The sequence below is a fragment of the Podarcis gaigeae genome, assembly GCF_964106915.1.
Source record: "Podarcis gaigeae genome assembly, chromosome: 8".
NCBI lineage: Eukaryota > Metazoa > Chordata > Lepidosauria > Squamata > Lacertidae > Podarcis > Podarcis gaigeae.
In genome coordinates, this window is record NC_139684.1 from 65,318,635 (window position 1) to 65,460,248 (window position 141,614).

The 141,614-nt window shown below is 45.2% G+C and overlaps 6 protein-coding genes and 2 long non-coding RNA genes across 24 annotated transcripts in view; 1 reads left to right on the plus strand and 7 right to left on the minus strand.

Moving 5' to 3' along the window:
• Positions 1 to 2,341: 2,341 nt before the first annotated feature.
• On the minus strand, positions 2,342 to 6,210 carry MED18 (mediator complex subunit 18). 4 transcript variants are annotated; one of them, XM_083753045.1, is made up of 4 exons: positions 6,088 to 6,210; positions 4,263 to 4,373; positions 3,985 to 4,068; positions 2,342 to 3,584 (listed from the first exon to the last, which is right to left on the minus strand). In XM_083753045.1, exons 3-4 carry the CDS (start codon positions 4,055 to 4,057, stop codon positions 3,031 to 3,033), a joined length of 627 nt encoding a protein of 208 aa, XP_083609171.1. In that variant the 5' UTR covers positions 4,058 to 4,068; positions 4,263 to 4,373; positions 6,088 to 6,210; the 3' UTR covers positions 2,342 to 3,030. The 4 variants fall into 4 exon arrangements, with proteins under 4 accessions (XP_083609171.1, XP_083609170.1, XP_083609172.1 ...); XM_083753044.1 differs by having other exon boundaries at positions 6,067 to 6,209; XM_083753046.1 differs by lacking the exon at positions 6,088 to 6,210 and adding an exon at positions 5,893 to 6,041.
• A 13,238-nt stretch (positions 6,211 to 19,448) lies between these two features.
• Positions 19,449 to 76,679, minus strand: SESN2 (sestrin 2). 8 transcript variants are annotated; one of them, XM_083750803.1, is made up of 11 exons: positions 75,969 to 76,679; positions 35,764 to 35,829; positions 31,338 to 31,535; positions 29,649 to 29,831; positions 28,916 to 29,128; positions 28,095 to 28,245; positions 27,310 to 27,425; positions 26,540 to 26,730; positions 25,002 to 25,146; positions 21,800 to 24,170; positions 19,449 to 21,655 (listed from the first exon to the last, which is right to left on the minus strand). In XM_083750803.1, the coding sequence occupies exons 1-10, from the start codon at positions 76,362 to 76,364 to the stop codon at positions 24,084 to 24,086; spliced, it is 1,746 nt and encodes a 581-aa protein (XP_083606929.1). In that variant the 5' UTR covers positions 76,365 to 76,679; the 3' UTR covers positions 19,449 to 21,655; positions 21,800 to 24,083. The 8 variants fall into 8 exon arrangements, with proteins under 8 accessions (XP_083606929.1, XP_083606928.1, XP_083606931.1 ...); XM_083750802.1 differs by having other exon boundaries at positions 28,086 to 28,245; positions 75,969 to 76,642; XM_083750805.1 differs by lacking the exon at positions 75,969 to 76,679 and adding an exon at positions 57,331 to 57,837.
• LOC310850007 lies at positions 49,085 to 54,565 on the minus strand. Its single transcript, XR_014567193.1, has 2 exons — positions 52,811 to 54,565; positions 49,085 to 49,407 (listed from the first exon to the last, which is right to left on the minus strand). It is a non-coding gene; the product is annotated as an uncharacterized lncRNA (long non-coding RNA).
• A 5,878-nt stretch (positions 76,680 to 82,557) lies between the features above and the next one.
• FAM76A (family with sequence similarity 76 member A) lies at positions 82,558 to 99,800 on the minus strand. 2 transcript variants are annotated; one of them, XM_083750935.1, is made up of 10 exons: positions 99,633 to 99,800; positions 95,833 to 95,897; positions 94,940 to 94,994; positions 94,078 to 94,230; positions 92,732 to 92,889; positions 91,135 to 91,221; positions 90,430 to 90,561; positions 85,030 to 85,165; positions 84,160 to 84,261; positions 82,558 to 82,796 (listed from the first exon to the last, which is right to left on the minus strand). In XM_083750935.1, exons 1-10 carry the CDS (start codon positions 99,711 to 99,713, stop codon positions 82,710 to 82,712), a joined length of 1,056 nt encoding a protein of 351 aa, XP_083607061.1. In that variant the 5' UTR covers positions 99,714 to 99,800; the 3' UTR covers positions 82,558 to 82,709. The 2 variants fall into 2 exon arrangements, with proteins under 2 accessions (XP_083607061.1, XP_083607062.1); XM_083750936.1 differs by lacking the exon at positions 90,430 to 90,561 and having other exon boundaries at positions 99,633 to 99,790.
• A 1,531-nt stretch (positions 99,801 to 101,331) lies between these two features.
• LOC310849936 (veficolin-1-like) lies at positions 101,332 to 113,415 on the minus strand. Of its 6 annotated transcripts, none has more exons than XM_083750941.1 (8): positions 113,221 to 113,415; positions 111,211 to 111,351; positions 109,649 to 109,702; positions 107,757 to 107,801; positions 105,418 to 105,551; positions 103,713 to 103,842; positions 103,296 to 103,430; positions 101,332 to 102,661 (listed from the first exon to the last, which is right to left on the minus strand). In XM_083750941.1, the coding sequence occupies exons 1-8, from the start codon at positions 113,318 to 113,320 to the stop codon at positions 102,414 to 102,416; spliced, it is 987 nt and encodes a 328-aa protein (XP_083607067.1). In that variant the 5' UTR covers positions 113,321 to 113,415; the 3' UTR covers positions 101,332 to 102,413. The 6 variants fall into 6 exon arrangements, with proteins under 6 accessions (XP_083607067.1, XP_083607069.1, XP_083607066.1 ...); XM_083750943.1 differs by having other exon boundaries at positions 101,332 to 102,841; positions 113,221 to 113,402; XM_083750940.1 differs by having other exon boundaries at positions 105,418 to 105,554; positions 113,221 to 113,400.
• A 695-nt stretch (positions 113,416 to 114,110) lies between these two features.
• LOC310849896 (digestive cysteine proteinase 2-like) lies at positions 114,111 to 129,232 on the minus strand. The gene is made up of 11 exons (XM_083750838.1): positions 129,137 to 129,232; positions 127,350 to 127,421; positions 125,695 to 125,787; positions 123,579 to 123,751; positions 121,806 to 122,046; positions 120,854 to 121,055; positions 120,531 to 120,724; positions 119,500 to 119,591; positions 117,996 to 118,157; positions 116,324 to 116,513; positions 114,111 to 114,902 (listed from the first exon to the last, which is right to left on the minus strand). The coding sequence occupies exons 1-11, from the start codon at positions 129,177 to 129,179 to the stop codon at positions 114,715 to 114,717; spliced, it is 1,650 nt and encodes a 549-aa protein (XP_083606964.1). The 5' UTR covers positions 129,180 to 129,232; the 3' UTR covers positions 114,111 to 114,714.
• Positions 129,233 to 139,835: 10,603 nt separating this feature from the next.
• Positions 139,836 to 141,614, plus strand: part of LOC310849999 — a 4,310-nt gene continuing 2,531 nt past the window's right edge. The window contains exon 1 of the long non-coding RNA XR_014567184.1: positions 139,836 to 140,912. This is a non-coding gene — a long non-coding RNA (uncharacterized lncRNA). The remainder of the gene's footprint in view (positions 140,913 to 141,614) is intronic.
• Positions 140,911 to 141,614, minus strand: part of LOC310849898 (digestive cysteine proteinase 1-like) — a 33,451-nt gene continuing 32,747 nt past the window's right edge. Inside the window, exon 11 of the mRNA XM_083750845.1 lies at positions 140,911 to 141,614. This exon is cut by the window's right edge and continues 695 nt beyond it. The gene's annotated coding sequence lies outside the window, so the exon portion shown is untranslated.

Below are 141,614 nucleotides of genomic sequence, written 5' to 3' on the forward strand. Positions count from 1 at the left end.
AAGAAGGCTGATCACCGAAGAATTGATGCTTTTAAATTATGGTGCTGGAGGAGACTCTTGAGAGTCCCATGGACTGCAAGATCAAACCTATCCATTCTGAAGGAAATCAGCCCTGAGTGCTCACTGGAAGGACAGATCCTGAAGCTGAGGCTCCAATACTTTGGCCACCTTATGAGAAGAGAAGACTCCCTGGAAAAGACCCTGATGTTGGGAAAGATTGAGGGCAAAAGGTGAAGGGGACGACAGAGGGCGAGATGGTTGGACAGTGTTCTTGAAGCTACCAGTGTGAGTTTGACCAAACTGCGGGAGGCAGTGGAAGACAGAAGTGTCTGGGGTGGTCTGGTCCATGGGGTCACGAAGAGTTGGACATGACTAAACGACTAAACAACAACAACAATAACCCATCTCCACACATGCCTACCCATACTGTGAGAACTTCATTAGAGACCCTCCTCTAGGCTCCCTGCCATCTAGTATGGCAAATGGTTTCTTCAAGGAAAGGGTCTTTTCAGTGGTTATACCTTGGTTTTGGAACACTCTCCCCAAAGAGGACTGCTTGCTGCTCACTTTAAAATTTTTCACTAGGTACAATTTTTTTTTATATTTCCTGACTTTTAAACTTTTGATGATTTTGTGCATGCATGCACAGATCTTACATATTTTACTGGTTTTCTTAAATTGCTGTTTTCTGGCTTTCTAAGTTTTGATTATCGGTTGGAGGGGAAGGTGACTCTATCATGCACGTTTTACTGCTGCTTTTATAAATTTGGTATTTTAAGGACATTTCTATAGATGTTATATTTTACTGTAAGCCACTCTAATTGTTTAATTGAAGGGCGGAGTGTAAATCATGAATATAATAGACCCTCAAGAACATGTCTTTGCAAGACAATGCCATACAGCTTTACTGGGAAGCAATTCCCATTAAGCTCCAGTCTGAAGTACTGTATCTGGAAACAGTTAGGAGAAGGATTTTATTTTATTTGGACATGACAAGTGCATTAAACATTTACTACTCACTTAGCTATAATTATACTAATTATGATTAGTGTTAGCATAATGGAAGCTCTTCAGTGGAGTAATTATGGCCGGTTCTGAAACGATCCAGCTCAGAGAGGATGAGTCTTATGCCAATTACATAACAAAAGAGCAGCGTAATTATTCTGTAAGGGACAAAGGATTCTGTAGGCATATTTTAGGTCCTGAGGCAAAGTTACATTCTGTTCCTATGAAATAATTAAGTGCACCAAGGCAAGCTGCAGTGCAGGTCTCACCTTGGATAAGCACAGCTGTGTCATTGGTCATTCAAGTGCCTCTGTGCAACACTTGTGTCTCAATGGCAGCAGCACCTTAGATGTGACATTCTGCTCATTCTTTAACAATGTACAAGGAGAAAGTGAGAGAAATTCCTGGGGAGAGAAGTCACTCCATTCCTCTCCTGAATTCCTGTGCCTTTGCTGGCCAGGTGGCATGATAATCCAGTCTCTCCAAAGTCAATGCAACAGGGGTAACTCCTTCTAGTATTATCACCATAAAAGCATCAATGTGCAATGGCAATGAGACAAGGATACATCCTGTCCCCTCTACTCCAATTAGTCTACTAAATTCTTATTGTAATATTCACTGTACAACAGCCAGCAGCTCAACCCAATATGTTTATACTAAGAGGATGTCCATTCTTCCAAGCTTACCTACCCATATCTTATTCTATGCTCTTAGTTTCAAGCGGCAGGGAGAGGAGAAAAACATGTTAGAACTGAATAAACTAAAATCCAAAGGACATTGGTCCAAAAGGAATATCCAGGTCTAAAATTTCCCTTTCCCCAGTACTTGAATGAGTTTCTCATTCCCAGTCCTACTTCTAACATTTCCCCCTTACCCCAAATCCATATGAGACAAAAAACAAAAAAACCATGCCTATATAGTACTAAGCAGTACAGTAAGCCCAAAACTTATCCACATTTAACTTGTGTGCATTCAGCTTTGCATGCAAAAAAAATTGTAAGATTTTTCAAAAGGGGGTGAAAAGGAGGTGGGCATCTGCAAAAAAAGATTTTGGCAATCCCACCCACATTGAATCCGATGTGTTTTGACTACACACAATTCTGGCTGTAGGCATTACTCCTGGAATGTAATCCCTGAGTAACTTGCAAGCTTCCTATACTAGGATTCTGGGAGAACTAGTGTGATGTAGCACATAAGGACAAACCTAGGACGTGGGAAACTTGGGTTCAAATACCTGCTGAGAATACTTGGGATCATTCCCTCCCAGTCCAACTTATCTCACAGGGCTGTTGTGGGGATAAAATGCTGGTAGCAGGAAATCCATATGCATTCTGACTTAACTGAAACATGGCCAGGGCAACATTTTATTCATGAATGATGAAGAAAAATCACTTGGCAAAGTGGGATGGCACCAGATAAGTAACACTAGGTACATTATTTGTCTTATGATGTGGGGTGTGAACTGAAGAAAGGGAACAGTACATGTAGGAAGTTGCCCATTCTTTTGTATAAACCAGGCTGAACCCTCCCATTTGTTGCTGGACTACAACTCCCATCAGTACTAGCAAGATATAGTAGCTGGCTCTGCCCCCATCCTGCCAGAGGAAGATTTGATTTTAAATTACAAAAACTAGATGCCCCAACTCCAAAATGCAGTAAGAGAAAGCCAGTTGCAATACTAATTTTATTTGGAATCACCAAGTAATAATAATAATAAAATCCATTATTACTTAGTAAGAGACCAACCCAACCTTCTGAATTTTGTTTTGCTTTCAAAGGTCTGAGCAAGATAACTCTTATCAGTATTGGTTAAAGCAAGAGTGGGGGACCTGTAGCCCTCCTGATGTGGCTGAACAAAAACTTGCATCACCCCCGGCAAGTATGGTCAATGGCCAGGGATGATGGGAATCATAGTTCAGCAACACCTGAAGAGCCAAAGGCTCTCCACACCTGCGTTAAAGCTTTCTGCAATTCCTCAGTCTCTGTAACAGGAAAGAGTCAAGCTTTAGCTGCTGGCCATCTTGCTCACATCAGTCTTTTAGGATCAATTTTCTCTAGGTGAACTAAAGGCTTTAGCTGCTCAGCAAAACTCCTCATGTCATCAGAAACCACGTCTTGTCCTGCTGGTGCTACAATGCTGAGCTCCACAAGATAAGAGAGGGACAAGGGCTCAATGTTATCAGTGTTTCCTGGAATCAGGATGCGGAAGATCTTGTACACCACAATCTTCATAATGCCCTTGCGGAACACGTGCCCCTTGGCAACAAACTCATGGTCCATGCGGAAGCCCATCTCCACCAGGAACTCCGTCAAGTTCTCAGATGTGGCAATATCAACACAGTTGCGTACCAAGGCATGGCGGTTTTTGTCGCCCATTTCTGGCTGCCCAAGGTACCGCAAGTGCCAGGGAGTGCCTGCTTTGTCCATGGAGCGCCGAGAGCGGAGAACAAATGGGCTGGCCTGCTGCCCCTTGAGCAGGAACACCATCTCATGATCCAGAAAGGTCTCAGGTTCCATGTTATCACATAGGCCACGGAGTCGATGAAGGAGGCTCTCCAGGCTTTGATCCAAAACACTCCCTAGAGGGAGAAAGGAGGGATTAAGAGAGCATCACTGAACAGGTAACCATCCTCATTAACAAATGGAAAGCACCCTACTGCCCCAACAGTCCAGTAGCATCATGCCAACATTTTAAAAAAAACCACCTATGGCAACCTGCAAACAGTACAATAGCCTTGCTGAACGGAACATGGATCAGAGAACCACAAAGCTCTTCACAACTTAGGTTTGTGGTTTTATTTGTGGAGAGACCTAAGAGTTGTCCACTCACAATCTCAACAGTTGTACTGTTTCTTTAACTGTCCTGAAGCTATAAAAGGAAAACATCTACATTGCTAAAGAAACATATATTCTTCCAGTAGAATGTCATATGGAATGAATCAGATATTACAGTTAAGCCAAGTCTTGCCCGTGACTTACCTTGAAGTAAATATTCCATCATGTTAATAGTGCCTCCAGTGACAGGCATCATGGTGACGGGAGGGGCCTCCATGGTATTTTCTTCTCTACAAGCAGCAGGATCAATAAAAAAACAAGCTGGTCATGCAGGCTGAACCATGAGATAAATGTAAAAACATAAGAAAAGCCTAGCAGGATCAGGCTAAAGGCCCATGTATTGCAACCACAGCATGCTTATTTCAGCAAAGCAGAACCATAACATATCCCCAGTTCAAGTACAACAGCTGCCCCTTCTTTACCTTTATTACTGTGTGTGTATATAATACGGTCCAAATATCAATTGGGAGACAATGAATCCAGAGCAGGGTTTCTCAGATTCATGAGCTTCATTCAGGGGGTCCACGGAGTGCCTGTAAAAATACAATTAAAAACCATACAGCATCAAAGACAGTGCATTATAGCTGTTACAGAAGGCAGAAAAATCATTACGTGGTCTGTCAAGAGAACTTCAGCAGAGAAGGGGGGGGGGGATTAGGTTCAGAAGAAGCACTCCCTCGGGGTCATGTTCTTACCTCCCCTGTGTGGAAGATGCATGAATCAAGACCTAATTCCTCCTGCCCACCCCTGCACCAGCTTTTCCCCCTAGCAGCAGGACAGGGAAGCAACCAACCTTTTCCCAGCTTAAGGATAAAAACACATGGCCTTGCAGATGTTGCTAGATTTCCATCTCCCATTAGCCCCAACCAGCATGGCCAATGGGAGCTGTCAACAACATCTGGCGAGCCAACAGCTTCCCCATCCCACTCCTAAAATAAGGCAACTTGGTGACAGACAATCTCCAGTGTAAAATCCCATAAGCTCAGACAATTCAGAGGCTCTCCTGGGGTTACTGACATGTATGACCATGCATCTGAAATGAACTTTCCACAAGTTACTCATTGGCCTGACCTAGAACAATCATAAGTCATACAGCTCCATTAGGTCCAGTTACAGATAGGTAGCCGTGTTGGTCTGCCATAGTCAAAACAAAAAAAATTCCTTCCAGTAGCACCTTAAAGACCAACTAAGTTAGTTCTTGGTATGAGCTTTCGTGTACATCTGAAGAAGTGTGCATGCACACGAAAGCTCATACCAAGAACTAACTTAGTTGGTCTTTAAGGTGCTACTGGAAGGATTTTTTTTTGTTTTAGCTCCATTAGGGTCTACAATATACTAACGGCCCACTCCTAATCAGGCATACTTGGTGGTAGCTGTCTTTGATCCAGCGGAATTCCCTTTCATTAAGTAAGCATGCTTAGAATTGCAGCCAGCTTCTCCCACCCCCACTAGAAAGTGCATATGTAAATATTTAATATTAACAGCTTTATCTTACATACACATAGTAGTAAGCCCTGTGGATTTTTGTAGAATATATTGACAAGTAAACATCCATAAGGATTTTAAACACACTCAGCAAGGTAGCCAATGTAAACAGACTTTTCAGCTTTATGTTTTTAAGTCGCTCTCTTAACTGACTGATTTATTTTGTTGTTGTTGTTTATACCCCGCCCATCTGGTTGGGCTTCCCTAGCCACTCTGGGCAGAATACAGCGTATCTAAAAACATAATAAAAACATCATGCATTAAAAACCTCCTGATACGAGACTGCCTTCTAAAAGTTACGTAATTCTTTATCTCCTTGACACCTGAAGGGAGGCCGTTCCACAGAAGGAGCGCCACAATTGAGAAGGCCCTCTGCCTGGAATGTGGAATACGACAAAAAGAAGGCTGTAAATACTTATTTCACACCAGTTTCCCGTAAAAGGATTCCCTTTGTTCCAGAGATACGATCTTCATTGGGATATTGGGGGGGGGGGGGTGAGAGAGGAGACACCTCCAGTATCTCCTAATAAGTCCTACTTATCCCAGCTAAATGCTGTCCGAACTAACCCTCCGTCTGTAGGCCTCAAAGCCCCGGTCTCAATTAGTATCAGCGGCGCAAAAACCTTATCTCCGGCTCGGCTGAACTAGTAACTTCAGGCGGGGGCTGTGCGCACGGCCTAGGAAGAAAACTTCAGGTGTTGTACAGGGGGAAGTCTCCAGCAAGGCGGAGAGGCCTATTACCTGCAACACTCTTCGCCTCACCGTTTGGAAGCACTCTTCCTTCTCTATACAGGCAGTCAAGCAGCGCATGCGCGTTCTCCTCCCCCTCTCGCGCTGTTCATGGGCATCGCCATCTTTTTCCTGACGTCACCGTACGGCACGTTCTCATTCATTCTGTGTTCGCTGAAAGAAAACAACAACAACATCGCGGTTTGCGGTAAGAAAACTCCGCCGCAGGCGGAGTGACGTTGCCGCATTACGTTATATATCTGCGCCGCGGAAAAGCAAAATACAAACCACGCCGGATCCCTGTTGAACTGTAGCTATACAGTGCCCCTCCCGGGGTTAGCGTGCGTCTCAGGCTATGAACGATCTAGGACCAGTCTTTGGAAATCCTTCAGGCAATCCAGTTGGGGGGGGCTTACTTTTGAGTAGACCTGTACAGATTTGGGCCTCTCCTCCTCCTAAAATAATAAGTAGTAGCCCCAATCCAGAACTGTGGTTCAGCATCCGGATAATTTGTCGACATGTTTTGTTCCCCACCACCACGAAATTTTATTTTACTTCGAAACAAAGTTAATAAATTAAAAGCAAAAAGTTACCCCGAGGCTGCAGTCCTGTCTTATGCTCTTACCCGGGAGTAAGGCCCGTTAAACTCAGTAGTTTTTCCTTCTGAGTAGTCTTGCATAGATAGGATTGTGCTGCAAATGAACGAATAAAATCCCTGATTAGACTTCTTCGCTTCATCGTAGGGAGTTACTGTTGAAACAGCCTAAGGAGAAGTTCAGTTTTGGTTTTTAAAGACCGCAGGTGAAAGGCTGAGTTTGGGTGTTGAGAAAGACACAGCTTGCAGTGAACTTAAAAACAGGAATATGGGGGACGAAGATTGGTGAGGCGCAGAGCAGTACTGGTAAGGCAATGGACTCGGGCCAAACCCACAAAAATCTACTCTGCGTCATGACATCCTCTCCAGGCTTGTAAGGCAACTGTATCTATTGCTTAGTTTCTGTCACTGTGCTGATCAAAAACAATTACTATGCCCTGACTATAGTGAATCACCATATTTTCAGCAGATTGCAAAGCATTTTTTTTTTACAAATAGCAGTGACTCAGAACAGGTGTTTATTTTCTTATTACATAATTTGCACCTTTCTCAGAAGTGTCCAGACTGGTTTGCATATAGCTTCCATTTAGGCTCTTTAAAAGACTCGTCCAGTTCAGCACCAGCCATACAGGAACATTGTATATCTCTAAGCAAGTGGCAAAATTCTGTATTTCTGCATTCAGAGGAAGGACTGCAACTCTGGCAGAGCGCATGCTTTGAATGCAGAAGGCTCTAGGTTCAGGCCCCAGCATCTCCACGTAGGACTGGGAACATCTCCTGTCTGAATACCCAGAGAGACCTGCCAGTCGTAGAATACTGAGCTCGATGGAGGAATGGTCTGTCTGATTCAGTATAAGCAGTGCTGTTTTTCTAGAAAAAGAGGTGCTGGAACTCACTATGAATGTCCCCCGTGTTCTCTTAAAATGGCAATAGCACCCACCTGAGGGGTGCCAAAACTGAGTTTTGGTGAGTTCCGGCTGAAAAAAAGCCCTGATTATAAGGCAGCTTCCCACACTCTCATGGTATGAAAGTACCAAACTGCAGTAAACTGCAATTTACAGTTGTTTACTTGCCTCTCTGTTGGGTAGCTTGTACTTCAGGTTTTGCTTAAGTAATCCACTGAGTAGCAACTTCTCCCATCCCTTTGTGATCTTTGATTTTTACAAAGCAAAAGCATGGAGCAACTGATGAGTGAATCACAACCTTTCCTATCTCCAGATTTACCTAACCCTCCCCTCCCCAATAGTGTTAAGACACTTCTAAACATATTTTGGAAATTCTCTTATTTCCTTCGGATTTCTCAACACCCACCTTTGTTTGGCACAATTTTTTAGCCCACATACCCTGCTGTGGCAAAGCCTAAGTACATTGTTTTGGATGGATGACATCTGTATGTCTCATGAGACAATGGAAGATTGATTGATTGATTGATTGATTGATTCATCGATTGATTGATTTTCTATACCACCCTGTAGCTGAAGGTCTCAGGGCAGTTCACATAAATACCAATTCTCTTCTCCTGTCTCTTGTGATAAAGATGTAGATTGTGAGTTCCTCAGGGCAGGGACCTTTTATACTTGGCAAAAGCACCATGCACATTGCTGATGTATTTTTATTATTAATGGTGTTGCTATTATTAATGCTCCAATTTCTAATAAAAGCTATAGACAAGTATCCCAGGAGATTACATTCCTTAATGCTGGTATCAAGCTTCTGTCCTGAATCTCCAAGTAATGGTTTCATTCACAATTTCACAGGAAATCATGGTTCAGTGGTGGTAAACATCCTTCTCCTTCTCCTGTTGTTGTTGTTGTTGTTGTTGTTGTTGTTGTTGTTGTTGTTGTGTTTGTTTGTTTGTTTGTTTGTTTGTTTAATTACCCACCCTTACCCCAAGGTCACAGGATGAGTTACAGCCATCTAAAATAAAACAAACAAGAAAACCAGACTCGGAGCAAACTATAGTATGCCCTGACATGTGAACTGGGCCTCTATGTCCTTACTAATGGAGTCCTGGATTTCATTCTGCATAAAAGGCCAAATAGCTGTTACCATTGCATTGTATCTATTAGGAACATAGGAAGCTGCCTTATTTGAAGTCAGACCATTGGTCCCTCTAGCTCGGTACTGTGTACACTGACTGGCAGTAGCTGTCCAGGATTTCAGTCATTAGATTCCCAGCCCTTCCTGGAGATGCTAGGGATCGAACCTTGGACCTTTAGCATGTGAAGTGGGTGCTGTACCACTGAGCCCTTCTGCATGGACTCCATGGACTTCCACTTTACAGCCCAGCATGTTAAATTTCTGAACACCTTAAATCACCTGCCTTTTTGCCTTCCTTTTATTACTCTAAAGAGCAGGTGTCTGTAGAGCAACCATCTGAGTATATCTGTTGTTATCACCCCCATGTCTGTCTCCTACTGAGTGCAGTTGCAAGAACAAAGTGATTTATAGCTACCTTCGAGGGCACAGAAAGGGCAGCTTGCTGCCACACAAGCTGCAATCAATTCTGTTACGTTCAGTTGGAAAAAACTAGTTGGGAGAAGATGCTTCTGAGAGTTGTAGGAACTGAGTCATATAACACAAGTCTACCTTCCTCCCTGCCAAGGCCTGGCCTGCTGTGCCTGTCACCATTTTGCCATTTGCTGATGAGATCCTAAATGCACATGCAAGTCAGAATTCATCTCCCTTTGCTTTCATAGGCAATTGCATAACAGTGATACAAATACCACCATTGCATAGCCGTGGCAAAAGGTACACTGTGGTTTGCAGTGCAGAGATGTGAAAGGGAAGGGCTGTAAGCTCAATGGGAGAGCACAGGCTTGTCAGGTTTAATCCCTGGCATCCTGGTCAGGATGAAAGCTCAGACTAGGGGTAGCCGAAGTGCTGTCTCCTGATGCTACTGGACTACAATACCCATCATCCCTCATCATTGGCCATGCTGGAGTGGATAATGGGAGCCGTAGTCCAACAGCATCTGGAGGGCACCACAGGGCTTCTGCTGGTCTACATCGCCATAAGTGTTGATAAGACTGAGCTAGGTGAGCCAGTGGTTTCACTCAGTATAAGGCAGTTTCTTATGTAAAGGCAGGTGACGAATGGAGATGTGTTGTTATAGGAACTAGCATGTACTCAGGGCATCATGAGAGCATGTGGCATATTTTATTGAAGGGTGCCTGTGCCAGCCTGACAAATTGGTAAGGAAGGCTTCCTCAGCTCATCCTACATACTAGCAATAAATTGAGCTCATTTTCTGAGGCTCCACCACCTGCACTACCCATTCAAAGCAGTATCATATCTCTTTAAACTGTTGCTATTGTTGCAATTTATTACCTGCCCTTCACCTAAGGTCCCAGGGTGGGTTAAAATAATTAAAACACAATATTGTGCAATATTAAAAGCAGCAATATAAAATTGCAAAAATAAGGTGGGTCCTAAAAATATACCTCTCAAGTGTCATCTCAAGGGAGTTTTTGAGGGTGGTGGAACCACCAAGTGGGCTCCCCCCACCGATCTTAGCACCTGAGAGGGTCTGTAGGGAAGGAAGTGGTCTTTCCCGTATTTGGGGCCTGAGTTGTTTAGGGCTTTAAACACTGTACTAACATGAGCACCTTGAATTGAGCCTGGAAACAAACTAGAAATTATGGCTCCCCCCCCCAAAGAAACCTGGGAACTGTAGTTTATTAACAGTGCAGAGAGTTGTTAGAAGACCTTTGTCCCCCTTACAGATGACAGTGTGTTCATTTGATGTATGTACGCGGGTGGCGCTGTGGGTAAAAGCCTCAGCGCCTAGGGCTTGCCGATCGAAAGGTCGGTGGTTCGAATCCCCGCGGCAGGGTGCGCTCCCGCTGCTCGGTCCCAGCGCCTGCCAACCTAGCAGTTCGAAAGCACCCCCGGGTGCAAGTAGATAAATAGGGACCGCTTACCAGCGGGAAGGTAAACGGCGTTCCGTGTGCTGCGCTGGCTCGCCAGATGCAGCTTTGTCACACTGGCCACGTGACCCGGAAGTGTCTCCGGACAGCGCTGGCCCCTGGCCTCTTAAGTGAGATGGGCGCACAACCCCAGAGTCTGTCAAGACTGGCCCGTACGGGCAGGGGTACCTTTACCTTTACCTTTACTGCAAAATCAATAAAAAAAATTGAGGAGAAAAGTATATCTGGTACTATCTGACAAAGAAAGAAAGCTTGTGAAACGGTATATAGTCTCACATGCTGTTTCTTTCTCTGACAGCATCTGTTTCAAAATCATTTTCGAATGTTTTTCAAACTGTCTCTTCTGCTTGATGACCTCAGTATAAGACATATGTCACCCACAAGCCATCTGTCACTGGCTTGTGCTCTGTGGTTAAGATAGAAACTGGCTGTTTTGTTTTACAGCTGGCGATCTTTGCCCGTCTAGGAAGAAAGCGCATGCTGTAACTTATGGACGGGACCTAGTTGCAGGTGGACTTAGAACAGCTCACCTCATATATTTGCATGGCCCTAAAAGGAAATACTTTTTTGATGACTGTCAAGAAAAGACTGCAAGTTTCCTTGGGTGGCAGGGAAGGTGTCCATGATTTCCACCCCTCACTATCTATCAAAGAAGAATATTGTCAGCCTAGTGAAGCTGCAAAATAAATCAACCAAAACGATCGAGGGGCTGGAGCCAGTCCCACACAAGGAAAAGTTACACATATTGGAAGTTCTTTTGGTAACTAAGCAGGGTAGGGGAAACACACATAGCAACAAAAGAGGCCTTGGAATGAAGGTCAATGGAGACTGTGGCATCTTTAGGATATGTGGTTTTATTTACATACATGCAACCTGAGCACAGGGTGGGAGGACTCACAAGCCAATAGAGTTTGCCACCCCATTCAGTTTCCAGGGAAACTCTGACCCATAGCTTTGGTTCCAGCTCAGAGTAGTACCAGCTGCTGTGTCTCCAGGCTCCAGCATCAGCCAAAACTCGCACACCACAAATAATGATGAATGGCCAAGAGTTCAGAGACGCAGGAGGCAACTTGATAGAGCTGGCCTTTTAAGCATGGCTGATGGAATGAGCTCTTTTTCCCACCTCTGCAGGCCCATACACTGTTTATTTATCTATCTATCTCACACTTCTGTTATTATTTTCTGTGAATACTGAGACCCCAAGCTACGATTATCTTGTAAGATGTTTCAAACTGTTCTGAATACAGTCATACCTTGGGTTACAGATGCTTCAGGTTGTGTTTTTTCAGGTTACGCACCCGTTGAAACCCGGAAGTACCAAAACGGGTTAATTCCGGGTTCTGGGGCTCACACATGCGCAAAAGCGTTAAATCATGCTTTGCGTTTTCGCCCAATCGCAACCCGTGCGTCCATAGATGCACTGCTGCAGGTTGCGAACATGCATCCCGCATGGATCACATTTGCAACCTGAGCATCCACTGTGTAGTGTTTACCTTTAAAGGGTGGGGATAAGATAAGAAGGTAAGATAAAAAATGTAGGTGTAGCCCTCTCTGCCCTGAATGCCATCAGCTGTAGCTATTGTAGGACTGATTCCCGCCTCCAGTTAACACAAGGAACCCACTTAAGCCATTGGAATGGCCTTTGTCAGGCAAATGATGGAATCACCATGCTCCAGACTTTGTCCTTGGTGAGAGCTGTCTGCCTGTCTCTGATCCAGATGGGACATAATCTCCATCTGCACCTTGGAGCCTGCAATCAGGAGTGCACATTATTATTGGCATTGCAGAGTCCAGAATGCCACACTGTCTGCAGAAACATTCCTGAGGCCGAGAAATTGGTGAATGATGGGACTTTGGCTGGGCCTACCCAACAGAATGCCTGTGTTCACTGCACTTTTTTAATGGATTTATTCAAATATCCCTTCCTACTCCTTTTACCTTTTTGTTTTCCTTTTTGTATCCTGTTTGTGGCTCATACAGACTATGGGATTTGCATTGGCTTTTTAAAAAACTATGTACTGCATTTAGTGGTACATTCAGCTTAACAACCAAACACAGGCTAGTGGGCATAATAATATTTATATTTCAGTTACAGCAGTTCTTTTTGAATGCATATGCTTATAAATTAGCATGCGCCCATTTTATGCAAACCTTGGTCGTTTTGGGAGCAGAATAGCATTGCAAAATTCAGAGAAGTGCACATTTTGAAGAACAGCTTTGTTTTGGTTTGCATTTCTGAAATGTGGTTCACCTTTAAATGTGATCTGAATCAAATATCTCCCCCATTCTTACCTTGGACTAGTCAACTATAAGTTCTTATTGTGAAATCAGTACTGCCCATGTAGGCAAGATTCTGTTTTCCACCCCCTCCAGCATCTACATAATATTACCAGCATCAAAATGCCTGCCTGTGTTTCTCCCCATCCATTCAGGCAGGATTTACCCTTGGTGCAGAAAATCCAATAAGTTACTTTACAGAAATACAAAACTGGAATACCGTAATTTTACCGTGTGAAATCCCCATCTGGAAGCCCCTGATCTCTCACCACCATCTACTTCACAGGGTTGTTGTGAGATTAAACTTGGCAAAAGGAGAAGTGGCATGTGACATCACCCTGCACTCCTTGCAAGAAGAATAAAAATGTTAAACATACAAAAAAATAAAGCATTGGGGTGTTTATCTGATATGTCAGGCTGTTATCCTTGCCTACTCATTCCCCTTCTGTTTATGGAGAGATATAAGCCTTATGCAGTAATCGCAACCCAAGGTTCCCAACGTATTAAGTGGGGGAAATCCACAGATGCAAACGGCAATCCGCACACAACTTGATTGTTGAAATCCTGCTTTGCAAAGAGGCCTGATTGCTCAATGTGTGATCAAGCCATCAACTAAGCCTGCTTGTCTCGTGCTCTTGGAGACTAATGATGATGGGAGTCACGTGCTGCTCAGAGCGATCATGTGGTCCCCCGGCCATTGGAGACATCCTGCACGTATTGGCTCTGTCAGCAGGAACCGTTTTAAGACGTGCAAACAGTAGCTGTCAACAAGAGGCAAGGCTGCCCTTGTTTAACTAATCACCGGAAGCGGAGGAGATTTGCAACTGTTACCTCTTGCGTTTATGACAGCGGAGAGGAGAGGCCGCCATTTGGCCAAGACCACCCAAAGAAGACTAAGAGCCAAGCCTCCATCCCAGCTGCCACAAACTCTCTCCCCACCCATGGCTGGCATCAGAGGTTGGCACCGTGAATATATTATTGGAACCCTGACCCATTAAGACCAGGAGGGGGAACTTTTTTCAACTGCCCTGGAAAAACTGGGACGTCTTTTCCCCCACAAGAGCACGGTTTGGGGCACCTTTCCCTTGCATGATTTCAGGCCAAGATCTCTCCCTGGGAAAAGCGTTTTTTGGGTCCACAGTCTTACACAGTTCACGTGACTCACACAGGATTTCGGACCCAGATTTCTGGGCCACGTCATTTTGGAGGGTATGAGGCCGTATTCCCTTCGGGGGGGGGGCGGGTCGCATGGCATTGATGGGCATGACCAGAGGCAAAAGAGGGTGAAACAACAAATGTTGATTTTACCTTCAAGCTATAGGCTAGTTTCTATACATGCTCACACACCACTGTTATTTATTTATTTATTTACAATATCTCTATACATCCAATAAAAAATGTTGTCTGAGGAGGTTGCAGTGAATAATAATAGTAAAATAATAACAACCATAAAGTGGGATCCTGCAACCTGGGGCTATCCAGGTGTTGTTGGACTACAACTCCCGTCAACCATAGTCAGCATGGCTAACAGTCAAGGATGATGGGAGTTGTAGTCCAACAACATCCGGAGAATGCCAGGTTGGGGATGGCTGCCTTAAAGTACGGAAATAAAACATATAAACAGGAAAAAGCAGCAGCAGAATAGTACCAACATAAAATAAAACCAGCAACTGTTGATAACAATAGTGAAAAGGATTTGAAAATCCATAAATGCTTTTTAAGACCGACACGCCTGGCATAGGAAGGTGGTCTTCACTTAGTGGGCCTCTCAAAAAGGCTTTGAAAATCTCAATAGGATAGCTGTGTTGATTGCATAGGGACTATCCAGGTTTAGGGAGGAGGAGGTGTGGGACAGCAGTAGGTGGAGAATGAAAATCAAACTCTTCTATGAGCAAATTAATCTGGCCCTTTGGCCTAGTATCTACTAGTGCACTTAATAACACAAAGCAGTGCTCACAGAGTGTAGAATCAATAATCAGGCCAGAGAAGAGCCCTCCCCCCTCACCCCAGCATTTAAGGTGATATATTAATGCTCTGTCTGCAGTATTTTATCAGTGCTGATTGACACAAAAGTCATTGCTTGATACTGCCATCAGGAACATTCATGTGTGAGCCCTCGGGCTATCTGCACCATACCTTTTAGCTCTTATCACCTTGGAAACTTGCTTTTTTTGTGTGTGTACTGGTTGATTACATCTTAAAAGCATTCAAGGGTTTGTTCATGGAAATTAGGAAAAGCAAAAGATAAGCTTTGGAAGAGTTGATCTTTTTACTTTAAAGCAATCATTTGCAAGATTTCAGCTCCTGCCATACAATTGTCAAAATGTGTTGTACTTGCAAGCACACAACTGCAAGATATGTAGAACCAGAAACATGTATGACTACCTTTCATCTAGCTCAGTAGTTTTCTATGCTGCTGGTAGTGTTGAAACTTCAGGCTTTTTTTTAGAAGCCAGAGATCCACTGACCAGAGCCCAATGCAAAGTAGTGGCTTAGCTGGCTGGACATATGCTAAGAATAAATGAACAGGGTGCCTCTGAGCATGCGCACCCCAGGAATATTCTATCCATGCCAGAAACAAGGTTGTTGTTGTTGTTGTTTAGTCGTTTAGTCGTGTCCGACTCTTCGTGACCCCATGGACCAGAGCACGCCAGGCACTCCTGTCTTCCACTGCCTCCCACAGTTGGGTCAAACTCATGTTGGTAGCTTCAAGAACACTGTCCAACCATCTCATCCTCTGTCGTCTAACAAGGTTAGAAAGCTCCATTCCTTGTTTTCTGTTTCAGAAACCTCATTTAGGAGAGTTTTGTGTGCCTTAATAGTAAGTTATGGATATTGTTAGATAACCCAGAATAGAAACCCTTGCAAATCAGATTCAAAAACCTACCAGTAGCTTCTGAGCTACTTTCTGCCCATCTACATACACTGCCTGGAGGCAGCTCTCCAGGTTTCAAGACAGGTGCCTTTCCCAGTCCCAGCTGGAGAAGCCAGGAACTGAATGGGAGGGCTTCCTTCTACATCAGGGGCGGACAGGTCAGAGCCCTATCAGAGCCAGCCTTGCAATGGGCCGAATGTGACAGGTGATCAGGAGCCCTGAGGCTTTGGATCTACCCTCCATCAGCTGATGGGAAGTAGGGCCGAAGTCGGCTTCCCTTTGCCTATGCGTGGTCAGAAGCACACTTTAAAGTTCCGAAATGTGCATTTGCAGCCACTAAACTAACTGGCCCATACCTAACATCAGTTACAGGGAAAATGGAGAAAGCAGCCACAGAGGCCAAATTTGAATCCTAGGTTCCCCAGCCCTGTTTGACATTTATTTTATTGATGCTAACAAAATTCAATACAGTGGTACCTTGGATTACATACACTTCAGGTTACATATGCTTCAGGTTACAGACTCCACTAACCCAGAAATAGTACCTCGGGTTAAGAACTTTGCTTCAGGATGAGAACAGAAATCGTGCTCTGGCGGCGCGGCAGCAGCAGGAGGCCCCATTAGCTAAAGTGGTGCTTCAGGTTAAGAACAGTTTCAGGTTAAGAACGCACCTCCGGAACGAATTAAGTACTTAACCCGAGGTACCACTGTATACCACTCAATTGTAAAACAAACAAACCTCTAAGTGATTTAAAATATAAAATAAATCATAAAAACTATCAGTAAAACATAGTTTCAAACAGGTATTTAAAATATGTTTAGAATGATTAAAATCAGCACTAGCTAAAAAATAAAATAAACACATGTCTGGATAGGCTTGCCTAAACAAACATGTTTTAAGCAGGCACCAGAAAGAGTACAACACAGGAGCCTGGCTGGTGTCAGTAGGCAGGGAGTATAGGTGCTGCCACACGGAAAGCCTGATTTCTATCAATTGCAGAAAGAAAATTATCTGGCAGTTCTGCTGAACAAAGTGGCTGAAGGGGCATATATGTGGTAAGGCGAACCTGCAAGTAAACTAGTCCCAAGCAATCAAGGGCTTTATCTATTAACAGTAACCCATAGGCAACCAGCAGGTGTTATATGCTGACAGGTTCTCACTGCTGTCAGCAACGGTGCTGCAGCGTTCTGTGCTACCTGCAGATCAAGCCCAAGGGAAGCCCCACGTAGAGTGCACTGCAGTAATCCAACCTTGAGACACACTTTCTCTCCCTGAGCTACAGGCCTTCCCAAAATATGACCAGCTTTGCACTGGGATGGCTTGCACGTTGCCTTATCCAAATGGGAGGCCCATTTTAAGCAGAGCCCCCCACCCCCTTACAGGGCTGTTACACTTTGGCGGCTAGTCGCATATGAGGTCTGAAATGCCATTGAGCTCTGCTCTTATCTACCACTAACCAGATGAGTTTTGCACTCGTAGCAGCACAGAACATTCTCTGCCTTGCTTCATGCCTGCTCAAAGCTGATAAAAAGTTTGTTATCCCAGAGAGCTCTTACAAAACTGGTGTTGAGTAACTCCTGCAAACCGAGAGCCTTGGGATGAAAAAAATCCTTGGATGCTTGTCCTCAAAGCTACTTCTAATCCTTTCGCCCTCCATCAAACACAAACATCCATGGCCTGCATCAGGTTGCCGGCCAAAGGAGACCCCAAAGGAATGGCTGTTTTCAAATGGAAGTGCCCCTCCAAAGTACAAGCACATGCCCATTGTAGGCATCTCAGCCAGGGCTGCAGTTAGGGATAGGAGGCAGGGAGACATTCAACACACATTTAAAGGAGGAGGGGGCTACTGATGGCTACTGGTATCTGAACATCAGTTGCTGAAAACCGCAGTGGGAGCCGGCAAGTGCTCTTGTGTTCAAATTCTGCTTGCGGGTTTCCCAAACGAGGCTTCTGATTGGCCACTGAGATAATCAGATGCAGGATGAGATGGGCCAGCAGGCTCTTCTTATGTTCTCCACCGTATATTTAATGCATATTCAAAGCATGTGACCCTGGCTGAAAGCTCGTCCTAACCACCTGAACATGACGAGGAGAAACCCATTCACTGATCGCTGGTGCTATAATGCTAATTCACTTTTAAGGTGCCTTGTTTCAGCAGTCGCAGGAGAGGCTTAGTGACTGCCTTAACAACAAGCCAAAGAGGGAGGGCCAAGTGGCTGAGGAGGACTAGGAAGCAGAGTGGCTTGTACTGGCGAGGGAGCAGCTGTAGCCGCTCTGCACAGGCACACCTGGGCCTGAGCTGCACGCCTAAACTTTTATCTGGCAGGGTTGATATGGGGATAAGATAAGGCACTACTGTTCAGTCCGTCCTGAACTGCTGCTAGGCTACTGCAAGGAAGAAATGGCTTTCAAAGAGGATTGGACAAATTCATGGCGGATAAGGCTGTCGAGGACAGCTACTAGTCACAGGGGTTATGCTCTGCCTTCGATTGTAGAGGCAGTAATGCTTCTGAAGGCTGCCACCAGCTGCTGGAAAGCAGAGGGGAGCATGTTATTGTAGTCTTCCCAAAGGCATCTGTCTGGCCACTGTGAGTAACAGGATGCTGGAGATGGACCATTGACCTGTTCCAGCAGGCTCTTCTTCTGCTCTTAAATGTGACTGTCAACACACAGAATGATGGCTTCTAGGAGCCTCAGCCTGAACAAGGAAAACAGTCTCCCTGCTCCTGAATGTGAGAGATGTGGCTCAGTGGTTAAGCACACTTGCTTTGCATGCAGAGTGTCCCAGGTTTGATCCCTGGCATCTCCAGGTAGGCCTGGACAAAACTCTGTCTCAAACCCTGGAAAGCCACTGCAGGTCAGGGTCTGACTCAGTACAAGGGCAGCTTCCTATGTTCCTAAATCCAGCTTTTCATCTTCTGTTGAAAACCAGGTTTGGTTCCGCAAGTGCACAAGGGGCCCCAAGTCTAGAAAGCAGCATGCCGTTGTACCCAATACAATAAGCTGGGCTGTGTGTGCTTACTTGTGGTATCCACAAGTCCTTCTCCAATTCAAGGACATAAGAAAAAGCTTGCTGGATCAGGCCAGTGGCAAAGCACCAGTGTGGTGTAGTGGTTAAGAGCGGTAGTCTTGTAATCCTGGGGAACCGGGTTCGCGTCTCCGCTCCTCCACATGCAGCTGCTGGGTGACCTTGGGCCAGTCACACTTCTTTGAAGTCTCTCAGCCTCACTCACCTCACAGAGTGTTTGTTGTGGGGGAGGAAGGGAAAGGAGAATGTTAGCCGCTTTGAGACTCCTTAAAGGGAGTGAAAGGCGGGATATCAAATCCAAACTCCTCCTCTTCTTCTTCTTCTCAGAGTGGCCAAACAGATGTTTGTGGGGAACCAGCAAGCAAGATTCAACCCCAAGAGCCCTCTCCCCTCCTGTGGTTTTCACCACCTGGTATTCAGAAGCATTGCTGATTCCACCTGTGGCATCAGAGCACAGCTGTTCAGGCTAATAGTCCTCTCCTCTGTGAATTTGTCTCATCGCTCTTTTAAAGCCACCCAATTTGGCAGCCATCGCTGTCTCCCGTGGGAGCACGTTCCATAGTTTAACTATGTGTTGCACAGAGAAGCACTTTCTTTTGCAAATGTGTCCACAGGCTCGAAGACGGTTGGCAACCCCTGGCTTCACTGATGTAGGCAAGAACTCCGTTTAAAAACAAACCGGACAGATGTTTGGAAAAACCAAAAGGCAACTTTATTTCTCAAAAAAACAAACAAGAACTGGTAGCAAAGTCACAACACTGGTACAGTCAAGAGTAAATACATTTTTTTAAACACACACACACAACATAACTTATACGGAACAGGGGTCCCCACCCAGGTTCTAGAGGCATCCAAGTCTGTACTGCTGGAGGGGTGGGGAAGGGGGAGTGGGAGGGAGTGAGGCCAGGAAGAGAGAGCAATGGTGTGCATGGATTGGGGTGTTTTGTTTTTTTTAAAAAAAAGTATACTTGATGGCATGAGATTTGAGAATGGTCATTGCACAGAGACTGGGAGAAATGTGAAAGGTAGTGGCACATTCAGGCTAAAGTCACAGACACAGCCTGCTCTCTCAGGATGCTGTGGGACTCTCTGCTCCCCCGCCCCACACTGCACCTCTCAAGGTGGAAACAGACAAAGCTTTCCTAAGAAAGACCCACCTGAAACAGGACACATGATAGTCAATCAACAGAACTGCATTTGGATAAGGACAGGACCAGGTTTTTCGCTCCTTAAGAAAAAGTGGCGAGTATCTAAATCAGCTCAAAAAGCCGGCTTGGGAAGAAGAGAGGGGTGGCAGGGGGGAGTGAGGAAAAGATCAAAACCAGCTTGAATAAAGAGTCGAGGCCTGCTCAGCTCAGTTTAGTCACGGGCCAAGCTAGCCTTTGAATTTCACAGTGCATTTGCTGCCTTAATGTGCAATACTGACGTGGGCAAAGAGAATGAGCCATTACGCTTTATGGGGGCTTTGTTTCTCCAGGGAAGCTGAGCAGCAGGCTACTCTGGTGAAGCCACTTCAAATGGATCCCCCCTGTGAAAAACAAGGGGGACAACTTAACCAAGAGTCCTTGCAGAGTCAAGGCCCCACCTTCCGCCTACAAACACCACCACAAGACTTGCTTTGTAGTACAGGAAGTGTATGAATGTTAACACACAGTGACCGTACAGTGTCTTGAAGCAGAGTTAACTAAGCAGCCAAACATAAACCCCAGCCTTTTTGTTTTTCCACCCAGCGAGCAATGTGTTTCAGTTAGAAGAAAGAATATCCTTTGCAGTCTCTCAAGGCATCTACAGAGTCAGTCTGGAAAGCCATGATCACTAGTATCTTGAGAATTTACAAAAGGGTGGCTAACCAGTGGCCCTCCAGATGTCGCTATGAACCAATTCCCATCAGCCCCCAGCCAACAAGGCCAAAGGGCCAGGAATGAAAGGAGTTAAAAGTCCAAGAGCGTGTGGACGACCACATGTTAATCACCCTGCTTTGAAAGTCAGCATATAAACACCAAAATCATTCTGAACTCTACACAACCAGGTGAAATTCGAGAAACCCAAGGCTCCATACCAAATCTACTGTACTGGGACCGACGGACGGACTGGGAAGCCATGGGGCAGCCAATGTGCTGCCTTCCAGAAGCTATGGACTACAACACCCATCAGCCCCAGCCAACATGGCCCATGGTCCTACAATGTCTGTAGGGCACCATGCTGGCTATCTTAAAATACCAATTCATGAGCTGTAAAGCCAGTCATATGAGGTAGGCCCCAGCAAATGAATCCTGTGTACCTTATCTTTGACCAACAAAGGCCGAAATACTGTTTTAGCTTCCCTGCCTATGCCAGTTCTGTGATATCTTTACTTTTCCTAGAGCAGGAACTGGGGAACCTGTGGCCTTCCAAGTGTTGCCGGACTACAAATCTCATCATTCCTGAACATTGGCCATGTTGGCTGGCGGCTGATGGGAGTTGGGAGTCCAGCAACATACAGAGGGGTGCAGGTTCCCCATCCCCCGTCTTAAGGCTTATAGAGACAATAAGCATATACTTCCAAAGTCTGGACTCATCACAGGGAGCTCCTAGGGCATATTTACAGCATAGCCAACTCAGAGGTAATATAGGCTCTCTCTGACCTGAGCAAACCAGGCCTGGGAGGCCAAGTCAAAGAGGCAGCACTAGCTTTCAATCAGCACCCCCCCCCAAAACCCCCTGCCTATCTCATCTTTCCTGGTGTCCTTCAAATGCTCTGCACCACAACTCCCATCAACCCAAGTCTGCACAGCCTGGTTGGCCGAGGCTGATGGGAATTGTACTCCAAAATAATCTGAAAGGCAACAGGTTGGGGAACACTAGGCTAGCTTGAGCAACCTCTGCCCGTGCCAGTCTTTCATATATTTCAGAAATGCTCCCTAGAGCAGTGTTTCCCAACCTTGTGCCTCCAGATGTTTTTGGCCTACAACTCCCATCATCCCTGACCACTGGTCTTGCTAGCTAGGGATGATGGGAGTTGTAGGCCAAAAACATCTGGAGGCACAAGGTTGGGAAACACTGCCCTAGAGTCCTGTTCTTCTTACCAGTCAAGCCAACACAGGATTTTCATTACTAAAGTTTAAAAGGGGGGGGGGGGGAGAGAGGCACATATATACAGAACAACCAAAACAATCTTGTGGGCATACTCCAGGGGTTTGGTACATGCAGTTTCATGGCAACAATCCAAGAGGTAAAAATTCAAGATCGTGAATATGAAAGGAGAAAGCGCCAGAACTTGATATGCATCTACACCACCTTTACGTGTTAAAACCTTTTGAAATTATGGACACTTAGTTCCTTCTTGAAGTGTAAAAGAACCCACACCCAAAAATGGGTTAGCAGTGGGGGGGGGGGAGCAGCTTAAGAAACCCAACAAGAGTGTGGTGTTGTTTGAAAAGTTATCTTTAAGGTTTGTTTTTTCACAGTTTAGTGATCTACTCTCTGACCAGGGAAATCAGTTAAGGCAGATACACAGTGGACTCACAAAGAATGGTGTGTGTGTGTGTTTTGAGCACAGGGCCTGAATGGGGTCTTTCTTGGCAGAGGGGAACCCTCCTAACTTGAGAGATGAAAAGCACACAATGTAACATTAAGGCATGACGTTTAAATGCTCTCCACTCTCCAGTGGTCAGTGCTCTTTAAATACTTCCACATATTCACATTTCTGGAGACTGCTTTGGCAACAGGTGAGGGTCTGCTCTATACACGCAAGAGAATGAGGTGGGAGAATGGAGCACACCACTTCAGCCAGCTAGAGAACGATCACATTTTTTCCATGCCCTCTCATGTTATATATATATGTATATCTTTTTATTCCCTGCAAGTAAAGGACTAGTACAATCAGAGAGAGGGGGTTTAGTTGAGCCTGCTTCCTTCATGCTAGCTCTTTACCTACAGGGACATCTACTTATTTACTGCAGGAGACCATTTAAAAATGGCACCTCTCACCTGCAATCTAAACTAGGGCAGAGCATTGCACGGCAAGTGTTACCACTTTATTCTATCGCACAAACAGATCAGGCCAACCTCTTCTGAAAATGTCTGTTCAGTCCCCAACTCTGGGTCATTGTTGCCTAATCAAAAGATAGAGGAACTTGTGGGCAGGGCCAGGAGGCAGAGAAAATAACAGCTCCATAAATGCTAAACACCCAAGTTCTGGGATCTGTGAGACAGCCTAAATACATGTGTGTGCGCGCGCGCACACACACACACACACTGGGAGGTGATGCTTTTTTAAGGGAGGCAAGCACAGTTGGACATCTCTATCTATACCCCAATTTTCACAGATGCAGCAGCCTTCTGTTCTGGATCTGGTCCTTAAGAATCTGTGTACTCCAAAACTGGTTTCCTCAGCTGAGAGATCTCTCCATCCCTGGCCAGGAGAGACCCTTGCATTTTGCCCACTTTGACAAGGTGAAAAGAAAAAGGAAAATCTGGCCAAACTTAACCACAACCTGGTATACTTTTGCCCCGTGTGACCTCTTTTAAGCCAGTCGCCATATATGGAGTGCAGTGATGTCAGGCAGGAAGCTAAGAAATGTAGTGTAGTCACCAAAATTGCAGTGGGGAAACTGCTTGTTTCATAGGATTCTCAGGCCTCCCCCCACCTTCCAAAGCGTGACCTCCTCAAACATTCACAGTCCTACATTCAAAGTCCTGCAGCAGGTAGAGAAAGGAAAACCCGACATTGCGGCAGAGAGATCTCTTTGGTTAATCAAGTCTTTGCCTCAGCTGGTCCAGCAGCGTTGTCGTTGCAAAGGACATGGCCACGAGATCCGACATTCATTGCACTAATCACCTACAGGGTAGGGGTGGGTGTGTAGGGGGAGGTATCTGAGAGTAGCCACAACAGGAAGCCACCACCAATTTCAACACATGACAGGCCAGCAAAAGGGCATTGGCAAAACGAGCCTTCCAAGATGGAGGCCAGAAGCCTGGCCATCCAAACATGACCACCCCTCTTCCCAGCTGGTGGCAGAGCCAACAAGCCACACAGCAGGAGGGGGGTGGCTCCCAAGTCTCAGCCGAGAAAGCCGGGGTTAGGCAAAGTTGGTTTTCACCGCACGTGTACAGTTTGGTCTCCTGCACCGCCCTCCTTGGCTGGTCGCTTGGCAGGAGATGCTCAGAACAGTGTCAGAAACGCCACACACAGCCCTCCAAAAAGTCACAGGGGGAGCAAGGTGACAAAAGTGTCTTTCGCAACGTAGTCCAGAAACACGCCTTTGTGTGGGGAGGGGAAGGCTCCCCTGTCCAAAACAGCTGGCCTGCCCCACTTAGGGACGGCAAGGGGGAGCAGAGTCCCGTCAGGTCATGTAGCGGGTGATGGCACGCAAGGCGTATAGCAGGGCAGCCTGCATGCGGGCCTCCAGCAGAAGCAGGTTGATATGCACCTGGAAGGTGAGAAGGGATAGGTCAGAATGGAAAGGGGCAGAGAACAAAGCAAACATGCCAAGGCCCAGCAGGGACTACCGCTGATGCCTGCCTGTGCCCTGGGCCCTCCTTTTTAATTTTGTCTCCTTGGCAACTGGTGCTCCTTTCCCCCAGTTATAATCCCCTGGTGTTTCCCTGGGGCATTGTGGGAAATTTAAATGGTGACACCCAATGGAGCCTTCGCTCAGAGCTCAGCATTGATTAGGAGAGCAGTATATATATCTCCAAGCAATTTCGGAGACAAAATCTCTTATGAGAAAAGTATAGGATATATCCACTACTAGTCCTGGCCCACTGAATGGATGTATTACTAACTTAGGCCCATTCATTTCATGGAAGGAGAGGTGAAATTCAAACAGGAAATGAAAATAAATCAGCTAGTTTGAAAGTTCGTGGGACAGGGTTGTACTCTGAGTAGACCTGCTGAAATTAATGCTGCTAACTTAGTTGTGTCCATTCATTTCAATGGGTCTACTCTGACTAGGAAAAGCCCTGGATACAATCCACAGTGTACAAGTGTGCAGCCATACCCTATATTGGGACCTTCCCTGTGTTGTTGGACCCAAACCTCATCAGCCCAGCCAGTGCAGCCAAAGGCCAGTGATGCTGGAAATTGCATCACACGTCATCACAGAGTGTGTGTTGTGCCTCGGCTTCCCCATCCCTGCTATCACTCTCTCAGCCATGAGAAACTCAGACCAGTCTCTTGAGACCCCAGAAAGAGTGAGAGAGAAACAGACCTCCCTTCTCCTCTCCCTCACCCCCCCCAAGGAAACATCATGTGGCTTTACCTTTTCAGAATGTTTGAAATGCCTCCAGAAGTGAGTGTACATGCGCTTGGTGGCTTTCTCTGGATAGCAGGCCACGGTTTTGATGTAGATTTTCAAGCTGCGCTCCAAGAGCTGGTTCACCTCCCTGTAATCATAGTCGTCGTACCTGGGGGGGGGGGAGCGCAAAGATGTGAATGTTATGGGGCTGCCTTCTATCGAGTCAGAACATTAGGAACGCGAGTGGCCCAAGTAGTGCAGCATCCTGTTCTCACAGAGGGCAAGCAGATGCCTAGGGGAAGCCTCCATGCCAGACCCGAGTGCAAAAGCAACCCCCCCCCCCCCCATTTCCAGCAACTGGCGTTCTAAGGTCTCTGGCGTTGGTAGCAGAACACAGCCACAAAGTATATCTAATCCTCTTTGAAAACCATCCAAGTTGGTGGCCATCACTACTTCCTGGGGGATTGAATTCCATAATCTAAGCATGCACTTTGTGTAGAGATCCTCTTTCTTTATCCATCTTCCAACAGTAGAGTCCATTTTGACGGGCAGCAACTCTCTGGCGTCTTCTGCAGAGGAGCCCTTTCCTGGCTCTGCTCATCAAGGTACTTTAAACTGGACGCGCCAGGGACTGAGCCAGTGAAATTCTGCATGCAAGCACATGCCCTGTACCCCTCAGCTATGGCGCTTCCCAGAGAAATCACTTCTTTAGCCATGCGCCAACCAACAGCACAACTGTCCCTTCCCTCTTCGTTTAAGTCAGGGGGTGAGCCCCTGGCCTAATTTCACTGGGGGGTGGCAAAGAAAGGAAAGAGGGTGGGCAGAAAGAGAAACCAGTGGTAGGAAAAGGTTAGCTACCCCTGCTCTAGGGAAGCTGTTCCATTCACATGGCAGATCCAGCCGAGGATATGACAGGACAAGTCCTCCCACATCCCGCAAACGTGCCTAACATCCGACCTCTCTATGAATTAGGTGACTCAGCTCCCTTGAGTCACACCTGTTTGGCGAGATCCGTGCAAGGCTAGTCACAGAAATCAATCCAGCCAAAACACACAAAACAGTCAATCTCCTCCTTCAGTCCTATACTAAACAAAGCAACCGGTCTGAGAAGGACGATGGATCTCAGTAGATTGCTTGTGAACCAGGCTATGGTTTAGCATCACATGACTAAGCTTTGGGCTTGTGTGCTCCCTCCTCTCGCCTATGTGTCCTACTTCCTGATCTGAGACAAACCATAGTTGACATGAACCAGCAAACTAGGGTTTATCTGCAAAGTTTATTACAATTTCTAATCCCACTTTTCAGACATTTGTAGTTTCCCAAATGGGTAAGCAACTAATTAAGCAAAATCCATGAAGGATAGATGGCGCACATGAGTACAAGGCTCATCCACAAAGTGCCATGCTATGGTTTGGTACTGCAAGCAACTTAATCCAATGCTTTCCTTTCTAAGAAGTAACCAATCAGTAAAGGAAAGGTCTGGAAAGGTCTCAGGTTAGCCTTGATGAGACACAAAGCAGCGGGGAGGGGAGAGGAGGGGAAGGGAGAAACCAAAGTCTTACCGAATGCCGAAGACACAGTGCACATAATTCCAGATGGCCCTCCGGAGCATGGATGTGTCCACCCCACTGTGCATGGCTATGGTGTTATACGTCAGGTTGTAGACCACCTGGAATTTCTCATCCAGCAATTGCCCCACATCAGGATATAGGCGATTGATGAGTGAGTAGCCATGGTCCTCCCAGGTGTAATCCTGTGTAGAGAATGAAACATAAGGACATAAAGTGAGCCTGTTGGATCAAGCCCATGGCCCATCCAGTCCAACATCTGGTTCTCACGGTGGCCAAGCAGATGCCTGCAGGCTGGACATGAGCACAACAGCACCCCGCCCACCTGCGATTCCCAGCAATTAGTAGTCAGAGGCATGATGCCTCTGGCAATGGAGGTAAAGCATAGCCAATGTGGTTAGTAGCTGCTTATAGCCTTGGCCGCCATGAATGTGACTTATGCTGTTTTAAAGCCATTCAAGTCGGTGGCTACCACCAAACAGCCTCTGTGCCACAAAGCCTACTGATGTTCGTAAGTGGTTTGCCATTTTGACAGATCTTGCCCTGCACTCATCTATAAGATTTGAACTCCGGTCTCCAAGGTCACAGCCCAACACTTTTACTGCTACACCACACTGGCAAATATTGCATATTACCAATCTGCTGGATTGCTATCAAAGGACAGAACTGGCATTGCGTTTTAGAGAATGCGGAGGGGGGGGGGTTGGGAGAGACTAGGAACCTTCACACACAGCAGGGACCGTGAATGCATGCGGACAAGGTACCTGAGCTCGGAAAGTCGGTGGCGTCTGTTCTCCTCTCCTGGTGAAATCCTTGTATCCAAATTCTGGGTCCTCCACAAAGCACAGCACATTGGGAGGCAGGGAGTGTTCAGCAATGTCTAGTGGGAATAAAGCCCCAAGAAAGATTAATGTGAGAGCATCAAAAACACCTCCCTCTGGACAGTGTTTTCTCTTATACCAGAGCAGGTGCTATGTGCAACTAAGCTGTTCAACTAGAATACAACTGTGTCCTAATATACACCCTAGAAAAACAAAGGGAGTTTGGAGCCTAGAATTATTCTTTATCACAGTATTCATTCTACCAAGACAGGACAGGAATGGCACTATAGTTCCCATCTTGTATGTGTATAATCCTCCATTCACAAAAAGAACTTGCTCTCCTTTTTCCAGCTTCAGTGGCTAAATGCAGAACACATCTGTACTATACACGTAAAGCAGTATCATACCATACCAAACTCAGGGGTGCTGAGAGTTGTTAGGAGATCCCTATTCCCCGCAGAGAGCTACAATTCCCAGATTTCCCTATGAAGAGGGATTGATTGTTAAACCACTCTGGGAACTGTGGCTGTGTGAGGGGGATTACCTTGTTGCACTAAGTTCCAGTGCAGGAGTCTCTACTTCCCTTTGCACAGTCTGTTTTTTGTTGTTGACAGCACAGTCACTGGGAGATCCCCCCCTCAAATCTTTTCCAAGTCTAGCAGGCCATAACACTAGGAAACTCCCCACTGAAATAGCTTGGATCCCATCTAAGAACTTGCCTGTCTTACCCGAGGGAGTAACGAGCAGACTCTCTCTCTTTTCCATCTCAAAGCGGGTCTCCATCTCCTCCTGGGTGACTGCCTCCTCTTCCAGCTGGCACTCTTGCAGAAGCTTCATTCTCTCCATCAGCACTTCTACCTCCTCCATAGCATCTGAGCCCTGAGAACATTGGGACAGAAACCAGTCAGTCCTCAGAATGACGGCTGGAGAGGGGCACACATTTATAAAGTGCTTAATTGGGGAACGGCCGTAGCTCAGTGGTACAGCACCTGCTTTGCATGCAAAGGGGCCTCCAGTTCAATCCCCAGGATCTCCACTTGGGGGTGGGAATGTCCCCGTCTTGAAACCTTGAAGAGCCTGTTGGAGAGCTGTTGCCAGTCAGTGTAGACAACACTGAGCTATATGGGCCAATGGTCGTTACTTAAAAGCAGTGCTTTTTCTGGGGGGGGGGATGCAGGGATATGCATACCCCTAAATATTTTGTGACTCTAAGTTTGGCCCCGTTGATGGGCAGTATTTAAATATGAGTAGGAAAATGAGAGTATCTCTAAACTTTTTTTTTTTTAAAAAAAGAAAAGAGCACTGCTTAAGAGTATAAGCTTCCTGAAATAAACCTCTAAAGTTTCATAAGCCCCTATGGAAGCCTTTGAGGCTGAAAAGCAGGACAACGAAGGCTTTCAGGTAAGCAGATATATAATGTGGAAATCACAGCACTCCCAACACTCTCCAAGAATGGACCCTGCCAGTTTTTGGTGCTGTTTTCTAGTGGGCTTTAAGGGTCCTTAATGCATTGAGAAAAATGGAACCCCCTCCCCTTACTGCCACTCACACTAGAACTGTTTACTCCATCCTCCGAGGCCGGACTGCTATCACAGCTGCGTGGCGAGGGCGGCCGAAAGACGTGGCCTCCTTCCTGGTCAATCTCCAGATTGATGCCGCAGCCAAAAACGAAGGATGCAAGCGAGTGGTAATGTGTGAGGAGCACCAGAGCCTGGATGAGTTCTGCCAGAGACCAGCTGTTGTCGCCCGTCTTCAGGAGCGCCTGTTTAAAACACCAAAGGGGTCCCCATTTAGCTCCATGCATCAAAAGAAGAACTGCTTATCTTTAAATGGGAAATGAATAATATCTTGCTCAGAACTCTGCTGTACATAAGGCTGGCAAGGCTGTGCTGCGCTTCCTAAACAGCAGGGCAATGGGTTTCAACAGGTGGGCAGGGCAACCTACCTGCCCCCTATCTGATGTCATCTGATTGACAGGCAGGTTGTCTTGCCCAACAAAGATGGTCCATAGGGTGGTGCCAGATAATGATCTGGCTCACAGGCCAAAAATGTACTCTATCCCTGCAACAGACAAGAATGGTCTGACCGGGTATGAGTCAACTTCATATATTTGTAAGTGAATCACTTTCTGTGGCCTGCCATTAACAAGAAAATGGGTGAGTTTTTTGTTTTCTTTTTTTAAAAGAGCAATGGTCTTATGAATCAATACATAGTCCTCTGTGGAGTTCTCAATGGATGTTCGCGCAACTCCCAATTCCTTCCTTCCACCCTTATTTACTCACCTCAATGTGTTCCTTGGTAATCAACCAGGGCCGGTGGGCCAGGATCTTGTTGATTTCGTTGAGGTTCCTCAGTTTCTGTGGGGCATACTGCAAGCCTCGCAGCCACTCTGGGTCCCCACCCACCTGCAGGAACTCCCCCATGTGGAAGCCAACCAGATAGGAACACTGATGTCTTGCAGCAGCCTGAGAAAAAATGGGGTGACTTAATAAGAGGGGTAACTCATAAAGAAATGCAGGAGAACAGTCTCTGCCAGGAATCAGAGTACATGGCCACATTAACAACATGGGACCCAGATTTGGGGGAAAGCTTCCCATTGGGCTGTGCTTAATTAGCCACCCTGAGCCCGGTCTTGGCTAGGGAGGGTGGGGTATAAATAAAATTTATTATTATTAATAATAATAATTTCTAAAAACAAGGGATACACAGGAAGCAGTTTTCTACTGCCAAGACCATCGGCCCACTATGCTTTCTCTAGCTTGGTGCCTTCTACATTGCTGGGTTCCTAGCCAGCTCCAGCCAGAGTGGCCAATGGTCAGGGATGATGGGAGTTGTAGTCCAGCAGCATCTGGAGGACAACAGCCTGGGGGAAGCTGGTCTACACTGATGGACAGTGGCTCCACACAGGTTCAGACAGGTGTCTTTCCTGGCCAAATGTGGAGGTGCCAGGAAGTAAACTAGGGACCTGGCCTTCTGCATGACAAGTACATGTTCTGCCACTGAGCAGAGGTGCTACTGAGGTGGACCCAAGTTAGTCATGTACCTCAATTTCAATGGATCTTCTCTGAGTAAGACCAACATTGAAAGCTGCACGCTGATACTGCTTTAAATGTGCAGTGCAGAAGGGGCCTCTAAAATTCTAGGTCTTGCGAGGGAAGTCAGTAAGGAGTGTGCAGTTAGGCAACACAAACACACAAAAGTGACCAGCAGCCAGAGGGAAATAAGATGGGAATTTAATCAGAATGATTTGTTTAATGGTCATGAATGATTCACATATGGTGGCAAATTGATTTTCTTTTGCCTAACTGCCAATCACATTACTTTTAAAAATGTTACATTTATAACTTTTATTTGATTCTCATTTATTATACCTTACTTTCTGATGTTCAGAGGTTATTTTGTATAGCTGTTTTCTACCTTCCACACATTTTTGTAGTTAATTCTATGGTGTAATGTTTATTTTGATACTAAAGAGGATTCAGAGGACTTATTATTTTGATACTAAACAAGATTTATTTCAATGCTTAGCCGTGTTTTAGGGAATGTAGAAATGATCTGGGCACTTTTAGTATTTGCTGTATATTTAAGACATTTTAATCTATGCCGTAAACTGCTCAGAGTTTTGTTTAAATATAAGCAGCATGTAGGTTGTCCAAATAAATAGAAATACAAAGTGAAACAGTGATAGAAACAGCCACTCCATTTAAAAAACAAACAAACAAAAACCTGCCATTTTGTAGGTGTTGGTGGGGATGTGGCTGCCCGGGGCAATGCTATGACCACTGGAAGGATTAGAAACAACTCTGAGGTAATTCTGTCGTAATTCAAAACACAGAATCTAAACAGGTGCAGGGATAGCTAGGGAATTAAATAATAATAATAATAATACGAAGAAGAAACATTTTAAAATGAGGTGTTCTTTAAAATCTACACCTACTGACCCAGGTTCCCATTTCTCCTCAGTCACTCACCATGATGGCAATGTAATGGCGCTTGTGATATGGCAAAGGCCCATCCATCCGCAGCAGGAGGTACTGAGTTTTCCAGAAGCTTGTCAGGTACTCAGGATGCAGCCCCATCACCATGGTAATGTTATCCACCCTGCCTGTGGAAACAAAGGCCTCAATGAAGAGGCGCCGCTGGGCACTCTCTACTCCTTCTTGTAGGATCTACAACAGGTTAAAAAAAAAAAGGCAGGAATGTAATGGGTTTTCCAGGGGAGCCTCTTTTATTGAGCATTTGTGCCTATTAGCTTGCAAAAAAAATAATAATAAAAATACGCAGAAGTTAGGTTGCATCCAGTCTTTAACGGGGCATTTGTTCACATTTATTTGCGGGCAGGTTATATGGTGAAGAGCTCCACTAGTTTTCCCCATTACTTCCCTAATCACAAAAAGTACAATCCTTTATGAAAAGTGAATTTGTTGTGCTAGAGTGACAAAGTGCTTTAATTCACTTTAACCGCGCAAACCTAGATTTCCCAGTCCGCACTTGAAACCCTCCTGCAAAATACTTAAAGTCTGGAGTTAACCCTGAGTGCCTATATAGTTTTTGGAGTTGCTAAAAGCACTTCAAATACACAATTGTCAAATACACAATGTTACCAAAACAACCCTGTCCAAGTAGATTACCATCTCTATGGGCAGATCCAAACCATACCTTTAAAGGACATGACTCCCTGCCCCTGACTAGAACTCTGGGAACGGCAGCACCACTTTCACATCATCCTTAACAAATTACAGATCCCAGAATTATTTAGGGGAAGTCACTTGTTTATTGCTCTGTATTTTATGCTTTTTTAATGTTGTAAGCCGCCCTGAATCCCAACTTGGGGGAAAGATATGTTATAAAACTATTAAAGAAATAAATCAATGTGCTTTAAACATGCACTGGATGTGCTTCAAATGTATGAGGCAGATCTGGCCCTACTAAAGTCACAGGAAGCCTGCAATAAATCCATTCAATTGTCACAGCTTCACCTGAAGGAATTCCTCTCCTTTACAGAGAGAGCAAAGCCTGGCATACTTTTTAGCCAACTCGACATTGCACTTTTCAAAGTTTATTGAGCGAGAGAGAGAGAGAGAGAGAGAGAGAGAGAGAGAGAGAGAGAAAGAAATTTAGCTGTTTCCCACAGCAGCTGAAGGGCTCCGCCATCTGATGCAATCGGGTTGTTTGTTCAAATTCCAGGCCAAAAAAACAGCCACCACCAACAGCCCAGCCCATCACACACCTCCTTGCCCCTCCTGCTTGGCAGGGAAATTTCAAAAAACACGGCTCTCTCGCTTGCTGGAATCAAAATCCTGCCTGGTGACGTCTCTGGAAGCAGATACTGTCCTTGTGGCCAGCACCACAGAGCTGTCCAGGAACAGAACCCATATCATTTCCCCAGCCAGACCAGCCAATGGCTCAATGGCTCCGAGCGGCACCCCCTTGTGAAGGAGGGGAGAGGAGCTGGCACTGGGCCAGAGAGAAAAGGAGAAAGGGGCAGCTGTCAGCCCAGAAGGACCCCCCCCACCCCAAAGGCTGCACACACACCATATATTTAAAGCACCCCCTCCAACAATCCCGGGAACTATAGTTTTCAGGGGTAGTGGGAGTTGCAGCTGTGCTGGGATAAACTACAGTTCCCAGGACTCGGGGGTGTGTGCGCTTTGAATGTGGTGTGTGCCTGCAGCTGAAGTCTGTAACAGGAGCAGAGTTACAAAGGATTTGAACAGATTTATGCTGCCCGAAGAGTCCCCCACCCCACCCCACCCCTGGGCTTGAAAGGAAGGGTGAGGATGGCATCTGATGGGTGCAACAGTGGCCAGGGAGAGGTAGCTGGCGCTCAGTCTTTTGATAAGTTGTTTGTGCATACACAGGGAGGGAAGGTCACTTGATAAATAAGGAGATGACGACATCACAGGGCAACGCTCACACATGTGTCACTCCCATCACAGGAAGAAAAGAAAAAAAGCACAAGGGTGGGGGAAGCCAAGGACTTTGCTGTGGCAATAAGCAAATAGCACTCCGTGTTATGTGTTGCCCTGCTGGAAAGCCAGCAGGGCTGGCTGCCCCCCAAAAACCAGGAAGGGGTGGGGGTGGTGATGGGGAGGGATTAACACCTCAGATGACTCTGAACCCATGGCCAGCAGTTTTGCAAGATTGCCAGAGGTCAGGGAAAGAAACAAGTAAACAATAATCCATCTCTGTTGCTTTAGGCAAGAAAACCACCATAGAAGAGGGCAACCCTTCTTCAAGGTGCGAGGAAAACATGGGGGAAATACAGGATATTTATTTTTATTTCAGTGCTGGTGGTGAGAGGGGTTGATTTTCATTTGCAGCCTCCCTTCCTTCATCCCAGTTAAATAGGCAGCACCCCAGAAGCAATACAGTCGTACCTTGGATCCCGAAAGCCTTGCGAATCGAACACTTTGGCTCCCAAACGCCGCAAAGCAGAAGTGAGTGTTCCAGTTTGTAAAACATTATTTGGAACCCGAACGTCCTCCGCGGCCTCTGATTGGCTGGAGGAGCTTACTGCAGCCAATCGGAAGTTGCGTCTTGGTTTCTGAACGCTTTGGAAGTTGAATGGACTTCTGGAACTGATTCCATTCGACTTCCAAGGTACCACTGTATTTTGACACACACACAAAAATATATCCTATATATACAAATAGCAAACTTGTTCTTAATGCAAATCCTTATCTAGGCAAAATAGTACCATCCATGCATGAGGAGGGGAGAGACGTTAGCAGAGCCAGGGGAGCGCCAAGATTTGCAGGAATACAATTTTTTAATTTGTAAGAATAAAAAGTCAAGTGGATCCCTTTACCCTCCAAAAAAGCTCACTGACAGCCAAACATGCTTAACAGCCACAGGAACAAGGTGGGTAGGGGGGCACCCGGAACATAGTGTTCTCAAAAAGTGCATGGGTGGCCGGCCTTCTAGGGGCAGGGGAGAATGGAGTTTTCTCAAAAAGGGCATGGCTGGCTGGTAGGCCTTCTGAAGAAGAGCACTCCGCACTGCAACATTTTCTTGCAGCTCCTACTAATAAAATAATTGATGTTCTGGTATTTGCTTCTTATCAGCAGAACAACAAACTATTTATGTTATCAGTACAAGGGAACAACAAACCTGTTTTTAGCTACTGCAGTTTCCCTCTGGGAATCGGAATTTATGAAGCAGTTTGACTGGCTTTTTCTAGCCTCCTTTAAGGAACATGATCCCTAGACTTCAGCAGAGGGCAGTCAGGCTCAGAGACAAGTGACTGAGGTCACCCAGTGAGCACCATGGCTGAGTGGGAACTTGAGCCCCGATCTCCCAGGACCTAGTCCGACACTAACCATAACACTGCCTTGATTAATTGTCATGGAAGTATGGTCTATAATTATCTCAATAAATAGATAAAACAGAAGCTGGAGACAGTGGTGTGTAGTGCTCAGAACAGTGGTAGCTAGAGATCACAAGACAGTCTTCTCTCCCAAAAGGAAATTCGTCCCACCCACCCCGAGGTTTTTTAAAAGACAGTGTTGGGGCCCAGCCAGGTCTCTCTAGATCTGTTCATGCAATTTACACACCTGTTCCTTCACTGTGTGCACAGAAATACACCCAGGGATTTTTTTCAGCCAGAACTCTCCAGACGTCAGTTCTGGCACCTCTCAGGTGGGCGCCATTGCCATTATAAGAGGCGTTCATGGTGAGTTCTGGCACCTCTTTTTCTAGAGAAATAGCACTGAATACACATGTTCCTTCCTAACATGGAACCCAACAAACCCCACCCCCAAACCCAGCTCCAGTTCCCCTAGCTGAAACATTCTCTCATCCCAAAGTATTGCTTCCTCAAAAACGAAACCAAATAACAGGGGCACTGACTAACAAGAGAGCTATTCCCATGCTCAGGATCACCCTGAGGTTTACACAATTAAACAAAATGACGACTACATATGGCACAAGGAAGATAGAGAATGTTCAGCCATGGAATATTGAGTGTGGGAACCCTGAACAGCAGGAACCCTGAATAACAGTACTCCTGCTTATAGACAGCAAGCACACTGCACCTTTGCTAATATTTATTATTTGTCGATACTCAGTTCTTTAATATTATAGCACCTGAGGACTACTAGATGCTGAATGCTTGCCGGCTATTTTCTTGTGCATATGAGAGATCTCAAGTACATAGCCTGTTTGTTAAGGGTGCTGGGAACTGTAGCACTGCGAGGAACAAACTATGGTTCCCAGGATTCCTGCCCCAAGGGAATGTGTCTGCAGCTAGAGCTAACCTTCCCAGCACCCAGACTCCTCCCCGCCCCCCCAGATCCATCCCCATAAATGCAAAAATAACTAGCACCATCACTGCAAGGTGCTCTCTAGTAAGGCCTGGCAGAGAGAGAAAAAGAAGTTCCAAGCTGTGCATCTTACCTCTTCCACCGGGATGAAGGAACTGGGGCCTCTTCCCAACTGCCGGGGGATTTTGACTCCTCTGTCCTGGAAAATGAAAGGAACAGCTGTTTTTAAAAGAACCAACACTCACATCAAAGGGGATTCTGTCCCACCCAGTTACCTCTTCCCTGGGAGGACAGCCATTGCCAGAGGCTGTCCGTCACAGTTTGGGGGTGGAGGAAGGGTGGGGTGGGGAGAGTAAGGCAAGAGTGAAAGAAAGCACAAAGGAGTGGGGGGGGGGAGTGCGCCAGACCCTAGAGAGCAAAGGCTGCTGGAAACTTCAAGTTAGGCTCTGCGGATGAGATGTCTTTTTCTCAACCTCTCCTCCTTGCAAAAGCCGCTTGGAGCAATAGCCCCGGAGGAATTGCATCAGATAAAAGACCTGCCCAGAACTGGTTAGCTCACTGTGAAGTTTGGGGATTTCCATCAACCTCCCCCACGTTGAAAAAAGAAAGCGACAATATCTCTTAAAGGAGGAGGAGCTGGTCACCCTTTGCTTTTGACTCAGGAATTCTGCTACCTGATGAAAACGGTCCAAAGCGTTACAGGGAGATCTCCCCTCTCCCTGCAACAGAGGACCTAGCCTTGCATCAGCAAGACGATCTCCCCAGGACAGGAGACGTTTGGTAACCTAGTTTCTCTCTCACACTCCACAGACCAGCGGTGCCAGGGCAAGAAGAGCTGCAGGCTGGAAGACTTTTATCTAGACAGCTGATCCTAAAAGCCACCTGCTGAATTCCAAGACTAGACAAACAGAAGGCAGACAAACCCAGATCACCACCTGCCACTTCTCTGCTGTGCTTTAGGCCAATGGCTAAGAGGGGTTTTGTTGAAGGCGTCAACTGAAGACAGCTTAGTGCTGCAGGGCCTCCGAGCACTCTCTCCCCCCCCCCCACCTGAGCGGAGAGTTTTCTGGCACTCCTAGACAGGACTGGGAGGTCTGTGTATATCAGAGAGCCAGGCCTACACTCCCTGCTGGCTCAGTACTGAAGAGGGAAAGCTGAGCAAGCAGTGCTTATGCGCTACAACACAGAGGAACGTAGTATTGTGCCCTAAATTTTGCAAGAGAGATTGGCTACCAGTGGAGTAATCTCTATGCACTGACCAAAGCTAAGGTCGACAGATGCAATTGCCAGCTCGCCGCTGGCGAGTGCATCTTTTTAACCTGGCGACTGCAGCATTGGAATCTGGAGAAGAACATGGATTTGTCCTCCAACAGCGTGTGGATTCTAGGAAACTCCTATTCCCGCTCTGGAAACCATACCGCTGTGAGGGGTATAGGGGTTTTGATACTGCTTTAAAGGCACAGTGCAAATGGGCCCCCAGAAGTTATACAGGACTTTTCAGCACCACCCCCAGAGGTCAAAACGCTTCAGCTTGATTATCTCAGTGATCTTTCAAACAACCCTGCTGTTCAGGCCCTGTATCCACCCCAGTATGCAGAAGTAACATGGAGCAGGGAATTCAGTAAAGGCTACTTAAGTGAGCTCTTGACGGAGTCAGGAGTTGAACTAGAAACCTCGGCTGGCTCTTAGCTGCTGCACCACACCAGGGCTCTCTTATTAAAATGTTTCCCCATGCATGGCAATTTCAGGACGAACACTGCTCTATAGGCAACCAGCAACCACATCTTCCCATTTCTTGACTGTGCTGGAGCTTTCAAAAAAGTTAATTACATCCAACAATAACATGCAAAGTTAGTAACCCTGAGGGCTTATCATCTACTTTTGATGTGGCTGTCAGCACCAAACAAGCTGTTCACCACAAAATTAAGAGATACAATTAGAGCCAGCAGAAACTCAGGGGTTTTTTTTTTATAAAAAACCCGTAAGTTACCAAAGGTAGGAGTGTGGAGGCAGAGAGAAAGGGAGGGGGAAAAGGACAAGCAGCAACACATTGGCCAACATGTCTTCAAAAGCCAGTCATGAGATTTAAAACAGCCTTCTCCTGGTGACCTGCAGATGTCGTGGGTCCCCATCTCCCATCAACCCCAGTCAGAACGGCCTGTGATTAGGGATAATAGAAGTTGTAGGCAAACAACATCTAGTGGGCACCAGGTTGGGGAAGCCTGCAAAAGATGCCCCTTTAGGCAGAATGTAGTGATTTAACACTCTCTTCAGGTGTCCATTCTTTCCTATCACCTCACAGAAGTTCATTGAATTTTTTAAATGCCGCTTTTACTTATTTACTCTAGAAATTTAAAAAAAGAAATTGAGTGTTGTCACAATGAAGGAAAGTAATAAGGAATTAGCCTGCATTTTGGAGGGTTAAGTACGTTCAAACATCACTGCAGGCCAGATTTGCAAATGGATAAAACTGATCAAAGAATGGCATAAAGGAGCCTTCTGAAGAGCTGATGGTATGAATTTAAAAGGAGAAACAACCTCCACTTTATTATGGTGTTGGTCACAAACTCAAAGGTAGCAAGATCCCTAGTGAAGGTTGCTAAGATATCACCACTTTATGTCCTTTACGTTTGGTATTTTACCTTGTTGTTTGTTCTTGTGCTAGTATTCTAATTTCTTTACGTAAGTACTGTATTGCATTTGTAGAGTTATAGTCATAGAACTGTAGAGTTGGAAGGGACCAAGGGTCATCTAGTCCAACGCCCTGCAATGCAGGAATCTCAACACGAGTTTCAGTAATAAAAAAGCAACTCAGATTTAGGAACACAAGAAGCTACCTTATGCCAAGCCAGACCACTGGGTCGGTCTACCTCAGTGCTGTCTACACTGACGGGCAGCAGCTCCCCAGGATTTCAGGCACCAGTCTCTTTCAGTGGGGATTGAATTTGGGACATTCTGCATGCAAGGCAGATTCTCTGCCACCAAACTTGCAGCCCTAGAATCCTTAGGACTGTAGGAATACACACATACTCTTCTCAAAAAGTGAATTTTCCCAACTGCAACAAATGCAACTGTCTTGCTCAGGACAAACATAAGTCTGGATGAGCCCTAATTAAAATACTATTTTGTTCAAAACCTTCAGAGTTTCCATTTGGGCCTTTTCATATCCCTTTCTATTTTAAAAGTGCACATAAAAAAATAAGATATTCAAACGCAACAGAACACTACTGTTTGAAAATGTAGGTATGGACATCTGTAGGGATACCAGAAAACTTCAACAAAAATGGAAACGGGAGCAGAAATTGCTGGTGTTCCCTTATTCATCCCATGTCTGGAAGGCTAAACAATCCAAGAAATATTATCTGTGGTCAGTGTTGTCATTCTTCAGTCCACAAATGAAATGTGTTTGATAAATTGCCGTCGCCACCCCCCACAATTTGCATTGTGTGCGGATTAATGTAACTGATTATGTAATTAATTCACCATAGCGGAAAAGAAGATGAATAATGCGGTTCTTGTTGGAAGCCAAATTGCAGCGGAACAGAAACAGCGCAGCATGCAATGCATCCAAGGTGGAACAGAAGTAGATTGCCTTCTTATATCCCTACTGACCAGAATGTAGCGGTGGGTTTCTGCTGTTTTGAGTGCATGATCACCACGGGCAAAACGTGATTTTGTTAGCAAACAGTGAGCAAAACTGTCCTAGATGTTCCCTCCCATCAAGTCACGGCCGTTCTAGCGCTGCTCTCTGCAAGCGTGAGAACACAAGTTGCCTGTGGGTTGGAGGGTGAGCGGGGCTATTTATTCCACACACACCCCTTTTTTAGACTTTCATTAAACATTGAAAAAACGGAGCGAGCGAGCAACACATACAAACAAGTAGAAAAAAAGAAGCCCACAAACCAGTATTTACACTTGCGCAGCTGGCTAAATAAAGGGTTAAAGAAAAGCTTCCTTATTTCACAGTCTCCAAAAATGCTGACTCCCTGGAATGACACTTTTTTTTTTAAATGGAAAGAGCCAGAAGCCTATATCCAGAGGCACACACAAGACACTGGTGAACTAACCTTTGCCACTCTTCCTTCTCTCTCCCCGCCCCCCCCCCGCCACCATGCACACACCCTAACCAAGCAAGTCTAACTCAGCTCAAATATAAAGCTCTCCAAAGCTGCTGACTCGACAGACTTTTTTCCAGCCTCTGAGACAGACAGACAGACAGACAGACAGACAGACAGACACACACACACACACACACACACACACACACACACAGAAAGACACACAGAGCTTTGATAAAGGGAGGGTGAGAAAGCTGAGAAAGAGGGGAGGGAGAATAGGAAGGTCAGGCCTCAGCTGGAGGCGCTTCAGATTGCCTAAACAGCAACTAAACTGGACTCCTTTTTTGTCGCCAGATACTAGAGCCAGCCAATCACAGCATGGAACAAACACAAGATTTTGTAATCCTTTGAGCTGCCATAAAATAAGCTTCAAAGCTTTGAAAGTGCAATATAAATCATCACAGGTGGTCATTAGTAATACAGGCTATATTTATATCCCACTCACCTTATTTCTTTCCCTGATCATCTTAACCATCACTTTTTCCCCCCAAGACAGAGTAAACTTTATAATTAATTCACTTACAGAGGAACAATGAACCACGCCAGCATGGTCAATTCCACATCTCTAGCCAGCATGGTCAATTGCATACAGCGCAAATGTCCCGTTTTGAGTGGGACACCTTGGATTGACAGAAGCCACCCCGATCCAAATCCTGGATGTCCCATTTTGGCTCCTGTGCTCTGAATGTGCCACACATTCTTGGTCCCATGCTGCGGTGCAAGACAGTTGGCTCACACCAGAGTGCGGAACCAAAAAATGGAACAGCCGGTGTACTTATGGAAGCTGGTGCTGCACTTCCGGGATTTCAGCCAATGGGGACCAAAGGAGTGTGGAAGCAAAAGACACATGTCTTTGGGGGGTATGCAATTGTCAAGGAGGAGAGAATAATAATTATTATATTATTTATATCCCACCCACCTGGCTGGGTTTCCATGCAACATCTGAAGGGCTACAGGTTCCTCATCCCTCTTCAAAGGCAATCACTTGTGATTAAAAGGTGGCCCTTCTTCCATTTTTAAAACTGTCTGGCGGGTGGTGACTAGGGAACATGCCATCCCAACAATGCCTGACCCCGCATATATGGAATGCCCTCACCAGGAAGGAAGACTTGGCTCCCAAAACTGACATATTGTCAGTGCCAGGCAAAGCCATTCCTCTTTTTCTCAGGTATTGGTGGGTTATTGTTTTTCCTTGCAGCAGTTGGGGCATCCCCTCCACACTGTGGGGGGCTGTGTGTGATGGTTAGACCCATGTTAGCGGGATAATTTGTTTTTTATGATATTATTTCCTCATGTTGTGCTTCGTTTTAATGATTTTGTTTTTCATATGTTGCGTATTTTACTATTACTTCTAAGTAACTCTGAAGCACTTGTGTAAAGCTACAGCTAATAAAACACAAATAATAAAATGCCCTCCTTTCCATTGTTTTAAGTGTGATTTCAGGTCTCTTTTCTCCATCCATCCTAATTCAATACTTTTATTTTGCGAAGGGATATGTGTTATTTTAATATATAGCTCAAAAAAGTGAAAACATGGCAAAACAACAGAGAACTTAAATAACATAGGATCACTACAGCTGTCTGCACATAATAGCAAAAAATCTAGCAAGCAGGAGGGTATTTGTTGGAGAGTGCAAAGAGGCAAGTTGGATTAGGTAATAAACCATGGAATTTTTTTGTTTTGTTACAGGTTAGCATATGGTTGGTCTGAGAATGGCTGGTTCATCCACTGGTTCCTGACAGTTCCAGAAACAGGCATATTGGTCTGGCACCTGTATATGTGCACCATCATTTTGTCAATGGAAAAATTAAATCTTGCCAAGTTGTGTTAAATTAATCTGTGTCTCTTAAACAGCATGTTCTTCCAGTATGGCAAAGTTTCATTGCTTTGGCACACAGGTGACTATTATTAGCCATTGTTTTCTAGCATGGATATTATTAGCCAGAGCCGGCATGGGGTGCCTATGGCTTTGGGATGCAGTTGAACCAAAACTCCCATCAGTCTCAGCCAGCATGATCAATGGCCAGGAATTATGGGAGTTGCGGTTCAACATCTGGAGGGCTACAGCTTCCCCATCACTGAAGAGAAAAACACGGCAATTACCCAACAAAGATTGGCAGGTCAGTCTGTGGCATGATTTGCTAGCAAACCTTGGCCATTGCAAAAACAGGGAAACAGGTCTTAGCCATGCAAAACAAAAGAAATGAATGCATTAAAGCACTGAACTGGATTGTGAAGTTTATAATGTAAGCACTCACTTCAAAGCTTGGGTTGGATAAATTTAACTTTCTCTCAACAATAGGACAGATGCCTTGAAACATAAATCAATCAGCGAGGAGCTGTTTGTACTGAATCCCTTTGCATGGAAAAAAACAAACCTGTGAAAGCAAGCCCAACCATGCCTCATCCACCCCCATCCCCGCAGCAAGCCAACAGACGTATTTTTCGCATTTGAAAAGCTCGAAAATTGCTACCAGGTACCTACTTCAAGGGACTAATCCACATGCTCTCAGTCACTTGAAGACCAGTGGTGCCAAGTTTGGCAGATACATAAAACCAGAAGTTATAAGTGTATCCCATGTAAGGATTAATAGGAGAGTCTCAGATCTGAAAAGACTGAAGAGCTGAACTTTTGCTGCCTCTCCATTCTTCCAGATGGGAATTTCCTGTTGATAACTTATATATAATCTATTTACTCTCAAGTGTTCCCAGTAAGTCAGTGGACCAGCTCAAAGCAAGTGAATTGTCAACCCAAACAAAAAAAGGTCTCTCCCCTTTCAACATGGATCTCTGATGTCAAGCAGCCAAGCAACATTTATTTACTCTCATTTCCTTACAACCAAAAAGTCAGACTGACCTACCTTGATTTTGGTCTCGGTCTCTCTCTCTCTCTCTTAAAAAAGAGGGGTAGCTTCTTTTTGCCTGCCTTCACAACAGAACTTAAGCCCGATCACTTCCCATCCTCAGCGGCTTCTGTGCTTCCTGTTCTAACACATTGCATCCCTAAATAGTCTTGTGTCTGCCCACAGATGCATCACGTCACAGACCAATTCCCTATGATGCAACTTGTTTCCACCAAGAGGGTGTGGAGCTGAAACAGAGGACTACTTTGGGGAACAGGCAAGTCAGCCAAAACGGATTGTTCTCCCTAAAGGGGAATACTCAGATTATGGATTCTTGCCTCTGCCACCCACCTCCTCTTGATCTGATTAATCTCATCCTCCAAGCCTCCCACTGGCACAGCAGTTGAACCAAATGTCCCCACCTTCTCTGTTAAGACACAAAACCCATGCACAAATCCTACACAGTCTGTTCACTCAAGCCTGGCAACATTGACTTTATCAAACTCTAGAACATGGGCATAGTCAGGGGCGCTGGGGGCAGCTGCCCTCCCCCCAAATCAACTGAGGTTCTGTGCCCCCAACAAAAGGCCTGTCCCTCCAACAAAAATCCTGGCTACGCCCATGATCTAGAATGAATGCAGGTGAAAGGAGAAGAATCAGCCTCAAAGAGGGCCTCCCAGTTCAGAAAATGATTACAGCAATGATCTACCTAGCAGGGTGGTAATAATAAGAAAAGAATCTGTAAATCACTTTATACAATTTTAACAAGTCACTTCTTAGTGCCTCCACTTCCTTGTCTGTTCTGCCAACCATCTCTCCCTCAATGCAAAGACTGTTTTTATCTCTTGTCTTTAAAGGAGTAGTTTAAGGCTTCCCCTTACTTTCTTGATTAAATGATTTTTGGTTAACCATTTAAAAACTCCACCAACCACTTTTTTTTACCCATCCCCATGCCTCCACTTCCTAATTTCCTTGTTTCATAGAATGATGGGGGCGAGAGTATGTTCAGTTGACATTTTACCGAGAAGCTGCCTCATCTTGACTTCCCCAAAATGATAAGCAAACCAAAATGCAGCTAGCCACACTTCTCCAAATTTCGCAATGCAGTTCTCCAACAATAAAAATGTGCATATTATTGGAAAATCTGCCTGAAAATGTAAATGTAAACAGCTCAGGACCACAATACCTCAAGAAGCACTTGTCTCCACATGAACCTACCTTGACCCTAAGATGATTCTCTGAGGTCCTTCTCCGTGTGCCTCCTCCATGACAAGTCTGAAGGGTGGCAACATGAGAACAGGCCTTTTCTGCAGTGGCCCCCCTTTTGTGAATACTCTCCCCCCAGGGCGCTTTCACTATATACCATTAGGCATCAGGTGAAAATGATCCTTGACAATCAAGCCTTTGACCGATTAACATCCAATCACCTTTTAAATATGTCGTGGGAGATTATTGGTTTCTTTTGGTTCTTATTTTTATTATGTATTTTGTATCTTTTATGTTGTATTTTTAGGTTGCAAACCACCCTGAGATCTATGGGTGAAGGGTGGTATATAAATTTGATTAATAAATAAATTAATAATAAATATTAAACAACATTGCTTGCAAAGATGTGTTCATTGGGAGAAACATAGCAGGCCACAGGTTGTCTATCTGTGGTCTACACCAGTTGGTACCAACTCTCTTAAGTTTTCAGACAACGGTCTTTTATCAAACCTGCCTGGAAATGCTGGGAATCGAACCAGGGAACTTTTGCGCACAGAACATGTGTTCTGCTACAGTGCTCCGATTCCTCCACTGTAGCTACAGGGAACGGAAAAGCCTGCTCTTTGCCCTTTGCTAGATGTTTGACTCCCCACTCACCCCCACAGAACAGTATATTCAAGATGAAGCTGGATGTTGGAAGGTTCAGGACAGCTGAAATAAAGCACTTCTTCAGGCACTGCATAGACAAATTGTGGAACTCGGTCCCACAAGAGGTAATAATGGCGACCAACTTGGATGGTTTTAAAAGGGGATTAGACAAATTCATAGGAGTACAAGTTCATGGCTACTGGCTATGATGGCTATTGCTCTGTCTCCATGATCAGAGGCAGTAATGCATCTGAATACCAGCTGCTGGGAACACAGGAGGGGAAAGGGCTCTTGCAGTCAGGTCCTGCTTGCGGTTTCTCACAGGCACCTTGTTGGACAAGGTGAGAACAGGATGGTGGCCTTGGATCCAGCAGGACCCTTCCTATTCTCCAAGATTCTTATTTGATAATTTGGCAGCAAGTTTAATGATCCAGTTCATATACTTTTTCCTGCGTGTTTGTATAGGGACTGTAATTTTAATACAAACTGTTGTGAACTTTTATGTGGTATTCTAATAAACTATAAGGCAAAGGAGGGAGGGAACCCAGGCACCTGATATTACAGGTCTCTTATAGATGGAAGCATTTCCGAGTCTGAAACAAACATTTCAGGTGAAGCTGGAGAAAAGGCAATGCTGACTCGCCCGTCTAAAATTTAAAGCAAATCAAAGATTGTAACTGATCCCCATCACCAAAGTACACATGAGATACTACTATAAAGGCAGACAAAACTTCCATGCTTTTCCACAAATGCCCTGACCATCAACTGGTCCAAGGCTGTTCTCAGGCACACCAAATCCCAGCTGAGATACCCAGCACATGCTAACATAGAAAGTGCATGATAAAGCATCTTGGAATGGCGGTTAGGTTTATTAAAACATGTCCTCCATAATAACTAAGGCTTATTAAAACTAATTAACCATAGCAACATCCTCCTCTGGCTACAATATCTCGACTGAAGTAGAGGGTGATTGTCTCAATTTGTCTGATCCCACAGGCAACGGTGCCATCAGGCGACCAGACACCTAAACTTGGCGGATTTCAGCCTGGGAAGTGGCTCCATTATCACTCTGAAAGAGACGGTATCGGATACCCAAGTCACCCAACGAGAGCCAGCGTGCTGACTAGGTAGGGTGACTCCGCAGGAGATGAGACGCAACGCTTAGTCAGGAATTGGCAGGAGCATACTTGATAAGCAAGTCAGGAAAGGTTAAGCAAATTACAAGCCGTGCAACAAAACAAGGTTATTATAGCGTCATAAACTCAGGAGGCCAAAGAGGCTGCTCAGTCTGTTGGAGCCTACAGAACCAAAGCCAATCAGCTGAGTCGGCTCTTTAGGTTGACCCAACATCCCCAGTTTTATTTTATTCTTTTGCCACCTTTCTATTAACCACCCGTCTCGCCTGACAATCCACAAGGTGGCTTTATCTTAAAATCCGATACCAAGCACTAAATAAATTAAACCTTAGCCACATAAACATGAGCAAAATTACCCATCAGACCAGCAGCTACTAATATAGATCCATGGCAGGTCTCTTACTGGTCCCAAGGTAAGCTGGAATAGCAGTCTTAGGCACCATCTTGGCCTAAGGGCAGTTTGTTAAAGATGCTGAGAGTTGTTAGAGGAGACCTTTATTCCTGCCACAGAGCTATAATTCCCAGAGCTCCCAGGGAAGAAGGATTGCTGACAAGGGAGCCCTAGACCTGCTTCAGTGAGGGGGTAGATTCAGTGGGGCCTATGGAGAAGGGCTGGCTCAGAGGGCCTGGGTTCATCAACCCTAGCTGGCAGGGATCAAGAGTCAGGGATGATGAGAGCTGAAGTTCAATCAGATCCAGAGAGCTATCTTTCCATGGGTCAGTCTAGCTCAACATCGTTTACACCAGCTGTGGCTGATGGGAAGTTGTAGCCAACACATTCTGAAGGGCACCAAGTTGGCAAAGGCTTGTCTATCGGCACTGGCAGTGGATCTTCAGGTTTCCAGATCTGAGTCTTTCCCAGCCTTATTTGGAGATGCTGGGAACTGAACCCAGGAACTTCTGCATGAGACCATCCCAAACGAAGGACCATGTAAGTTGCACTTTGATGAGTATTTTTTTCCAAAAGAGCTTTCTACCTCTTTAAATACGGTATATGTAGCCCAGTTATTTTATTGACTGAAATGTAAGAATTGAAATCCGTGCACTTGAATACATTATTTCAGCTCCTGCACTATTGTTCCGTTTCCGAAGTTCAAGGCCGGCTGCTTTCTCTTATGCAGCCAAAACGGCACCACTCACTCACTAAAGGAAGCTTTCAGAAGGCTCAGGAGACTTGCCAAGGTTTACAGAAGCACAAAAAATACCCTAAGTAACTAAGGGAGCATCCTTCCCCAAAAAGCTCAATAGGGGCTGAGGATGTTCAATGGCTAAAGAATGCTGACTGCCTTCTGGAGAAAGGGAAAAAAGAAAACCAGAAATTGAAGGTCTTGAAAGAAGGCAATGCTGGTTGGCTGGCACCATGAACAGAAGCACTTCACACTGCAACGTTTTGTTCCAGGTTCCATTTGTTCTATGCCTATTCATCATGAAGTGGGGCATTCTTGCTCAGAGCTGCACCCTCTGCTGGCATATAAGGGACTTGACTGCTGTCGCCTATGCCTTTATGTGGTGCTGCCCATGAAGATAGCACAAAAATTGCAACAGGTGCTATTGGGTGCTGGTCAGTAATTTCACCAGTACTTACAATGGGCCCAGAAGCACTCTGGTCACGGGTTCAAGTTAGCCTTGGCCTATGAATCCCTCCTTGTTGACAGATAAGGGAATTACACAGGGTGACACAGCTAGGTGCTTCCAGTTTTGCATTTGGCTAGAAAAACAGGATATATAACCTGGCAAGCGAGTAATCTGTGGGCCATTACAGACATAACATTCTTGGCTTGGTAAACAATGGCTTGGTAAGCAAAGAACCAGTATTGGGCCTTCACATTCCTCCCTGCTGTGCCAGCCTCCACATTGTGACCCTCCAGTCTCTCTTTAAACCACAGATCCCCACTATCATGTCCAAGGTGGGAAATGCTCAATGTTGATTTCAGTAACCAGAATCTTAAACCCATAAGGTTTAAAATCCTGATGGGAGCTAAAGTCCAACATTGGGGGGCGGTGGATAGGTTCCCTACCCATGGTTTCTAAACTATTATTCTTATGTGCACATACTCATATGACCCCTGATATTTTTGCCCAATCTGTTGTTTCCAAACTGAAAAGCTGTTCCAGCAAAAAGCTACTTTGTGATGTCACAGACATCAGGTCGACCAGCCCTCTGTTCTGCCTGAAACTAGCACAACTTCCCACCCCCAGAGCTCAATCCTCAGACGATTGTACACATGACAACAGCGTCGTGAGTTTACTTTCCAGAAGAGAGGCTCTATTCCAAAATCCACATTTGGGCAATACCCTTATTAAGCTAATCAACGTGTTACAGAATGGCATGTACACATCAGAGCTCTCCAAAACGCCCCATCAGACCAGATGAAGGTTTCTTGGGAGTTGTCAAACAGGAATTAAGAGAAACCAGGCAGTTTGTATACAGTGGTACCTCGGGTTACAGACGCTTCAGGTTACAGACTCCGCTAACCCAGAAACAGTATATCGGGTTAAGAACTTTGCTTCAGGATGAGAACAGAAATCACGCAGCAGCAGCACAAGGCCCCATTAGCTAAAGTGGTACCTCAGGTTAAGAACAGTTTCAGGTTAAGAACGGACCTCCAGAAAGAACCTATGGCACACGTGCCAGAGAGGGCACTCAGAGCTCTCCCTGTGGACACACGCGCCATCGCCCCAGCAGGGACATAGCTTCCATGCTGGGGGTGGGGGAGGAGGAGGAGAGGAGGGTTTGCGTACGCCATCCCAAGCCTGTGGCAAGCATCGAGGGGCTGAGCAGGCATTGACTTTTGATGCGCCACGGCCTCCCGCCAGTCTGTTTTTCCTACTCAGGAGTAAGACACCTTGAGTTCAGCAGGTCTTAAGTCCCAGGTCATTTAGCATATAAAGATGGCAACCTAAGAAGGGGCTGCTGGGTTTACATGTTTGCTGGGCTATCCTGCAGAAGCCAACAGGGAAATTCATTTCGTGGAGGCTGCGATCAAATGCCAGCTGAAGAAACAGCAAATAATAATAGTAGTAGCAATAATAATAATAATAATAATATCCTACCCATCTGGCTGGGTTTATTTATTTATTTATTTGTATGTGCGCACGCAGACAATCATTATTATCTCATATTAAAAACTGGGAGAGGGTGGATCTTAGTACAGCCCTTCAGTGTACACTAGTGGCCAAAATCGTGGAACCTTCTGGAAAAAACGTTTTTCCGAGGTTTGATGGCTCGTAATACCACTTGTTTTGGAGTAATACCAGTGCTTTTTTTTCTGTGGGGATGCAGGGGGACGCATACTCCTAAACATTTTGTGAATTTAATGGGAGAAGAAATTCACTATATTTATTTTCCCTGATTTGAACTGTATTTATTTTCCCCTGGTGGTGTTTTTCTTGAGTCAAAATGAGAGTACCCCTAAACATTTATTAAGAAAAAGAAGCACTGAGTTATACCATAAAATTTTATATCAATGGAAAAGATAATTTAATGAAGAATATAATGCAATAACTTTTATGAAGGATTATTTATTACAACAGAAGTCATAAAGAAGAAACGTGAAACACACAGAAAAAATGAGATATACAGGTTAAATTGCCATGTTGGCACTTTGCGATAAATAAGTGGGTTTGGGGTTGCAGTTTGGGCCCTCGGTCTCTAAAAGGTTCACCATCACTGCTATAGGCCCTGGTGGTCTGGGAAGTTCCTCTGGCTGCTCCTGTCCAACAGCCTCAGGCACAATCGTCTCCCTATTTTCTGCAGTCAGTTCTGAGCCCTGAATTTGACCATCTGGTGCCCCTGCAGCCTCCAACTCCATATCAGTGTTAGATCTAAGGGCCAAGACATATACATTTAAGCTGCATCGTAATCATAACTGGTATGCTAGGTTAAAAAGGAATTCAAAAGAAGCCAAACTGGGTAGCTTTTCTTACAGACTGGAAGGAATGCTCCCTCAGAAAATAGGCATTTTTGTTGGCTTAATAAAGTTATTGCCACTATGGGCCAAAAGAGCTACTTTGACCTTGATAGTTTTTATGTAGGTTCTGGATTTGTACGTTGAAGACATAGAACATCCCCTTCACCTGTTAGGATACGGAGACTAGGGACCAATTGTGGCTTTTTGCAGCATACAAAGGGATGATACTAATACAGGAATGAAGCAAAATAGGAAATCTCGAAGGTGCATTTGAAGCAGTTTGTTGAAGCCTGTCTGTTTTGAATTAGGGGACTGTTCTTTGGGGGACCACTGAATCAGTTTCTGCAAGTGCTGGGTTTAATGCAATCTTGCAGACTATGTGATAATTCTCTCTTTACATTAATAGATAGAGCGCAAAACTGCCTTATCCCTACTTTGCAGAAACCAGCTCAGAGGTCTCCCAACCTGAAATGCGCTGGGCCTTAAAGAACTTTTTCAAGTGCATATTTTAAGTCCCCTCTTTCTCTGCAGCACATTAGTATACAAGCAGTGAAAATGTGTTTACCTTGCAATGTATAAGTAGGGGTGAACAATTACGTCAATTTAGGTTTCTCCCAGTTACTCATTTTCCATGATTAAACTCTGTTCTCCACATTTCCAAATCAGTATGTGATTATTAGTTTTAAAGAGGGCCCCCATGAAAATTCATCAGCATCTTAGTGTGTACTTCTAATATACACATTTGCATAGCAATTTCTGCAAATACAATGCATTTTTGTATACTCTTTGCACTCACATACACACACCCACATAAAATTTATTGTAGCATACACATTTTTAGATACATTAATTGGCTACTAAACACTGCATTGCAAAATTCAGAGACGTGCAAATGTCAAAGGATGGCTGTCTTCTTCTATTGTTGCTTCAGAAAGTGTGAATCAGGTATGCTCACCTCTAAATTTGAACCATCAGATTTCTACTCCATCGCTATGTATAATTCAAAGGCTGCATTCAGACAGGTTTTTATTTCATTCTCCCAACGTTCTTCTGGAAACCAAGCCTTATGAGGAACAGTTGAGGGAGTTGGCTAAGAGGAGACTGAGAGGAGATATGATAGCCATCTTCAAATATCTGAAGGGCTGTCACATGGAGCAAGCTTGTTTCCTCCTGCTCTGGAGGATAGGACCCATACCAATGGATTCAAGTTACAAGAAAGGAGATTCTGACTAAACATCAAGAACATTCTGACAGTAAGAGGTGTTAAGAACAAACTCCCCTGGGAGGTGGTGGATTCCCCTTCAATGGAGGTTTTTAAGCAGAGGTTGGATGGCCATCTGTCATGGATGCTCTAGTTGAGATTCCTGCACTGCCGGGGATGGGACCGGATTACCCTTGGTGTCCCTTCCATCTCTACAATTCTATGTTTCTTTATCAGATAATTTCCATGTCTTATGTGAGATTTCACACAAGCCACTTGTGAAATCCAGTGGAAACGTAGCACTCATTTCAGCGCTATTTGCTTCCAGAAAAAAATCTGTTTGTAGCCCCACTAACCCAGAAAACCATACAGCTCTTTCCCGCCATTTAAAATTTAGCACAGCATAGAAGTACCGTATTTTTCCTTCTAGAAGACTGCCCTATGTACAAGACACCCCCTATTTTGGGGAACTCAGATTTAAGAAAATGGGGGGAGATGTATCCGTGTATAAGACACCCCCTAATTTTTGACATTATTTTTTAGGGAAAAACCCTAGTCTTATACATGGAAAAATATGTTACAGATAGGTAGCCGTGTTGGTCTGCCATAGTCAAAACAAAAAACTTAGTTGGTCTTTAAGGTGCTACTGGAAGGAATTTTTTTGTTTTGACTACGGAAAAATATGGTATATTGTTCAAAAAGCCACAGTTCCATAATGCAACAGGTAAAAGATTGTAAAAGGTACATTAGAATCTGGGATAGAAGTGGTAATATTGTAAGGAAAAGTAATGCAATAATCCCCACATCTGAATGTGCCTGAAATCAGGTCTGTAAATACTTCCCCAATTACCTCCCTGTGGCATGTACAGGTCTGTAAATACTTCCCCAATTACCTCCCTGTGGCATGTACAGCTGCAACCACACCACCATGTATTCCATTTTCACAACATTTCCCCAACTGTTCAGTTCTACATTGCATCTGAGCTTTCACACGATGCAAAAGTTACTTCCAGAACTATGGAGGAATGTAGTGAAACATAGCACTCATTTCCATTTTATTTGCAGACAGATTTTTTTTTCCGGAAGCAAACAACACGGAAGTCAGCACTAAATTTGCACTACAGTATATTTCACTACAGTTCCAGAAGTGGCTTTTACGTCACATCAAAGCTCAAATATAAAGTTGAACTGAACAATTAGGGAAAAGTTGTGAAAATTGAATTAACTGCCGTGAAGTCTCAGAATAACTTTTAGGCAACCAAACCAATCAGCTTTTGCAAGTGGAAAGGATTCCGCCTCTGCCCACCCCCTCCTCTTTTTAAGGTCAATGATATTTCATAAATGACTAACACAGGTATTTGCAGGCCAAAAACAGGCTAATAAACATTTATGAGCGATTAACTTTTGTGAACTCGTTTGCAAGGCTGCAATAAATCTGTAACAGGCAACACGATCCTTAGAAGCAGCAGCTCTTGGATTGCAAAATCACCGGCTGAGATTGAACAGCCTCAAGCAGATAATCTTTCCGACTACCAATGCAGTTCTATGCATGGGTTCCTGGGTGTAACCACCACCAAACATAGTGGAACTTAGCTACGAGGAAACAGTATGAACCCAAGTGCATAGTTAAACTATGGATGTAGCAATGACTGCCAACTTGAATGGTTTTAAAAGAGGATTAGGCAAATTCATAGAGGGCAAGTCTATTAATGTCCATGTTTGGGTGTAATGCTAAGCCAAACCATTGTTTAGCATGAGCATGCTAATTTCCAAGGAGAAGATGGCAGTTGTTTTGCTGCTCCCTGGTGTTTTTCTAGTATATTTATTTGTTTTATTTCAAAAATTTATAAACTGCTTTATTGTTAAATAACCCTCAAAGCTATGTACAAAAAGGAATAAAACAATGAATGGTTAGTGTAGCAGCTAAACCGAAGTGTTGTCCAAACCTAGGCCCAAAATTTGTTTTTTTGCTTACAGGCCATGGTGAATGAGAGACCTTAACCACAAGTCGGTAGCATTTTAAGATTCCCCCCCCCCCCCACAAAAGCCTTGCAGGAGGAATACTGCCACTACAGTCAGAGTACAATTTTAAAATTAAGAGTGTGAAGTACCTCACCCAATTCTGTTCATGCAAAGAGTTTGAAACTAGAGGTGTGGAAGCTGAGGCGCTTAAGACTACAATTCCCATCACCCTGACCTCCGCCCTCTCCGACTGGGGCTGATGGGAACTGTGAGTCCACCACATCTGGACTGCAATTCCTGATTCAAGAAGCTGAAGAACAGTTTGCCTTTATGTTGGGGAAGGTATCTGGAGGATTGGATTTCTCCCTTTCTCTCTTTTCCAAGAGAGAACTGTTTTCTCCTCAAATAAGTTTTTTTGCCAACTGCCTTCCTTAGTTACAATGAGTTACATCTGTCTGTTTTGGTTTCTCTCAGTTTCTAAAGTTTTCCAATCTTATGCTCAGCTCTCCACATTGGCACATCAGTTTAAAAATAATGCTAAAAAGTGGGATATTGTTCCGTAAGTGCCCACCATTGCTAATTCTCAAACCTGAAAAATAAAAGTCCACTTAAACAGACAGGAAAATGATGCAGCCATAACAAACGGAATCAAAAAGACTCCTGTAATTAACAAAAGGTATCTCATCTGTACTCCTTCAGATCCACTGCCCTCCATTGTGTGAAGGTCTCCGGCTTCCTCAATACTCTACCCTTGCTACCATGCTGCCCCTTCTGCATAAAGATAAGGTAAAGGGGCCCCTGACTGTTAGGTCCAGTTGCGGACGACTCTGGAGTTGTGTGCTCATCTCGCTTTACTGGCTGAGGGAGCCAACGTTTGTCCACAGACAGTTTTTCTGGGTCATGTGGCCAGCATGACTAACTCGCTTCTGGCGAAACCAGAGCAGCACACGGAAACGCCATTTACCTTCCTGCTGGAGCGGTACCTATTTATCTACTTGCATTTTTAAGTGCTTTCAAACTGCTAGGTTGGCAGGAGCTGGGACTGAACAACGGGAGCTCACCCCCAGAGTGGGGATTCGAACTGCCAACCTTCCGATCAGCAAGCCCTTGGCTCAGTGGTTTACACCACAGCGCCACCCGCCACCTTCTGCATAGAATAGAACAATTCTGCACTGCCACTACTCTTCTTTCAAACACCTCCCTGAAGTCCTAGTTCCGATGCCCTACTATAACTCAGTCTGTCACTAGTACACCTAAGCTGGGACAGTAGCAAGCTGCCTTATGCCGAGTCAGAATATTGAGTCCATCTTGCTCAGTACTGCCTACACCAACTGGCAGCAACCCTCCAGAGTTTCAGGCAGGAATCTCTCCCAGCACTTCTTGGAGCTGCTGGGGATTGAACCTAGAATCTTCTGCATGCAAAGCAGATATTCTGTCACTAAGCTACAGACCTTTCCCACGTGCAACAGAAACAACCACATATCGTTTCCCTGTTTATCCCTGCCTTGGCTTCCTCTAATGTTCAATCTATGTCAGATTTTTGATTACGGACTCCTTGGGGCAGTGACCTGGCCTCTTTTCACGATGTAAAAGTGGCATGCACCCTGATGGTACTATATTAAACTACCATCAACAATCCCTTTCCTTGTGCAGTTCAATACATGCCCAGGTATACAGGGAAATTAAAGAGGACCATCACTAAAGCAGTGCATAAATAATTGCAGGTGCTCCCAATTCACAGTGTAGTTCCACATTTAAAACCTTAGCAAATCTGGGTCCACTATACCTTCCATAGCATCTACTCTATTTATATGATTTACTAGGGGCTGTCAACCTCACTCATTCTGCTTGCCAACCCCTTTGTCGCCTCCCCTTTCCCCTGTAACTGGCCAACCCCTCCTCCCTTCATCCATCCCCTTTCCTATCCCTTCACAGCTCACTCAAATCTCTCCTCCCCTCATTGCTCCCCAAGCCCCAACTCACAGCAGCTGCCCCACCCTCTTGTAAAGGAGAGAGGAGGCACTTCAGAAAACCTCCATTAAGCAACTTGCCTGGGCCACCTGCCACTCACATTGCTTTCTAATTCACCTGTCTTCCATTCTGAAATCATGCTGGAATTGGTGTGGCCACCTATTGGTGGCCATGTGAAATGCAGCATGACAACAGCCTTACATTTTCATGTATCTAGGAAGATATTCCACAACTCATCCAAAGTGATCTTGGGGCATGACACAACTTAACATACATACAGGAAATAAGATCACAATTAAAAATCACGAATCCATCTATTAAATATTACATGCATTACATAGACAGCACAGGCACACAACCAATTCAAAAGGCTCGGTGGGAAGCCTATTTCTGTATTTACTTCACTATAGACAAAATTAGAATAGGCATCTCTCCAAGCTGGGATGAAAACAGGGCCTTCCCAGTGGTGACACCTGTGTCATGAAATTCCTTTCTCAGAGGCATTTGTGTCAAGTCAGTTTAATTCTTACTTATTAAATCATAGTGAACCTTTTGGTAAACATTTCAACAGGCATTTCAGAGCCTGGTCTGAGTGTTTGTTTTTTTAAGTAAGTGACTGATCAAGTGATGGAAAAAATGACTGTTTTCAGTTTCTTTGTTTACTTTCTATAATTTTAGCTGTTTTGACTAGCGTAGAAAAGTAGTGTTTGCTTTGTTGTAAGCCTCAAAAGTTCTATGCCATACAGAGCCTAGGGAGGGGTGCTGTGGGCCAGAAGGGGTGGGCAGGGGCCACCTCTGGTCCATGGGCCAGTAGTTCTCCATGCCTGCTCTACGGAAAGACACTGGTAAGACAGAAATAAAATCAACAAACAAATTAAAACCAAGGGATTTTTAAAGCTATTCACACTTCCTGCTCCGAATCTAACAGTGGCTGTTGTCCACCCTCGAAAAAGGACTGAGGAGAAGCAACTGAGGAGCTGCTGCTCTTCCAGCCAATGAGTGCCCATGCAAGGAGTGCATGAAAGCGAAGACCCTTGGCTTGTGTCTTGAGCTGCATGATCCAGGGAGGGGCTTCAGCCCAAGCCTCTGTTGCTCTTCACTGCAGGGAAGAGATTTAAAGAGCCCTTTGCTCCATCCCAGTGGGCCAACAGGCAAAGCCAATATTGGCTCTGTCTTCAGCTCTTGCAAAACTCAAAATATGGCCTGTCAATTTGGGCTTTATGGTGTCCAAAGAAACTTCACAATCCTGATGGGAAGGGTGGGGGTGCGAGGGAGAAATGCAGCAAAGCCAAACAGGAGGTATTCACCACTCCATTAAAATTATACACCGGATTAACCCTTTGTAAACCATCACCACTGCCCTGTGGTATCAATACACACTGACAAATATTTTGAGATCCAAACTGACCCATAACTATACATTAAAGCAGCGGGGCCAGGAAATCCATAATTTAAAAACCTTATAGCAATTTAAAAACCTTAAAGCAATTTAAAAACTCTCTGGCAGCTAAAACAATCTGAAGAAAGGATGCAGTGTGATTTTCCACCCCATTGCAGTGCTGAGCTGGGTATAATTGGAGGGTGTCCAGGGGACCCAAATTTTTCTTGGGGGGTGGAGGCTAAAGTGCAATAAGTCACATTTTCTGGAGTGGGTCAATCTATGGGTTGCCAAAGGGGCAAGGATACAACCTTTCTTCTTGAAAAAGTTATCAGTGTTTGCTTAGCTAATCCTGGAGATAGAAGTTATCTATGCAGAAATCCTGCAGTTAAGCTGGCCCCCTTCCGCCCTCGGCAGTGTGGGGCACACAGTGTGGGGCATGCCCGTACATGTGTGCTTGACCACTAGAAGAAACAAGTCAAAACGGGAACTTATTGCCTCCCTCTAATGAACATCATGCAAGAGGGAGCCCTTGACCCACACAAGCCGATAACCCAGAGCAAGGCTGCGGCAATCCTAACCCCTGTTTACACATGGAACTTAAATAAAAACAGCGTCATTAATTTGCTCCAAAAGTCCCACAGTTAGGAGAAGAGTGGGCGCTCTAGTGCACACCGGTAAGTTACCTGGGAGTCAGGCCCGGTGAATTCAATAGGACTTATTTCTGAGGGTAGCCAGGACTGCGGGGTAAGGTCTATTTAACCATTTAGGGGGCCGAATGATTGGGGGGCGAAGAGGCCATCCTAACGGACCAACACACCAAAGTAAAAGGTTCGCAACCGCTTACCATTTTGCAGTTTTCAGAAGGAGGGAAGGCACATCCCCGCTTGCGCCGACGGCTCACTCTCCCAGCCCGTTTGATCATTAATCTCACTTAAGTGGCCTCCGGTACAGTACAGCAGCCACGCTCTCACCCCAGATTTGAGAGAGTGTGTTTTTCAAGACCCCAAGCCTCCGTGTGCTTGTTTGTCTCTCTACGGCTGATGCAACTAGGTTCTAACGTATCCTGTTCGGAGGATCATCATAACAACCACCTTTTACGCAACTCTGCAGCAGCAACTGGAGCGCCCCCCCTCCTCCTCGCTCCCCCCTCCCAATCCCCCTAAAATGGCAAAGAACCGGTGCGCGGGGAGGGGAAATAAACAAACACCGACGCCGCATAAAGTTAGCCAGGGTTACAGTTGAAAGGCAAATGGTAACCCTCCCCACAAAATACCCCAAGAGGGAGAGAGAGGGGGGGCACGCGTCTCCCTCGTTTGCCTTACCTCTTTACTCCTCAAAGTTCCGAGGCTCTTGCAGGGTAAATAGCCCTGGACTCCGGGGGCGTCGCAACTCTCGGAGTCTGCGACCATCATGGTGCCGTGTAGCGCTGGGGAGCCGCGCGGGGCACGCACACCAGAATAAAGCGCGATCGCTGTCCGCTAGCCTTTCCTCCAAAGTTGGGAAGAGTTTGAAAAAGCAATTCTGGAGAGAGGGGGAGGGAGGTGGTGCAAATTCTTAAGAGAGAGGGAGGAATAAAGTGCAAAGAGGCAAGAGCGGGCAGGCGGACCCCCCCCCCCCTCCCGGGCGCGTCAAGTGTCACAGGGAGGCTGAGCGCCCCTCCTTCTCCGCGAGGCTTCTGCGACAGAATGTCCGAAACTGGCGGAGTTCTAGAACGTCCCGGTGCACCGGGGTTCCAGAACGCTCAGGAGGCTCGCGAAGCGCCCGACTGAAAACTCTCCTCCAAGTAATCGCTCTCAAGAGCACTGGGGGAGGGAGGGAAGCCCCGCCCCCGAACAGCTGCTTTACTGAAGGGGAGGGAAAAGAGGCGTCGACGCCCGCCCCGAAAAGCCAATCGTTGGGATGCAGGCGGGGCTTTCCCTAGACTGGGGCTTCAAACTGCCGACCTCTTTTGCACCAATCGGAAGGAGAACAACTGCCCGCTTTGGGATCATGGGAGGCGTAGTTCCCGCCGAGGTTGTTTTTCTCCTAACATACAGTACATGCCCCGGGAAAGGGGTGGAAAATTTGGCGGCGGTTGTGCTGCTGCTGCTGCTGCGCGGGGCGGGGCTGGGCCGGCCGATTGGAAAGCAGCCTTGGAAGCGCAGCGACCCGCTGGGGTCTGTTAGGGCCGGTCTGTCGCGATATGCGGGCGCCTGAAGACTTTGTCGCGCTTTAGCGCGGCTCTCTGGACATATTCTGGTGGGGTTGATGGCCGCATATGCGCAATAAGGGCGCTTCTCAACCGCAGATTTTAGGGCTCTTCACAACATAAAAATACAATATGGAAGCACAAAATACATGCTAAAAAAGAACAAAAACCCTACGGACCAATACCTCCCTCCCCAAAAAGTCCGATCGATTGGGGAAAGTGGGTTTGTTGCGCAAGTTTACTAAATCAGCTGTAATTGCGCATCCTGAATCTGTTGGAATGTCAAAACAAAAAAAATTCCTTCCAGTAGCACCTTAAAGACCAACTAAGTTCTTGGTATGAGCTTCCGTGTGCATGCACACTCAGTGCATGCACACGGAAGCTCATACCAAGAACTAACTTAGTTGGTCTTTAAGGTGCTACTGGAAGGAAATTTTTTTGTTTTGACTATGGCAGACCAACACGGCTACCTATCTGTAACTGTTGGAATGTGACTGACAACCAGCTGACGATAGCATCAGTTTGGAAGTGATACAAGTGGGCAACGTTCATAACGCCCCCCCACCCCCAACCTTCAAAGAAAGCAGGGCCGCTTGCAGACTGTCTCTTGCTGGTGGGATTCAAGCATCTGCTGACAATTTTAGGTTGCGCAGCTAAAGCTCACTTCCAGATAACCAGTTTACTGAGCAAACACCCTAATCTGTTTACGCCAAGTTCGTGAGGAGGTTAGACAATGGGTGCTTCCAGACTGACACTATTTTCGGGTGGGATTCAATCATGTAAAATGGGGGTTTGTTTACTTATTAATTAGATTTCTATCCCATCTTTTCCTCCAAGGAGCTCAAGGTGGTGTACATAGTTCTCCCCGTTTTTTATTTATTTCACCTCACAACATACCTGTGAGGTAATGAGACTTCTGTAATGGAAAAATGCACTGGAAGCTGTGGGATAATGGTTGCTTGGAGCATCTTTGTATCACCTCTCTGCTCAATAAACGCTCGTGGTGGGATACCTTATGGAACACAGCTGTTACGGAGAAACTAAGGAAGTATCTGAGAGCGCTAACGAACACAAAGACCACAAGTTGATTTAGAACCGTGTGACACATGTTTCTTCAGAAAGGACTTGCCACCAGGTACCCATGTTTCAGTCTGGGGCAATCTGTAAAGAGAGAGAGTAGAAGGCATGCAACTGACACAAATAGACCTTACAAATAGACCAACTGAGGCAATTGCCTCAGGTGCTGGGATCCCACTGGGACCCAGATGTGGCAGGTCCTGTTGTGTCACACAGCACATCTCCATCTGCTGCCATTGCTGCTATGGTGGTGGGTTCTGGCAAGCTTTCGTGGAGTTCTGTGCGAGCTCTTACTGCTGCCGCCACTGGCGATGGGGGGGGGGGGCAGGAGGCCTGCTGTGATCCTGGAGTTCCATGGGCACCACTTGCCTCTTCCTGCCGCTGCCAGAGAAGCAAGAAGCAGCTGCAGTGTTGGGTTCTGGGTTCCGGATGCGGCGAAATATGATGGGCCGCCCCAGTGGCGTAGCGTGGGTTGTCAGCACCCAGGGCAAGGCAAGTAATTTGCACCCCCTAACCCATGGATTTGCGCCCCCTAACCCGTGGATTTGTGCCCCCTAACCCTAACCCCCAGATGTTGCGCCCGGTGCGGCCGGCCCCCCCCTGCACCCCCCACGCTACGCCACTGGGCCGCCCCTGCTAACTGATATAATCTTGTACAAAGCTGCTTAATCTTTGCCTATCATTTACTGACTGCTGATTGACTTTGATGCAATCTTACACACGGAATGTTTTTCAGGCAGGGAAGGTACATGGGGATTGTATGTCATATGTATTTTTTGAAACTGAAAAATACATTTCAGGAGAAAAGCTTGAAAAAACAACCACCACAACCCTCAATAAACAGCTCTTCTGGAAGTGAGGGAATCATATATATTGAGTAATCATCAGGATTTTTCTGCAAATGTTTGCAGGTTGCTGCCAAGTGGTGGTTATCCTGCACTTTCCACTGTAGTTTTCCACCACTTTTCGTACTGCACAACATCGAGTGAATGGGAGCAGATTTGTTGCGCAAGAGTGCCATTTGCATTGCTTCCAGGCAACCTGTTTATCAAGAATTTATCCTGAATTTGAATCCCACTTGCAAAATAGCAACAGTATGGAAGTAGCCTCAGGGTTTGAATATGTTCACATTAGGGGCTTGAAGCGCAGCAAAGTCATCCCGCCCCTCCCCACTGCACATCGAGCCACATTTACAAGTATTTCTTCATTTTTCAGGAAGGGGAGCTGGGGATGTCTATACCTGTCATACATTTTTTGTTTTCCCTGCAGCCCCCCTGGAACTCCTGTTCATTAAGCTGCCACCAGAACTTGCACACAGATCTGCCCCTGCACAAAGGCTGTTAGGGTATGTTCACATTACCGCTTTCTTCCTCATCCATTTTTATAACCAGACTGGAACTGGTGCTGGTTTTAGGGAAAGCACACCAAACAGGCAGTAATAAACTACAGAACTGCTAGGGACTGTGGCTAACGTGTGAACGCAGCTTCAGAAACTAGCAGTAGGACCGCACTAGGTGCAGAGTAAGCCAAAATGTGAACATATCCTCAGTGCCAGTTCCCTGTTTGTGGAATGCCTTCTAGGTGAGGTGTGCCTGTTGTTATGAGCTGAAAAACACTCCTGTTTACCCAGGCATTTGATGCCTGAAAGATGCAACTCCTGGCAACCTTGAAATTACTTGCTGTGAGAGCGTGTGATTATCTTATGTTTTAATTGTATATGTACTTTTTAACTGCATTGTTTTATCACTGGCTGCAGGGTTTTATCACCCTGGGTTCCTTTGGGAGGAAGAGCGGGGTGTAAGTTTAATAAATAAATGACTCAGCCAAGGCAACAATCCTATGCACACTTTACCTAGGAACAAGCCCCACATGGGACTAACTGTCGAAAGAACGTGCGCAAGTTTTGAGCTGTAACTATTCTAGTTCGGGAGAATTCTCAGTTTAAGGCTGTGGATTCACTGCTTTAAATGTCTAGAGAGTTGATTGTTTTCCTTTATTTTCACAGGTATGACTAAGAGACGGTGTCTATTCTTTCCTTCAGTTTCTGAGATGAGTTAAGAGAAAAAAAACCGAGTACACAGTGATCAAGTGTGGAGAGGGCCCTCTTTTCTCTGGAATGTGCAAAACAACTGCAGTGAGAGAACAACAAAGTGATAAAGAGAGGGGAGTATGAAGGGGGGGGGGGAGGCAGAGGAGATTAGCACACTGTTCAAATAACATTTGTTCCTTGAACGCCCAGAGCAGTTGATCCAGAGCCATAAATTTGCCCTCGAGGTAAGCAGCACTGAAGAAGCACTTCTGAAGTTACAGGAAAGAAGTAATCTGCTTATAAACAACACAGTTCTCGTTCTTCAACAACACTCATAATATCATCAAGGGGATGGAGCCACTCCCCGAGGAAGAAAGGCTGCAGCATTTGGGACTTTTTAGTTTAGAGAAAAGACGAGGAAGAAGTGACATGATAGAAGTTTATAAAATAATGCATGGCACAGAGAGAGTGGAGATAGAGAAGTTTTTCTCTCTGTGTCATGACACCAGGACTCATGCGCATCCGATGACGCTGAACGTCAGAAGATTGAGGACTGATAGGAAAAAATACTTTTATGTAGCACTTAGTTAAACTATGGAACTCACTCCCACAGGGAGTGCCAGGGCTGCCAACCTGGGTGTCTTTAAAAGAGGATTAGCTATCAATGGCCACTAGCCACAGCTATGCTCTGTCTCCACTGTTTGGAGGCAAAATGCTTCTGAAACCACAGGAGAGGAGAGCACTCTTGTGCTCAAATCCTGCTTATGGGTTTCCCACAGGCATCTGATCAGCCACTGTAAGAACGTGGGGCTGGACGAGAGGGGCCATTGGCCTGATCCAGCAGGCTCACATTCTATTCTTAGAATCCTCTCTTTCCAGAGGAAGAGAGTGTGGGGTAGTGGTTAGAGTGCTGGACTAGGACCTGGGAGACCAGGGTTCAAATCCCCACTGGGCCATGATTCTTACTGGGGGTCCTTGGGCAGCCACCGTCTCTCAGGGCTAATTCACAGGGTTGCTGCGAGGATAAGATGTGGAAGGGAGAGAACCAGGCACACCGCCTTAAGCCCCTTGGAGAAAAGGTGGGGCTTAAGTGTAAAAAATATTCAATAGATAACAGATTCAAGTCTGTTGCTCTATTCCTGGGAAACTCAATCCATTCCAGACAATAGAAGCACTGATTGTCCAAAGGTTCACATCACTATTGCCTGGCCATTCTTTGTTGATGATCAGTCTGCTTAATTCTAACAACAAAGACATCTGTGGTGTGATATAGCTTTTGAAATGTAGCTTTGGGAATGTAGCTTTTGAAAGCATATTGTACTTATCCGAGCACTTGAAACTTTGGAGAAGGAATATTGTATCAAATGGAAGAAGTTTCTTTGCTGCAAAAATAACCCCTGACCCTCGTTTAATCTCTCAAAGCCAAAATTAGATTTAGATTTCAAAGTCTGCAGCCTCCCGTTAAAGTATCCTTTACATAGTAATTTAACAGGAACTGGCAGTTCTAAGATTTCCAAGGCCCTAGTCAAGAATCTGGAACAAGTACTTACACTTTATTCCTGATATATTAGGAGGCAGTGCTACTGTACCTTTACAGGAGTACCTCCGGTTACGAATTTAATTTGTTCCGGAGGTCCGTTCTTAACCCAAAACCGTTCTTAAAATGAGCACGCTTTTGCTAATGGGGCCTCCTACTGCCGCCACACTGCCAGTGCACAACTTCCACTTGCATCCCGGGGCGAAGTTCGCAAGCAGGAGCATCTACTTCTGGGTTAGCGGAGCTCGTTACCTGAAGCGTTCATAAAGAGCATGGTACGTAACCCGAGGTTCCACTGTACTAGTAAAGATAACTCTGGCAGATGCTGTTTGCCCTGTTCTTAGTATTACGGGAGGAAGAAAAGCCACAGCCACAGCCATTATTATTAAAGGTACAGGTTTCCCAACTTTTATGGCATCTTATCCTATCAATTCACAGTGAAATCCAAAACATGTTTATTCTGAAGTTAGTCCTGCTAAGTTCAGTGGGGCTTCCTTCCTATCGAGTGAGTTCAGGACTGCTGCCTTAGTAAGTCATGAAAACTGATCCTTTCCTGGTCTGCCCTAAAACCTCCACTGGACACACATAGACATCAGTAAAAGGTTGTTTTTAAGATACCTGAGTTCTTTTTTTTAAGGGATTAAACAAAATGAGATCATATATATTTTTTCCAGCAAATGACTCAACAAGCTGGAAACCACAAAAGAGGAAAGAGATGTTGGGCTATATATATTGGTTGTTGACAATGTGTTATGAGCTGTCAGTGGCCCAGTTTGCACATAACGCTAAGCCAAACCATGGCAAATGATCAAACCGTGTGGGTTCCTGGAGAGAAGATTGCAGCCACTTTGCTCCTTCTCATGTCCTGCTGCTGCACTGCTGGGTTTGGCTTTGCCTTATGTCCAGACCTGAATAGGTGGTTTATCTTGCTCAGGACAAATCATGAGCTGCAGCCAAGGTTCCATGTTCTATGGCTTACTGCTTATGGTTTGTTTGGAGGAAATAAGCCCAGGATTGAATGTAGCACACAGAAGAGTGGAGGCAGCAGGACCAGAAAATGAAAAAGCTATTTGATTTAATATTACTGGCAATTATAATTGATAGGGAGGTCTTGTCAAAAACACCCGCTTTCCCCAAAGATCAGATTTTTTGTGACTGTAACACACACTGGCTTTATTTCCTGCTGGCACAGTTTTGACACTGTATTATATGTTTGTTTTGTTTTGGCGGTTTATCACTGCATTTTACACTGCTTAACAAATTTTGTAAACCACTTAATTAAAAAAAACCCCAAGTGGCATGTATAAAACAATGATGATGAATCCAATACAGATTTTTTTTTTTTAAAGCAGAATTTCAAAACAAGTATTCACAACAAATTATGTGTCTGGGTGGATCTGCTGAAATAAAAAAAAAGTTTTTAGCAGGGGCCTAAAACTGCATCATGAAGGTACCTGCCTCTTGTTTATAGGCAGGGGGTTCCAAAGCACAGCTACTGCAACACCATCTCACATACTGTTTTTATTCTTAACAAAAAAAAATTCCTTCCAGTAGCACCTTAAAGACCAACTAAGTCAGTTCTTGGTATGAGCTTTCGTGTGCATGCAAGTGTGCATGCACACGAAAGCTCATACCAAGAACTGACTTAGTTGGTCTTTAAGGTGCTACTGGAAGGATTTTTTTTTGTTTTGACTATGGCAGACCAACACGGCTACCTATCTGTAACTGTTTTTATTCTTGTTATAAGTCACCCATAAAACTTTGTAATTGGGCAACATATGCATTCTGTTAAAAAATAAAGAAAATAAAAATTTTATCCACTTTTATTTCTGCATTTATTTTTTTAAAATTAATTTATAGCTATACAAAATTTAAATAGAAATAAACAATAATAAATAAAACACTGTACAGATAACTCACAACTTACACATGTTTAAATTGTGTGCATTCTTTTTAGGCACTTGGCATTTTTTAAAAAAAATAAAAAGGGGCAGAAATAGGGTGAACATCTTGAAAAAAATACTTTGACAATCCCACCTGCCATTGAAGCCAATGTGTTTTGACTATACGCACTTTTGACTACACAATATTTCAGGAACATAAACCAGCATAAATTGAGAGTCGCCTGTATTGACAAACAAGCAACAGAATGGTAAATAATCCAGCAACATAATTAGTAGTGATTTGACAATGGATATTATCAGACAATACACACTTATAATAAATATATAATTTTATATAAAAATAGTTAGAGTAGGTGTAGTATAGTTATAGAGGGCAATATTTGAAGTTTTATTGAGAGTGGACCTATTGAAATTAATAGATCTAACTTATTCAGGCTCACTCATTTCAGTGGATCTACTCTGAGTAGTACTAGCATTGGCTACTACCCTATAGTTTTGGTGTATAATTTGAAATTAATTTTCATAGGATCGAAAAAGGAATGTAACTGATGTTGTATTTTTATACGGTTCGCAACTCAGGTGGAGAAGTGTGAAGGGCATGTAGGGAAATCAAACAAATTCAGAAGCAAGCAACAGTGACTAAAGTGGGAGTTACTTCCCTATAAGCATGCGGAAGATCGGGCCGCACATCTCTCCAAGGGTCTCACAATGCCGCTTTGCCACTTACTAATGGATGAAAAACAAGCAAACATTTGAACCTAGTTGGAAGAAACGTGGATTGTCTCCCACCCCGGTCATTTTCAGCTCTACTTCATTCCAACCAGAAGCTATTTTAAAACCAGGCCCCAGACAGCAATCTCTGCTGTCTGATCTGAAGACTTCCATGCGGCGAAGTCCAGAAAACAGAAATACTCTGCAACAAAACATCCCAGGTCTTTCTTTGCTCCCCTCCCCCAGCCGCCTTCTGCCCGGCAACAGCTTGAATCGGGGAAGCCTACCAATAGAGCACCGTGCCTTTGCACCTTCCCTGAGAGTGAGAGCGCTTCTCAGAGCAGCCATTGAATGGGTCGTTGCAGTGCAGAGGAGAGGCAGTTCCTCAGCCAATCTGGGCAAATAACACTACAAATAAAGGAGGGCCGTGGAGGACGAAGCCTCTGCTGCAGCTCTAGAGGCTCCTTGCACCCCATATTGACTTTATTTGCTGTAGGAGTGGGGAAAGGCCCACCAGCCTGCAGGCAACTAAGCAAGAGCCGGGGGGTCTTCTTTTTTTTGGCATTTGCCATTGCACAACTCTGTGGCTCAACAAAGGGTTTCCTCAAGGAAGATTGTGTTATCACCAGCCCCTGCTGCCTGACAATGGTCCTGGTTCTAATCTTCCTGCCGCGTTCTGCTGTTGCATCAAAAATGTTGGCCGCAACCACGTTTCAAAGACAGAAGACGTTTGCGGTGGCACGTCCAGCTTTTCACGGGCCTGACCCATGCCACCAGATGTGTGGAGGGGTCGCGTGATCGAGGAGATGAAGCAATTCCACCTATGGGGAAAAGTCACAGCATTCGGGGCTTTTAGGTTTAGGGGAAAGGCAAGTAAGAGGCGGAAGGAGAGGAGATTATAAGATGGTGCATGGCATGGAGAGAGTGGATGCAGACAAGTCCCCCCCCCAATCTCTCATAACACTAAAGGACAAAAGAAAGTAATTCTTCATGCTGCGGCACATAGTTAAACTGTGGAACTGGCTGCCACAGGAGGCAGCAAGGGCCTCCAACTTTAATGGCTTTTAAAAAGGATTAGGCAAAGTCACAGAGGACAAGGCTATGTTCTGCTTCCACTGTCAGAGGCATTGCGCCTCTGAATGTCATATGCTGGGGGTGGCAAGGGGGAAGAGTGTTGTTGTGCTCCTGTCCAACTTGCAGGATTCCCAGAGTTATCTGGTCAGCCGCTTTCAGGATGCTGGACTAGATGGGTCATGAGATAGGGTGAGGCACATCTCAGTAGGAAGGGAGGAGCCACCACCGAAGGAGCCACCACCACAAGGAGCCACCACCGAAAAGGCCCTTTCCTGGACAACCACATCACATACTTCATCCTGTGTAGGGACTACCAGGAGGTGCTCGGCTGCTGATGTTAGAGAACGAGCGGACTGATGTGGAAGAAAATGTTATTGCCAGGGAAGGCCAATGAGCTGCCCTCCCCATTTTGCCCACCCACAGTTCCCATCATCCCTGACTGACCATTGCACATGCTGGCTGGGCATGATGGGAGTTGGAGTCCAATGGCATATGGAGGGGGCCAAATCAGCTACCGTAGCTCCTTCCTCAAATATGGTGATCAGTTTGACCCTAATGGGAGACAAATTAATGCTCCTTCCCCCATGCTCGTCCCAGACAGAGGAACCCAAAAAAGAGACCGCCATCAGCTGCCAGCCTGCGTCCTTCTTCTTACAGACCTAGCCACTCTCTAGGGAACCTATTAGCCTATTCACATCTTACAAAAAGGCCATAAGTTCAGGGAAAGGCCAATGGTAGAAGGAGAGCATCTCCTCCCAGGTTAATTAACTTCCAGGCAGAGGGAAATGTGACTGTGTCAAGCCTCAGAGTGACAGCTTGAGTGACAGCTGTGCCTTTTGGGGATGGAGAAGCAGGAGAAATTAGCACCGGGGCTGCTTTTCTTTACACAAAGGTGTGAGAGCACATGCCACAAATCTGTCACCAGATATACCCATTTGGGATCGTCTCTCAACCTCAGAATCTTCAGAGATTGCTTCAGAACCCACGATACAGGGTGTGTGTGTGTGTGTGTGTGTGTGTGTGAGAGAGAGAGAGAGAGAGAGAGAGAGAGAGAGAGAGAGAGAGATTCAATCCTTAATCTCTGCATTGAAAGCCTTTGAAAACCTCTAGACTGGTATCATTTGTCTATGTGCAGGTCTATTCACCAACATGTCATTCAGAGTGGATTCATGCCGGACCATCCACACACATAGTTTCCATTTTGTTAGTTGTTCTGCGATGCCTCCCCAAAGTTACTGCATTATTGCTACCTGGAGCAGCACTCTTGCATTCTAGCACGGCTAAAGCAGGTCAAACAATAACAACACCCTGGAACACTGGTGGTACGAAAAGTTTCAGCAGGAATTTCAGCAGGAAGCTATGGAACATGCACTGATTCAAAACAAAGCAATATGGCCACCCCAAAACCTTTGCAGGTACAAATGGTATTATGAAAGCAGGATTGTGTCTAACTATCATGAGCACATATCATCACAAATGCACAATAAAAAGGAAGTCTGGTGAGGCCTGGAGGTGATAATTCTATCCAACTATATCTGTTGCAAAATAGCACAAATGGAAACCTCCCCCCACTGCCGAGAAATCACTATGGAGTCATTCCTTATTCATACAAATGACATTCCACACCACTTCTATTGACCAATAACTGGTAAAGGAGCCAATCTCCACACTCGTGATAATTAAATGCATGCCATGGTCAACATGTTTACCACTAGTATGATATGTTCCTGCCTGACGTGCCTTTTAATTGCTCCAATTAATATTATTATTAATGCGCTGTTCACCTTAAGTTCCCAGGGCAGGTTGCAACATTAATACGCAATACTGAAAACAGTTTAAAACAACTTACAGTCATAAAAATAAGGTGGGTCCTCAAAATATCTGCATGTGTGTGTTGTGTGTGTACTTATTTATTGCATTTCTATCCCATTTTTCCTCCAAAGCGCTCAAAGCAGCATACATGGTTCTACCCCTCCTTATTTCATCTTAAAAACAACCCTGTAAGGAAGGCTGGGCTGAGAGACAGTGACTGGTCCAAGGTCATCTAGTGAGTTTCATGGCAGGGAGTGGGAATTGTGAACCCTGATCTCTCAGGTTCTGGTTCCACACTATGACGCACTGGCATTATAATCTGACACCCCACTGTGGGATATTTATGATGGTGACACGTAACTACCTACTGTTGCTATGGTGTAAACCAACCTGTAGTTGGGTGGTGGGGGCACCAGTATAGGAGGGGGCTTCCTAAGGGCCTTCTCAACCGCTGTACCCCTCTTTCTCTCAAGCATCAGTGGCTTTCAGGAATATCCTCCAAGCGGAGCAAGTTCCCTGCCTCCCCATCTGCTCCCTTTCAAAGAACCCAACTTTTCCTACTCCACTGCACTCCAGATTGCCAATGAGCCTTTAATCTCTTGTTGTTTGCTCCGATTTAAATTGGCCTCATCTGGACATTGTTGCGACTGGGAGGGATCCTCCACTCCTGTTTTGCAACCAAGGAGTGGCGTGGCATCAAACATCTTGGGGGAATTAGGCCATTGTTTGCCAAGGTGATTCAAAGAGTCTCCTAAGGGGGAAATGCTCCCATACAAAGGTTGCGGTGCAGCATTGTCAGGAGTGGAAGAACACCCTGCTCCCAAAAGAGTCCCATATTAGCAGGGTCTGCATATACTCATGCTCCTAAGTGATGTTATTCATCACTTTGGGACACTTCACAGGAAGAGATTCAGAAATGAAATAAATTATAACTAAAGGCTAGGCTTCGTTGTAGAGTAGCCATGTGTCCTGCTTTGGAGAGGGCAGTTTTCATGACTAAAGTGGTATGATACTGCTGTAAAGGTATAGTGTTTCAAAGGTATATGCCCAAGTCCTACTCTGACTAGACCAATTGAAGTTAATGAACATGACTACCTTATGTCTATAGTGTTGTCGAAGCTACCAGTATGAGTTTGACCAAACTGCGGGAGGGAGTGGAAGACAGGAGTGCCTGGCGTGCTCTGTTCCATGGGGTCACGAAGAGTCTGACGCGACTAAACGACTAAACAACAACAACAAATCTTATGTCTGTTAATTTTAATGGGTTTGCTCAGAGTAGGGCTTCAGCCCCCATCTGCACTATACATTTAAAGCAGTATCATACCTCTTGAAACAGTCAATGGCTTTTCCTAAGGGATTCTGGGAAGTCTAGTTTGTTATGGTCGCTGTGAGCTGCTGTGCACCACCTGTTCCCCTCACAGAGCTACGATTCCCAGTGTTTCATGTGAAGAGGGGTTGATTGATAAACTGCACCTGAAATTTTGTCCTTTTCTCCAGAAATCCTGTCTTTTGATATAAATTTTATATCATTTGATATCGCAGGGCCACAGGTTCTCCATTCCTGGAGAAGGTAAAGGTAAAGGTACCCCTGCCCGTACGGGCCAGTCTTGACAGACTCTGGGGTTGTGCGCCCATCTCACTCAAGAGGCCAGGGGCCAGCGCTGTCCGGAGACACTTCCGGGTCACGTGGCCAGCGTGACATCGCTGCTCTGGCGAGCCAGAGCCGCACACGGAAACGCCGTTTACCTTCCCGCTGGTAAGCGGTCCCTATTTATCTACTTGCACCCGGAGGTGCTTTCGAACTGCTAGGTTGGCAGGCGCTGGGACCGAGCAGCGGGAGCGCACCCCGCCGCAGGGATTCGAACCGCCGACCTTTCGATCGGCAAGTCCTAGGCGCTGAGGCTTTAACCCACAGCGCCACCTGCGTCCCTATTCCTGGAGAACACCCTACTAAAACTTGATGGGCCACCAATGGTCTGATCCCATATAACAGGTTTTCAACCCTTTTGGGTCCACGGCTCCCTTGACCAACTACATGCTTTCTGCGGCACCCCTGTGAGGCTCAAGAGCCCAGTTCTGTCACCCCTTGCCTGCAGAGCTGGCAGCCCCTCACCCCTTTTCGAACACCCTCCCTTGTGGAGTGTTCCCTCAGCTTCCTCTCTTCTCCCCTCTCCTTGGAGTCCTCAGGGCAGCCATAGCTGCTGCCCCTAATATCTGAGCTGCCCCCATGCCCCAAAGAGAAGTGACTTCTCACCCTGCCCTACAGGGACCTGGGAAACACCCCATGGTCGGCCCCGGAGGCACCATTCGCCTGGGGAGCTTGTAGCCAGGGCTGCTGCAACAAACAGCAGTGCAAGCTTTTGGGAAGCAAAGATGCAAGAGGGCATCAGAGGAGGGAGGGAAGGAAAAAGGAAGAGAGGCCAGTGTTGCCTTTGGCACTCCTGACCACCATTCAAGGCACCCCAGGGTGCCCCAGCATGCTGGTTGAAAACCACTGCCATATAAGAAGAGTTCATTAGGACACAATCCAAATTTGAAAAATCAACAATACTTTACACTGTAGGGAGTTCTGTGAGAGGGCCTCACATCTGCCCAGCCACTGCAGTGTGCTGCCAGACTTTTCTTCCTCTCTTCTATTTTCTGGACCACTTTTGAGGTTTGGAGTCCAATCTGGACAAAACGGGAAAGACCTTGACCATGCAGCGGTGGGTGACACCTTCAGGAACCAAATGCCAGCATATGGGTGAACTTTCCGGAAATCCTGATGGCACTTGGGGAGAAGAGTTGGGGTGAGGAGAAATCCAGAAATGCTAACAGGGGAGGCTTCCAGTTTGCAGTATTTGCTTGACTAGATCAAATTATTATATCCTTTGTAATCAGAAGTAATATCTAAGACACCTGGCCTGCCATTAGTGCGCAAATAGAAAAGAAATTAATGATTGCCCAAAGGCACTGGGGAAATCAATATATATATTCAAGAGCTTGATGAGAAGAGAGAGAGAGAGAGATAATTTAATGGAACAACTTCTTTTCCAATTTTACCCAGTGTTAATTTTTTCTCTCTTGACAGGCTCTCATCCAGAAAGGAAGAGTGCAGGCGGGAGGGGAAACTGGATTACAATAAATGGGGCTTTGGAGAGTAATGGAAACTTCTAGCATACCATCAATATAGGTTTTTGAAGATTTAAAATGGAACGGTATTCATATTTACTGTCTATTTCTTTCTAATAGCCTAGCTTTCTTATTAAACCTCATATCCCCAACTGCACAATCAATTTGCAATGCAATCCTAAGCATGTCTACTCAGAAGTAAATCCTATTGAATTCAACAGGGCTTACTCCGAGGTAATAATGGGTTAGGACTGCAGCCTCAATTCTCACAGTACGTTTCTTTCTGTTGCCCCCCACCCCACCCCTTCATGCTGGAATGAGCAAGATTCTTAGGCCCCATCTGCAGCCTACTCTGAAAGCAGTATCGAACCCCCTTAAACAGTCCTGGTTTCCTTAAACAGTCCTGGTTTTCAGAGTGCTGAGAGTTGTTAGGTAAAGGTAAAGGTACCTCTGACCATTAGGGCCAGTCACGGACGACTCTGGGGTTGCGAGCTCATCTCACCAGCTTTTGTCTGCAGACAGCTTCCGGGTCATGACTAAGCCGCTTCTGGCGAACCAGAGCAGCGCACGGAAACGCCGTTTACCTTCCCGCCAGAGTGGTACCTATTTATCTACTTGCACTTTTGACGTGCTTTTGAACTGCTAGGTGGGCAGGAGCTGGGACTGAGCAACGGGAGCCATGACGCATCCCAAACAACTAGACTTGCTGGAACCCCTCAGCCTTTCATCTTCCTAACACAAACAGAAAGGAAAATGGAATCAAGAGGGGGATTTCTAAAAGGAACATGTGGGTTTTTCCACACCTCTCACACCTGCTGGACTCCCCTCTGCAGATTCTGTTGGAAGATTCCTGCAAAGATTCCTGCAAAGCCTCTCTCTACAGGCCGTGGGGGAGTTAGAGCTGGATAGAGAGGGAGCAATCTGTCAATTTCGGTCGCTCTCAGTTCCTCATTTTTCCACTCTTATGTTCTGTCCTCCACATTTCTACATCAGTTAATTTTATTTTTAAAGTTCTTGTGGAAATTCACCAGCATTAAATAGTAGATTTTTCCACATAAACACATGTTTTTTTATTATAAAAAATGCAGTTTTGCCTCACAACCTAACCTACCTCACAGGGTTGTTTTGACATTGAAATGCAGGCGGGTGATGGTATATATAAATACATTAAATCAATTGCCAAAGGTAAAAATAGGGCCATGCTTGTAACATCCTATTATATGAAACCAAGGATCATGGTCAGATACACAATTGTATGTTGCAGAAAGTTAATACATGTGCCCTGCTACATTGGTTTCTCCTGCAACAGCCTGTCTTCTGCTAATTTAAAAGCCAAGAAAGTGTTTGCTTCTTCTCTAATACGCCCAGGAACCTCACCAAAATGCTGGAGAGGGTGCACCTCCACAGGCACATACCTCCACATGTGGTGGGAGTGCCCCAAAATCCAACTATTCTGGACAACAGCCATATGAGAAATATGTAAAATAACTAAGCAAGTATTAGAAATCACCCCAGAATTGGCCCTACTAAACATCTTCCAAGACAATAATGCCCATTTACACCAAAAGAACTTATACCCCACCTACTTTCAGCAGCCAGAAACACCATAACCAGACACTGGAGAGACCAGTCAGGAGTAAGCATGGACCAATGGTACCAAATAGTATGGGAAACAGCCTTACTAGAAAAATTAACGAATAAACTGAAACTGACACTGGGACATACAGAAGAAGACGCCTTCACCCCGGTATGGCTCCCCTTTATCACATACACAGCCCAACAAGACAATGACAAAAATCCACCAACAGCATACAAATCAATATGGCCAACCTGAGCCAAAACACCCACCCACCCCACTCACACATGAAAACAAAGATCACCACAGCTAATCACAAACAAACAATGACACCTTTGGCCAACCCCAATCTCTCTCACCACCAAAGGGACACAAGTGAATAGCAGAGAACCTGCACAAGCGACGCTGACACAAAACCCCACATATATTAAGTAAAATAGAAACATCGCCACCCGACCCCACCCCCACTCACCTTTCCCCCCTCCACCTCTTTCCCCCTTTTCTTCCTAATGTCTCAACAAATCAAACTGATCTGTAAAAAATGTTACTTGGAGAAAAAGAGAGAGAGAGAGAGACATTGCCCATACTTTTGTAAACCAAGAAAATCTTTAATAAAAATACATTAAAAAAAAAAGATACGCTTGAAAAAGGTAGTTGCACTCCAGTTCAAAGCACACCCCTGCAGTTGCAAGCTGTGTGTGAAGTGGCAGGATTTGCTCTGCGAGGGGCCTTTTGTGTTTGTCACACCTCCCAACATTTCACAAAGGAAAATAAGGACAGGCTTGCAGCAAACACATCTCCGTGTTACACAGAGGGCCTTCATCGTGCCAGTGCACCTAGATAATGGAACACCTGGCACTGTGAAGTACAGCTGGCCCCTTCCTGTGCTGCCTTATTAAAGACTGTTTTGCTCCTGCAGGCTTTCACTCTGTATGCGGCAGTCAATGTTTTGATGCTTGGTTTTAAACCAAGCCAGTCCTGTCCTCTTGGTTGATTGCCTTATGCCAGGGCTGGGGAGCCCAGTTTCAGCTCAGCAGCACAGCTCCTCACTTTCCCCCACCACCCAGAAGCCACTTTGACGGGTGGGCAGGGACAACCATCTTGTCACATTAAAGGCACTCACTGGCAGCGTCAATGAGCTGATGGACACTAACAGCAAGCCCTTCTTGGAGCATTTTGCATTTTGATTCATTCTGTGCCTGCAAATTTATGTTAGTGGGCAGGCTTCATGTTGGGGGGGGGGGAGGCAGAACCTCAGTTAGTTATGTATTTTTATTGATTTTTATTAATGGGGGGGCAGCTGCCCCTCCCTGCCACCCCTTGGCTACACTCATGATTTTTATTGATTTGCTTGAATAGGAGGAGAGCTGCCCACCCCACCCCCTGGCTACACCCATGATCATGCCACTTTAAACAGTATTGGCTTCCCCCAAAGAATCCTGGGGATTGTAGTTTGCTAAGGGTGCTGAGAGTTGCATACCCTCCAACATTTCTCTGACGAAAATAGGGACGTCCTATTCTGTACTCTCCAACCATTTCTCTGATGAAAATAGGGATGTCCTAAGGAAAAGCAGGACATTTCGGGATCAAATCAGAAACCAGGACAGCTTCCGTAAACCCAGGACTCTCCCTGGAAAATAGGGACACTTGGAGGGTCTGGTTAGGAGACTCCCCCCTCCCTTTGAGCTGCAACTGTCAGAGTTGTTTAACAATCCCTTTTCCCAGGGAACGCTGGGAATTGTAGCTCTGTGAGGGGAATAGGGGTCAACAGTTCCCAGAATTGTTTGGAGGGACTCATGATTATTTGAAGTCATACGATACTTTTAAAAATACATAGTGCAGATGGGGCCTCTCTTACTCAGGAAATATATATGAAGAAGTTGCTACTTCCTTCTCATTTTGGGGACAGTGAAGAAACTATTCCAGGTCTGGTCGCAGACAGCCTTATCTGAAATTCAGGGACTGCTGTTTCTCTATTGTCCTAGCCCTTAAATTTTATTACATTTATGGTTATATGATTTATTGATTGCACGCATATTGTACAAGCACACAGAATGGTACTGGTACAGTTCAACATCTTGAAAAGAATTCTAGCCCTTATGGCTGCCTGCCAATATAAGTTGTTATAAAATATAGAATGTTATCATCTATGGTGACATAGCTCAGCTGAGGCCAGTAGGATGGTATGGAAGATTTTGCTAGGCCTTAATTCTGAACTAGGACTGAAAACCTATTTTCCATTCCACCCTAGTGACCCTGTCGCATTAGAAGTAATAACAAATAAGGGAGTGCCCCTGGTCATGTGCAGAGTACCTATTGGCGCTGAAGATCCACATATTCCCAACGCAACATCCCAAACAAGGAGATAGAGCTCCTGCATTGAAGCCATTTCTCTTGTTCCACTAGGGATTTTGGTAGAGCATGAGACTCTTAATCTCAGGATCGTGTGTTTGAGCCCAATGTTGAGCAAAAGCTTCCTCCATTGCAGAGGGTTGGACTAGATGACCCTCATGACTTCGTAACTTATAAAGTAGCGCTATATGCGTTGGCAGCTAAGAAGATCAGGAGAAAAGAACTAGATAAAATAGCGGTCATTTGCAAAGGTGATTCGGACATTTAAGCTGGCACATTCTATCTGAGAGCCCCCTGCTATTCTATCGTATGCAGCAAACAATTTCTAGAAGACGTGACCATGGTTTATTGTATTTGCAGTGCCTGATGTTTTTATGGTTATTGTTGTTTTTCTTTTTTGTTTCCTTTGTGAATGATGCCATGGCCTTTGGCTAGTGCAATAAATTTGATGATGATGATGACCCATGGTCCCTTCCCACTCTATGATTCTATGATTTACACAAGTTGTCTCCCGTGAGCTCACTTAATATAGGTGGTTTAGACCATGTTCTGTCATCTGTAATCAGCCTGCCTAGACTTGGCATCTTACCTGGGCAGCCTTTAGCATTTGTGAGCATCGCTCTCTGACCTCTCTGAAAGGGCAGCTTCTGGAGAGCCTGAGCAATAACACCAGGATCTGGTGCAGCTCCAACCCTGCTGCTTTTGATGATGATGAGGACCGTCCATTTTCCAGGTCATTTCGGGAAGGGCAAGGCTGATGGCCGATGGAACTCAGCAGAGCCTGAGCCAAGGTGTCCATTGCTTCTCCCCGGTCCTTTTCTCCTCGGCTATGGAGCCCAACCCACTTTCCAGAGTCCAGGTGGCCCTGTGGCCCTGCCTGATGTTTTCTCTGGTCCTGTAGGATGGCACTTTGTTGAGCCATCTGTGGATCTTCAGCCCTGATTGGCGCATTAACGCAGATCCCAGGCATGGATTGGCTTGTCATTTTTCTGGGATCAAGCGTACCTGTTCTGCAGTCCTGTTTCTCTCTCCCTTCAGCCTTTTACATCTGGAAGTTTATCAGATCCACTTGCAACAAGGCGAGGCCACATGAACAGACAGACATCACTAGTAGCAGTGGCACACCCACCAGGCTGAGAGGACCATGTCTGCCTGCAATCCAGCCTTGGTGAGCCTCGGTCCCCTAACGTTGCTTTTGTTCGGGTGGGAAGAGGCTGCAGAAAACATCTCAGGCTGACGCAATCTGTCTTGTCTCTGCTGCCGGAGAAAGCACAGAACTGCAAGCCGTGACAGGTAAACGGGACCGTGGCTTAGAGCAACGAGCCCTGGTGCATTCTGGGAGATGTAGTTTTCTTTGTTATGAATGTGCTGGAAGCTGCGAGTTAAGCCCTGATCAAGCGGAATTTACAAGATGCGTTATTTTCCAGAGGCAAAGCTGTGTGAAAGCAAACACACATATACATATGAAGTCTTGTGGTTCCTTAAAGACTAACATTTTGGTACAAGATCTTACGTTACAATACATCTGTTACAGCTGAAGGTTCCTAACAAGACCTTTTAAAAATATACATTAAAAATATCTTCCGTCTCTCAGTCCTGCCTTGCGTCAAAATGTGCTTAGGCCTTATATTTGGACACACAGGCTGTACTTGTGTATGGGATTATGGGAAAGGGAAAGACAATATTTCTAAAATGGATATCCCATTTGATGAAAATTTATGAATGGGGAAAGGATGGATTGTGTATTGGGGGGGGGGGGCAAATTGTGTGCCCAGTTGGCTTGTTTGTTTGTTTGTTTGTCTTTCCACAATACAGTAATATAACAGCTACCAAAATTGCAATCAAAACAAGGTGGCATTTATTTGAGGATTTGTGAAGTTTATTGTTTTTGAAATGCACACTCGGGAGAATAATTTATATGCTAATTCATTAAAATATTCATATATCTTTTTGCAAATATTAAAATAAGAATTTGAGTGGGAAGAAAGGACCAGTCATGTTAAGAAGAGTTAGAGTGCCTGTGTCCATGCTATCAGCATTTTGCAAGAGGGATTCAACCACATAGATTTGCACAAAGTCGATTAAAAGCCCTCTGTTGTCCTCATGCAACAAAACTATTGACTTTTTCCAGGTAGAAGTGTGGGATGAACAAATGACTAACAGGAAGACGTGTAAATACCCTAGAAGCAAATCAGGATATCTGTTCGTTGTCAGTAAAGATTGGGTACTTTTAGACCTGTTGTTGTTTTTAGGTTGTACTAAGATCGTCTTCCTGCAGTTTAGGATCCTGCTGTGGAATAACTAAATTTGGTATGTTCAGGTCACACAAAAAGCAACATGGCTACCTTTGCTTTTGCATTACAGGAGCTGCCATAGGTTTTGACACACACACACACCGCTTAATGGTGTTACTGACTGCCACCCCTTTACTCTCCTCTAATAGAGCCAGTGGTTCACAGTGAAATCAGTACTATGGGAGAACATGGTACATACTGTCATGCTGATGGGTGCATCACTAGCTGTAAGAAAGTGATACCCAACCTCAGTAAGGATGTAAGGACCGCAGAGACTATGCAATGCTACATGCCTTTGTCACAGCACTCCTGAAAGGGAGGGATGGGGGCAAGGGTATAGTAAAGTCACATGAAGCTAATGCATCCTCAAGCGGTGAGCTCAGGACAAAACACCCGCTGCTTATAAAGCACTGGCAGACTAGCCAAAAAATGAACCTGCATGGATATAAATTGTATGGAACCACAGGGAAGGGGGCAAGGAAGACCAGAGGCAGCCCACTCAGAAGGCAGGTGAAGCAGCTGCCTTGGGTGGTAGAAGCGCAAGGGGTGGCGCTCGACCCACCCCATTGCTTCTGGTGAGGCATTGCTGCTGGTCTTCTCCACCCTTGGAGAAGGAAAAACGAGCAGCAAGGCCTTGTGGAACACCCCTAAGTTTGGTGAGAGGGGGGCATTCTGGCAAGCAGCACTACCACTTGTCCTCGCCACCCAGGGCAGATAAGATTTAATCACCTAATATGATCAATAAAAGCATTCAACTGATCCTGACTTAAACATAAAAATTGTCAGAACACATCCATCTCTTCCGGGGAGGGGGGGGCGGGCTAAATATTGTGCTGCTTGCTGCATGTAAAATGGATCAGGGACAACTTTTAGCAAACTTGCTATTTCGTTCTTTATGACTGGCGGTTTATCGTATGATACAGGAACTAGTAATTTTATTGTAATGGTTCTGTGTTCGGTTTGGTCTTATTTTATATAGACCACCCCCCCGGCAATACTGGCCACTGAGCGTAATAAAAGAGATTGGTTGAACTAATATTAAGTCCATATGTCCAAGTGGATATCCAAATGAAACTGACTAGCCTAAGCTGAAAGGGCAGTGGGATCTTCACTGCAGTCCCAATCTTAATTAAGCTGCCTGCACCTATTTTAAAACCATTCACAAAATTGCTAAATTGGTGTCATGTCTAGTTTGGCCGTCACTCATGCCTGTGTTTTGCTGGATTAGGATCTGGAGCAGTAAGGAAATTGAAGCAGGCCTGCTTATCATTCACACATTTGCACTATCCAATTTCTCCCCCCACCCAGCATCTGCAAATTGGGAGAGTAGATGCTTTTACCTGTAATCCAACTAACTATAGTACACGCCAAGGTCACACCGACATGTCAAGTTGCTGTAGTCTAGGAAACAGCTCCTACATCTTTGCATGATTGCCAGGAACAGCTGTTACGATGAATGTCTACATCTCCTGTGCAACTGGTTGGCTGGAAAACCCAGATGAATTTTGTGAATGGCTGAAAGTTGAATTAGGTGACTGTTGACGTTTATTCACTTATCTCAGCATTTTCAAACAATGAAAAAAGTTTGTCTCACATTTTAACATTTGATGCTGACACGAGCATCACAGCAGCCCACGCTAAAAGGCTGTTGTAAGTATTATTTGGAGAATATAGGCGGCATAATCTCAGAACTAAAATGCACAACATAAATGCTATTGTTTCGTTTTATTGTAATATCAGTTTTGTGTTTGACACCCTGGGGCCCTTTGGAAAGAACAGCTGGATATATATTTAATAAAAGCAAATACTATTCATTGTGTTTATATCCCACCTTTTTCTCCAAAGAGATCAGGTGGGTTAGGCTGAGAGGTAGCGATGGGCTCAGGGTGACCCAGTGAGCTTCATGGCCAATTGGAGATTTGAATTCTTGTCCCCCAAGTCCTAATCTGACACCCTTTGGGAGGAAGGGTGAGGTATAAATTTAACAAGTAAATAGTTTTGTTGGTTTCAGTTGTGTTCCATTTACAATTTTATTATATGCACTGCTTAGAAAGCTGTTTAAGCAGTTTATAAATCTTTCTAAATAAAACAAGCAAGAACATATATATTCTGGTAAGGTGTGATGGGTTGTATCCAATGTTGTGCTAAGGAACCTGTTCAGTTAGTGCAAGGATTAGTGCTTGTGCAATGGAATTTCCTCTCTCTCCCATCACCTAAATCTGATCTGGGGGTTTACAACAGCAGATGTGGGGAGGGCACAGGGTGCACATGGGGGTGGGAGGACAGTGTTCCACTGTGCAAGCATAAATCCTTACACTAACATTATAACTGCATTGGGCACCACTCAATGCGACTTGAGCTCTGTCTCCAAGTGGCAGTCAATCAAACAGAGTAGGGGAACTCCAAGAACAATTATGTTATGCTATATGCCTTCTTCAATGAAACATTTTAAAGCAGTGGGGGGGGGGGGAATCTGCATTTCTCATGTTGTATACTTAAATTCAGTGGGAGTCTGAGATTTTTTGTGTCGCTTTGTAGAAAACTTCACACCTTTCCTCACTTGGGTTATTCCAGTTTAAATCATGAAACTTCCCTGCATGGAAAGGAAAAATGATCAGGGACTCGATGTTCATAGGATTTTAAAAAATCGGAGAGACTAGCTGTCACAACCCCCCCCCTACTTTTTTAAAGCAAGTGACGATAGCTACAGTAATGTGACAAGACTGAAGGAGACATATCAAACAAGAAACCTTCAATACAGAAAATACTGTTTAATCCTCTACATACATCAAATCCCACAGTAGCACCAAAAGGTCTTTGTGCTTCATGCTGATCACCTGCACCTGGATCAGGCCCATGCCAGTGGGGGGGAGGGGAGGAATGGTTTATCTTTGCCGACTCAACCAAGAAAGGCATAGGCAAAATATCAAAACATGAAACCACCAAAAGATCCCCCTCTCTCCCCCAAACCTTTTTTTTTTTTTACATTTATTTTGTACAAATCAATGCAACTTTTTTAAAAAAAAGATTGCCAATGTTACAAACATAGAAAGAAAGAAAAACAGCATCACTATAAATCACCCACTTAAATGCATGATCAAGGTGTCACAGTTAAGAAAAAAGACACAATTTACAGGAAAAAATCCTTCTCCTTGTCTTCATTTTCTGTAGGCTGAGGAAGCTAAAAACCACTCCCGCTTAAATTTCTTTTTCCTAAAAATGTTCTTGAATATAAAAATTAGGCTTCTGCTGCTACAACTCCTTCTGGTGCAATGAATTCTTAATGTACAAAGTCTTTTAAACAAAGCAAAAACAAGACTAAAAAATAAATAACCCACAGCAGAGTGCACGTTTCAATATTCTTTCTTCCACGTTCCAAGGCTTGTAGGTCTTTCAAAGTGCTACTGGAAAAAAAATCATCCCATATATTTATATATTTTAAAATATCCATAAAAGCCCATCTGCAGCAAATATCCCTCTATTTATCTTATAGAAAGTTAATCTCACACCACTTCAGATTGCTGTGTTAGGTGCATGTCCATAAAGGGGGAGGTGTCCCCCATTATTTCGGACTGGGCTCTGTACAAAGGAGCAACCTGGCCAAATACCGTATTTTTCGCACCATATTTTTCGCACCAAATACCGTATTTTTCGCAAGCGCTCTCGCTGCTTGCGGAGAGTTGCCAGCATGCCGAAGCCTGCGCGCGCTGAGCTCAGCGCGCCCAGGCTTCGCGGACCTCTCCGCAAGCAGCGGGAGCGCTCCCACGGCTTGCAGAGAGCTGCCTGTTTGGGGGCTGGGGTTGGGGGAAGCTCGAGCTTCCCCCACCCCAGCCCCGTGCCTGGGGGGAAAATAATTTTTTCCCCTTTATTTCCCCCCCAAAAAACTGGGTGCGCCCTATGGTCCGGTGCGCCCTATGGGGCGAAAAATACGGTACCTTGCCTGGATCTCAACTGTATTTGAACGGCTTGCTATTTGCGAAGAGATGCCTTGAGGGGCAGGGCTCAAACAGCTGCAGTTCATCCCATCTCTCCTCTAATTGGGGTAGGGGTCTCTTGGCCTTGCTGGCACTGCTTCTTTCTCCTGCAAAAGCCATCATCTTGAAAAAGAAAACGAACACAACCTTCTTCCCTCACACCTCTTTGTTCTGCTGCCAAGTTAGCTGGAAACATGGTGCCTGATCTCCACCCAACTTCCTCAAAACTCTACAGAATTGGGCCTTGTTACGGCCCAGTTACCACCACATTATTGGGGACTGGACTCACCCAACCACTGATCTTAGGGAAAGGCTCCCTTCATCCCCTCCCAATTCCAGCAAAAGGGGTTGGGGGAATAGGAGAAAAAGCAGGCAAATCTTGATCAGGGACTGAACCCTAATTCTCAAAGAACCAATGCCATATAAGTGATGATGACGACGACGACAACAACTGAATAACCAAAATTGCAATTCATCAACCCCCTTTCTTCCAAACTGAAGTCCCCAGTATTTTTTCCAAGAGGCCCTTCAGCCTCCAGAATTCCTGATAGACAGTTGCTGCATTAAACCTTCATCTGGTTTAACATCCCCCAATTATACAGACGTAAGGGAAACATTTGAGAGGAGCTCTGCATACTAGAGCAAAACGCAAGCATTCTTACGAGTAAGCAAAGTTAGGTACTGTTCTTTAAAAGGCTATACTCATGCCTTGGGGGGAGGGGAGGAGAGAAAGCAGGAGAAGTCCGTGGAGGGATCCCATCCCAAGCCCTGTTTCCCTTACCGACTAGAGGGAGTGGTAGTAAAACTGAATGGGAAAACCCTGACACTGAAAGTATTTGTTGGCGGGCTTGGAGGGATGGTGCCCCCAGCCACCCTCATCGCTGTACTAGGACAGGAGAACAAGATGTGGAAAACCCAACACCTCAAGCATGCTATTGAATGGTCAGACGCAGAGGCTTCCACCACGTCCTTCGCAACAACAATCAAAATGAGGTTCTGGAAGGATTCCAATCCAACCAGCTGGGTTTGCAGCCTTACGCAGGAGGAGCTCCCAGGCGGTGTTTAAGGGGAGGTTATTGCTCCTGACTTCTCCGTTTTCTTCCCCTTGGATAAAGCTGCAGCTTGTTTCAGGAGCTCTCGGTTCTTGGCCTGTTGGAAGAAGGAGAAGATCCATGTGTTACTTGAATGGGTTGGGAAGTAGCCGCAGGCTGAGTAACTGTTGCCGATTTACACAGAATCCTGGACTGGAAAAGAATAAAAGAACTTGGGGGGAGGGGAGAGGGGAGAGGAGTTCTGCACTGAGAAAAACTCAATTCTGCAACCTGAATAAATTATGCAAAGCAATCTATCCTGCAATTCTCCCAGTCATCATGGGGAAGGCACTGATGCATTCACACAACCATGGATATAAGCAATATGATCCAACATGCACACCCCTGAGAGTGTGACCCTTGGGAAAGGGTTGGAGCTCAGTTGTGAACTACGTTTTATATGCAGGAGGTCCCAAGTTCAATCCCTTTTGCCTCCAGGTAGTGCTGGGAACGCCCCCTTTCTGAAACCTTGGAGAGCTGCTGCCAGTCAGAATAAATGATAGGTAAAGGTAAAGGTAAAGATAAAGGATGCCTGTATGGTTAAGTCCAGTCAAAGGAGGCCGAGGGACCCAGCGTTTGTCTGCAGACAGCTTTCTGGGTCATGTGGCCAGCATGACTAAACCACTTCTGGTGCAAGGGGACACCGTGACGAGTGCCAGAGCACACGGCAGCACCGTTTACCTTCCCGCTGCAGCGGTACCTATTTATCTATTTGCACTTTTGAACTGTGTGCTTTTGAACTGCTGGTTGGCAGAACCTGGGACAGAGCAATGGGAGCTCAGCCCATCACAGTAATCGGCAAGCCCAAGGGGCTCCGTGGTTTAGACCACAGCACCCCCTGTGTCCCGGTAAAGGATACCGCTTCTCGGCAAATGATGCCAAGCTAGGAAGCAAGGAGGCGCACCAACTTAGATAGCTTTAAAAGAGGACTAGATGAATTCATGGAGGATAAGGCTATTGATTTCTCCTAGCCATATTGGCTATGTTCTGCCTCCACAGTTGGAGGCAGGAATGCTTCTGAACACAGCTAGAAACCACAAAAGGGGAGAGTGCTCTTGTGAACTCAGATCCTGCTTGCAGGGTTCTGACACAGGGATCTGCTTGGCCACTGTGAGAACAGGATGCTGGACTAGATGGGCTACTGGCTTGATCCAGCAGACTCTTCTTATGTTCTTATGATGCAGCCCTCTGTATCTTTATGTAGGACTCAGCAAGATACCTGTCTGAAAATCTGGAATGCTGCTGCCAATCAGCACAGGCAACAATGAACTAAATGGGCCAAAGGTATTGAATTGTTAGAAATCCAGAGTAGAATATTAGCCGACCTAACAATGCAAAGGTTTGCAGAGCTGGTCACAGTGTTCTCAGCATCCAATCAGTCCTGTAAATGCTAATTAATGGACCAAGTTAAACAAAGTTACCTGCAATTGTTCTGTGACTTCCTTGTGAGTCTTTTCCATCTGGTTCATTTTCACCCTCATCTGGGATTCTTGGTACTGCAGATCAGCCTTCAGTTCAGTTATCTGCAGAACACACACAAGCAAAAGAAATCAAAGCAGTTAAAATTCATTTGCAATTAATATTTGCCATACAATGGGAGATATCCTTGTAGAAATCCAGTATGCTAAATAAGCTGCAGGGCTGCCACCTGGGAATAAGGTGATAAGAGTTTTATTAAATTCCATATATATTTAGTTTGAAAAATGAAGCAGGAACATAGCTGAGATCCAACAAAATTCTTACAGAAGCCTTTGCCAACCTGGTGCCCTCCAGATGTTTTGGACTACAACTATCAGCTGTTGCTGTGCTGGCTGAGGTTTATGGGAGTTATAGTCCAGAATATCTGGAGGGCACCAGGTTCCTGAAGACTGCCTTATGGCTTAACTTCCAAAATCATGAAACACAACCAGCGCCCAACCATCTTTCAGCTTGGGATCCAAACACCCACAAGAGCACCTCTCCTACACCATCCTGGCCATGTCTTGAGATCTTCAGAGGAGGCTCTTCTCCATGTTCTGCTGCCAGGATAATTTCAATATGCAGCAGACAGGGAGAGAGTCTTCTATGTGGTGGCACCCCAACTACAGAATGCCCTCTTCCAAACACGACAGGTGGCAATGTGACAATCATTTCAACACTAGCTCAAGACTTATAGAATCTTATTTATCTGTAGCGATACTATGAAAGATCCAGCTCTAGCTTTCCTCACCTTCCTTAGGAAGAAAATTAAGAACAGATTACAATAAAGTGCCCCATTGTCTCACTGAGAGGTGGCTCAAAGGGGACGTTACCTTTTTCTCTTTCTCCAGGATCATCTGATCTTTTTGGTGCAGCATTTTCTTGAGAGTAGCCACTTCCTCTTTCAGCTGGGCTATGATGACAAAGTGGTCAGTGCCAGGAGAGTCCAAGGCAAGGTCTGGAGAAAAGCTATAAAGAGACAGTAAGGGGGAGATCATTAATTACTCACCCCTGGGCTCCAGTTCAGATGGGATGGTAAGCCGTGAACAAGAGAGGTCAGTCCCACTGGCTAACAGGAAAGCCTGGAAAAGTCCCTCACGGTCATCTAGTTATCATCATTCAGTGAAATGTATTTGGAGAAACCCTTCCCAACCTTGAGTCACCGGATGTTGCTGACCACAGCCAATGGTAAAGGATGAAAGGAACTGTAGACCAACAACATATGGGGATCCAAGGCTGGAAACACTGATTTAGAGGATATGTATGTAGGGTGATCTACAATAATTAAAATAACACATATGTGCAACATCGGATGCAGGATATCTCTGACCCTCCAAAAGTGGCTGAACTCCTACTTCCATCAGCCCAGCAAGTCAGACCAATGGCCAGGGATGATGGGAGTAGTAGTTCAGACACATCTGGAGGGTCTGTGTGGCATGCTTGACCTATTTGTCAAAAGCATGCTGCTCCAACTACATATTTAATTTGTGCCAGGGACATTTTGTGTCACCCCCCCTTTTAAAATGACAACATAGACAATCCACCTTCTTCTTTGGTCAATTACCACTGCAAAGGTTTAGCCAATATTTGACGTGTTTCCACACTCTTCACGACAAAGGGGACAATGGCTATGGCTCCAATCCTATGCATGCTTCCTTGAGCGCAAGCTCTATTGGATTCAACTTACTTCCAAGCGACTTACTTCCAAGTAAATATGCATAGGTTGATCTGAATTGCATCTAAACAATTATCCTGCGAAGAGGGAAGAACGCTATGCATCTTCTTGAGCATATCACTCTCTTTGCACAAAATGAACTAATAAGCAGTTCTCCAAAACTTCTGTCTTCCCCCTTGTTTGCAGCTGTATGATATTATCCTTTTCCGTGTGGATTCATATTAATTTTTCAGTGCAGCATCAATTTTCTCTGTTTGGAGTTTCTCTGCATTATTTAGCGCACCTGTGCATAACACTGTACAGACCTGTCTTTGTTGAATTTCAGTGCATTGCTGTCAGCCTAGTCCTAAAGCTCAACATCCCAATCGACTTCCCATATTCAATATAGCAGCTTTAAGGCAGGGTGAGAAACACTACTGTGAACACACCACCAAAGAGCAGCTTAGAAAATTTCTGAGCTATGGATCTTCTACACTGTGCAAAATGAGTTCATGTGCTTTGGTATTCTTCATGTTGTAATGTTCAGTGGGCAAAAATGTGGGATGTTAAAGAATGCTGTTTCACATGCAGAGAGAGGGATAAAACAGTAAGGAAAATCAAAAGCCAAGAGGTGGTTATGGCATGAGGTTTTCTAAATACCCTCAATAAGTACATATCTATACTACAAACCTATGTGGCAGCGATGGGAATCCTGTAGCCCTCTAGTTGCTGTGAGACTGCAACTGTACTTGTCTCTGACTACTGGCTCTGCTGTTTGGAGCTGATGGGAGTTGGGAGTCCAACAACCTCAGGAGGGCACCAGGTTCCCCACCTCTGTTCTCCTGGCTTCTCCCAAAGAATCCTGGGAATCTACCCTTGCAGCACTACAGTTCCCAGACTACCAAGCTGCTTTAAATCTGCAGTGAAGACACGAATGGCCAACTGATGGCTTGCAGGCAACAACGTACCTTGATATGTTCTCATCAAACTTTAGTCAGAGTAGTAATATATCCCCAAGTGCATTTGGAGATGCCCTCTTTGCCCTTGGAGATAAAGGAGACCAAGATTCCCAGCAGCAGCATGAACATGTTCCCCATGAGGAACACAATCACTGCTTTTTCAGGTTAGGTTTGAAACCCAACATGAACACAACACACCATAAATGCAACTGCATTACTATCCCATGCAAATTTTGGATATGCAAAGAGTCACTGCCACCCTTGATGTAAATTTATATTTTTTAATATTGTGTTGGAAGCTGCCCAAAGTGGCTGGGGCAACCCAGTCAGATGGGTGGGGTATAAGTAATATATTATTATTATTATTATTATTATTATTATTATCTTAAATCTGCAGACGGTGGATCCAGACCAAGTCAGGCACACTTATTATTTCCACTTAAGATCAAAACTTACTTATCAAGTTGCATGGATTTCAGCAGGTGTAACTACTGCCTTGGTCCAGATTTAACAACCCATTTAATGCAACCTAAATATTAATACTAGAGACAGAAAGAACCACACAAATGGAAAGAGGAACCCTATGAAACAGTGAAAGTTCTTGGGGGAGGCAGTAAAGAGAGAGACAGTATTTCAACTCTGTTGACAGCACTATCCTTACAGAAGCCAAAGAACAGAAAAAGAAGTAGCTAAAATGAGAGTGGGAGGGTGAGGTTTTCCAGAAATACCCCATTTTCAGAAACCATTGTTTTATCTACAACCTCTTCTCGAAGGGTCCATTCACAGTCAACGTCTCCTACACACAAGCAAGCACCCTCCATCTGAACTAGGAGCCACACCTACATTAACATGGGGAAGCATTACTGTGAACCAGGCTGTACAAAGGTACAACCACAGCCACTCCCATGACTGCGGAAGTGTCTGCTTGCTGTCTTCAACGTACACAACTCGGCCAGGAATCAAACCACTCCTTAAGAGTAGAAAGCTGGGCAGGTGAAGGCCTGGGGAGAGTCCTGAGGGCCAGACAGAGATATCCGCAGGGCCATGTTCACCCCATATGCCCGAGGTTCCTTATTCCTGACCTACATGGAATGCCTGGCTTGCCTATGGTTACCAGGCAAGGAACTCAGTACAAGACTCCACTTATGTAATATTGCTCATTTCCAAATAACTTGAGACCCAGAGTCCTTGAAGGGAGGTCAGGCAAAGCAATCACAGGGCAGACAAGGACTCCCTTGGAACTTCAGGTTTTTCCCCCCTCTCCATACTGACCAGCCTTGATTGAGGCAGGCATAACTGTACAACACTGCCAAAAATGTCCACCTTCCTAATTACTCTTCAGCTTGAGACACACCATGCAAAATGCAGTCCATCAGCTTCACAACTCACCAACCCACCCTTTGTCAGTCCCAGGCAGGCAGCAAAAACAGGAGGTATAGTAACAGGCTGCCATAAGCTTGGCGGGTTGCAAACAGTGCAAGTTTGCTGTGAATTGAGAAATGGGAGCTGTGGAACCTGGGAGCCTCTAGATAAAGTGTGGGGAACCTTTGGCCCTTCAGATGTTGCTGAACCGAATCAGCCTTGGCCCCTGGTCCAGCAATTCCAAGAGGGCCAGAGGTTCTCATGCCTGCTCTGGGTGCTGCTGTGCAGTTTTTGCAAAGTTTCCTGCTACACCATCCAGAATATAGCAGGTGACAAGAGCCTAACAGACCCGGCTGAAAGACTAATTCCAGCCAAGTTGCTCACAAATCCCAATTCTTATGGATCACAATAAACCTGTGATTTCTTTATGCTGGTTTCTGCCTGCCCTCCCATGGCAATGAGGAGAAATTGCAGGTCTGTGCTAAAAAACTGCACTCTCTTCCTTAGATAGTCGTTTAGAAATCATAACATGTATGCCATGGTCTAGTAGGTTTAGGTTTAGGCATAGAGTGATTATTAGAGCAATAAGAATTAAATCAAGCATACATATACAAGCCTTGATTCTTACTGCTCTAATCACTGAAACTTGATATAGATTCAGTAATACAGTATCTTGTCTTATGGATGGAGAGGAGAGGACACGCAAGGAGGTGAGAGTGCAATAGCTGTGTGTGTCAGCCCCTCAGCTCTGACCTTGGGAGCTACAGATATGATTAAACAACAAATCTGGGATGTAGCTCTCCAAAAGGATAAAGTTCAAAATGCATGCTACTCAGCAGCAGGAAACTGTAGCAAAAACCTCATTCTAGCTGATTATCTTTATATTGTATTATAATCCAATGCTCATCTTTTTTGGCCAAATTATGTTGTGAAAATTAAGGTGTGCGTTAGATTTGATGGCACATTAGACAAGTGATTACAGTACTTTTGAAATTTCTAAATACCATAGCTGGCTTTAACACCTTACCATTTACTCTATTGGAAAGGAGATCCTCATACATTCCTTATAACCAATGTGTCTTGCTTTTGTCAATCAAGCATTGAAACCATTGAGCATGTATTACTCATATTATAAGGACATCTGCTCCTTATATATTTTAACTATTTTAACTGAATTCCCAGGCAGATCTGATAAATTTTACACTTCCCTCCTTTTGTCAGATTCCACTAAGGGCTGTTGGTAGCTTTTTGTATTTTTGCAAGAGTTGAGGTTCTCTCAAGTAAGCTCCAGGCTGAATTACTGCAATGTTCTCTATGTGGGGCCGCCCTTGAGGCTGATCCGGAAGCTCCACCTGGTGCAAAATGTGGCAGCTCAACTGTTCACTGGGGCAGGACATGGCCAACACATCACCTCACTCTTGAAAGACTTGCACTTGCTGCCAATTAGCTACTGGGCTAAGTTCAAGGTGCTTGTTTTGATGAATAAAGCCCTACATAGCTTGGGTTCAGGATTCTCTTTATAAATCCAATTGATTACTGAGTTCTCTTGGCGAGGGCCTCCTGCGGATATAATCTTGTCAGGAGGTCTATTTCCTCACAATAGAGGAATTGGTCCTTTAGTGTTATGGCACCTCCTTTTTGGAATTCCTTCCCCTTAAATATTAGGCAGGCACCCACTCGGTTTGTCTGTTCAGGGCCTACTGAAGAACTTCTGTTTTCAACAAGCATTTTAAGTGGAGACCTTTCCCCATCTGCATCCACACTGGAGATGTTTTTATTGTTTTACCACCTGTTTGCCACCCTGGGCAACTTTGGGAGGAAGAGGGCAGGATATAAATTCTATAAATACATAAGAAACAAATCCTGCCAGTATCTTCCTCTTGTGTGTGGATAATGTCCCCTTGGCTCTATGAGAACGCACACTAGAATAAGGAGTTCGATATTAGTGTATAGAACAATATTGGCTTCGCACATGGATTTCATGCCTTGATATTTCTAAATGCAGGCATCACAGACAATGAGGGAGTGACAGGAGAGTTGTAACATGGAACTAGACCAGACCTTCAAGCGATGGTTAATAAAGCAATTGCCAACAAATTACCTACACACTTAGAAGTCCTGGCCTACAGTCTGGCCCACGCTCCTGGAATGATATGCTTTAGGAGGAAATCCAAGAGCATGGATTGCTTCCATAAAATGAGACAATTCCCAGGGTTGGGGAGGAAACGGGTGGGGGAGAAAATGATAGGTGATCTCACTTCAGGATGTCAGTGCCTTGAGAAACAGGACAATCATGGGCACCGAGACTCTGTTGGGAAGCAGCCCACTGCACCAACACGGACGGGGCACTCTGGATAGGGGGGCAAAGCATCTCGGGAGAGGAAGGAACGCTGAGAATTAGAGAGGAAAGGGAGGAATGAAAATATGCACATCAAGAGCGTCAATGCTAACTACACCCGCCCCCTCCTCATTCTTTCCAGATTTTAAGTGTCAGGGAAACCCAAACCTACCCTACCATGTCACTTGCTGGGGAAGGGGGGGAAACCAACACATTTTTTTTGCACACAGCAGTCACAGAACAGAAGCTACAGACTTCAGAGATTGGCAGAGGCTTTCCTTCTCCCAAAACAAAGGAAGGGGGTAAAGTGGGTCTCTTTTTAAAAGTATGATCTTGCTTGACAGTAACCTTCTTTTCTCTAACATATTTCTATTCTGCACTGCCTAATTTAACAGCATAGTCTGGAATCCCAAAACTACACATATAACTATGCAAAAGAAATGCAACCTATCACCAAACGTTTTCCCCATAATGATAAAGTTGGTCCACAAGAGCCCTGCAGCTCCAGAAGAGAAGCTTCACCATTTAAGTCTCTAAGCGCTGAAAAGTTTTCTAATTCTTTTTCTTTTAAAACTAAAAACAGATCAGACCACCCACCCGCACTTCCAAATTTTAAGATGCTCACCTGTCTCCATTGGCTGATATGGCATCAAACTTGGGCTTTTTCTTTGGGATTTCATTCTGAATAGAAGATGTAGATAATGTTTTCTGGCTGCAAAAGGAAACAAAGCAACAAAACACACCGCTAAGAAGTTTGGCAATTCCAAGTCAGTTTTCTGGTTTTTTTCTATAATTGCAATATGCTCCTTGTAAAAAAGAACTCTTTGTGGATAAAGCAGCAGGGTTTCTTAAACAGAAGTAAACATGAGATGACCTTTAATGCACCTGTTAAAAAAAAGAGGGGGGCCACCCTGACCATACTCAGTGGCTACACATTTTAATACTAGTTATGTGCCAAAGCTGTGGATTTGCTGACTAAAGTAGAAAAAACTGCAACACTTGTTATTGGGAGTGGTACATTATACCCTCCTCCCACTTTATCCTCCCAACAACCCAGTGAGGTAACATATGGGGTGTGTGTGTGTGTGTGTGTGTGTGTGTGTGTGTGTGTGTATGTAAGAGAAAGAGAAAGAAGGCCAGTATCACCAAATGAACCTCAAGGCAGAGTAATGATTCAAACCTAGATCACCCTGATCGTATCCAATACACTATCCTGGCTCACACACTTCCTTGCCAAGCAGCTTCCAAGACACATTTAAGCAGGACAATGTGTATGTTGTGATCCCATGTGGCACTGGGTGCAGAATTCATCAAAAAATAAACTTTAAACAGCAGCAGTGCATTACAAAGCCACTACAGATTTCCACCTTCCCAGTTGCTGCACAGGCTCCTCAACTTGTACAGAAATACAGAGCAAAGCAGCAATTTTCCAGTCCTCACAGCTGGGAAGAAACGTCGGCCATGCCTGCTTAAATGTCAAAATAGTTTTTAAATAGACAGGCAAGTGCTCTTTCTCTCCTAATCACCTCCCTGCTCTAAATCCCAAATAAACCGAAAGGTGGCTTGGGTTTATTATTGTTTTTAAAGCAAGAGGACTGCAATATGTGTTAGTGCATACTTTGGTCCTCTGAAAAAGCAAACCACATCAAAAGACAAATACTTCTTATTTACCATAAAGTAACAGCCTGCTATTGAGAGCTCCCTTAATAAATGATTTGAGGAGCATATCCTAATATTCAAGAACATATTGGTTTACCCTACAGAAGCATTCAAACATACAGTTTTAGCAGGCAGCCCACCATGGAAGTGCATTAGACACATTTTGTGTCATCCTCTCCCCCCAGACAGAGTTCAGGGAAAACAGTTTTTTTTTCTTCACTTTGCAGCAGAAGGCAGTTTTGCCATCTCCAGTTAGGGCTGAGAGAAACTGCTGCCTGAAACCCTGGAGAGCTGCTGCCAATCAGTGTGGACCATATGGAGCTAGATAGACCAATGGCAGCTTTCAGCGTTCCATGCCTTCTCACAGAACCCCTGCATGTTTCCATGCATGTTTGTATACATCCTATCTCAGAGTTCAAAAGGCCACTGAAGGTCTGTAGGATGGCCACAATCCTTTGGCCAGAAAAAGCAAGCCTGCTTTTCTGCTGCATATGCCTCCATATGCCACAGGAGTGCACACAGAGAGTGAAGCTGCCGAGGGAGCTACCCTGATAGCGCATTACCTGTTGTAGTGGGTGCCACCGCTGAGTCGGCCATACTGTTCGTTTTCCGGCAGGCTTGTCCGGGAAGAGGTGCTCAAGTGCTTACGTTGCTCTTTGGTCTTCTGCAAGACTCTTTTATAGGAGAGTGTGCAAAGCCAGCAGAGTAGCTTCCCATCCACCTAGGAAGATGAGAAAAGGGACAAAACAGGCAGGATGTTATCACACACTCTCCTAGACAAAAGGAAAAGCACAACAGCCAAAATGGAACTGAGAAGCAGCTCTTCTGAAACAGACCATATTTAGAAACAAAATAGTCATGACCGTTTAAACTTAAGGGTAGCCAATGTGGTGCCTTCTAGATATTACTGGACTACAACTCCCGGTTTTTCTGGGAACTGGCCATGTTGGCTGGGACTGACAGGAGCTGGTATCTGACATCTGGAAGGCACCATGTATTACTGGTGGGAAAGATACAAGCCAATTCACACAGCAATCTTTCCCCTAAAACCAGTGAATTTAAGTTTCACTCCTTCTCATGCTGGATGCCCGGCCAGATCTCAAGATGTTGGCCAGGAACCCATGTGGAATCCATGTCTCACTGAGCAAAGGAGACATCAGGGCAGTGGGCACCTGCAACAGGCAGAAAAACTTCAAGGAAATGCAGTGAGCCAATGAGGAGGAGATCCCTCAGTCCCTATTGCGAGGGACTTAATGTTCAGTAGTTGGTTTCGAAGCTTACCCCACCTCCTGGCATGGTCAAAATAATAACAATACAGTGGTGCCCCGCAAGACGAATGCCTCGCAAGATGGAAAACCCGCTAGACAAAAGGGTTTTCCGTTTTGGAGGTGCTTCGCAAAACGAATTTCCTATGGGCTTGCTTCGCAAGACGAAAATGTCTTGCGAGTTCCTGCGGGTTTTTTCCCCTCCCCCCCTTTTTCCCAAGCCGCTAAGCCGCTTATCAGCTGATCCGCTAAGCCGCTTAACAGCTGATCCGCTAAGCCGCTTATCAGCTGATCCGCTAAGCCCGCCTAAGCCGCTAATAGCGCTAATCCGCTAATGGGCTTGCTTCGCAAGACGAAAAAACCGCAAGACGAAGAGACTCGCGGAATGGATTATTTTCGTCTTGCGAGGCATCACTGTACCAAAATCATAATGATGACTCAGTAGGGAGCAATCTGATGAACACACAGAATCATAAAATCTTAAGAGTTGGAAGGGGCGCAAGGGTTATCTAGTCCAACCCCCTGCAAAGCTGGAACATCTGTAGGACATACTTTTCATGTGTTAAATGGCCTTTTGGTGCTCAGAATCTACCCACAGCAGACAGTTTCTTCACTTTCCATGCTGAATGTATATAGGTACTCACTTTTTTCCTGTCATCTTTCCTGTCAAAGGCACACTGCTGCTTACACTGCTCACACGAATGTGGTGGTCCGTACTTCTTCTCGGAGTTTGTACAACGCTGGCACTTGTTACCAATAAATGCAGCAATTATATTGCAATACTGGCATGGTTTGGGCTGTGAAAAACCAGAAAATTGTAAAGAGATTAATGATGCACTTTAATTATATATGCAATCGCCAAGACTTGCTCCAATGTTCTCAATGTTGCCTCCCTGCTTTCTCTCAACTAAGCATGATGAGTTTCCAAAAACACACTACATACATTTAACTACCCTAAGCTTGCTGTGACCTTTTCTTCCACTTGCTGGTCCACTGGAAACTGGCCAGAGTTCCACCCACCTCTGCTTTTAAACCACCATAGCAGGAATGGGGAATTTCCAGCCTGCATGTCAATCTTGTCACACTAGGGAGTCAAATTCTCCTGGATTCATTTTTTTTTTAAAAAAAAACACCAAACCCAGTTAGTTGATGTCATTGCAGTGCAGGATGATATCACCTGATGGATAGAGTTTGATTTTGCATTGGCTACCACACCAGTTCCCCTGGCCATAGCAGCAGGATGCAATCCCCTCATCAGCTGACAAGCAGGAGTTAGATCCTGCTCAGTTTAGCTGACATTCAGGGCTGCAAAGCGCAATGCTACCCAATGTGACTATGATGTCAGGTGATTGACACACAATGGCTCCACCTGCCTGTCAAATTTGGTCCTCAGGGTGGGAAGGTAAGGATCTGGCCCACTGGCAAGAATAGATTTCCCACCTTTTCACTATACTATAGGAATTAAGATAAACTTCCAGTGCGTAAGGAAAGAAGACTGAAACATACCGTCCCATAAAGTTTCACGTTCTGTGCACACTTCTTGCATATTGTGTTGGTTTTGCTAGCAAAACAACAAAAAGATTAAATTAAGATAGGAAAACATGATGTAACGTGATCTGCATTAATAGATTATAAAGCAAAAAGAAGTAACTTTGTCACTTTTTGAATTATATACCATTTGTGCCTTACATGATATGGTCAATTTGTAACTATTAAGTTCTGGATACAATTCTATAATATTTTAATTTAAGAAATAAAAAATGCACAATATATAAAAATGCAGAAAGACAGAATGATTTCCTGTCTCCTGTTTAAAACAGTAGGGGTTGCTCATGAGTGTTCAACTCAATTGGAGTTGTGCAAAGCTATTTCAAATTGTATTCTACATAGCAATTCTACTTTGCATTAAAAAGGTCCTAAATTAAATCCCTGGCATCTTCAAAAAGGACATGGGAGAGAACCATGTCTAAAATCCTGGGCAGCTGCTGCCAGTCAGAGCAGACAATACTGGGCTATGTGGACCAATGGTCTGACTCAGCACAAGGCATCTTCCTATGTTTCTATGGTCCAAGCTTGCAATCCCAAGCCTTCCAATCCTTGGAAACACTTCTGAACTGATGTGTGAATTAGTTAGCAAAATAAAGCTGAGTATTTTTCGTTATTGGATAGAAAGTCAGACTCCCTGACTGATTCAACCTGGCAAAGCACCACTCTTATGCTTAAAACAATAGCTCAAGTGTGTTGGAGAGTCAACAAATGCTGAAGGCACCAGAACAGGCGGCCTTTGTTTTGGAATCAAACAATGAAAAGCCACAATTGAAGATATCGCAAAGAAAGCAGTTCCATTTTCCCACACCCACCCAGACAATCCAGTGTAAAAAGGCTGAGCAAGTATTTACCTCTCTTGCTGGAATTCAGTTCTGCAATAAGTACATTTAACAATGGGGTGTGCAATCCGACACTCCTGAAAGAGAAAGATTTTTGAAAGTTATAAACATCTAGTTATAAGCATCTAGGGAATTGAACTGAAAGGCAAAAACATACAAAAGGTGTTTGGGTTGTCACTAGTGTATCATCCCGTAAACTTAAGGAGTGTGATACTGACAAGGAATGGTGAAGAGAGAAATCCCATCGTGATAAATATGAAGGCAGGTACAGTGGTGCCCCGCAAGACGAACGCCTCGCAAGACGGAAAACCCGCTAGACAAAAGGGTTTTCCGTTTTGGAGGCGCTTTGCAAAACGAATTTCCCTATGGGCTTGCTTCGCAAGACGAAAATGTCTTGCGAGTTCCTGCGGGTTTTTCCCCCTCCCCCCCTTTTCCTAAGCCACTTAACAGCTGGTCGCTAAAAGCCGCTAAACCGCTAAGCTGTCAATGGGCTTGCTTCGCAAGACGAAAAAAACGCTATACGAAGAGCCTCATGGAACGGATTAATTTCGTCTTGCGAGGCACCACTGTACTAGAGTGGTGACTCAAAGTGGCAAACTATCAGACAACAGATTTTTGTATTCTGGCCCAGGAAGCAATTAGACAGGGCTACTGCTTTACACAGCATCCAACTAGAGAAGATGGCCAGTGCAACAGGCAGGGTCATCTTACAAAGTTATCATCTTCAGAGTCAAAACTCCTCTCTTTATAGTTCATCTGCATATTTTGCTAGTGGCACAGAAAACTGCAATTCTTCTAAGAAAAACAACATAGTGTCTCTTTAGCAATGAGTATGTTATCCCAAAGAAGGGAAGTGCCAAAGAATGCTCCAACTACCGCACAATTGCAGTCATTTCACATGCTAGCAAGGTTATGCTTAAAATTCTACAAGGCAGGCTTAAGCAGTATGTGGACTGAGAACTCCCAGAAGTGCAAGCTGGATTTAGAAGAGGCAGAGGAACCAGAGACAAAATTGCAAACATGCGCTGTATTATGGAGAAAGCTAGAGAGTTCCAGAAAGACATCTACTTCTGCTTCATTGACTATGCAAAAGCCTTTGACTGTGTCGACCACAGCAAACTATGGCAAGTCCTTAAAGAAATGGGAGTGCCTGATCACCTCATCTGTCTCCTGAGAAATCTCTATGTGGGACAAGAAGCTACAGTTAGAACTGAATATGGAACAACTGATTGGTTCAAGATTGGGAAAGGAGTACAGCAAGGCTGTATATTGTCCCCCTGCTTATTTAACTTATATGTAGAATTCATCATGCAAAAGGCTGGGCTGGATGAATCCCAAGCCGGAATTAAGATCACCGGAAGAAATATCAACAACCTCAGATATGCAGATGACACAACCTTGGTGGCAGAAAGTGAGGAGGAATTAAAGAACCTTTTAATGAGGGTGAAAGAGGAGAGCGCAAAATATGGTCTGAAGCTCAACATCAAAAAAAACAAAGATCATGGCCACTGGTCCCATCACCTCCTGGCAAATAGAAGGGGAAGAAATGGAGGCAGTGAGAGATTTTACTTTCTTGGGCTCCATGATCACTGCAGATGGTGACAGCAGTCACAAAATTAAAAGACACCTGCTCCTTGGGAGAAAGGCGATGGCAAATCTAGACAACATCTTACAAAGTAGAGACATCACCTTACCAACAAAGGTCCGTATAGTAAAAGCTATGGTTTTCCCAGTAGTGATGTATGGAAGTGAGAACTGGACCATAAAGAAGGCTGATCGCCGAAGAATTGATGCTTTTGAATTATGGTGCTGGAGGAGACTCTTGAGAGTCCCATAGACTGCAAGAAGATCAAACGTATCCATTCTTAAGGAAATCAGCCCTGAGTGCTCACTGGAAGAAAAGATCGTGAAGCTGAGGCTCCAATACTTTGGCCACCTCATGAGAAGAGAAGACTCCCTGGAAAAGACCCTGATGCTGGGAAAGATGGAGGGCCCAAGGAGAAGGGGACGACAGAGGACGAGATGGTTGGACAGTGTTCTCGAAGCTACAAACATGAGCCTGACCAAACTGCGGGAGGCAGTGGGAGACAGGAGTGCCTGGCGTGCTCTGGTCCATGGGGTCACGAAGAGTTGGACACGACTAAACGACTAAACAACAACAAATGTTAATAGGGATTCATAAAGAAAATCATGTCTCCTTCACTGTTGCCCTTGATTGTAATCAGTCACTGAAGAGAGTCATACTGCAGCAAAGGAACAGTAGTTAGATACCACATTAGATAAGTAGCAGCGTTTAACTATAAGCAAGAGTGCAAAACACAAACAAGAGCAAGATGTCAGTAATTACTTTCAGTACATTTAAACCCAATTGTTTTTAAACTTGATTGTAAGTTGCCTAAGGAATGCCCTTTTTAGATGACTTAACAAGTTAATATAACAACAATTTAATAAAAACAATAACATATTGTGGTTTTCTTTCTTTTTATGTTGTGAACCGCCCTGAGATCTTCGAATGAAGGGTGTTATACAAATTGGGTAACTAATAACTAATAATAATATTGCCTAGGATGAGACACCAACATCTTTATTCCTGATCTTATTATATGACTCATTTGTCCTGTTATATGGTCTTTAATGTATTTCTTTTATGATTATATTGATTTTATTGTGAAATTGCCTGGGAGCTGTTTGGCTGAAGAATAACTTACAAAACATGCTAACTACATACTGCCATAGGCCACATCTTTCTTAATGAACCCCAATTAGAAGCTAACACACGACGCACAAGCATACAAATAATAGGAATAAACAAATACACTCTGACTTCACAAAGGATGTATGCAGGAAATAACTAACGCTATGTTAAGTGGGATTTGTGGGTACATTCACAAAACCAAGAAGTGCCTTCCTACCCAGTTGCCAAACCACCTCCCTAAGCAACAACACCTACTACAATCTATAGCCAATCCTACCCATGTTTACTCAGAAATAAGGTCCACTACATTCAAGTGGGGCTTTCTCTCAAGTAAGAGCACATAACTGAAGTCTTGGCTTCTTGCTCTATTCCTTTCCCCTTCTATTGTCTTCATCAAAGCACTTCTTGAAGAAGAAGAAGAAACCAGTCCCAGAGAGTCGGAGTGGTGGTATAATAGCTATATGAAACTGGACCGCAGAGACGTGACTTTGAATTCCCACCACTCACCCCAAAGATCCCTGAACAGTCTTGGGCCATACTCAAAAACCTAGCCTACCTCACACAGCTACTGCATGGATATCCAGAGGCACCTACACCTCCTGTGCAGAAAGTTGCAAGGGATATAAAGGCATCCTCATTTATATCAGGATTTCTCTTATTCCCTTCACCCAGCGTTCAAAGATCTTTGAATACGTCATGACTCAGCCCCGCTTGCCAGGGATGATGACAGCAACCCTGTGAGGCAGGCCAGTTGATTCCAATATGGAGTGGTGGCCAGTGGGAGGGAGGGGAGGGGGGGGATGCCGAGTAATGCTGCCCTTCGATTACAGCACGCCTCGGCCACAACAACAACAACCACCCTGTGAGGTAGGCCGGTGTTGTTTTGATTCCAGCATGAACTGGAGGGTCAGGGGGGAGGAGGCAGAGAGAGAGAGAGACAGAAGGTTAGAGGCCGAGCGAAGCTGTTCTGGCTAAGGTCACCCAAGGAGGCGACTAAGCTGAGCTCCGACGGGAGAGGAAGAGAAGGGTCGGCGGGTGGGATTCCGGCTCACAGCTCGCGCTCCTAACCGCCACGGCGCCCGCGCCCCCTCAGACCCCGCCCGTTCCTGGCCCTGACCTTGCAGAGCTGCTGTCCCTGGCTGAGCGCCTCGAACGGGAAGCGCTGGTGGCACTTGGTGCAAGCATAAAGCGCCGCCATCCCGCCGCCCGCACTGACAGGCGCAGCTCTAACCCAACCCGACGTGACGCTCCCGCCTGTCTACGGCGCCATTGGTCGAGCGCGGCGCCACTAAGCGCTTCGGAGGCGGGGCCTCCGTTCGTACCTGGAGGCTCATTGATTCTCCCGAGACGTCACTCAGAGGTTTAGGGCGGGGCGGGCTCGAGTTGTTGCGGGAAGAAGCCGGGGAAGGGAAGGGCGGAGCTGCGTCTCCGGGTGTGCCTCCGTCCGGGGTTGCGCAAGGGGAGCGGCGTCACGGCACCAACTCGGGTCACCCTTAACCATAGAGATAGCCAGAGAAAATAGTAGAGTAACGTGCAATATGAAATATCTTCTCCCGTGGTTATTGCTGTGGTAAAAACTGGGGGCCCTCCCTTTTGCTAGTGTTGCCCATAAGTACGGCGTGGAATCTTTGTGAGGAAAACAGGACTGATATAACTCGAACTGGAAGTCTGAGTGGCAAAACTAGACCAGAAGCATAGAAAGTATTGAGACAACTTGTGACTCTATAGTTGCATCTCCGTCAATTGCTTCTACGCTCCCGCACGTCTTCTGTTCTCTCGCGAGATCTGTGTGTGCTTTGGAGGGGGTGAAGGATGTTATGCTTGTTTCACATGTTGTTTCGATTACAAAGTGGTTTTTAATTGTTATGGTCCCCTTTGCAGAGGGTTGCGTCCTGTTCTCGCAGTGGCCACGCAGATGCCTCGAGGAGGAACAGGCATCCAGAAGCCCCACTGCCTCTGATGCATAGGTAGCTGGCTAGGAGCCCCCGGCTGCCACGAATTTATCCAATACTCTTTTAAAGGCCACCCCAAGTTGGTGGCCATCACTGCTTTCTCTGACGAGCGAGTTTTCCAGAGTTTTAACAACTTCGTGAAGAAAAGTACACTTCTTTATTATATGTCTCGAATCCTTCCGCATTCAGGTTCATAGGACACCTTGCAAGTTCTACTGTTTCTCCATGCCATGCATCAGTTTTTGAGCTTCTGTTCTGTCACCTACAGCTCATCTTTTTTCTAAATTAAAAAGTCCCAAACGCCACAACCTTTCCTCATGGGAGAGTTGCTCCACTCCTTGATCTTTTGCCCTTTACTGAATCTTTTCCAACTCTCTAATAATACCACCCTTCTTCAGGCGAGGTGACCAGAACTACACAGTATTTCAGATGTGGTTGCACCATAGATTTGTGTAATGGCATTATGATATTGGCAATTTTATTTTCATTTTTGATATGGTATGGATAAGGGCATTATCCCTGACTGTGTATTTTACCTCTGGTGTTTCCTACGGGGTATGTTGTGTATGTGGATGTTAATGGAAATCCAAACTACCAACGGTTAATTTTGTATCAAATGCCATGCTCTACAAGTGATGCAAAATCATGTTGTCCCCCTTCCCCAAGATTTGTTACCAATATTTTCTCACAAAATTATGTAAGTCCACTACACCCTCTCCTCCTAAATGTAGGAGACGTATCTTTATAGGGTCAGGTATGGTACGGGGTAGGGAATGGTTATAGTATTTTATACTCCTTTAAATTCCAAGGGCAGCCTAAAGAATCATCATCATCTTTGGAAAGAGTTCTAGAGACTTTACCATGTCTGTTTAAGATCTGTTTATTTGTTTCTCATATACAGGTTGAGCAGGCTAACATACTCATACAAATAATAATTAAGAGCTACAACAGTCCCCGAAAGCAACAGCTGTCCCCATAACTGCTTCTGTCAAGCTAGCTGCAAAAATTCTAAGGCATTCTCCAGCCAAAAGTCAAACCTGAGAAGCAATATACGTTCTGAATTGCCAGATAGTCAGCATTTCTTGTTTGTGGACCATACTTTGACAGGGTTGAGCCTGTAAGAGCTCTTGAAGGCAGCTCCTATCCTGCCTAGGGATGTAGGGGATATCTAGATAAAGGCTGGTTGCAATATAGAGGTATGACTCTATATCCCATTTTCCATATGAAGTCATGGCTTTTAAGTTTGGTTTTGTTAAGTGGTGAAGAAACATAGGAGATAGGCGCTTATTAAGACTTAAAAAATATGTGTGTGAGCACACAACTATATCAGTTCTATCTCAGGCTGGCCTGCTATGAGTTATCAGAAATAGCCGTCAGTGCATTGACCACAATCCATATACAGTAGTTTCTTGTACCAAGATCCTCAGTAACGTGGCCTACTTTAAATCAAGTTCTTGTATCCAAATCTTCCACCTACATCAGCTATTGGATGCATGGGGAAGGGCTGTTCTGCAGAAGGGGTAGATTCAGGAGCTAATATAAAGTAGGACTATGTGTGGTTGTTTGCAGTTAAAGATTGTTTGGCAGGACTGGGATGAGGAAAATGGCCCTCCAGCTGTCACTAGACCTCAATCACCATCCTTGACTGCTGGCTGAGGCTGATAGGAGGGAATTTGGAATCCCAACCACATCTGGAGAGTCACACTTTCCCTATCCCTGACTTAAGGCTACAGAAGGTGCCTGCTCCCGTAGTCCTTACTGATAACTTTATTGGATCAAGACTGGGGCAAAGAGGATAAGTCAGGTGTCATCTTTGTGGAGATGTCTCTTAATTCAAGCTGCCTCACAGGTTAAAATTGGAGAATGCACGAGAGATTGAAGCTGAAGTAGTGCCCAGGCCCTCTGCTGTAAAGTACCCAGCCTACACTAGACCTTTTCTTCACTACCTACTCTGGTCTTATTTTCATGTCCACATATTTATAAGAGTAATGATAACCCTTCCCAGCAGCCCAGTTGATGCCATTGGCATAAGAGCTGTGTTCGCCTTTGAGATAGAGCCCATTGAGGTTAGAATGATGACAGTCCCCATACCACCATGCACCCGTGTAGACTTCTGCGCAGCTGGAGACACTGTTGTCATTATCTTTGTCCCGTGTTGAAAATGGCATGTTGTCGTGCACAGATAGAGAATCTCCTGGGGAGGTGGAATGTAAAGGCAGGTCATGAATTTACTTGGCATACATAAGGAAGACTTCTTTTTTATACAAGGCACAGGTGGAATCTGCAACAAATTGTTGCAGTGCATCCTCATTCTGTAACAGGAGTGCTTCTATTTCGGGGTCCCAGGTAGCCAGCCACGCCTCCCTCTGGGAGACTGTAAAATAAATTGTAACAGGCCAATGCAACCCCTCCTCAGTTTTCTATTTTTTAACATTTCAAGGCACCTGGTGATCACCAAAATCCACCCCCTACACCTCTTGCCTTCCATTGGACTTCATAGTTATGGTGCCTGCTGCAGTGCCCCAAAAGCTCTGTGCCCCGTGCAACTGAACCGGTCATGTTCCCCTCGATCCACCTTTGCTGAGCTCATTATTAAGAGGGAGTGACAGAGACTCTGATTATATACACAAAACTACTGAGACATGGGTCGGAGGTAGAACCAATAGCTTAGATACAGTCTTACATAGCACTGGAGGATAAACTGTTGTGGAATATGGTATCTAGGTCAAAATACTTTGCATAAACGTGATAGATGCTTGACCATTGATGAAAGAACTTGCCCATCTTACTAGCTGAGTAGACCCAGTGTGGTTCTCCCAGTAACTCACCCATGTCACCACTGGAGTAAGAGCCCAGGGTCAATGTGTAGTTGTCATTTTCACTCAGGACTTTGAAGCTTGTATACAGGGCAAAAGTTCTGAATTTGGCAAAATCCTCGGCATCAATCCTCAGTTGGTGCGCCCCTAATCAGAAACACAAAAAGTCACTGGAAGCATGAAGTGGGTTTGTTGCAGAAGCCCTCCCAATCATCTATTATTATGCAACCTGAATTTGCTAGGATGTGATTGAATCCCACCCCTTAGTCAGTCTGGAAGCACCCGAATAGGGTTATCGGAGTCGAGAGAGGACAGGAATACCTGTAGCAAAAGGGAGCCTTTTGGTAAATATGGGTTCTTCACACAGGAGATGCTAAGGCACATGAGTTCTATACTCCAGTCATCAACTGGAAACAAAAACTGCCTTACCTGAACTAGTGAGAACATGGATGTTGTCATTGCCCAGCCAGAACTCAGATGCTTGGTTCCCAAACCCCCTCTTGTAGGACTCCCAGCCACGATAGAAATCTACTGATCCATCCTGTCTCCTCTGGAACACCTGGGAAGATGACAGGCCAAGCTTTCTCTTGAAATAGTATTTTCCAGAAACAATCGAAGCCTTTTTTTCTTTTACAAGCCTTTCTAGATGGATGAAAAGGTCTCTGCCTCAGGTGTTCATTTTGTATTGTTATTAGTGCTGGTGGGTAGGTGTGGCTCGGGGACAGTTCTGAGTGCCAAATGGAGAGGCACGGAAGGCCACATTTGGCCTTCAGGCTAGAGTAGAGGCAACCTGCCCATGAGGCAAGGTGAAGCAGCCGCCTTGGTGGTGGAAGCCGAGGAGGCAGTGCCCCTGCAGGCACCCCTCTGCTGCTGCCAGACATAGTGCTGCTTTCAGGTGAGATCTTGTCTCTTCAGCTTTTCAGGTAAGGGGGAGGGAGGTGACATGGTGGCACATTCATATTTCACCTTAGGCAGTGAGTGGGATCTGTGACGGTCTCTGGGCTGGAGGTTCCCTGTTCCCACCCTAGAGTGTCTCACAGTTTGGAATGTGAGTTCCATCCATGAATATCTCTGTAGACCTCCTATGTAGTGTAAGATAGATTTGTTGGGTTGCTTTATCCTTCGTAAAGCACTAATAAATAAATACATGTACATGGAGGAGGGCAGCTATTGGTGACCTTCAGTCGTGACAGGAATGGGCTTATCTCCAGAATCACTCAGCCCTTAACTACAATAGCAATACCACCAAAAAGCCCAGCTTTTTCTGTGACATCTCTTTGGCCGGTAATGAAAGTGAAGACAGAAGACCAATTTAATCCCCAGTGACCCATCTTATTGCATTCAGTATAGTGAGATGCCGTACAGTTTTACGGCTGTTCATGTTTAACAAGCATCTATTTCCAGAATTGTTCTAAGCGCCCAATGGAAATGACATAGATTCCTCAGGCACAGTGTGAGCACCATGGTCATACTCTTCTTTCTAGAGCAGGGATGGGGCATCTGTGGCCTTCCTGGTGTTGTTGGACTCCACATCCCATTAGCCCCAGCCAGCGTAGCCAACAGTCAGGACCCACCTTGGTTGTGAGTCCTAGAAGACCTTTTCCACTTGGCCTGGGAGAGGGGGGCCCTGACTGACTCCAGCTTCAAAAGGTTAAAAACAGGCTCTTGGGCTGGGATATTGGTTAGGGGGGTTGTTGTGGGGGGGTTGTTGCTGTTATTGATATATTTGTATCTTTGTTTTTTAGATCTTATGGTTTATGTGGAGATTGTTTCAATTTGTGTACTTCAAGATGCTCTATTGTTGATGACTACTTTCGTTATATTTGTAATTATGTAATTACTTTCATGTTGTAAGCTGCCTTCAGCATGGTTTGAACATTGGAAAGGCAGCACGCAGATAAAATGATGGGAATTGGGAATTGTAGTCAAGCAACATTTGAAGGGCTTGTTTTAGAGCAGGCATCCCTAAACTCAGCCCTCCAGCTGTTTTGGGACTGCAATTCCCATCATCCCTGACCACGGGTCCTGTTAGCTAGGGGTGATGGGAAGGTGTCCCAAAACAGCTGGAGAGCCGAGTTTGGGGATGCCTGTTTTAGAGCTATCAGGCAGGTTGCACAGGGGCAGCAAGACTCACCAGCCAGCCTCCTCCATCAGTCTCCATGTCGCAGAAGACAGCCAGTGTTTTCTTAGCTGTGGGGAAGACGGTGTACCACCCACTTAGGGTCTCGCCCTGGTCTAGAAGCTCTTTGCAGTTCTTGGCTCTTGGGCCTTCTCAAAAAACAAGGAGATTTTTTTAAAAAAACTTTTATTTTGCTTTAAACAGGTACATATAAATATAGACAACCAAAATTACAAAGGAAAATTCATTAATAGTAATGAAAAACAAACTTTTAAAACTACAAAAAATATCAAAGTACATGACACAGAACATAAGCAACTATGGAAAAGATAAAAGAAAAGAAAAATAGAAAAAAAGAAAAAGAAAAAGGAAGATGAGCCAAAGCAGGAAGGCTCATCTATTGTACACTTCCGTCAAGCTCACAACAGATCATTATTCTTATCAATTGTCTCTATCTGCATTCCAAAGGAATCCCTCATCTTGGTATCAGGGAACATTTCTCTATGCGGCATCATTCTAAACATAGCCAGATCTTTCTTGCTGAGCCCTTGCCCCCTAAATAATTATTTAAACATTCCCATTCTTCTTTCACCAATTTTTTAGGTTTATCTCTTATTGCATCTGTCAGCTTTGCGAGCTCCAAGTACTCGCACAATTTAACTACCCATTCCTCTTTAGTGGGTGTATTTTTATCTTTCCAGTGTTTTGCCACTATAACCCTTGCTGCTGACGTTGCATACATAAATAGCCTAGTTTTGTTTTTGGGAATATTATCTGAAACCATTCCTAGTAAAAATTCTTCCGGTTTCTTGCTAAATGTAGTTTTTTATCAATCTCTTTATCAAAAAACAAGGAGATTTATGTCAGGCCGACAAGCCATCTGATGAGCAGATGCCTTTCACTGACTTGTGCTTAACTCCCACTGAAGAGATGTGAATAGCTGCTATCTTGTAATCTCAAAGGCTAATTGCCACTATATGGATTGTGTGGGTAGGCATGCATGTATGCACACCTAGGCTGCGTACACACTCTACCTTGCAGCACATTCAAAGCACATTATTTCCCTCAAATAATTCTGGGCACTGTCTTCTGTTAAGAAGAAGAAGAAGAAGAAGAAGAAGAAGAAGAAGAAGAAGAAGAAGAAGAAGAAGAAGAAGAGTTTGGATTTGATATCCCGCCTTTCACTTCCCTTCAAAAGTCTCAAAGCGGCTAACATTCTCCTTTCCCTCCCCCCCCCCCCCACAACAAACACTCTGTGAGGTGAGTTGGGCTGAGAGACTTCAAGGAAGTGTGACTGGCCCAAGGTCACCCAGCAGCTGCATGTGGAGGAGTGGGGAATCGAACCCGGTTCCCCAGATTACGTGTCTACCGCTCTTAACCACTACACCACACTGGCTCACTGTTAAGGGCTGCTGGGTATTGTTACTCTGCAAGGGGTCGACTACAGTGCCCAGAATTCTTTGAAGCAAATCAGACCATTGGTTCATGTAGTTCAGTATTTTCTACATCACCCATCTCCAACCTGGTGCCCACCAGATAGTTTGGACCAACTTCCATCAGCCTCTGCTACGATGGCATATGTATGATCAGAGATGATGGGGGAACAGTAGTCCAAAACATTTAAAAGGCACCAGGTTTTTGGAGGCTGATCTACAGTGACTAGCATATGCTCTTTTCTGGAAAAAGAGTCTTTTCCAAGCTTACCTGGAGATGCCAGGGACTGAACCTGGGCCTTTTCACATGCAAAGCAGGTGTTATGAATTATGGCCTTTGCACAAATTAGGAATGTAGGAAGCTGCCTTATCCCAGGTCTGACGATTTGTTCCTACAGCCCAGTATTTTCTATTAAGCTTCCCAGAGCCTTGGGCACAAAGCCCTTCCTTACATACTTTGCATTGTCAGTTAATGGTGATTTACATTCATGATGGGATCAGGGCAGTAAAACAGAATCCTGCTTTCAGTACCAATTCTGTGAATGTACTGGTTTATTTTCTGTACTGGTTTTGTTGAGCTTCAGCTCATGAGTGCCCCTACAATGTGGCACTGGGAAAGCATAGCAAAACAAACAACCAGAAAGATGTATGGACAAGTCAATCAGCAATGACTATTGTTGTTGTTAGGAGGCCCCTGTTCCCCTCACAGAGCTACAATTCTCAGAGTGGTATAGCAATAAGCCCATCTTCCCAGGGAACTCTGGGAACTGTAGCTCTCTGAGGGGAATAGGGGTCTCCTAACAACTTTCAGCACCTTGAGCAAACTACAGTTTCAGGATTCTGTTTATGGTGGTGTGATCCTGCTTTGAATGCATTGTGCAGATAGGGCATAATCGTGGCTTGGATGAGGAAAGGCTCTACCTTGTTGCTGGGAGCTGCCTCCGCAGTCCGAAGCACAAGCTTCTCCTATAGGGGGTGGAAAACAAACAGCCTTTGGTTAGTGAGGTCAGTGTGAGGGTCCCATGTAGCTAGCACTCACTTCAAATGCAGTAAAGGAAAGAGTTTAACACAACCCTGGCTTCAGACCACATGCTAAGCCAGACCTTGCCTTAGCGGTTGTGCTGTGCTGAGTTTAAAGGAGCAGGGAGACACAATCTTCTCCTGAGAAACAACACATTCATGTGTTTGCCTAAACCACGGTTTGGCTTAGTGTCACCTGCAAATGCGAGCCCATTTATTTATTTACTGCCATTTATTAATCGCTTCCCATAAGGTATCTCAAAGCAATTTCACAGCAAAAGCACAAACAATAACAACAATTAAAAACGGTTCCAGATATAAAAACAAGTTCACATGTGAAAAGAATCTTAAAATCAGGATGTGACGTTCAGCACGTGATTGGTCCTTGTGTGCTAGTGGATCCTGCTACACCCACTTTCTTTAGTAAATAACTGCAGGGCTGTGAACAGTTTAGATTGGGACCACCACAGGCCTGGAAGGCTTTAAAAGAAATTCTAATCCTTTCCCCACCTCGTCTTCTTGTTTATCTAAATATTTCACTCTTCTTCTCTTTACCTCTTGTTATAACTTACGCTACTATAACTACTCACACCCTGCTAGGTTAACTATCTTGTTATAATGATTTTTCATATATTCTATATATAACTTCCATTCTTCCTTAAGTTTTTTTGTCAACTCTATTTCTTATTCTATTTGTAGAATAGCCGCCAACTCCAACAATTTGTGATGCCACTCATCTTTCGTTGGCGCTGTGTCCGTTTTCCACTTTTGTGCCAGTAAAATCTGAGCAGCGGTGGTAGCATATGGCAACAGACTCATTTGATTCTTTGGGGCTTCAGATGTTGTTATGCCCAGGAGGACCAGGATCTTGTAAACATTTTTTTGAGCTCGTTATGAATTGTTTCCCAATATTCTTTAATCACACTGTAAGACCACCACATGTGGTAACTTGTTCCTACTGTTTTTTTGTGTTTTTTTACACTTCCAGCATTTATCACTCTGTGATTTAAACATCTTTGCCAACCTATTTGGTGCCAGGTACCACCTGTGAGCCATCTTTAGATTGTTTTCCTTTAAAGTATAGCATGAAGGAAATTTCAAGTTGTTTGGCCATAGATGTTCCCATAAGTTTAAATCAATATTGTGTCCCACATCCCTAGCCCAACTAATCATAGATGACTTGACCAACTCCTCCTTTGTCTCCCACTCAAGTAATAATTTGTACATTTTAGAAATAATTTTAACCTTGGAACCTAATAAACCCCTTTCGAATTGTGATCTCTGGTCTGCAAAACTCTCTCTTTTAAAATCTATCTTAAACCTAGCATTGAGCTGATGATAACTTGGCCAGTCCATCACTTTAGAAGCAGTGATGCTTTTGAATGGCAGTTCCCAGAAGCCACTGGGTTTCCCACAAGCACCTTGGTGGCCACTGAGAGAACAGGGTGCTGGACTAGATGGGCCATTGGCCTGACCTGACAGGCTCTTCTCAGGTTCTGTCAAGGTTCTTGAACCCCTTGACAGTCCTGATCTGGATCTCTCTCCCTGTTCATGCTGTCTGCATGGAGAGTGAAATTCCCATTTATACCAAAGAAAAAAACAGCAAGTCCAATGCAGACTAGAACCATGGTTATGGTGAAGGGTTAAATCCCTCTCTACCTTGTGCTGCAGACCTAATCAAGGGCGCATGCACACACACAACCACCATCAATTTTGTAAAGGAAAAAAACAAACCAGGGCCTATCCTACACTTAACATCCTATCCACAGAATTTGAAGAAATGCCTCTTGTACCTTTGTCTCCTTTGGGTCCAGCTTTTCCATGCTCTCCAGGGGAGCCCTTCTCACCTGAATGAAAGAGAAGGGTTTTATCTCTGTACGGTATTTAAGTGGAGCATTTTAAACCTGCTCTTCAGTTGAAAAGTCTCCCAGAGCAGCTTTCACACAGTCAGCTAAAACAACACAGTCTCTGCTCACAGGCTCAGCTCACACCCTAAAAGAGGCGACACAAAAGGAAAACAGGAGGGAGGAAGGAAGAGGGGGGTGGAAAGCAAACTCAGGCATCAGTTCTTAAATAGTAGCTCATATAAAGATCAGCAGGAATGAAAAAGCCCTAGATTAATTGGGGGCCAGCATACTTGAAGTAGCGCCTCTCCCAGTCCTAGTTTTGAGATCTGCCCTGCTAATAGTTCCACCCAGTGCTGTTTTCTAAAAAAATGTTTAGGGGTACTCTCATTTTCCTACTCCTATTGAAATACTGCCCCTCAATGAGGCCAAACTTAGATTCACAAAATGTTTAGGGGTATGCGTACCCCTGTGTACCCCCAGAAAAAAAGCACTGGTTCCACTTTTAACTGTGGCTCGTGTCACAGTGACTCATAGCAGGGCCTTCTCAGTCACGGCTCCCTAACTGTTGGAATCCCCTCCCAGCAGAGATGCATTATCTCCCCGCATATCGGAGTTGGGAGTCAAACAAGATCAGGAGGGCACAGCATTGGCCACCCAACAACCCCACACTGAGATCGAACAGAGGAGGGTAAATGAGCCCTTCTAAGTTCATTTTGAAGCAAGAAATTCTGGAAAGGGGAAATTATCGCTACAGAAGGGTTTAGTCTAACTGGTGTGCCCCATCTTTTGAGGGGTGCTACTTTTGATGGTGACTGTGCTAAGCATAAACAACAGAAGAGTCCAGCTGGTTCTACATCTGTGAGGTTTAGTGGTTGGAGTGCCAATCTAGAACCCGGGCGACCAGAGTTGAAATGAAGTGGCTTTAGCAACAAGGTTAAAAAGAATATGTAAAAATGGATTGATAATTAGATGAAAATATAAAGTTATAATATGTTAAGATATAGAATTAAGATAAAAACAAAGAGGGAAAGGATTTGCTGAATTAACTATGTGAACTGGAATACAAAAAAGGGAGGTGTGAGGAGGTCAGGAAACAAGTAATTGAAACATAAGATACGAAAAGATTGATCTGTTTTTAATTGTGTTTTTTTTCTCATGTATTTTGTATTTTTCTCTGTATTTTTGTATCTTTTTTCTTTTTCGTTTCTTATTCTGTAACTTTCTTTTGTCTGTAAAATTTCAATAAATATCTTTTTTTAAAAAAAAAACACGAAATCCCCATTTCACCATGCCCACTGGGTGACCTTTTGGGCAGTCAGTGCCTCTCAGCCTAATTTATTTCACAAGGTTAATGTGGGGATTAAATGAGGTGGGGGAGAAACAGGGATGCCGCCTTTAGCACCTTGGAGAAAGAGGTGGGATAGAAATGCAAACAACAGCAACACTGCAATTGGGACAGGCAAGGGCGAGTGGCCTTCTCCACCTGGATATTGATGGGGTCCTCTTACCAGGGGGCCCCAGAGGACCAGGATCTCCCTTAGCTCCAGGTGATCCAATTGTTCCCGGTATGCCAGGGATCCCAGGAGTCCCAGGCTGGCCTTGGAAAAAGAATTTCTTGTCTGGCCCACACTCAGACAGCCCTTTTAGCTCTGGAAAACAAAAATGATGCAGTGATTCAAACAGGGTTCTAGGGCCACAGCTTTCTGAGAACTTGACAGTCACAAGGCGAAGTTTTCTGTTTCCCAGCAGGATGCTGTAAATTCAAGATCAGGAGCCATTCAAGGTCAGAACTGCCCCTACACTCCAGCACAACTTGAGAGCCACTTTCCCTTCAAGTTAACCTGCTAGGGGCCACATTTCAGGGGTGGGCAGAGCAATGAATGCGAATTGTACCTTTGTAGGGTAGCTACTTTGTACACATGCTCACAGATCCCTCTTGATCCAGGCCAATGGGTACTTATCTTGAAGTACACTTTTCAGCCAGGCCAAAGCTCTCAAGAAAGGTGCAAGGCAGGACTGGGGGGGGGGGGGTTGCCTAATACAGCATCTCTTTGTTATTCAGGTGCAGGTGTCCTTGGCTGTACCTATGCACTGAAATTCAGTTTCGGGCTAGATGCTTTTGTTTTACAGGGCCAATGCAAGGTGTTAGCGTTTAAAGCCCTAAACGAATCAGGCCACAAATGCCTGAAAAACCGCCTTCTTCACTACAGACCTCCCTGAGTATTTAAGATCAGCAGAGGGTCCCCTCTTGCTTGTTCCACCGCCCTCAAAAGCTGAGGGGTGGCTGCCCAGGAGAAGGCATGATGTTACAGCCCCCAAGTTGTAGAACTCTCTCCCCACAGAGTTGCATTCACTACACAGCTTTGGGGGAAATGCTGGAGAGGCAAATTTCACATGGGAGAAGCATATTTTCAGGATCCAACCTCTTTTAATGATTGTATTTTTTGGGTAACTTCCTTTTAAAAAAAATACTGTGTTGGTATCATTCAGATAACCATACAATATCCTGGAATTATCTGTTTGTGCATCCTGGGTTTTGGAATTCCACCTGTACAATTCACTGATTCTATGCTGTGTTTTAAATTGTAGCAACCCAACCTAGGATCTCAGGGTGATGTACAGGTAATAATATAATTTTTATTTATGAGGGCTCATCAATTCCATCCCAAAAGCTTGTCAGCTGACCACAACACTACTGCCTCAGCTACAGGGCAATTGACAGGCACTGCTAGTTTTAATTTTGGCGAAGTCACTGCAAATGGACTCTGACATGTCAAACAAGCCTTGTTGAGATCATACCCTTCAGTGTGTGACAGATGAAATTAGGGACACTTCTAGATATGCCCAGTGGGCAGATCCTGGTGAATCACTGGGCAGAGCCAGTGCATCTTAGCTAGCCCCACCCAGGGCAATTAAGGATGTGCCAGACCTCAGCCTGCAGCATTCTAGCATCAGGGCTATGCCCATGCAAAACAATGGAATTAAAGATGCTCTGGAGACAAGGATTCTGAACCATGTTAGCAAGACTGGTTGCTGGCTATTCACTCTGGAGAAGTAAAGGGGTAGCCAACCCCCAGCTCAAGAATCTGATCCATCCACCACCAAGCAAAGTTTCTTTGCACTCTCACTCATTTTGCAGTGCTGTGTGCATGCACACACGTGCACCTACACACAAAACACAGTACTATCTATACAGAGAGACTGATGGGGATGGAAATCACCCCATTACCAGTCCTCAGATAAATCGGCTAAGGAAAGAATGTAGCTCAGTGGGGCAGCACCTGCTTTGCATGCAAAAGGTCCCAGGTTCAGTCTCCAGCATCTCCAGGTGTGGCTAGGAGAGACTCCCTGCCTGAACCCCCACAGAACATCTTTGAAAACAAGACTGAGCTAGATGGACCAATGGTCTGTCTTGGTTTAAAGCAGCTTCTGTCATCACAGAAGAGCCCAATGAAGGCTGCTGCTGAGCATTTGCCATTTCCACAAACACCTCTTGCCCCCTTCCAAGTCACACTCACGTGCACAGCAGCTAGGTTCTGGGTCCTCTGCCAAGCCTCCCTTTATAGATGCAGCAATGAAGGTCAACTGAGTTAAGAAAAGGCTCATCCAGGGTGCCATCTTGTCCTTTGGCAGCCGCCTCTGGTGCTCATCCAGCCACTTTTTAAAGCTAGGACTGCTTTGTCCCTTAAATGCTTTCCATTGCGCAAGCAGGAGGAACGAGGCGGAGAATACCAAAGTCCTCCCAGTTGCGTAATCAGTCAGTGTTCCTGGGTCTGCCTATCACAATGGAAAAACTAAGTGTAAGTTGGCAAGTTTGCACCACTTGAGGACCCTCCAAGGAAACCCTTATAGCTTTAAAAACACTTACTTGTGAAATACTCTTATCAGCAAAATTCCCACAGGAAATGTCTGTTTTCTGCTTTCTCTCTGCCAAAGTCATGCTTTTTTGATAAACCAAACGGGTATTTCAGAATTTCCTCTAGGGAATTTCCCAAGAACTGCATCTGGAGGTGCTATATGGGCTGTCTCAAAAGGCTATTTTTCATTTCAAAATGCCATGTATAAATTAAGTTAGATAGATCTTAAGAAGAAACACATATACTTAAACAAGTTTTTGAAATGAAGTATCACAACCGTCAGGAAGGCAGCTGGGGTGTGTGGGAAAGAGATGAATTCTTGACCACTCTGGTTCTAGCCAATCAGTACTATGCAGAGCTGGCTTTTGTTATAGGCAGACAGGAGCAGCTTCTCCCAAGTGTAGTCCTGCAGAGAAATGTGTATGTTTGAACAACAATAGGAAACATCTGTGATGTTTCAATTTCACTAAACAAGTTGTGTATTTTTATATGCACTCTGTTAATATCTTAGGAGGCATCAGGAGAGTAAATAATTCCAGCCCAGCCATGAATGCTTGTCTGCTGCGCATAATTTATTCACATTCATATTTTAGTCAAATATACCCCCCCTCAATATCCTTGCCGCTCAGTGATTGGGGGGAAAGGAAGTATGTCAAAAGACAGTTACAGCAATATGGTTTGGTGTAGTATTGAACAGTGTGGGTTACACTAATCAGTAAACATGGAGACATATGTTTAAAAAAAATACAGGAACCAGACTGAAGTCTTAAATTATGGCTGCATACACATTTGAAGCACAATTCTTTCCACCTCCCTGCTCAAGAACCCTTGGAGTTGTAGTTTATTAAGACTGAAGGGAACTATAGCTCTGTGAGGGGAAATCACAGTTCCCAGGATTTGGTAGAGGTGGAATGTGCTTTAAATGCATTTTCAATGTATGGTATGCTGAACTGTGACCAGAGATGCTGAACTGTGTCGGTGAACAAATGTCTTCCAGTTCAGGACTTTGATCAGACTTGGAGGGATGTGTTGTGGCATGATCACCACCCAAACCCAGGTTCCCAATTTCTAGATTAGGTGGTTCAGAAGAGGTCACTTCAGATAAGGGCTGTTGTACGTTGCCTGGCGTGATCCTTCTTGCCAGTGCTTCCCCCCTTAGGCCAGGACTGGGTAGGTGGGAGCTGTTGCCACCCCACAGTTGTTGTCCTTCATCGACATGAGGATGTAGCCATCATTGCCCCAATATGTGGACCAAGAGTTCTTGATGAGCCAGTAGCTCTCCCCTTCGAGGTCCCCATATCCCACAGCTAGGACCGCGTGGTCTAACTCCATTCTCTTGTTTCCTAGAAGAAAAGAGGGACCAGGAATCAATTCACCACCTAGTGCCACAGCTCGCCAAGCTTTCTTTGTGTACGCTAAGACCAGGGGTAGAGGAGAAATCAGAGTAAGTATGCATTTAAAAGCAAATCTATCAAATTTGCGCTTTCTGAAACATTATGTGATTTGAAATGCAGATATCCTTCAAAATTTGCACTTATTGGAATTCTGAAATGCAGTTCTCCAACCAACCAGTGGTTGTTGTTTTTTAAAATGCATATATTAGGGAAGGTTGCTTGCAGAAATGTGTGCATTATTTAAAACTGTTTTTATTAGGATAAATGTGCACGAAAATGCCAACTGAGCCAGGGGAAAATGTTGAGTATAAATATATAATAAGAATAATATTAATAACAATGAATTTTCATAAGGATTAAAAGAATAAAATCTCATATTGCTGCAATTCATATTGGTCAACTAAATTTAAGATTGGAAAAAAAATGCAAAACTGAGAGAACCAAGATTGACAGATCCTTCCCTCCCTCTTCCAGGGCCTTTAGTGTGGTAAAATCTGCCCTCTGGAATGCACTTCTAGTGAGCATCAGGCAAGCAATTATCTACAGTATTGACATTTAAGCACCTGCTTAAAACTCATCTGTTCACCCAGACTTTCCCTGATGGGTGATCCAGCTATGTCAATGCACTAAGCTGATCTAATGATTGATTTGTGATGCATTTTGTACTTGTTTTTAAGGAGATCATTTTATTGTTGGTTTTATGCTGATAGACCTCCAGAGCTGACCTGAAGTCTCCATGTTTGCCTGCCCCACTCCAGGTGCTGGGGAGAGGGCTTGACTCTTTAGGTGGGCAAGAGTGCCTTTAAAAAAATATTTTTTTTATTAAGAAGACTATGCATGCAGCTTGTAAGCTTCAGCCTGGCAGAAGTCAGCTGCAAATGACTGCATGGACTCTCTAGGAGTCTGCCATCCGCAGCTCCCTCCACCCCTGTTCCAATTAACCTCCATCTCCAGGGCTTAGTGGTAAGAAGGAGTGCAGAGGAAGAATCACCAGGGCCCGCCCTGTGACATCACCAAGTCCCATCCCCATGACATCCCCAGGAGCCACTCCTGATCTCAGAATTGGGTTTGGAAGTCTCAGGGTCTGGGATGCTCCCAACTTGACAGCTCTAAGCACCATAGCAGATATGACCCTATGGCTCTGCAGATGTTGTTGGACCACAACCCTCTACATCCCAACCACTGACCATGCTGGCGGGAGCTGGAGTCCAATGACACCTGGAGGGCCACAGGCTCCCCATCTGTGCCTTAAATGGTGACTGGTGGTGCAAGATAATTTCCATTGTGACACCTGCCTATAAAGCTGACACATCCATAAAATTCCCATCCCACCATAGAGGCTTTGAACTAAGGAGTGACATTAGACTCACCGCAGTTTGGCTCATAGTAGATGCCACTGGAGTAGAAGGCAAAGGACTTGTGGGAGGCGTCAATGTTCACGGCCACAGGGCCATGCTTGTAAAGAGCAGCCTTCAGGGCAGTGGTGTTTTCAGAGGCCACACCGACATAGCCAGAGAGAGTTGCAATCAGCTCGGATTGGTTGTAGTGACAGTAGCCATTCTGGCAAAGGAAAAGCAGACACACACCCCAGTTTCACTGCAAGAAAGCTATTCCAGCCTCAGATACAAGCCTGCGACTCTGTGCACACTCCCTGTTTTTGGGCTGCAATTTGTGCAACGTACATATCGAGCTGTTTGTGCAGAACGCCACCACAAAAGGGCAGGAAAAGCCCTTATGAACACAAAAACATGCTTGGAAGTATATGGGGCGTTGGAATCTAAGAGCCAAACTTGGTGCACATCTGCATTCATCATTTATATCTTGCAGGGAGCTATTGTTCTCCTGCCCTGTTTTGTGGGCTTCCTACAAGAGCCTGGTTGGAAACTCTAGGAAAGAGGATGCTGGACTAGATATGCTTTTGGTCTGATTCCACAGGGTTCCTCTTGTATTCTTAACATGCAAGTAGCAGCTGATTGGTAGGGGAGGCGACTGGCCTGGATTGAAACAAATGCAGAGCAGGGAATTTAACCCTTTCCTCTCCTGCTGTGGTCCTGGTAAAAAATTGCCCTACCCTCTGAAGCTGCATTGTTGCATTGCATACTTCAATAAAGCCTTGGTAAGCTGTTTTGAGTAACTTAAAGAATGCTGATTCCTAGTAACTCCTTGCAGGATGTGAAACACAGAGCAGTCAAATACAACATTCCTAGAGTGGAAATAAAAGGGGATGTCTGGACCAGCCAGTCGGAACTTCCTGTTTCCTCCTGGGCTGGGACAGACTTCCTCTACATGTGAACAGAGGTGGGCGTTGCAGGTAACAAAACAGCACAGGGGAGGCAGCCACATCTCTCTCTGACTCCATTCGTCGAAGAAGCAACATCCTATCAGTCTGAGATGCTCTCTTGGCTTCCCTCTTCTAGCCAAGAGAGGACAAAGGAACTATCTCCTTATGGGATAGATTCCAGGTGTATATATTTTGTAACCTAAGTCTGCCTTCTGGGATCCATCTGTGAACAGACACACACTTTTATACAAGACTGTTGTGTCTAATCTTTTTATGAGGGAATAAAGGGGAATTTACCAAGAAACGTTATACAAGCCTGGAAGAGACATATCTGCTGCACAAGTTTAAAAAGGGGAACGTTACTCTGCTAAATTATAGAACTTGTTAACACAAGTTGGGAAGAATATAATTAAACAATATATCCTCTCCTGCCTCCCTGAACATTCCCATACTCCTGAGGGCAATTTTTCACCCTACGCACTGGCAAGCCTACCCAGCCGAGAACTACAACCAGCCCTGCCTCTCTGATGAGTATACCTGGATGATTCACATATTTGTCTTATTGTCCCCTCTTCAAATTAGGTGCTTTTGCCCTGCTGGAATTTGTCATCAAACTGATGCCTTCTGCTTGCCTAGATGGAGGATGCATAGAAACCTCTGACCTTTGCATGGCTATGTTAAGGTAAGGCACGTGGCTCCTGGAAGTTTGCCCAAGAGGAATGCCACCCTCTGGTTGCTCCAGGTGGACATTCTTTACTCACCTGACCCTGGTACGGCCCATAGGACTCTGTGCTGGCAATCCCGCCATGCTTCATAATCCACTCGTAGGCATGCCGTTCCTCACCCCCATCACAGGCATGGTTTCCAAAGCCCCAGGAACAATCGATTAAGACTTGCTGTGACAGTGGAGTGAGCACTCCAGTCTGTACGGAAAAGATGCGATATTTATTTAGTTAGGACTCATCCAGAATTCCCCTTGTCCCACCACTTTCCCCCGGGGAAACCAGATCTTTACCACTCACTGAAACAGAGCAGCAAGCATCCACCAGGTTTCCCCACAGATTGATGTTTGCCCCTAAAGAGCAGATATTCCCTGGGAAACCGGTGGGGCAAACAGAAAACTGCTTGGACCCTAGGCATGGGACCAGTGGAAGTTTGGGGGAGCCCTCCATTAAGGCATTTTTCTTTCACTCTACTTTTTTGCCAAAAGGGTTTCCAGAGCAGCTTACAAGTCAATAATATGACAGATCATGCCCTCGGGGCTGAAATCTAAAAGAGATGACATGCAAAGAAAAAGGGAATGGTGTGGAAGGGAGGAAAACCAAACACGCGTAGGTGCCAGCTTTTAAAGTTACAATGGCCAACTGTGGAATGCCCAAGGCAGCGGGTCTCTCGGCTGAGGAATAGCCCTTCTTCTGGTCTCCCACTCTGTTCTGCAGCCTGATGGCATGAAAAGCCAGGGACCAAAAAGTCTAAGGTCTCATTCTGCACTATACATGTAAAGCGGTATCATACAACTTTAAGCAGTCACAACTTCCCCCAAAGAATCCTGGGAACTTTGGCTTGTTAAGGGAGTTGTTAGGAGGCACCTACTGCCCTCACGGAGCTACAGTTCCCAGAGTAGTTTAAAAATCAACCACTCTTCCAAGAGAGCTCTGGGAATTGCCGCTCTGTGAGAGGAATGGGAATGTTCTAACAACCCTCAGCACCCGTAAACTATACTTCCCAGGATGAAGAGGTATGGTCCCAGAACAGGTTCACAATTTCAGTGACATCTATACTAAGTGGAGATTCGGAGGGTGGCAACACAAGAAGGAGCCTTCTCTGCAGTGGCTCCCCGTCTGTGGAATGCTCTCCCCAGGGAAGTTTGCCTGGCACCTTCATTATACACCTTTAGGCACCTGGCAAAAAACGTTCCTTTTTAACCAGGCCTTTGGTTGATCTGATTTACATCCTATGCTGTTTTAAAATGTGCGGGGGGGGGGGGAGGCTATTGGGTTGTTGTTTTTATTTTATTATGTATTTTGTGGTTTTATATCTTGATTTTCTTCTGTAAATTCAATCAATCAATCAATCAATCAATCAGATAATAATGTGTTTAACTCTCGTTTATCCCTCACAGGGCTCCAATTCCTAGAACCCTTAGCCAACTAGAGTTCTAGGATTCTTTGGGGGAAGCAAGGCCATGTTCTTTAAGTAGGCGCTGTGCAGGGCTCTGAGGAATCAAGGAAGCCTCAAGACACAGTCAAGCGCCCAGGTTCTCACCTTGAGAAAGAGGGCGCCTTCCAGTGTTCCTGTCGTAGCAAAACTCCAACAGGAACCACACACGGCCTGGTCTTTGACTGGGGTCACAGCACCTTCATTGGTAGGCAGAGAGAAATGGGGACAAAAATTACAGAGAAACAGATCTCAACCACACTGTCACATTAAATGTTGTTGTTTTTTTAAAGCCCAAGTCACTGCTGCATGAAGTTGGCATGGTGCAAATCCACACACAGGAGCACAGGATTGGCTCCACGGGCATATTTCCACCATGCCAAACTTCCCACCACCTTGCCCCTCACTTGCTACTATTTAATATAGGGGGAAGGGGGAGAGAAAAAAGTAGGGTTAATTGAAATATATTTCAGTTTTATGCTGTTTTGAAGTCAAGTTTGTTTAGGTTAGTTAAATTATTATTTACTTTCAAAAGCTTTATATATATATTGTAGAGTCCTATCTTCCCCTCCCTTTTCTTTTTCACTTTAGTGAAATCCTTTTGAAATATACACTTGCGTTCTATTTAATCTTGTATACATTTTGGCTTGTATACAATGCAGCACTCATTAGTGCTTCGTGTCCCCCCCCCCCGATCGGCTCTAAAGGATTGGGGGACCCCCAAATGACAGATTTAGGGAGGCAGTGTGGGAATAAATGGGACAAATAGAGAGGATAAAATTGCACTCAGGGCTTATCCATAATAACCTTTCCCCTGCTCTTTCCAGGCACATCCGCAATTTAAAGCTCCCTGTCTGAGTGCCCTTTATTTTCCTCCACAGCCTTCCCTGTGAAAACTCACCCTTTAAAGCTCAATCAGAGCAAACGTCAATCCACAGAAAACCTAAATTGATGTTTGCTCTGATTCAGCTTTAAAGAGTGGGTTTTCACAGGGAATGTTACTTACTTAGTGTTGCATTGGATAATTCTTTGCAATTAAATTTTGCAGATGCCCTATTTCAGTTTGGATTCCCCCCCCCGAACTGTTACTATAAGTATTCTTTCCAAATTTAAATTCAAAACGAGGGCTTTCTGATCACCATAAAGCCGCCAATCCAGACTCTCTGGCAGGGTGAGGTTGTCATAGCCTTGGGCAGGGAAGGGCCAGCCCTGGTTGGGTTCACCGGTCTTTAGCCTCCCCCTCATCACCGCCATCTCCTCTGGTGTATGATCGGCCAAGTGGTTCACAGCCAGTTTGTAGGAAAGGTTGGCCCTGTTCTTGGAGTGGACGTATCTGGAAAACAATAATAATAATGAAAAGCACATATATATGCCTGGCATATCTGATTTCCCTCTTTCCCATTTTCCAGCTGCAAATTATCAGTTTCCAACTGCACAATTTTTTCTTCCACATTTTGTGTACCTCATGTTGTGGATGAAGTTGTGCTTCCTGTGCTCCATCTCCTCCTCACTCTTGTAGGTCTTTCTGAATTTCCCCTTGTAGTGATGGAATAGGTGCTCGTGGTCTCGGCCTACTTCCCCGGCTCCCCCAACAAATTCTTGCATGGGATTGGCCAAGATCCTATGCTCCGGTCCTACACCTGGCCAATGTGTGCATTTTATACCTATGAGGCAGAAAGCAGAAGTGACTGCCATGACCAGAAGTCAAAATAAGCTACAGATTATTCCCCTTCAGTTCTTATTTGCTTGCTTTGGGCTGCAGTCCAGACTGGTATTTTATTGTGGCTGTAGTCTGCAAGATTTTCTTTACACAACAACAGCACAATACCAGCAGATTTATTCTGATTTAGTTTGCCCTGTGATGTTTCTTTAATGCTACCACATCACTGCTGTCTGGAAGTTGTTAACCGTACTTGGTACTTGGGGCTGAAACTAATATTGCTGTTTTTCCTGACAGAATCTCAGTGCCTTTAATAGAATCCAGAGCAGGCAGAGATTCAACAGGCATAGCTTCTCCATGGTTAGCTGGCAAGTTGAGATGACACCCGAGATGTGCATTTAAAGGACCCACCCTGTGATTGTAATTCGTTTTGACATATTTAATCGGAATTTTAAATTGTTGTATGCCACCCTGGAACCTGCTGATGAAGGGCAGGGAATAAATATAACAAATATATAGGCATTAGACAAAATGGTGCTCTCAGGATGTCATTGGACTCCAACTCCCATCCGGCCCAGCTAGCATGGCCAGTGGTCAGGGATGATAGGAGCTGGAGTCCCCAGTATCTGAAAGGCACAACATTGGTTATCCCTGCGCTAGACACTACCACAGCTGCAACATGCACCCTTGTAGTTGAGGAGAAGGAGAAACAGGAGGCTCTCTATGCAAGAGGACAGCTCTGCACTGAACATACCACCAGGGAGATCAAAGACGTCAGAGGGGAATCTGCGGGAAAAGCTGGTGTAGTCTATCTCATACTTGTCGTAGTGGGAGCCCAGGAGAGTGTTGAAGCCCCTCATCTCATAGTGCACTGGGACAGGCTCAGGGGAAGCATCTGCAACCCAGAACCTGTAGATGTTCTTCTTCTTGCCCCAATATGACGTACTCTCCAGGACTGCGCAGGGCTGTCCGTTGTAGTCTTCCTGCAGAACAGTCTGGAGTTTGGAGTGTGAGAGAGCAGGAAAGAGTAAGATTCTCAGTGAGAGGCTGGGAAGGGCAGGTTCGAAAATACCACTGATGTGCAGCAAACAAGAGCTTTTGAAACAGGCATGGAGAACCCTTGGCCCTCCAGATGTTGCTGAACTGTAACTTCCATCAGCAATGTCAGTCCAGGACGTTTTGGCACTTCAGGCAAAACAGAAATTGTGCCCCCTTGTCACCATCAACACTTCCTCTGCCCCAGCCTCCTCCTCCTCCCCCTCCACTACAGCCAGGCACAGACGCCATGGTAGTGGCAAAGGAGGTAGCAGGACACAGAGGAGGAGGAGGAGGAGGAGGAGGAGGAGGAGGAGGAGAAAGCAAATGGAAGCAGATGAGGCCAGATCTGCCACCTAACCTGACTACCTCACCTCACCTCACCTCATGGGTAGGCTGGTCCTGCTCACCGGCCCCAGCAAGCATGGTCAGTCACTGAGGACCATGGAAGTTGTAGTTCAGTAGCATTTCCTAGTTTTTCACCACATTTCTCTCTCCGCCCCCCCCCCCCTCACACACAGCACTCTTAACTAGAGCTTCCTGGGAAAAAGGATAAGATGTTAAACCACTTGGGGAATTGTAGAACTGTGAGGGGAATAGGAATCTCCCAACAACTCTCAGCACCCTAAACCAATGTTTCCAGGATTTTGGAGGGGGCTGTTCAAAGTTATATGATACTGTTTAAATGTATGGTGCAGAGGGGAGCCAGAAAGTGAGAAAGCAGAGGTGACCTGCCCACTTTTGCTATGGCCCAACCCTCCACCAGCATGCAGCTCCCAATAGATTGCCCCTGAAGAAATGAAGACTTAACAGGAAAAACAAATGCCCACCCCTACTCTAAGGGTGTAAGGAGCAAGTCTATATATGGGAAGCTGGCATAAAATACCTCAGCTTAAGTTAAGACAGAGTAAAGCACACCAGCAACCAGACTCTGTTCAGGAGCAAGGCTACTGCTGGCTAAAGCTCTTCATCTCTAAAAGAAATTAGGTTTCTTTGTTAGTTACAGTGCATAAAGCTTCCAACCCCAACTCTGAAATCCAGCTTTCGAAATCCTCAAAATGCACTTCACGGCATATTGGCTGCATTCGGGCACAACATCAAACCATGGTATAGTGTTACGGTATGTCTAAAACCATACCAGTTCTCAAAGTGTAGTTTATGAGGGGTTTCCAAATCAGGATATCAAACCTCAGGTTTGCAAGCCAAGCCAACTTTTGGGCTGACCGTTGTTTACCATTATGTCTGAATTCACAGTCCACTGGCAAACCATTTTGTTCTGCAAAGAGTTGTTGCACCGTGGAGACAGGGGTGAACAGACAAAACTGAGTGCATGGGACAGAAAAGCAGATCAGGAACTCTAAAGCATAGTTCACTTGCCGTGTGTCTGGAAACTCAAACCATGGCATGAGCTTATAACTATGGTTAACATAATGCACAGTTTGGTGTCATGTCTGAACTGAGATGATTGGAAGCAGGAGCTTAAGGGACTCACCTGGAATTCAGATAGGTTAGGAAAGACACTTTGAGGCCTAATGGGATTTTCCAATGTTCCATTGATCTGGAAGCACTCCTTAATGTTGGCCTCGGTTTCCGTGGTTTCTGGAGTTACCTTGAAGCTGGCCCCAAAAGGTTTTACAAAGCTAAACTGGTAAGTGATCACCTGGCCTGGCGAAGCAAGGAAAGAAGCATTCATTACACCAATATCTGCCTCAGAAACTACATCTAATTCTTATTTCATTAGATCAGGGGTCAGCAAACTTTTTCAGCAGGGGGCCGGTCCAATGTCCCTCAGACCTTGGGGGGGGGGCGGACTATATTTTGAAAAAAAATATGAACGAATTCCTATGTCCCACAAATAACCCAGAGATGCATTTTAAATAAAAGGATACATTCTACTCATGTAAAAACACGCCGATTCCCAGACCGTCCGTGGGCCGGATTTAGAAGGAGATTGGGCTGGATCTTGCCCCCGGGCCTTAGTTTGCCTACCCATGCATTAGATCAAAGAACTGTGGCCCTCCAGATGTTGTTGGACTACAACTTCCACCACCCCTGTCCATTGACCACTCTGGCTGGGGCTAATGGGAGCTCAAGTCCAACAGCAAATTGAAGCCCACAGGCTCCCCAACCCCATTAGAATTTCCAGCCCACCATGTTGGGAAACAGTATTCCTTTACAACAAATGCTGCATAAATCTGAGGTCTGCTCTTCAATCTCAGCTGGGTGGATTATTTATTTCAGAGATGACAGGAATCAGGTCTGGGGGAAAGCCTGCAGCTTTATTCTTGATCCAGAAATAAAAAGGATGCAGTGGGCCACTCTTATTCCAGAGAAGGAACCAATGACAACTGTTATAGATAAACATTTTGACGCACACACAAAACCACAGTCTTTAAAACTGGTCTACAGATGCAGCAGAGCGAGGTAGCAAAATGGATTATGCCATTCCAGGCTGCGGGTGTGTGTGTGTGGGGGGGGGGAATCTTCCCATATCCATTCCACAAAATAAAACCCCATACAAGTTGAAAACTTGCACACAGGGTGTGGGCTGGGCCTTTTCCTCCCAAATGTCCCAAGCCTTTGTTTTTATTATACTTGCAGGGATTTGATTATCTTTTTATGTGGGGCAAATGTACCATACACCAGCCCTGGGCTCCTGTGGGAGAAAAAGTAGGGTATAATTGCCATATAAATAAATATGACAAACAAACATCTGAGGTGATATTACCCTGCTGCCTGCCCTGTGCCCCATATGCTGGATAACTTGTAGCCACCATTTTAAACTTCCCAGAATGCTCCAGGGCATTGTGAGAAATTTAAACGAGGGGCCCAAGCTACTCTGCACTGGCTGTGGTCTGTTTGCCACCTGCCACCAACCCAAGTAACCTCTCGTACAAATGTATGAAAGTGCATGTTGCTCTTGGCCCACCTGAAAACTGGATCCAACCCTGACCTCCAGCGACATAGAACAGGTCTCATTGACCACCTCTTTGGCTTCGAAGGAAGGGATAGCCTCTTCACAGCACTATCTTCCCCTTGGGACAGTCTCTGGAGTGGCTTAAGGAGCACATTCCAGGTCTCTGCTATTATTATTCCTATCTTGTGTTTATATAACTCAGGGGTGGAGAACCAGCAGCCCTCCAGTTGTCGTTGGGACTCTATTGGTATCTTTGAGAGAAGGAATGCACTTTGACTATTTTTTAAAGGTATAATGTGTACATAGACTTAAGTGCTTCTTTGGATACAAGCCATCATTTTCATCGCATTAAAGCAGGCAATGGGAAATACTACCGCCCGAGACGCTGGAGAGCTGCTGCCAGTCAGAGTAAGCAGGCCTATTGTGGGGGTCCTGTGGTCCTCCAGATGTTATTGGACTCCAACCCTCATCAGCCCCAGCTTGGATGGGAAGGATGATCAGAGTTGTGGTCCAGTGACATCTGGAGGGCTCATCCGCCATCCCTGGAGTAAACACTATGAGGCTTAACAGAGAAATAATGTGACCTGGTGTAAGGCATCTAAAACTGTTCCCAATCCAGATGGTTATGTTCATGGGAGAAATGAAACAGATGTTTTCACTGGGCTTCCAGTGAATACCAGACGTCTCTTACCGTGATAATACTGGATACGGCTTTTCCCTTCCGTCTCATTGAACCAGGCTTCGAAGGGCTCTTCTATTTCAGCATAAGGCAGTTTCAGGATCCCTGAATGAAGCCAAATGGCAACAGCTGCTTAGCCAGAGTAAAGAAGGGATGATGATGATGTGTGGTCAGAGGGTGGAGAGGGAGCAGACTGGGAGGAGGAGGAGGAGGTGGTCTGAAGCTGAAGAGGTAACAGTGTTTAGTGAGCAGGAAGAGTCTGTGGCAGAGAGCAGTTCAGAATTGGAGGCTGGAGAGGAGTGGGGGCAGGCTGCTGAAGAAGCCAGGGAATCTCCCCCTCTTGCTATGACCAGCTCCCCTCCTCCCTGGTCTCCCAGAACATGGAAAGGAATGAAGAGGGCAGAGCAAAGAGAGACAAGATGAAGAAGCCTCAAATTGCTGGGGAAGGACCCTGGGGAAGAGCCTTAAGGAGCAGCGGGAAGGCAGGGACCTTTATTCCTTGCAACTGCCTCATTGGGGGCAAGACCTACTGGGAAGAGTTGCTGTGATCACTAGGCCTGCCCTTTGAATAAAGAGTTAACTTCACAGACACTGGGTGTTTCATTGCTAACCTGCCCTTGACTCCGGCTCCTGACACCAAGGGTAGGGAACCAGTGACTCTCCAGAGATGGTTGGATATTACATGAGCAATAGTCAGGGGTGATGGGAGTTGTAGCGTAGTAACATCTGGAGGGCCAGAGGTTCCCCAGCCCTGCAATAAAAATGGAAGGAAACTCCTTCTGCACACAGAGCCACCTCCATAATGAGGCATCTCTGAGATATGGGCACTGTACTTATCACAAATAATCTAGCTCCAAGCGTGCTGCATTTACATAAGATTGAGAAAAATGAGTGCAATACAAAGAGATAAACATTATTCCAGTGGACATCTGTCAGTTGGCAAATCATACCTAGAAAGAACAGAAGGCTGATAAAAAGTTAAAGTAATGATTTAACGCACAAAGGCAGTGACTGATAGATGGCTGCTTATTTTTTCGAAAGGTAATTTCACAAATGCCCAAGAGAGCCTTTTTTGCTCCAACTTGCTTTGAGATTTATTTGTTTCTATGTTTGCACTAAGCCTGCAAATTCTCCAGGTGTGCCTCTATGCTGCCAGATGGTCCTATTCCGAGGACACCGCTCTCCACATTTGGGGCTGCAAGCTTCAATTAATTAATGAGATCCGTCAGCATAAGCTTTAATCAGAAACCAGCTCTGTGCTTCCTGTCGCCACAAACCATTTTTAATACAGAAATTAAGGAGCGGGTCATCTTCTGCCCTGCTTCTAGTGAGCATACCTCTTAAATGGGAAGATGCAGTTCTTTAAAACAGGGATGGGAAACCTGTGGCCCTCCAGATGTTGCTGGACTCCAGCTCCAGCCAGCATGGCCAAGGGTTAAGGGTGATGGGAGTTAAGAGTCCAACAATATCTGGAATGTTGTTGGCTTCCCATCTCTGCTTTAGAAATTGGGAGGGGAGAGGTGTAGAGAAGACCAATAAACTATCCCTTTCCATTATCACCTGAAGTGTTGCATACTGTGCCCCCCAACACAGGTCTCTCATCTCTGTCTAGTCTCTACAAGTGATTTCTCCCTGAAGCATCCAAGGGCAGTGAATATGTTCATTACCTGTTATATGATAGGCACCCCCAAACCTGGGAAGCACCTGCAGACGTTTGTGTGGAGGTGTGCAGTCAACCACTGAAATGCAAAACAAAGACGACAAAAGGATTAGGTCAGATTTGGTTAATGTAGAGAATGGCACTTGCCCACAAAGGAAATTGTGTTCAGTGCGTCATAAGAATATAAAAGGAGGCTGGCTGGATCAGACCAAAGCCCCAACCAGGAGCAGTATCCTGTTTTCAGTGTGGCCAACCAGCAGAGGCACCAGTTTCTCAGGAGGACTGAGGGACCCCAACTTGACATCCTGACATTGTGACTTGCGAGGAGTCAGAGTGCTGCCCTCTGAACATTGAGGGGATCCAGGCTCCTCAAAAAACAAAACACAAAACGTTGCTTCGGCCTCTAAGCCAACCAAATGCTTATGGGAAGCCCACAAGCAGCAAATGAGTGCAGGATCAGTATCAGACTCATGTTCCCCAGAAACTGGTATTCAGAGACATTTCACCTCAAACATTGGAGGTAGTCCACAGCCATCATGGCTAGCAGCCGCTAATAGCCTTAGGCTCCATGCACTTGTCTCACCACCTTTTAAAGCCATCCCATTTCTTGGCCATCACCGCACCTTAAGATAGCTAATTCCATAGTTCAATTTTGATTTGTGTTCCTTTTTGGCTGTCCTGAATCTCCCCCTATTAAATGAATTTGGATATGCCAAAGTTATTAAAAAATAAATTTAAGGAACTGCAGAAAGAGGGGAAGGAAGTCAAATTTTGAAATGTTACATTGATTGTAAAACCAATGAAATGTATAAATTTGAAAAATATAAATAAAATACTTAGAAGACAAAAAAAAAGAATAGCCCACCATTCAATTTCCTTGGATGACTCTGGAATTTAGTATAATGAGAGACAGATACCTCTCAATTTATTTGTTTATTATAACGGCTATATCCCACCTTTCCTCCAACAAATTCAAAGCGGTATATGTAGTTCAGCCCATTCCCATTTTATCCTCCCAGCAACACAGTGAGTTGAGCAGGGATCTGAATCTTGCTCTGAAGGGCCCTAGTCCAAAACTACTGCTACTACCTCTTGCTGTTTGCTTTTGCCACACCATGCATAATTTTATACGTCCATCACCAACTCTCCTCTCTCCACCCCAAACATTAAGCCCTTTCCTCCTTGGGAAGTTGCTCCATACCCACTCCAAGGTTTTTGCTAATAATCATGCAATGAATTCAATGTAAAAGAACACTTAACTTTAAAGAAACCACCTGGGTATAATTAACACAGGAGAGATCCTTTGTCTACAACAGTATTTTAAAACATACAAAAGTTAAAATACTAAAACCGATTAAAATAACCTTAACTTCCTAAGCATCTGGGCAGACTGTCTAAACAAGAATATTTTTAGCAGATGCTGAAAAAGAGTACGGAGAAGGTGCCTGCTTGATCTCAACAGGCAGGGAGTTCCAAAGTGCAACTGCTGCCTAATAAAATGTATTTATTAGGAAAAATTAGCACTAGAACACTGATAAATGTTCATGAGGATTTCAATAAACGAACACCCAACAAACATGGCAGAAATGTGGAATATTGAATATAAGATTTAAAAAATGAGAGAAAGAGAGCACTGAAATTGGCACATCTTTCCATCTCCTCCAACTAGATTCTTCAATGTTATTATTAATCTTATATCTGCTAGGTTCTTATGCAGAGTCCTCTAGCCCTAATATCCCCGAAGGGTAGAATAAAATAAAGTAGCTGCCTAGAAAACAAGACAGTCAAACTTACCAAGAAAAGCAGCCCATACTAGGAAGATCAGCAGCTTCCCCATTGCTGCTCAGCCACACATTCTCTTTCTCAGAGCCACTTTAACAAGGAGCTGCCTTATTAAGCAGCAGCCAATTAGCCAATAGTTGAAGCCTGGCCCTCCCAAAGGGTGAGGTGAGAAACCCTGGAGAATTTCTGAATGGCACTGCAGAAAGCACCACTTCCTATTGGCTATTTATACAGCTCCCAATAAGGAAATGGCAAATCAGGCTGCTAGGCTGTGGCTTGTTTGATGTGATGGTGGATGGTGGCCAAAGCAATTTATCTGGAGGCCGGAGCTAGGATGACATGCGGTAGGATATGAGTCCAAAGCCCTTGAACTTCTTTCAACAGCATGGAGAAGGAGAGGTGGTCTCCATAGCTCAGTCTGGTAGGCGGGCATCAGCAATCTATACCAGGCAGATGAATTTGGTATGGAAAGCATCACTCCATTTAGGCCCTGTGGCGCTGTGGGTTAAACCACAGAGCCTAGGACTTGTCAATCAGAAGGTCGGTGGTTCGAAACCCCTCGATGAGGTGAGCTCCTGTTGCTTGGTTCCTGCTCCTGCCAACCTAGCAGTTTGAAAGCACGTCAAAGTGCAAGTAGATAAATAGGTACCACTCCGGCAGGAAGGTAAATGGTGTTTCCGTGCACTGCTCTGGTTCGCCAGAAGCGGCTTAGTCATGCTGGCCACATGACCCGGAAGCTGTACACCGGCTCCCTCGGCCAATAAAGCGAGATGAGCTCCACAACTCCGGAGTCGGCCATGACTGGACCTAATGGTCAGGGGTCCCTTTACCTTTATCTATCTTAAGTTTTGGTCACAGGCCGTAATCAGAAATACTCTGACTCATAAGATTGCAACATTAAAACGGGCCCAAATGTGAAAGCTTTGGTATGGAGCCTCCATGTTAACTTGACATCAAGAGTAAAGAAGCTTTTTTGGTACAGGGGCGACTCAAAACTGGATCCCAAGATACATGTGCCTATTTTTTATTATTGTATGCCGTAGTCCGGCTCATTCATTGACTCTCCTGGGTAAGGCAGCTGCTTCCCAGAGTAGCTTGAGGGCTGTGATGTGCACTCGTAGGTCTGTCACACAAAGAGCATCACCAGTCAGGCCGCCTGGAAATAAATCTGAGCTGCGTCATGCAGAAGCCCCATTCATTTCAATGGTGGATTGTGACCCCCTATCGTAGGGGACTGGAGGGGGGGGCGCGCTTTTTCAGACCAAGGTCTGCACTCCTGTCTGGATTCTGAGGGCTGCATATCTGGTTGGCAGGGCCAGAAGGAAAAAGAGGTAAAGGAACAGCCGTATATCTAAGCTTTGTACTATAGGCTAATTTCTACACCCACATGCTTCTGTCTGGACTCAGCTACACAGCTGCAAATAAAATGCTTTAAGTGTGATGTAAATTGCATTATACAAATGTGACACTAGATGGCGATGGTGAGCTATGGGAGATTCAATATACTTTTCAGAACATTTTTTTTTAAAGCATTTTCACATTTTTATATGTGTGTAGATTCCACCTCTGTCCTCCATCCGGGCAACTGAGAGGCATGATACACCATGGATACATCATAGTTAGAGCATTGGACTAGGACCTGGGAGACCAGGATTCAGCTCCCCACTCAGCCATGAAGCTCCCTAGATGACCTTGGGCCAGTCACAGCCTCTCAGCCTAGCCCACATCACGGGGTGGTTTGGGGGAATAAATGAGGAGGGCAAGTATGGACACCGCCTTGAACTCATTGGAGAAAAGGTGGGATATAAATGCAATCAATCAATTTCAGCCAGGCAAAATCATTCATGGAGGGTGTGAAGTAGGGCTGGTGATGGGTGTGGCCTAGAGAAAGGGTGTGTGGCCTAGGGAAAGTCTCAAGGACCAGATAGAGAGAACTGGAGGGCTGCATTTGGCTCCCAGGCTTGAGGTTCCTCACCCCTGGCCTGTGGCATAGACCATAAGAGGCTGAATCAGGGTGTTCCATTCTCACTTTCCACTCTTCTCAACTGATGCTCAACATTTGATAGCTGCAGAACATGGTGGACTATGTTTATTATAAAAAATCTAATGTGCAGCTGCATGAAAACGCCAACTTCTATCCTAGGGGTCATCAGGAAATGGACAGAAATTAAAAAGGTGAGTCCGTGATTCCTGATGACTGTAAGTCATCCAGTCATTGGTTGGGCCACATTTGGGATGCAATGTGAAGATCTGGTCACCCTATCTCAAAAAGGACAATAGACAGTTAGGAAAGTGCTGGGAAGAAAAGCAACTGGAATGCTCAAGAGTTGAGGGCTTTTTAACCTAAAAAAGAAGAAGAAGATGACCTGTGTGTGTGTATTAGGGTTGTGTCCAGATTTTCACTTTTTGAAATATGGCAATCTAAAATAGAGGTTTCTAAAATAATATCGGGAGAGAGAAATTATTCTGCTGCCATAGCAGAACAGAACATATCAGAACATAACAGCCAATGGGCAGTAGATTCAGGGCAGAGAGAAGTAAGAACTTCACACAGCACATTGCTAACTTGTGGAACTTGTAGTGATGTAGTGATGGCCTTTTTATTAGATGGCCTTAAACAGGAATTGGACAAATGAATACCTGCTCATGGGCTTACCAGGAGCCTCTGTCTCCCTGTTGTAAGCCAAAAATGGCTTATCTTACACCCCCACTATCATAAAGTCAGGGTTGGGGGAACTGTGACTCTCTAGATATTGTTGGACTCTAGTTCCTATCAGGCCCAGCCCTTGGCCATGCTAGCGGAGGCTGATGGGAGTTGGGGGTCCAACAGTATCTGGAGGGCCATAGCTTCCTAACCCCAGATAGAACCTTCACCTGATCCAGCAGGGATCTTCTGCATTCTTAAGTAGCAACACAAGAAAATATAATATAATGAGCTTTCATTCCTATGTCGACGCGTCTCATTCATCTTGCTCAAAATCTAGCTGGTTTCTTACCCAAGGTCAGAAAGCAATCTGTCCTCCTCCTTCCTTGTGTCAGCATGTTCTTTTGGAAGTCATAACACAAACAGCAAAGCCAGTCCTTTGAACCAGATTCTGTATTAGCGCATAATGTTTTGTTATGCACTCAGGACAATTTGCCTTGTTTGGTCAAGAGTTACTTGATGTTTTCTTTTTTAAAAAAACCAAGCCATTTTGAATACTTTAAAAATATATATATCATAATTTCAAAATTAAAACAGATTAAATTTTACCCAGCTCATAAATATAAAAAAATGAAATAAGCAAATCCTGTATCATGATTAGCCTTATTATTAAAAAATCAAAAAAATTAAAACCGTAACATATTAAAACACAATGGTGGATTTTGGATGAAAAGTTTGGGAAGAATAAACACCTCAAGCGTCTCAAGCCAGAGTAAAGAGATGCATTTTCAGCATTCACCAGCAGCTGTATGACGAAGGAGCCAGATGTACCTCAGTGGGGCGGAAGTTCCACAACTTAGGGGCCTCTACCAGGAAGACCCTCTCCTAAGCCACCAACCCTACAACCTCTGAGGGCATAGGAACTACCAAGAGGGCCCCCTCTGCTGGTCTCCACATCCAAGAGGGTGTGTAGAGATGAAGGTGGTCTTTAAGTTCTCTTGTTTATCTTGTTAAATGGTTTTGACACATTTTGTGTATGTAGAGCAACTCACAAATGTAATAGTGAATTAGAACAAATAAAACAAGTTACTAGAGCTCTAAGCTTTCTTTCCTGGCACCATGCCTCAAGTGATAGTTAGTCAGTCTCTGGAAGGGACAAATACTGCTGCAAACTTTGCATTTTACCTTTATTTTGCTCAGATGCATCAAGCGCAGCTGTCAGCGGAAAAGAAGAGAACGTTCAGAAGTGTCCGTGAAGGTCAAATAATGGAATGAAGTCACACTGGGCCAAAAGCGAAGCTTACGTCACCCTAAAACTGTAGGCACCGACAAGGCCTTATCTCATAGCCATAATAACATCATTCCAGCATTGCATTGTCTGGGGGATGAGCTGTACGTGGGCTGGAGAACAGATATTATCTGCAAGCTATGTAAACATTTTTCAGTTCCTCTCATTCTGAGATATGCCCCATATGGAGTGGAGGGATAAATATTTTCTTGAATTCCGGTTTCCCTTGCTGAATTTGCTTTGCAGCACATTGTCACCCATTTCTGAAGGAACTTCGGGGGTAGCACAGCAAGGATCTTGCTGCCACCCGCATGGGCAGGCCTTAGGTCTGACGGCACCCCCAGTTGCTGCGGCCATGGCTTTGCCACGGAGGCTACCACAGGGTGGAGGAGGCACAGATGGGGTACACAGGCCCCAGCCGCCACCCCTCCTGCCATCCTCAGCCACTGGCTTGCCTGTGCTAGCCCTTAGCATTGTCTCTACCCAGAGCTGGACAATGGGTTTGCCTGCTGCCACCACAGCTCCTGACACCACCTGTTTCTGGTGGGGCTGCATAGGAGGCAGAAGGCAAAGGAGGGGTGTGACTTTTCCCTGTGTTTTACACTTACACACACACACACACACACACACACACACACACACCCTTAATAAACTATGATTCTTGTGGGTGCCATTTTCTGTTCATCTCCAGTGGCAAAATGTCTTGGTCAGGCTGGCCCTGGGGAGGAGACAAAGCAGGTTTTGAACAGGAAAACTCTCCCTGTGTGCCTCTTGGGTGTAGGATGGGTGCTCGAAAAAGGTGGTAAAATTGCTATTCGTAACCCCCCCCCCAAGTGTAAAAAGCAGAGCAGCACAGCACAGCACTGGTTTGATTGAACAGTGCTTGTAAACTAAGTTAATCCTCTCACTCAGAGCTACCCAGTGAATAAGCTTCATGTATTTACAGTGGTACCTTGGTTTAAGAACAGCTTAGTTTATGAACAACTTGGATAAAGAATGCTGCAAACCTGGAATGGGTGTTTTGGTTTGTGAACTTTGCCTTGGAAGCAGAACATGTTTCGCTTCCTGTTGAGTGTGTTCCATTTGTAAATTGAGTCCCCTGCTGCTATGGGAAAGTGTGCCTTGGTTTAAGAACACTTTGGTTTAAGAACGGACTTCCGGAATGGATTAAGTTCGCAAACCAAGGTACCACTTACAGATAGGTAGCCGTGTTGGTCTGCCATAGTCAAAACAAAAAAAATTCCTTCCAGTAGCACCTTAAAGACCAACTAAGTTAGTTCTTGGTATGAGCTTTCGTGTGCATGCACACTTCTTCAGATACACTGAAGAATCTGAAGAAGTATCTGAAGAAGTGTGCATGCACACGAAAGCTCATACCAAGAACTAACTTAGTTGGTCTTTAAGGTGCTACTGCAAGGTACCACTGTACTGCAATAGTATTCCATGTCCAACCCTCTCCTCTAGGGGATCCCACAGGTTTCAATCTTGTCTATCATGCTTTTAAACTTTTATTTGAAACTGCAGGGAGACGTCATTCAGGGACCTGAAGTGAGCTTGGAATCAGCATTATGGAGGAGAGGGCTATCAGAGGCTACCAGCCATGATGGTTATTCCAATTCCAGTTCCTGGGAACCACAGCAGGGGAGAGTGCGTTTGTGGTCCAATCCTGCTTGCGTGTTTCCCCACAGACATCTGGTTGGCCAATGTGAGAACAAGATGCTGGTCTGGATAAGCCATGGGACTGATCCAGCAGGCTCTTCTTATGTTCTTATCATGGGCGATGCCAGGATTTTTGTAAGAGGGGGTAAGACTTTTGTTAGGGGGAAGAACTGACGTGATTGGTCAGTTTGTTAAGTATTTCTATTGTTTTACTTGGGTGGGGGAGAGACGCTGCCCCCCTGCTCCCCCTTGGCAATAATAATAATAATAATAATAATAATAATAATAATAATAATAAATTTTATTTATATCCCGCCCTCCCCGGCCAAAGCCGGGCTCAGAGCGGCTAACTTCGTACAAGTAAGACAATGCATAAAAAGAAGCAATCAATAAATTAAGATATGTCCCACAATTAATTCAAACAAATTAAAATTAAAACTGGACAGGTGGCAATCTTCAGGTTAAAATTGAAGGCGGTTTCCAACTGCTTCCACTTGTTGCCCATGGTTCTTATGTATGTGTTTGTAGAAGTGTGTGAGTGGAAGTGTGTGTGGATGTGCTGGGTGGTACATGCAAGGGAGTGTGGGCCTCTGGCTGGAAAACATTGCCTGCTCCTGTTCTGCTGCTACCCATAAGCAAGAAAGCCTGGCTATGCTCCCTTCCTCTGTATTTGACCACACCTGGTGAGGGAACAGAGCTATGCAATGACCCCGGCTGACACCAAGGAGATGGAGATTAAGGTCATCCTTCATTCTATCAAGCCACTTGCTCTGCTGTACTCTGCTTTGGCCTTTTTTCTGAGAGTAGGTTTTCTACAGCCTTACAAGGGAAGGGGAGCTATTATGAACATAGCTCTCGAGGGACGGTGCACTCAACTGGGCTGCCCTTGTCTTGTGGCTGAAGGACTAACAAACACCACAGACCTTAAAGGAGCAGTGATAGGGGGACCGTTCTGTAGTGCAGCAGTGGGGAAACTCATAGGGCCAGTCTTCCCTATGCCTTGCAGGCCAAATTTGACAGGTGGGCTGCCCACTCGGTATTTGGAGTTCTGTCAGAGAAGGGGGGAAAATTCAATTCAGTTTGCATTTCAATCCATGCATAGTGAATTGTGAATTGTAGTCTTTTTTTGAAAGACTACAAGAGCCGAAACCCACCCGCCCCTTTGGAATTCACACTGCAGTTGAAATTCATGTACTGCAGTTTTCAGAGAAATGCATATGCTAGGGTAAAGGGTGCATATAAACGCATGTGTCAGGGGTTCAGAAGGAGAGACACAGGAGGGGGAGCAAATGGAGAGTGAGGAGGAGGAGTACGAGGGGGGCGCAGGCAGTGACAGTGGCCAGAGTTATTCCACAAGCCTCTCTAGCGAATCGGAGGACTCACAGAAGGGAGCGCCGGTGGCCAGAGCGAAGGGGGCTCCAGGGGGGAAGCCCCAGGAGGAAGGGGCTAGCGGGGAGTCCCTGAGCAGCAGCTGGAAATCAGGACCAGCTTCTCCACCAGAGCGCAGTGGGGAGGGGGAGTCCCAGGAGTCGGGACCAGTGTCCTCACCACCAGAGGGAGGAGAGGAGTCAGGTTTGGCAACGCCCACATCAGGAAGCGGGGAAACGGTCAGAAGGAAAGTCACCGGCTGGGCGCGCGCGCCAAGTTCAAATGTACAGGAGCGCAGCACAGCAGGGAGCCCGGAAAGGGAGCCAGGTCCTAAAGCCCGCCGGAGGGAGGGGCAAGACTCAGGAGGCTCAGCGTCAGAGGAGTCCAGGAAGGAGGGAACCCCAGAGGGCAGAAAGACCCAGCGAAGGAAAGAACAGCGTAGGAGGTGGAGCCGGGCTAGAATCTTAAACTGGTGTGGGTGGAGCAGTGAGTCAGAGGGGACTTAGCCGGTCTAGCGTCGAGACGTGGGTCTGCGCGCCCAGAGCTTGGAAATGGAAACTAAACTTTAATAAAGACTTTTGTATATAACATCCACTGGGCGTTGGTCCTCTGTGAGCTGGGACCTAGAGGCAGTCCTGACAGCATGTAAGAGTGAAAAATTACATACAAATATGTTTTGCAAAAAGAAACTTAGGACTTATCCACACCTCTGTTTCCCCCTCCACTTCTTCCCACTCTTTAGCACTAAACTGGAACAAACAGCAATCTGGTTTTCCGTGGATTGCCATTTGTTCCGATTTAGTGCTAAAGAGCAGGTTTTCCAGGGGAAAGCAGTGGGGCAAAGGCAAAACTGTTTGGACCCATGCTTTCAAGGCACAGGACAAGCAGAAGTGTGGATGAGCCCTTCCTTTGAAAACAAAACAGAATGGATCTGCCAGAGACCTAGTCATCCAGATGGGGAAATGGTGCTTTCCTCACTTTGTGCTATACATTCCAGCTTTCTACTCTGGAGCTGGTATAGTTCTCGTTCAAATCCCATGCACAGCACATGCATCTGGCAATACCCATTCCCCCACTGCCCTACATGTCTTTTGCCAGCGGAGAAGTTCAATGCGACAAACTACACACATTTTCCATTCCTTCTGCTGGGCTACAGAGGTGCTATACACAGATTTGATCACTAGGTGGCAACAGCATACCATTCTAGTCTTCAAAATAATTGTTTTCCCACCCAGAGGGTGTGTGGTTTGCCTCTGAATTTCAGTGAAATCCAGTGCTCCTTGACCTTTCCTGACAAATGTAGACTGTTTAATATATGCACCTCTGAAGCCTGTCTGAAGGCTGTTCTGATGTCCAAAAAGTTGTTTTCTGAGCTTTTGTGAATAACCATTCTCTTGGCTGCTATTTCTTCAGCTACACAACTGGACAGCTTCAAGAGCTCTTGGTCAGGGATCCGCCCAATGTGGCCAATGGGAAGGCATGTTGCCAGAGATTCATTCTGCAAGGCAGACCATACGCTTTTAGGAATGCTGCAGTTATTTTTTAAAATTATAATTGAGTCATGTGACCCAAAAATTTGAAACAAAGTCAACTTCTGAGGCCTGTCCAGGATTAGGAGCCCTGGAGCTTAAGCTTCATTAGTTCCATAGCCGACCCACCCCTGCCCTGATCCTCTGGGATGAGGAAAGGCTGCAATCTTGCACAGTCTCCATGTTGGGCAGCTTTGCCATTGTCTGCTGTGTGCCAGGAGCCCCAATCCACCCCTTGCTCTGTGTCCCTGGGTTCCTGCCTGCCTGGCAACATTTAAAAAGTGCTGAGCGCAGAAGCGATTTCACAGCCAGCTTTTACCAAGGCTTTAGGCAATCTCTCTTCCTCGTCTCAGGTGCAAGTTCCCATGAAGACTCAGAAGGACAATATTGTTCCTTCCATGCAGGCACAGCTAGAGTACTGTATTTCCAGGTGCCTGGCCTTGGTTTAGGTAGCTAAAGGATGACATGAGGCCTGTACTGGCTGGCAGAGATGCCCCAGGGAATTTCTGTTGCTTACATAACACGCAAGAGGGCAAGATGGGGAATCTATTCTGGCTGAGCTCTCTCTCTTTTGGCCCCACCGTGGCAAAGAACCAGGTGGGCAATCTGTGCTCCAGGATCCCGTGGAGCCCTAGATCTAATTTCATGCGGGTGGCAGGGAGAGGAAAAAAAAAAGTTAAGGTCACTCATCACCATAACACGCCCCCCCCTCCAGAGAGACAGAAATGGGCAATAGGGGTGTGTGGAGTGGCATGTGCAAGATTATTACAGATGGAATGCAACCCTTCCAGGGGTGGGGAGGAGGAGGTTGCTTACCCCTGCCATGGAGCATTGCCAGGTCCCAGGAATGCCAGGGAATGGAATGCATCAACCAGCCCATGTGAAGTAATAACGACAGTGCCTCTGAACATGTCCAGAGAGCATCAACGACTATCCATGGCCTATTCCTCTCTCAATTCACATGGGAAGAGGGGTAGGGCTTTCAAGGAGCACTTTAAAATGCAGCTAATCCATTTTTTTTTTTGTTCTAGAGTAAGGCTGAACCAGAGCAAATGTCAGTGTGTGGAAAACCCCTACTGACGTTTGCTCTGATTCAGCAGTAAAGATCCGGGGTTTAGCTATACCTACCTTTCCTCCACGCTTTCCAGGCACACCCTACAGTTTAAAGCTCTATGCCAGAGCACTCTTTTCATTTTTGCCCAGAGAAGTGTTGGGTGTTTCAGATGCTTTCCTTATACTGTAGTTGCTTAGCAACTGCTGGCTGTGTTCCCACAACCACCACACTAGGTGAGTCCAGAATTCACCAGTTTGCCTGGTTAGGGTGAAAAGAGAAGTGCATATCAAAAAGACGACAAAAAAGGGGGCACAGACTTACATAATTTTTTTTCAAATGCTGGTTTATATGAAATTTATATGAAATCTTATTAAATTTGTAATAGAAATAACATTTTATCAGAGTAACGCAGTGACCAGATGCCCTGTGTGCCTCCTCAGCAGCATTCGAAATTTGCATTTTGCACCTGGCTATCGGCCACTTGTGACCAAGTGAAGATGCCCGGCTGCCAGGATGGCACCTGATGTCTCCACCATCTGGAGGCGCATGCCTGGGGATCCCTGGATCTTGACTGTTTTGAAACACTAGCAACGCACCATGTAGAATTCTCCCCATTATATTTTATCTTCACAATCAGAATGAATTTCAGGAACCAAGAAGTTATATTGAAAAATACATTTGGCCCCAAAATGGCAACTAGCCATTCCACTTTGGCAGCTGTAACCCTGGTTTAAGGAGCCATTTGGCACCTAGCTTATATATCTGAGTTTCTAACACTGTTGTCAGCAGATATCTGCACTGCATTTGAAGTTGTTTTTATATATGAGATTGCTTTTAATTGTTTGATCTGTGAAATCGCTTCGAGGTATTTTGCGTAAAGTGCAATCAACCAAATAAATAAAAACAGCTGATGGGGAATTTCCAAAAAATGCTCTTGTTCTCCCTTAATGGTCCTTTATCTTTAAAACGGTGTCGAATACAGGGCCTTTCCTTTACAATGGGTTTGTGGTTGGGGGGAGGGGTCGGAATACTGCCATAAAGGGGTTCAATCCCCACTCAGTCATAAAACTCACTGTATGATCTTGGGCCAGTCACTGCCACTCAACCTAACCTACCTCACAAGGTTCTTGTGAGGATCAAAATGGAGAGCAGGGAAGAACCACACATGCCACCTTGAACTCCTTTGAGGAAAAGTGGTCTATGAAAAGTGTTACATAGGATTTCATAGCCCCCACCTCATGAATTACAGTCCTCTGAGGGTGTTGAGAGATCCCTAAAACCTGACACCCTCACAGAACTAATCTTTCTCAGGGCTAGCTATAGGGCGAGAGTAGCTCTTAAAGCCAGATTAGGCCTTTGCTGCCCTGCCGAAACCACCGAAATGGCTCCAGGCAGGGACGGCTAATGAAGGCCTGTGGCTGGAGTAAGCATTTGCCACCAAAATTATGCGTGCCTTTGATCATGGTAACACTTTCCACGCAGTTATTCCCAGCACTAATAACTGGTGTGTCGAGTGGCCAGCTTAATGCTTAATAAACTCCACCAGCACAGAATCCCTTTTAATAACCATGCTCTATGACATAATTGTGTGCATGAGGCTTAGGGGCAATGTGCCATCATGGCATTTTTTTTTTGTCTGAGCAGGCAAGTATATACATACACCTGAGTTCCCTTTTCCTCATGTTTAAAGCACTATCCATCATAACTTTTCCCCCAAAGCATCCTGGGAACTGTAGCTTGTGAAGGGTGCTATTAGGAGGCCCCTATTCCCCTCACAGAGCTACAATTCCCAGAATTCCCTAGGAAGACGAACTGTTAAACCACTGTTTAAATTGGTATGAAACTGCTTTGACTGTACAGCACAGACAGGGCCTTCTGTGTTTTGGTCCCTGGCTTTTCATGCTGTCAGGCTGCAGAGCAGAGCAGAGCAGGAGTTTTCCCATTGTTTCTGCTGAGAGATCAGCTGCCATTAGAAGAACTGTAACCTTAAGAGCTGGCAACTGCACTTGCTGTTTTTCTCTCTCCCTCCCTATCCCTTTTTCTTTGGGTGTCACGTATTTCAGACTATAAACCTGAGGGAATAAGAATCTCCCACAACTCCTCAAGCTAGAGGAGATGTAAGCTCCAGTTTCAGGAAGTGAAACTCCAACCTCCCCCCCTTTATTCACTGGCTTGGTCTTCCTGATGTTGCTTCAACGCTGTGCCAAGTGCATTGTGAGAAGTAATAAGACAGACAAGGACACATGGTATGTACATATTTTTAATTGGCTCACTTGGGAAGAGCCATAGCAACTGATGCAGAAGAGGAGGGAACACCTGAGAATGGGGCTTTGACAAAGCCATAGTTGATCACCCATCCTTCTACAACTGCTGTATATCACCTTTCATGTAAAAAGAATCCTGCACTCCAGGAAGTGGGGATGAGGAGCTGCTGAGCTCCAGGTAGTATTGGGACTACAGCTCCCATCAGCTCCAGCAAGCATGGTGGCTGCTCAGGGATGATGGGAGTTGTAGTCTAGCAACATCTGGAAGGGCACACGTTCCACCTCCCTGACCTAAGGCCCACAAGGACATAGCTCCTTGGCTTGTGCATGGCCTTAAGGAATTCCCCACCCACTTGCAAATTTCCAGGCCTGGCACCGTAATACATTGTGCTGCGGTTTGTACAGTGGTTTTTGTAAAAGCTTTGGAAACAGGGGTTCATGGTGAGGGGACAGCAAACACCCAAGAAAACGGCTTCTATAATTCTTATTACAGTCGTACCTTGAATCCCGAACGCCTTGCAAGTCAAACATTTTGGCTCCTGAACACCACAAACACAGAAGTGACTATTTTCGGAACCCAAATGTCCAACGGGGCTTCCGATTGGCTGCAGGAGCTTTCTGCAGCCAATCAGAAGCTGCGCTTTGGTTTCCGAATATTTTGGAAGTTGAACAGACTTCCGGAAC

What these genes read in the sequence shown, in the direction of transcription:
- LOC310849896 (XM_083750838.1), bottom strand. Translation starts at nt 129,179, where the DNA reads ATGGGGAAGCTGCTGATCTTCCTAGTATGGGCTGCTTTTCTTG. An exon ending in AACTTCATCCACAACATGAG is followed by an intron (nt 120,725 to 120,853) that starts GTACACAAAATG and finishes ATTGTTTTCCAG; the next exon opens with ATACGTCCACTCCAAGAACA. An exon ending in AAGGCGCCCTCTTTCTCAAG is followed by an intron (nt 118,158 to 119,499) that starts GTGAGAACCTGG and finishes TTTTCCGTACAG; the next exon opens with ACTGGAGTGCTCACTCCACT.
- FAM76A (XM_083750935.1), bottom strand. Translation starts at nt 99,713, where the DNA reads ATGGCGGCGCTTTATGCTTGCACCAAGTGCCACCAGCGCTTCCCGTTC. An exon ending in ATATCAGCCAATGGAGACAG is followed by an intron (nt 90,562 to 91,134) that starts GTGAGCATCTTA and finishes TCTAATTCTCAG; the next exon opens with CGTTCCTTCCTCTCCCGAGA. An exon ending in CAAGGCACTGACATCCTGAA is followed by an intron (nt 85,166 to 90,429) that starts GTGAGATCACCT and finishes GTCTCTTTATAG; the next exon opens with CTTTTCTCCAGACCTTGCCT.
- SESN2 (XM_083750802.1), bottom strand. Translation starts at nt 76,364, where the DNA reads ATGACAAGCCAATCCATGCCTGGGATCTGCGTTAATGCGCCAATCAGG. An exon ending in AAATGCTAAAGGCTGCCCAG is followed by an intron (nt 35,830 to 75,968) that starts GTAAGATGCCAA and finishes TTCATTTTCCAG; the next exon opens with GACAGAGGAGTCAAAATCCC. An exon ending in GCCATTACATTGCCATCATG is followed by an intron (nt 29,832 to 31,337) that starts GTGAGTGACTGA and finishes ATTTTTTCTCAG; the next exon opens with GCTGCTGCAAGACATCAGTG.
- LOC310849936 (XM_083750940.1), bottom strand. Translation starts at nt 113,320, where the DNA reads ATGGCACCCTGGATGAGCCTTTTCTTAACTCAGTTGACCTTCATTGCT. An exon ending in AGAACCTAGCTGCTGTGCAC is followed by an intron (nt 111,352 to 113,220) that starts GTGAGTGTGACT and finishes TTTGTTTTCCAG; the next exon opens with AGCTAAAAGGGCTGTCTGAG. An exon ending in TGGACCCAAAGGAGACAAAG is followed by an intron (nt 107,802 to 109,648) that starts GTACAAGAGGCA and finishes CACCCCCTATAG; the next exon opens with GAGAAGCTTGTGCTTCGGAC.
- MED18 (XM_083753045.1), bottom strand. Translation starts at nt 4,057, where the DNA reads ATGGAGGCCCCTCCCGTCACCATGATGCCTGTCACTGGAGGCACTATT. An exon ending in GATGGAATATTTACTTCAAG is followed by an intron (nt 3,585 to 3,984) that starts GTAAGTCACGGG and finishes TTCTCCCTCTAG; the next exon opens with GGAGTGTTTTGGATCAAAGC.